The sequence below is a fragment of the Acomys russatus genome, chromosome 32 (assembly GCF_903995435.1).
Source record: "Acomys russatus chromosome 32, mAcoRus1.1, whole genome shotgun sequence".
Classification (NCBI taxonomy): domain Eukaryota; kingdom Metazoa; phylum Chordata; class Mammalia; order Rodentia; family Muridae; genus Acomys; species Acomys russatus.
The window spans coordinates 1,047,943-1,192,121 of record NC_067168.1 but is presented as its reverse complement, the minus strand read 5'-3'; the positions used below and the strand labels follow the sequence as shown (position 1 = coordinate 1,192,121).

Below are 144,179 nucleotides of genomic sequence, written 5' to 3'. Positions count from 1 at the left end.
ATGAGACATCTCAGTGTCCAGAATCCCATCATTTTACTCTGATTCTATGACAATACTCTCTATTGTTGCTCTTGCCCTACAGAGAACAGTAAAGAAGCTGCTCTGGGATGTCCCCCTCCCTATGCCTTTCCTATTGCCTCTGTAAAGTGTGCCTTCTTAGGGAATACAACCAGATGGTTAGTTCTATGCCCCAGGTATCCAATCAAGTCTAATACCCCCAGCCCTGCTTTTTTTTTTTCCTCTTCAATGACTACTGTTATGGTTCTGACACCTCTGTCTAGTTGGCTCTATGTCCACACTTGGAAGAACTACTCAGCAGATGGTTAGGGCTGAGCCTAGCGCTTGCCTGGTGTGCATGGCCATTGGGTCACTACCCAACCCAAAGACCAGAACTGGGTGTTCTTACCAGGATACGAAAACTAACTCGGAGAATGTGCTTCTTGGAGTGGTTTGCTCATCCCTGTTCATGGCTGTCTTATTCACAATAGCTAGAAAACTGAATCAACCTAGACGTCCATCAACAGATAAATGGTTAAGAAAAATGTGGTACATATACACTGTGGAATATTACTCAGCTGTAAAGAAAAATGAAGTTATAAATTTGCAGATGCATGGGTAGAACTGGAAAAACTATACCGAGTGAGGAAGACAAATGTCACACATCCCCTCACTGCACATCCTATCTTCAGATCTTGTGTGTGTTTAATTTGGAACATAACTGACAATCAAGAAACTAGAAAGGGCCAATGGCAGAGGGATATACTAACAGAGGGAGGCAGACTATACAAAACTCTGTGAGTGAAGAGGCTTAAGTGTGGAGAGGAAGGAGGAATTTGGGTAGGAGGGCTAACCCAGTGGGTATAGGAAAAATCCATACTGCCATCTGCCATCTCACAACCCAATTAAAAAGATAATTGGATAGTAGAATATATTTTATATTAAAGAAGAGGGGGGAATACTAGGGGTTAAAAGTCTAAATCCAGCTAGGGTCTAGGGGAGGGAGAAGTGGGTAGACTGACTTACCTAGCTTATGGCAACCCACTAGTTAGTAAGCTAGTTTAAAAACAATTCAAATAAGAGAGCCTCTATGGGTGGACAATGCTGCTCCCAGGTGGCATCAATAAGTAAACAAAAATGACAGTGGGAGAGGTGGAACACTTCCTTTTCAGTTATTGGTCAAGGAGGCCCCAGAAGCATATATTGTCACTGCCCTGGTTGCCCACCATAACTACTTGGTAAGACCCCATGCTCAAATACCATACAGTTTGGCTTCAGGAGGTAGAAAAATTAATCTCACACTGATCAGGAAACTTCTTCGCTGCTGGCTAGCTTTCCCATTGCCAGAGGGTGCTATGCAGGCTGCTGAGGAAGAAAAGATAGCAGTGGTTTCATCCAGAAGTAGGGCCTGCACTCCACGGGACCGAGCTGCCAGGCCCTGCGCGCCGCGGGACCCAGCTGCCAGGCATGATGTGCAACAGTGACACAACTGATATGGCGTGGTAACTTGCTTTCTGATTGGGTTTGAAGCCTGCTCAACAGAAGGGAATTTTATCCCTGGTACTGTAATTGTGGTCAAAAGCCCATGGCTGGGGGATTCATAGACCCTAGGATAGGACCTTTCATTGTTTATGCTAATGTTAATGCTTTTTGTTGTTAATGCTAAATGGTCACACTGCTAAGTTGCCTTCTAAATATTTGTATTTATCATGGGCCTGGGCTTGGCCAGAGAAACCTCTTTATGCAGTGGATAGTAATATGCAGAGATGCAGGACTAAAAAGGTGCTGAGAAGAGATTAAGTGCTCAGCCCTAAATGTGACATCTTCATCAACTCCGGTGCAAGGCTCAGGGACCACCACAGAAGAGGAGGTAGAAACAATGTCAGAGCTGGAAGATGAGGAAGGGCGCTGCAAAATCCTGGCTCCTGGACACGATGTGGCTAGCGAACTCATGGGCTGTGGTTACCTGCACCAGACCTAGGGGAGAGCAAGTCACCCCAAATTCCTAGTAGATGGAGGAGATGCTCTCCAGGCCCTGTGGGTTACTGAAGGGCTGTTGGGAGTTGATAGTGTCAGAAGGAGGGAGGATCGGTTTCCTTTGAGAGTATGGCTGCTGGTAGGTTTTCCATGCTGCAGGGTATGGCTCCACACCCATGAGCATATGGACGGTGCTAACTGGATTTAACGACCTGTTAAAAATAAGCCATAAAGCCTGTCTATAGTGGTGTATGCCTTTTGATTTCAGCAGTCAGGAAGCAGAGGCAAATGAATCTCTGAGTTTGAGGCTAGCCTGATCTACAGAGAGAGAATTCCTGGACAGCTGGGGCTACGCAGAGAAAGCCTGTCTCGAATCCTAACCCCCAATAACATTATTACCAGATAATGTTTTTACTATTATTTATAGGAAGTGTCCTATGGGGTGTACATGCAGTTCTGCCTCTCTCTCTCTCTCTCTCTCTCTCTCTCTCTCTCTCTGGTGGTGACTGAAACCTGTAGCTGTGGCTGGCCTAGGTAAATTAGGCTGGCCTGAACTTGTGGTGATCCTCCTGCCTCAGCCTCCTGAGTGCTGGCATAGAAAGCATACCCACTCTACATGGCGTCTTTCTGTGTCTGTAGCCGTTGGTGAAGGAGGCATTTTAAAGTTATATAAGCCTCAAACATCTAAAAACACTAGAAAAATGTCTTCAAGTCTTCTTACCAAATATAGATGAACATTCCAGTCTAGTTTTTAAGAGGTGTTTTGTGATCAGATGGCTTAAGGGTTTCACAGGAAATTGCAAATTCAGCTGAAAGCCCTATCTACGTGCTCAAACTTGTTTAACATTTGGTAGGAGAGACAGAAACAGACAAAACAGTTCACGAGCCGCTTGTTAAATTTGTTGCATGTGAATTCTTATTCCTCTTAACTCGTTTCTGAGACCCAAAATAAGGTTACTTCTAAGTAGAAGCAGTTACCACACTGTACCTGCCTTGCATCTGAGGAGCAATCATGGGGTTTTAGAACGGGAAGCTGCCCCTTGTTGTATGCGTCTGTGTGGTGGGGTTCCTCAGAGGAGAAGCAGGACTGCCTTCGGGCTTCCCGTTGTTTATTTTGTGGCTTCCCGTTGTTTATTTTGTACATATATATGCATGTGTGTGCCATGGTGCACTTGTGAAGGTCAGCACACAACTTGTGAGAGAGAATATGTGCTTTCCTTCCACTGTGTGGCCCAGGAAATCGAACTCAGGTCGTCGGGCTTGCCAGCATGCACCTTTACCTGCTGAGCCATCTCATGGGCCCTTCTTACTGAAATGAGAAAAGACCAAAATAAATCATTAAGAAGGACAAGTCATGGGGCTGGAGAGATGGCTCAGCGGTTAAGAGCACCGTCTGCTCTTCCAGGGGTCCTGAGTTTGGTTCCCAGCAGCCACATGGTGGCTCATAACCATCTGTCATGAGATCTGGTTCCCTCTTCTGGTGTGCAGGTGTACATGCAGGCAGAACACGGTATATGTAATAAATAAATCTTAAAAAAAAGAAAAAAAAAAAGAAGGACAAGTCAGGCCAGGCACGATGGCACATGGCATTAATCCCCAGCACTCGGGAAGCAAAGGCAGGCAAATCTCTGAGTTCAAGGCTACCGTGAGTTCCATTACATCAGGGCTACATAGTAAGACCTTGCCTCAAAATGAATGAATGAATGAATGAGAAGAGAAGTGGGGAGGAAAAGAAGGGACTAGCCTGGGCGTGGCTAGAGAGATGGCTCCACTGTTAGGCACGCTTGCTACTCTTTCAAAGGCCTGTTTTTTTTTTTTTTTAAAGATTTATTTATTTATTATTATGTATACAGTGCTCTGCTTGCATGTACTCCTGCAAGCCAGAAGAGGGCGCCATATCACATTACAGATGGTTATGAGCCACCATGTGGTTGCTGGGAACTGAACTCAGGACCTTTGGAAGAGCAGGCGGCACTCTTAACCACTGAGCCATCTCTCCAGCCTGGTTTAGTTCCCAACACCCACGTGGCTCACAACTGCTGCCTCCAGCTCCAGGGGATCCAGTGCCTTCTTCCGGCTTCCAGGAACACCGAATGTACATAGTACACATATACATTAAACACAGAGGAAGGAGGGGCAGGGGAGAGAAAGAGACAAGCCTGTGAATCCCCACCACACAATTTTCATTTTTCTACTTTGGTTTCATTCTGTATTCCAAAGAAGATTATTTATAAACCACTGTCTGTTCTATGAGCTAAACAGACTTTTAGATGGATGGTCTCCAAGGTCCTTGCATTCCTCTGAAAAAAAGCCATTCCTAGCCCCCCTAAACATTGTTATGCTGGAGAAGAAAAGGAGCTAGGAAGATAGAAAGTACAACCACCCATTCTAAACTAACAAGTGTATTCTATTTTTTCATTCTCTCTATCAATAATATCTATGTCTGTGTATAGAAAAATGCTAAACATATAATTGCTTCATAATTTAAAAGGCTACCACTTTCCCAGTGACCGTGGTTTTGCAGGACTCGGCAGTAGGGATGAGGTTCATTAAGCATCTCCAAAGTCCTGACTGTCCTCTTGAAGGAGAATAAAGAGTAAAAACAAAACTATAATATCAGCAATAATTTCAACACAAAGCAGTAGCCTGCACTGTCGCTAAAGATATTCGGGGAGCCGGGTACTATGGTGCACGCCTGCAATCCCAACACTCGGGAGCCAGAGGCAGGTGGATCTCTGTTAGTTCGAGGCCAGCCTGGTCTACAAAGTGAGTCCAGGACAGCCAAGGCTACACAGAGGAACCCAGTCTCAAAAAACTAAAAAAGGCATTCTAGGATAGTGTCTGTTGGTGTCAGGACTTTAAATTTAAAAATCTGTCTGTGTAAAAAAAAAAAAAAAAAAAATCTGTCTGTGTATGCCCATGTACCACAGCATGCATGTGTAGGTCAGGGAATAAATTATGGATTGATTCTCTCCTTCTACCTTTATGTGAGGTGTGGGACTGAATTCAAGTGGTCAGGCTTGCTTGGCAAGTGCTCTATCAGCTGACTCATCTCATGGTCCCATAAAGAGGATTTTTTTTTTTTTTTTTTTTTGGTCTCCTAAAGTCATTGTGCACTTTTCTTTCTATCCAATAATGACATTCATTGTTTGGTGAGAGCAGACACTGTCTACAAAGAATAATTTAAAGGAAAGAGGGTCTGAGTGGATTTTTGTATTCACACCTGCCAAAAGAATCTCAAATCGCAGCACTTTGGATCAGTATGAACCAAGCCTTTGAGAGAAAACATGGTTTTGTTTATAAATCAAAGAAGGCTTGGTTACAAAGCTTAAATCATATTGGACGATCAAGTTTGAGGCTTTAGGAAAATTTACCAGAGAGTAAGGACAATGAAGCACTCACAGATGGCTCCCCTGCCGCCCTCAGGCAGGAAAACCAAAGAAACATACCTTCAGTTGGGAGGCAGAAATCAAAAAGAGGAGAGTAAAGAGAGATGAAGCACATAAGAGGGCCCCGTCCCCACGGCCTGGCTGGTCAAACCTGCAGTAACAGGGCCGGTGATGGTTTGGCAATCAGAGCAGAAGTGTATAGCCTGGTCTCTACACAAACTGTATAGCATGCTACTGAGGTCAGCCTCAAAGGGTTAGGAATGGTATTTGGTGGATCTTATACTCAGAGAGCCAGAGTGAGCGTCTGGGTGACCCAGTGGACTAAACCTGTGAGAACCTGGAACAGCCTCGGGGGGTGGGACAGAGCAGATGTACACACCAGATGTGTTAAGTGGGGACAGATACAGAGATCTTGCAGAAGAAGAACTGGAGTTCTTTTTTCTCGGGGGAGGGGGTGGTTTCGAGACAGGGTTTCTCTGTGTAGCCTTGGCTGTCCTGTCTTTGTAGACTAGGCTGGCCTCGAACTCACAGCAATCTGCCTGCCTCTGCCTCCCAAGTGCTGTGATTAAAGGCATGTGCCACCAGGCCTGGCAGAACTTGGATTCTTGTTTGTTTATTTGTTTTTTGAGACATGGTTTCTCTGTGTAGCTTTGACTGTCCTGGACTTGCTTTGTAGACCAGGCTGGCCTCGAACTCACAGTGATCTGCCTGCCTCTGCCTCCCAAGTGCTGGGATCAAAGGTGTGTGCCTTCACGCCCGGCAGAACTTGGATTCTTTTTTTTTTTTTTTTTAATAATTTTTATTTAATTTTAATTTATGTGCATTGGTTTCAGATCTTGGAGTCACAGACAGTTGTGAGCTGCCATGTGGGTGCTGGGAATTGAACCCGGGTCCTTTGGAAAAGCAGGCAGTGCTCTTAACCACTGAGCCATCTCTCCAGCCCCAGAACTTGGATTCTTAATAGTTGAAAGAGCCGACTCTTTGCAGAGAAAGTCATGAAGTGTCAGAGAAATTCAGAAAATAGCTTGGGCCACAAATACAGAGGCTCAATGGAGGCTGGACGGAGGCAGAATGCTGGTGCAAGGTGTGAGGAGCATCCTTCATTGTTGATACTGAAGTGGAAGGCAGCGTGGGAGATCTGACCATTGAAGAAAGAGTGCCCTGCAGCCTGAATTTGGACCCCAGCACCCACATAAAAATCCAATCAGGGCCAGTGTGGGCCTGTAATTCTGTCACAGGGAGGTAAGGGGGGTGGAGGGAAAGGACTTCAGGAGTTTGCTCGCCAGCTAGTCTAGTGCAGTGATTGAGTTTCAGTTACGGCAAGAGACACTACCTCAAAATAGTAAGGTAGACAGCAAGTGATGAGGACACCAATGTCCACCTCTGGCCTTCACATACATGCACAGGTGGGCGTGCCTGCACACACACACACACATAGGGAAAGGCAGCTACTCACCCCTGTTGCTGTAAAGTGAGGACCACATTCGCCAGGGACAGCCTCTGAAGGAATGTTACATAAATGGAGCAAGAAACAAACCTGGCACCATGTGGTAAGCATCCAGTATTCATCTGCCTGGGGTCCTCTGGAAGCCGTATGGACCCTAACCCCTTCCACAGAGGCCTTTCTGGTCCATAGTTGAAGTTCCCAAGGGCTGATGGCAGCCGGAGAAGGAGAGTGAGCCACCAAAGAGGCGGTATGAGAATTTATCTTGAGACCAAGGCCTCCTCAGTGAGCCTGCAGGGCTTGTGAGAAGAGACTCCAAGCATTCCACACAGAGGACTGCTGGGAAGTGGTCTAGATCAAATGTCTTTGTGGGGCTCACACAATGTATTAGGAGAAATGCAATTTGAGATGATGCTTGGAATTTCTAAGCCAAGATTTGTTTTCTTTCCGAAAATAATTGCTGCTCAATGTCGGTTGGCCCATTAGAATGTCATGCACTGCTTAAGGGAACGGCTGGTCTAACCCAGAACAAAACAGGAGATTGAAGGTTTGAGCAGTTGTGTGTGTGTGTGTGTGTGTGTGTGTGTGTGTGTTCTCTGGGTGTATTTATTCCGTGTGTCTGTGTATGTGCCCTGGGATTTCTTGTTTCAGATGCTATCTCACCACCATGGTCATTCAACAGGTTGGCTCTAAGTGAAGCTCATGACTATGTGGGGCTAGATGTGTGCACCTTGACATGGCTGTGTATGTTTAAACCCAGTCTCAGCACGTGTGCCTGAAAGGGTACACACACACCTCAGGTTTGAAGTTTATGGCTACAATGACTCAAATACAAAGACATTTAGCTTGGTTTGTATGCCAGTGAAAACAGAAAGCGCTAAAACATTCCGCGCTGCCTCTTTAAGGGAATGTAGACGCCTCTAGTTTAGACCTTTCTTTTGGGAAAAAGCAACTGGGATTCATATTTAGTTAAGTTAGAATCTATCTTTAGGCAGTCCTCAGGCATTCTTTCCCTTTTCACCTCAGGTTGAGTGTAGGTGGCAGGTGGCAGGTGACCACCACACCACCTAGTTCTGCACCTCTGTTAAGATCCCCCCCCCGCCCCCCCCGGGCTGGAGAGACGGCTCAGCAGTTAAGAGCACTGCCTGCTCTTCCAAAGGACCTGGGTTCAATTCCTAGCACCCACATGGCAGCTCACAACTGTCTGTAACTCCAAGATCTGACACCCTCACACCAACGCACATAAATTAAAATTAAATAAAAAAATATTTTTTTTAAAGTTTTTTTTCTCTACTATGGTTAGCATTTGCTGCTGGGACTGCTATCTCTTGACGGAGATGCTCCCCCGAATTTGCCTTGGTCTCTGGCTTGGCATATGGGCCCTCCCAGACTCAGTCCAATCCTTTGGGATCCACAGGTCTGCACAGCACTTGTGGACCCCACCCAAAGGCACCAAACTTATTGTACCCAGCCTAGCAGGTTGACTGCTATTCTAAAGAGAAACTATGTTCTTCACTCTTCTCATCGGACTATTGAAACGATGGGCCCCAATAAACTGGAATTCCTCCAGAGCCTCATACTGTGAGAAGAGAAAGTAAGAAAGTCTAAAGCCTGGGCCAGTCAGAGGGGGGAAAAATACAGGACAGAGATTTGCAATTTGTCAGACTGCCTTACAGGGAGGGGGCCTGATGGGACAGTGGTAGGCAGGACCACAGCTTGCGTGGTCCCCTTCATCCCTCCCCCCAGATTGCTTAGCGTGGCCCCTACTCAGCCTTCTTTCAGGACCCTAAAACAAACGTGAGGGGGGTCACTAGATCTCTTTGTTCCTCTTCTCAATGTGACCCCATTGAATAAAAAAAATCTCTTCGCCCTTTTTTCATTATTAATTTGGCTGCTTTAATCAGTTTATTGGGTATTAAAGCCTGGCTTGTTGAGGTGCAGGCTGGGACCTGAAATCCAGCAACATCGTCGGTCTTAAGTCAGGATTCTTTCTTTCTTCTTCTTCTTCTTCTTCTTCTTCTTCTTCTTCTTCTTCTTCTTCTTCTTCTTCTTCTTCTTCTTCTTCTTCTTCTTCTCCTTCTTCTTCTTCTTCTTCTTTCTTCTTCTTTTTTTAAAGTCAGGATTCTTAGGATCTTTGAAAGCTCACAACTCCCAGCCACACAGCTCTCTGCTCACCCACCCCCCTCCAGCCCTGCTGTTCTGTTTGAAACCCTCCTTTGGTGTGTGGTGTTTTTCCAAGTCCCCGGACAGAAAGAATGCCTGAGCTGCCTCTCTCCTTTCACCCAGCTGGAGAATTCCACCCTCCTGGCCTTCTCCCTAGGCTCCTCCTCCCTAACCAGGAAGGGTTTTTATTGCCTTTTTGTGTGACAGGAAATTGCCATGACCTCATGTCTTATGGTTTATATTAAAAATTATACTATACCACGTCTCAGATCTTGATATTTGAGGATATTTTGTAAGTTTGAAACAGAACAAGCTGGCCGTTCTTATCAGCAAGCAGGCCCCGAGTCTGTTTGCGCGGCGGGTCATTCCTACCCTCCCCCTTTCCAGCTCTGGAGCTTGCCGCTTGCTGGTCACGTGGTCTGCAAAAGCCTAGCGGGGTTCAGCCCTCTGAGAACAGTGTGAGTGGCGCAGGGAGAAGTCTGGGTATTTCCTGAGCTGGAGCGGTGTGTTGTGGGTACTGCTGTGCTCCACTGTGGATCCAGCTTCGTTTTAGGATCTTCTCCCTGCCTCGCAAGTTTTGGTGTTGTGACCAGTTTCTGAGAGAACGTCAGCATTCAGTCTGCTTTTTCACTGCCTCCATTTCCTGTGTATCTAATTATCTGTTCGTTATTGAACCCCTCTGTAAGGTTTTCGTTGTTCCTTTGTGTTTCTATTGTTGTTTGGTTGGTTTGTTTTGTTTTGTTTTTCGAGACAGGGTTTCTCTCTGTAGCCTTGGCTGTCCTGGACTCACTTTGTAGACCAGGCTGGCCTTGAGCTCACTGCTCGCTGTTGCTGTTTTGAGACAGTCTCCTGTATCCCAGGCTGGCCTCGGGCTCTCACTAAGTAGCAGAGGGCATCTTTGAGCTCCTGATTTCCTCCACGTCCTGAGTGTGTGCATCGCCATGCTTGCTTGATACGGTGCTGGGGACTGAACCCAGGGTTTTGTGCATGCCAGGATACCTGAGCTGCTGTTTCTTTTTCCTCCTCCTCCTGCTCCTCTTCTTTGGTCTTTCAAGACAGGGTTTCTCTGTGTAGTCCTGGCTGTCTTGGAACTCACTCTGTAGACCAGGGTGGCCTCAAACTCAGAGATCTGCCTGTGTCTGCCTCCTGAGTGCTGGAGTAAAGGTGTGCGCCATCAGCAACCTGTTCACTGGAGGTTCTTGGAGTGTTTTCTTGGTTAGAATCTAATAGAGAGACCTGGCTTTGAAGACTTTTACTTATGAAATGAGGTTAAAGAGGAAAAGAGTAATACTTTGCATTCTTGTTGTAAAAATCCTAAACCTTTTGAAGGCAGTGATGTTTACACTAGGGGGAAGTCATGAACAAGAAACAGAAAAATAAAAATGCACATGAACGCCGAGTGGGGTGGCTCACGCCCTTAATCCCAGCACTTGGGAGGCAGAGGCAGGTGGATCGCTATGAGTTTGAGACCAGCCTGCTCTACAGAGTGAGTTCCCATGACAGCCAGAGCTATACAGAGAAACCCTGTCTCGAAAAACAAAAACAAAACAAATAAACCAACAAAAAGCACATCAACATATTTCAAAACCTCTCATTACCAAAGCCCCCAAGGGTACTGTGTCCATCATATTGCTCCATGAGCAGCCATTTGCTGGCCTATCTGCTCATGAGCAGAGTCCTCAGCTGTTACACTCATGTGACTATTTTGGTCCTGTACAGCTATGTCACATCCCAAGTAAACAGTTTTTTTTTTTTTTTTTTTTTTTTTTTAAGTAAACAGTTTTTAACCTCTATCGTAACTGGACATTTTTGTGAGACAGGGTTTCTCTGTGTAGCCTTGGCTGTCCTGGACTCACTTTGTAGACCAGGCTGGCCTTGAACTCACAGCGATCTGCCTGCCTCTGCCTCCCAAGTACTGGGATTAAAGGAGTGCAGCACCATGCCCAGCTCTAACTGGACATTTTTATCGGAGCAATATACATTAGATGGTCAAGTAATGCCATCTCAATAACATTTGCAGACAGGTTTTAAAGTTACTTTCATAATAGTATATTCATTTGAATATCTTCATTTGTATGTAACCTAGATCCCTTCATTTAGGTTAATTTTTTACATCATTGTTATTATTGTTGTTGTTGTTGTTATTATTATTATTATTATTATTATTATTATTATTTTGGTCTTTTGAGATAGGGTTTCTCTACATAACCAAGTCCAACCTGGGATTTGTGAGCCCCCAAATTCAGTCTCTCTCTCTCTCTCTCTCTCTCTCTCTCTCTCTCTCTCTCTCTCTCTCTCTCTCTGTGTGTGTGTGTGTGTGTGTGTGTGTGTGTGTGTGTGTGTTTGATACAGGGTTTTTCTATGTAGCCCTAGCTGTCCTGGAACTCACTATGTAGACCAGGCTGTTGAGTGCTGGGATTAAAGGCATATGCCACCACCATCTGTCTCTCTTTTGTGTTTTTAAGCATCTCAAATTAATAGTATGAATACCTTTTATAATGGAAACAAGATAGGGAAAATTAGCTTGAGCTTACATCTTCTCTCACTTTACCATCTTATATATATATATTTATTGTAATGCATCCAAGTCTGCCTCTGAAATGTCTCTGCACCATCCTCACTGAGGCCTTCCCTCTTCAGTCATTACAAGTTACCCTGCACTAAACTGGTCCAATGCTTTCTCACTTCTCCAGGCTTCCAGGCTCTGCATCTTCCTTTGGAGCAGCTACTATAACAGGCCCCCAGATCTTAGCTCCACAATGGAAGTATCATTCAGGCTGTAAAACTCAGCACGTAGATAGATAGCCCACCTGCCAAAACAGAAACAAAGACCTAATCCATCAAAGCCCACAGTTCTGGGAAAGTCTCTAAATGTACTAACTAGCTTTCTGGTCTCTGTAGTTCTGCCTCTGGCTAACTGTTCTTGTTAACTGAAGTCTGTCAACCAAAGATACGGCTTTTGAGAAGGGTTCAGTGGGACCCTGAGCATTCAATAAAGACTTTCTACTGGCTTAAACCCAGATCCAAACAGTCTTCTCTGGTGGATACCCCACAGCACTACCACACATCAGGAACAATGCTATGGGTTTTCTGCCCTCAAGAAATTCATATTCTAGTTGCTCCAGTGGGGAAGTATATGATGCTGTGCAGGAAAGGGGGCTCTTAGTGATCCCAAGGATGGGACATGGAGGACCAGGGCCTCACACACACACACACACACACACACACACACTGTGATGATGCAGTTTTGAGTCCCCCCAGCTATCCAGGAAGCTGAAGCAGAAGATTATTTGAGTTAAGTTCCAAATCTGCCTGGACAGCACAGGAAGAAAAATAGTGCTGTTTTAAATTTAGAAATAGATTGCTATAAGTCAGGACTAGTGACACACACCTTTCAGGAGGCAGAGGCAGGTGGATCTCTTTGAGTTTGAGGCCAACCTGATCTACATAGTGAGTTCCAGGACAGCCAAGGCTACACACAGAGAAACCCTGTCTCAAAAAACCAAACAAAACCAAAACCAAGCAAAACTGTATAAATTTAGAACTATAAAACGAGAAATTTAAAGCTCCATGTTGCTTTGAGGCATAGCTTCTTGAGTTCCTGTCTTTCTCTACTGGACTAGGCCACTCTTGCATTGTCTGCATTTTGGATTTGGTCTCAAATGGCCCCTAGTGCTGCCCCACACAGATGCTATTCAAGATTTGTCTTGAGCTGGTGAGAAGATAGATCCTCCATCTAGTGGTCAGACTGAGAAACTTCATGTGGCTTTGTGCTTAGCTGACAAAACTGTGGAGCAAACCTGGAAATGGCAGCAAAACGTAACAAAAACTAGAGGAGCACCTACTTGGCAGCACAGGTTGCTTCGCTCTTGGTCTGTTTTGGGGAGAACCCAAACAGATACAAGTCCTTCTTGATGCATTTTCCATACAAATTCCTGACATGATAAAAGAAATCATTACGACTGTTTTCAATGGCTGCCTGGGTCTACCTCCCCCCACCCCTGCTCTTCCCTTTTCTTCCCTCCTCCTCCTCCCCCTCCTTCCTATTTCCCCGTTTCCCTGTATTGCAGGCTGGCCTCTCACTCCATATATAGCTGAGGATGACCTTGAATTTGTGACCCTGCTGCCTCTATCCCCCGGTTCAGTAACTGAATCTAGGGCTTTGTGGGATGCTAGGCAAGCAGTATACCAACTGAGCAGCATCCCCAGGCCCTAGGTTTACTTAAAAAAAAAAAAAAAAAAAAAAAAAAAATCAAAGCTGGGTGTAGTGGTGCAGGCAGAGGAAGGTGGATCGCTGTGAGTCGAAGCCAGCCTGGTCTATAAAGTGAATCCAGGTCAGCCAGGGCTACACAGAGAAAACCCTGTCTCGGGGAAAAAAGAAAGAAAGAAATAAAAAAACAAAAGAAAAAAGAAAAAGAAAAAAAGAAAAAAAAATCACAGACAAGCGTTTGTTACTAGTTTTGGATCCACGACTAGGGACAGATGATGTCAGACTCCTCTAAATTCATCAACTTTTGTGCAATTTGTGAACTGAAGGTTTCTTTTTGATACCTAATTTTCGACACTGCTCTTTGTAGACTTCAAGGACGAATCCAGGAAGTCAAGGCTAACACTATGAAGTGCATGTCTTAGGGCAGGCCTGTGAGTAGCTTGGGACCTGCCCATTGACCTGGGGTCTCATCTGGCAAGGCTTCCGGTCTCTGCTGCTTTCCGGCTTAGCCCTCACCCTGTAGCCTTGGCCTTACCAGGACGCTTCCACTCTGCTCAGAGACACACGAAGATTGAGGTCCAGAGTTGAGGAAAGGCTCAGCACAGCGTGAAAGGCTTTGCAGAGCCTGTTACTGTGCTTGGTGTTCTTTTCCAATTGGTTCCAAAAGATGTGGGGATTGGAAAGATGGAGGAAGAAAGAGAGGAAAGGAGCAAGCAGACGGGGGTGAGGGGAAGAAGGAGGAGAGAGGAGAATTGACAGAGGGAGAAGCTTAAGATAGTTTTGACATAAAATAAAAATTTATGCTCTAAAGCTCCTATGAGATGAATCTGTTTTCAGTGCTGGGGAATGAATGCAGGGCCTCGCATATGCCAGGCAAGCACTCTGTCACTGAATTCTATCTCCCGCCCATACATGAGACTAATTTTTTTGTTTTGTTTTGGAGACAGGGTTTCTCTGTGTAGCCCTGGCTGCCTTGAACTTGCTTTGTAAATCAGGCTGGCCTGGAACTCACAGTGATCTGCCTGTCTCTGTCTCCCTGAATGCTGAGATTAAAGGTATGCACCACTACACCCAGCTAATGAGGCTAATTTTTAATGTCATCTATTTTATTTTAATCAGTCCTGTTCTATTTAGCATTTACATTATTTCTTTTTCTTTTCTTTTTTTTAAAAATAAAACATTTGCATTGGCTTACTGCACCAGAGGGCTTCCTGTCCACGAAGCAGCAGGGGCAGCTGAGTTTCTCTGTGTAGCCTTGGCTTTTCTGGACTCACTTTGTAGACCAGGCTAGCCTCAAATTCACAGTGATCCACCTGCCTCTGCCTCCCGAGTGCTGGGATTAACATTAATGTTATTTACATTCTTAACGATTGTGTTTTCTAAAGTCTTTTGAGAACAGTAGGATTCTCTTAAGTATTTGTTTCACTTCTGGTCTACTGGTCTTGAATTCCCTTAAATTATTCTTAAAATGTAAGGCCTTTACTTCTCCTTCTAATATATCCTTGCTGGGTACAACAATCTGGGTTGGTAGTTATTTTTATTTTTATTTTTTTTATGGAATACATCATTCCATACCATCCTGGAATTTAAGAGTTCCTTCTGAGAAAACTGATGCCAATCTGAATGCATTTGTATTTATTTATTTATTTATTTTTGAGACAGGGTTTCACTGTATAGCCTTGACTGTTTTGGAACTTGCTCTGTAGATCAGGCTGGCCTCGAACTCACAGAGATCTGCCTGCACTTGCCTCCCGAGTGCTGGGATTGAAGGCGTGCACCACTGCTCAGCTTGTCCAATATTATTAACAACTTAACTAAAATATGTCCTAGCAATGTGCTTCTATAAAGTCATGTGTGTTTGAGGTTCTAAATGCTTCTTGACCGTGTCTTTCCCAAGATTAGGGGGAGTTTTCTACTGTTGTTTTCCTGGGGAGGTTTTCTCTGTACTGTTTCTCCCTCAAATACGCCAATCATCTGAATAGTTCAGCTCTTAAGAGCATCCTAAATCTCTTGTATTTTCTCGTCATGCTTTTTAAAAACCTCTTTTTTTTTTTTCTTCTTCCTGTTGGCTACTAACAACTCAGAAGATCTGTCTTCAAGCTGTTATTTTTTCTTTCTTTTTTGTTAAGTCCTTGTGCTCACAGATAAGCACCAGGGAAACCAGGAATGTTAAACAAACAGGGTTGATATTTATATATATATATATATATATATATAAATATAAAACCTATTTTCTGCCCAAAAGGCTGGAAACAATGTGGCTAAGTCTGGTGACTTCTGCACTATCTGGGTAGCCACGCCACACTAGCTCCCCCAGACTCTTATCATGAGCTTGCTTGTCTTAGTCTATAGCTCTCCTCCCCAAGACCCTAACTATGTGTTTGTTTATCTTGAGTCTGCTCCCTCGGTTAATCTGTAGAACCTATCTTGTGGAAGAAGTCACTTGTACTTTATAACAGTTTCGATGTAGTCATGTCTTAAGCTTTGCTGTGCACATAGGATTGAGTTAACTATCACTAGGAAATCTTTCCCTAAATTGTTCTGTGCTTAAATATGCCTAAAATAAACTACCCAGTGTCAGACTCTTCTTTTTTATGAGGAATGGTTTATCTTTGAAGCTATGCAATCTCCTACAGGAAGACCTCTGTGCTTTGGAGATGAGGTCCCAAAACAAATCCTATAGCAGAATTCTCACTATGACCTTGGAGATTAAGGTCACATCTTGTGGGAAGGTTTCTGAGGCCTACCCTTCCTTCCTTCCCTTCTTGCTCTTTTTCTTTCCTTCTTTTTTAAAAAATAGATTTTATTTATTAATATGAATACAGTGCTCTGCTGCATGGACACCTGCAGGCCAGAAGAGGGCACCAGATCACATTACAGATGATTGTGAGCCACCATGTGGTTGCTGGGAATTGAACTCAAGACCTCTGGAGAGCAGTCAGTGCTCTTAACCTCTGAGCCACCTCTCCAGCTCCCGCTCTTTTTATTTCTAAAAATTGTTTGTGTGTGTTTGTGAATGCATGCAACTGTGCTCTACGGTACATGTTGAAGTCACAGAACTGCCTGGGGGGGGGGCAGTCAGCGCTCTCCTTTCACCTTGTGGGTTCCAAGACTCAAACTCAGGTCATCAGGCTAAGTGGCAGGTGCCTCTCCTTCTGGAACCATCTTGATAGCCACCCAGGCCATTTCTTGCTGTGAGAATCCTCAGGAAAAGAATAGAATGAAAAAGAATTCTGTTTTCCAATTCAACAAGCTCTATGTTGGAAGTATTTACTCTAAATTCAGCTTGAAAACTGCATTTCTCCTTCCTTGATTGACGTCTCTTCCAATATTTTAACATAGGCAGCTTAATTCAAAAATTTTGTTTGACCAAATCCACAGGCGGATCACTGTGAGTTCGAGGCCCAGTCTGGTCTACAAAGTGAGTCCAGGACAGCCAAGGCTACACAGAGAAACACTAACCATGTCTCAGGAAAAAACAAAACAAAAAACAAAACAAACAAACAAAATCCCCAACTGCTGACTAGTACAAGCCAAGAGTGAATGATTAAAATGTTAAAATAAATGGCTTTTACATTGAATAGAGCTTTGGGATATATCTGAAATTTGTTTCAATAATCTGGAGAACAGGGAAAGGTGTGTTAAAATACAAATGAAATGAGGTTATGAGTTTATACCTATTAAAGTTGAGTTAAGGCTTCATGACGGTTCTCTATACTTTTAATTTTCATATTTTTATATATAGGGTTTTAAAAACACTTGTAGATTGTTGAGGCTGAAGAATACTATAATGATTGTAATGTCCCCATAACTATGAATTAATTTATATATCATTACTATTCCTCCAACTTCTGTTAGAGTAGAGGTTCTCAACCTGTGGGTCATGACCCCTTCGGGGGTCAAATGACCCTTTCACAGAGGTCACCTAAGACCATTAAAAAGCACAGATATTTACATTATGAGTCATAACAGTAGCAAAATTACAGGTGTGAAATGCCAACAAAAATAATTTTATGGTTGGGAGGTCACTGCAACAAGAGGAGCTGTATTGAAGGGCCACAGCACTAGGAAGGTTGAGATCACTGTTTTAGAGATTATTTTTTCTGTGTTACCATCTTTACTAACAAGACTTACACAATGGTGGATAATGATTAATTAACTATTTTTTTTTCAAGTCAGGGTTTCTTTGCACAGCCCTGGCTGTCCTGGAACACTCTGTAGAACAGACTGTATAGCCTCAAACTGAGAGATCTGACTACCTCTGCCTCCCAAGTGCTTGGAATAAAGACATCTGTCACCATGCTCAGCTAACTAATTAGCTTTTAGCTAATTCTGTGGATATATGAATGGCTCTTCCTCTTTCTTCTTTTCTTGTTTTTCTCCTCTTCTACTATGGAATACAGAAATCTCTTACATGCCAAAGCTGCTTTAAGCTTCTTGATCAGAGCTGGGAACACCCGACAGTTCATGGCATCACATCTCTTCCCAGAGGCCCAGATCCAGGCAAACTGCCAGTGCTTACAACATCGTCTGCACTTCCTTTGCGCTGCCCTGAGCTATAATTAGCAGTCAGAGAAATCAACAGGAGGCAGGGAGAGTTATGTTTCAAAACTACATGGAAACCCATTAGGAAATGGCTTGCTTTAAACCCAAAGTTCCAGGAACATCTCAAGTGATGTCTGTTGCACTAAATGCAAGATCTAAGTGGACATTGGGGTAATGGCAATATAGAAAAGAACTCAGCTATGGTTATTGTTTTCCAAGCCAGGGTTTCTCTTGTATCCTGACTGTCCTGGGCTCACTTTCTAGACCAGGCTGGCCTCAAACTCACAGAGACCAGCCTGCCTCTTCCTCCTAGAGTGCTGGGATTACAGCAGTGGGCCACCACACCTGGTTTTAGTTATTTTTTTATTTTTTATTTTTTGGTTTTTCGAGACAGGGTTTCTCTGTGTAGCCTTGGCCATCCTGGGCTCACTTTGTAGACCAGGCTGGCCTCGAACTCACAGCGATCTGCCTACCTCTGCCTCCCGAGTGCTGGGACTAAAGGCATGCGCCACCACGCCCGGCCCTTTAGTTATCTTTAAATGTCTCCTTTTCATTGATGTACTAGCCTTTTACTCAATTTCCTTACCTGTCCAAACCTCATCTTTCCACTGAGGACAGAGGGACTAATCCATTCTTTGCAACATTACTGGGCCCTAAAGCACCAGGAGTCACTGAGCACTAAGTTAAGCACTTGCAGACTGTCTCAGAGTCAAGCTTAGAGGTAGTTTTGTACTCAGAATCTCAGGAGACTCTGGGCTCCCTGAGGTAGGGAAAGGGATCATTAAGAAGTGGGAGGAAGCCGGGAGTGGTGGCCCAAGCCTTTGATCCCAGCACTCAGGGAGCCAGAGGCTGGTGGATCTCTGTGAGTTCAAGGCCAGCCTGGTCTACAAAGTGAGTCCAGAACAGCCAAGGCTACAGAGATAAACTCTGTCTCCAAAAACCAAAACCAAACAAACCAAAAAAAGTGGGAGGAAATAGATCCATCCATCCATCCATCCATCCATCCATCCAAAGCACTTGGTTGTTCAGGACTTGGTGTTCTTTCTTTCTTTTTTCATTTTTTTTTCCCTTCGAGACAGGGTTTCTCTGTGTAACAGCCCTGGCTGTCCTGGACTCACTTTGTAGACCAGGCTGGCCTTGAACTCAGAGATCTGCCTGCCTCTGATACCCGAGTGCTAGGATTAAAGGTGTGTGCCACCACTCCTGGCTCAAAACTTAGTGTTCTGTACTAAATTAATGGAAAATTTTGCACAGCTAGTCTTTGTTCCTTTCACTTTCCATCCATAAGACCACCATAACCAGAAAAGACAGAAGGCAGGAGCTTATCTGACTGTCAAAGTCAAACAGGCCTACATTGAGTCTTCCTGGAAAAATCAAAGCACTTATCAAAAAAATTTTTTAAACAATATATTTGGATAGGACAAATTCACAGTTGGGACTATATACTGTGGATCAACGACCAAATTAAAACAAAAAACATTCTCACTTAATTTTCTTTCAGTTTGAAGATGTTCTCAGGAGTATATAGCAAAATGGTAGTTTAATCAAAGATTAGTTTAATGCAAATATTTAGCCTCCTCCCAGAAAGACCATATGGTTATTGTCATATCAGTTAAAAATTTTGTGAAAAGCAGTCAGGGTGGCCATCTGCTGGGGCTGGCAAAGAAAGTAACATATTTCAAAATGCAAACACATCAAAATCTCCCCCTGCAGATCCGTAAGCAGGCATCGTGGCTGTGGATACCATCTTAGACATGCTCATCCCACTGACTTGCTGTTTGTTAGCTTAGTACTCTTCTCACCCTATGCCCAGTCTTAGTTACCTTCCTACTGTGGCGAGAGGGTACCATGGCCAAGGCACTTACAAAAGAAGCCATTTAATTTGAGGCTCACTGTTTTAGGTTATAGTCCATGACCGTCATGACAGGGAGCATGGCAGCAGCAGGCACGGTTCTGGAGAAGTAGCTGAGAGCTCACATCTGATTCACAAGCATAAGGCAGAGAGGGCCGTTGGATGGGACTGGCATAGACTTTTAAAACCTCAGTGACACCTCCACCAGCAAGGCTACACCTCCTAATCCTTCCCAGACAGTTCTAACAACTGTGGATTAAAATATGAGCTTATGGGGGACATACTCAAGCCAATTCTCATTCTCTCCCTCCCTCCTCCCCACCTCTTCTTTGTTTCTGTGTGCCTTTGTGAGTTTATGTGCATCACAGGCATTTAGGAGTTCAGAGGCCAGAAAACTATGTTAGATCTCCTGAAACTGGAGTTAAACGTGTTTGTAAGCCATTGTGTAGGTGCTGGGACCTAAATTCAGGTTCTCTGTAACTACTCTCGTAAGTACTGTGTCATCTCTCCATCCTCCTTTGTGCCCTTGCTACAGGAGTTATTAGGCCTGTGCTTTGATGTACCCCAGGGAAGGAGACTCTAAGAAGCTACTAGTTTGCAGGCAGTGGTGGTGCACGCCTTTAATCCTAGCACTCAGGAGGCAGAGGCAGAGGCAGGCAGATCTCTGTGAATTTGAGGCCAGTCTGGTCTACATAGCAAATTCCAGGACAGCCAGGGCATGCACTCACGTGCATGCGCACACTCACACACACACCCTGCCTCAAAAAAGGGGGAAGATAGGAAGATATATGCCTATATAGGGCAAAATATTGTTACAAACACCTCAATCTGATACTACTGGAGCCTTCTTAATGCCAGATGTAGAGACTGGCAAAGGCTTTCCCCTCAGATGGCAGTTGGTATGATTTTAAAGAAAAATATTTTTTATTTTATTTTTTGAGACAGGGTTTCTCTATGTAGCCTTGGCTGTCCTGGACTCGCTTTGTAGACCAGGCTGGCCTCAAACTCACAGTGATCCTCCTGCCCCTGCCTCCCGAGTGCTGGGATTAAAGGCATGTGCCACTATGTGTAATTTGACTCCAACCCATGCCTTGTTAATGCTAGGCAAGCACTCTACCAATTAAACTACATCTCTGGGGGGCGGGGGGAAGCAGGAGGGAGGAATGGGAGGATACAAGGGATGGGCTAACAACTGAGATAATAATTTGAATAAATTAATAATAAAAAAAGGAAAAAAAAAAAACTACATCTCTATATCCCCAGGTCAAAAAGTTGGTTTTTTTGTTGTTTTGTTTTTTGAAAAACAGCACAGTTGGAGTAAGATAAGAGGCAAGAGGATGTGCTTTATTCAAGAAACAGCAACTGTTTCTGTTTGGCAGGACAGTGTTTGACAGATAAGACAGGCATGACTGTCAGTGTGCATGGCATGATTTTCTGTCGTGATCAGCCCTACCCCCTTCTCAACTGGAAAAGATTTGAAGGAGCTGGCTGCCCAGAACCCTCAGCACCCCCCAAAAGCTTGGATTTTGAGTTATGTCCTTTAAACCTATTATATGATAGAAAGTGGGGGATGATAAAAAACTGTTTCTCATGAAAACATTTAAATATAGGGCAAAAACCAACTTTGAACTATGATGAACTTGCACAAATTCATATGCAGATTAAATAGTTGTCACAATCCTAAGCAACAGTCTTTCTGTTTTCCACCCCTACCCATCATCTCAACCTCCCCAGAGCATTCCAGAACACACCCAGGGCATCTTGTTTTCTCTGTATGTATTTCAGTTTGCATCTACAAAAAAGATGAATAGTTTCCCTGTGTAGCCTTGGCTGTCCTGGAACTCATTCTATAGGCCATTCTGGCCTGGAACTCAGAGTGCTGGTATTAAAGGCAAGTGCCACTACACCCAACAGGTAGGTATTATCTTACAAACAAATGCCATTAACACACCCCAAAATTTTTGGTATCCTTGAGTAACTGGCCTTTATTCAAATTTCCTCAATTATTCAGTTGTCTTGTTGCTTGTGAAACAGGGTCTCACTGTGTAGCTTTGGCTGAAGTAGAAAACACAGGGGTATTACCAGCAGGTATATACCTGCAGCGCCTCTCTAGAGCTGGATTAAAAGTAGAAAACTTTAACAGATTTTATTAAGCTGGATGGGTTGGCACATGTCTTTAATCTCACCACTCAGGGAGGTGAATTTGAGGGCAGCCTGGTCTACAAAACAGCAACGAAAAGATATTTTATTATTACTTATTTTCTAAGGGATGGCCCAACAGTTAAGAGCACTTGCTGCTATTGTAAAGGGCCCAGATTTGGTTCCCAGCACCTATATGGAAGCTCATAACCACCTGAACTCTAGTTCTAGGGGACCCAATGCTCTCTTCTAACCTCTGTGGGCACTGAACAAATGTGGTTCACAAGCAGACACTCAGGCAAGCCGGGTGTGGTGGCGCACGCCTTTAATCCCAGCACTTGGAAGGCAGAGGCAGGTGGATCTCTGGGAGTTCGAGGCCAGCGTGGTCTACAAAGTGAGTCCAGAACAGCCAGAGCTACAAAGAGAAACCCTGTCTTAAAAACAAACAAACAAACAAACAATGACAAAACCCAGACATTCAGGTAAGACTCATACACATAAAGCTAACAACAACAACTAAACAACTAAACAACCAATCAAAACCGGAAAATGAGCCAAAGCAATAATGAAGGAAAAAAAAAAGTTGAAAGGCAAAATGACTGAAGAGAGATACCTCTTCATAAAAGTCAACTCAATCCTAGTTTTAAAACTAGAATGAAGAACGTCAAAGGCTCTACCAGCTCAGATTACTGTAGTAGGTGGTGTGAGCAAGCGTCATATGGACAGTGCACATGAGGTGCAGCGCTGGACTTCAAGATGGAGGTGCCTCTACTTCTACCTCGTCGTGCCGCTGGTGCCTCCATCAACTCATCGCTGGAATACAATTTTCTCATCTGACAAAATAATATTCTTTCAGGATTGTTATGATCGGGAAATGAGAACATATGCAAACTATTTAGTATAGTATTTCATAGAAAGAAATGCTCTACACCGTGCAGTAAGATCATCTCAGGAAAAGACGTGAGCCTTTCTGTCTTCACTTCCTTCTCCTGTAAGATTATTAACTCTAGAGCAGACATACACTAAAACGCACCTTTACATTATGTTACTCAATTAACACACTTGTATTTATCTAAAAGTTCACTAATAGCAATACATTAACATCCACTATACACAATTCATAATAAAATGTGGTCTACTGCAGTAATAGAAACTGAGACAATTTGTAGTCATGAGAATATCACCCAATGTGTCAGCTCACAGAGAAGGGTGGGTAGCAGCTAACAGCTTGCATTAGTGAACTTCTAAACGAGGCCTTCAGAACGTTTAGCTGCATTCTCGCCTTCTCGCTCCTTTTCTTCCACATAGCATGTTATATATCCAACTTTGTGATGAATTCTTGAGCAGACTTTAAGCTCAATAGTGAGCTCAGTAACTTAAAAGGCTGGAGAGATGGCTTAGTAGTTAGGGGCCTGTACTTTTAACTCTGGCTCCAGTAAATTCAGTATTTCTTTTAGCTCTGTGGGCACCAGCACACATAGTGGATAGACAAACACACACACACACACACACACACACACACACACACACACACATTTAAAAAACCCATTGATTTTACTCAGCTGTTGCTTTCATTCTGACCACTAATGGTCTTCTCCCAAAAATGAAGTCCTTAATATTTTTAGGCTATGAAATTTAAACTTACGGTGTTTTTTATTATTCTTTGTGTGTACATGTCCATCACAGTGTGCCTGTGGAGGTCAGAGGACAACTGTGGGAATCATCCTCTTTTCAACACATGGGTCCTGGTCACTGAACTTAGACTTGGGGGAAGGTACCGGTCCCTGGTGCGCCATCTCGGTGGCTCCACATGCTACACAAAGTAGCCTCCTCTTGCAACCACGAATGACCAAGAACCTAACAATTTGGCACTTTGGGCTTTTGCTTGTTCAGTGAGCCTTGAAGGGTGTGAAGTCCCTGGAAAAACTGTTCTTTTCTGCTAACGGCAGTAAGAATTTCCCTCATTGGCCTCCTTAGGGTGAAGGATGGATTTAAGCCACAGAAGCAGTGACTATGAGGTAACATGAAATCAAAGGTGGCGATGAAACAACTCAAATACAGAAAGCCAGAACTTGTCCTTGCAAACAAGCCACTGAATGGATTCCTTGAACCTTCTCTCCAGTTTTACTTTCCAGGGGTGAGGTCTCAATATATTGACCAAATTGGTCTCAATATCCTAGGCTGGGTAAATCCTCCTGCCTCAGCCTCCCACTAGCTGGGACTACAGTACATGCTACTCCTTTTGACATTAAAATCGTTATTAAGCTAAGTTTCCTTACAGTTTGGGGCAGTTTTAAACCATCATAATTAAAGTGGTTCATAGCTTTCATCTTGTAAGGCTTATCTTTTTCATAGTTAGTTTGATTTTCAAGTGCTTTGAAGTTTTGGGTTGTAGGTTCAATCTATGTAGGAGCCTTCCCGTAGTTCACCACCTCCTTCCTCAAGCTCCTCTCTTTTTTGTGACTGCTTCCACCTGTCTAATGTGGGGTCTTCCTGTAGTTTACCCACTTCCTTTCTCAATTTTCACCCTTTGTGACTGCTTCCACTGGTCTGAACTTGGGGCTCCAGCTCAGGGGTGGTGTTTGGTTCGTCACAGGTATACTGAGATCTGTATATGCAGGTATACAGTCTGCTTGACTGAGACCATGTCTGTGATGCGTTATAGTCCCAGAACTGGTTCTTGTTGGTTCTGTATCAAAAGTGACCAAATTCCATCCTAGACCCTGGTTCCAAGACTTTCAGTAGCATATCTGGGACTTGAAAACTTTCATTTTTGTATTCAATGCTCCTGAAATACAACAACATAGATAGTCCTCAACTTGGCATCTGAAAGCAAATAGCCATGTGAAGGAGCAAAAAGAAAAGATGGCGTTCTGGCTAACACATGCTCTATGCCATGTACTGGCAACAACATGCAAGTGAACAACAAAGTTCCAGAGAATGGAAAGAGTTGTCACTTCTTTTGGATCAGGAGAGATGTGGCACATTTTGTCAAGTACCATTTTTTTTTTTTTTTTTTGAGACAGGGTTTCTATGTGTAGCCTTGGCTGTCCTGGAGTCCTGGACTCACTTTGTAGACCAGGCTGGCCTCGAACTCAGAGATCTACCTGCCTCTGCCTCCCGAGTGCTGGGATTACAGGTGTGTGCCACCACGCCTGGCTTGCCAAGTACTATTTTTACACACCCTGACCCCCACCATTTCACCCGCTAAAGGGAAATACAGCAGAAGGTGCATATTTATAAAATGGCAAATTGTAAAAATACATCTTATAAATCATCTTAACACCCAGTCAGTATAATATAAAATGTTTTTAATTGTTTTTGAAAACATTTAAAAAACAATTTGAGCACTTTTAATAAAAAAAGAGAACTGAAATGCTACTGCGCAATGCTCAACTACTGTAATCTCAGCAGGTACAACAGACAACAAAGCACCGGGGTCTGACTCTGCACTAAATGAAACAAACAACAGGGCTTGCTTTTGTCACCTCTGGTGTAGTAAGCACACTGTAGTACAAGACTGTTATCTGAACCTTAGATGCACTGCACAAAACACGCTCCTTCTTTCTTAGTTCAAAAGTCAGTGCTTATTGCAATTATATGCAAAATTATTTACTTCATGAAGTCTTATCATGATAAAACAGTATGCAAAATGTTTTAAACATCAAAACAACAACAACAACAACAAAAATCCCAAGAAAAGAACATATTCAACAACTAAGCAGAATTAGTAAACATTAAGAAAGCAAAATAACCTGTGAATAACTATGCTCACCTGGTTAACACAGAGCCAGTTTTAATACAGCCGAGAGGGGAAAAAAAGTGGTTACAGGGTTATCTAGTACTGTACAAGGTAAGTCAAGAACACTCATGCACATTTTGTGGTCATGTATTAACATGGTGAAGCAAACTAAACTTAATTCTTCCTGCTGTAATATTCTCGTGTATGAGAACAAGAATAGAAATATCTCATTGAGATCAGTGCACATTGCTACATAAGACAATTTCATCTGTCACTTTGATGATATTTTGTCTTTTCATAATGAAACACATTTAAAAATTTTAATCTGTGGACTGTACTGGTTGCATTTATCCTAAGAGATGTGCCTACCACAGGTTCAACAAATTTAGTGCAATGTATGAACCCCAAAAAGTTTGCTGGACGAATTCAGCCAAATTTAAAGAGTTTGCTGCAATACTGTACAGGGGGGTTAAAAATTCTCCAGTCTCTATACTTTTTTTTTTATCAAAAAAGATTTCCATTATTTTTATATTAGTAGGAAGCTAACAATGTAAACAAGGGATTAGAATGGCCTCAAAGTCTCCTTTTCAGAGTATCTCACTGAGAAAGGGCCCCATCGTTTGCTGGAAGAAACCACACAGTTTCCTTTGGGCATTACATACTTTGGTGTGCAGTACTGCTGTATCTCAATGTACAGTGAAGAAGTAACTAGTATCAAGAAAAACATCTAACAGATCATTAAATCAAATTAACAGCAAACACACACATGTGCCAGTAACTAGGACGTATCCATAGATGAGCCTCTGAGCCAACTCTAGCACCATTGATTTATTAGAATATGTTAATACCCTACTTTTCAAATCTGTTGAACAATAGACCCTTATTAAATTAACCCTTTTTATCATATTTGTTAAATATTCAGTTTGTAGTCTTCTGATTTATTTTTGAATGAACATAAAGAAAAACTTGGCTAGGTTCAGGAGAGTACAGTGGATGGTTTCATGTTAGCTTTTAGAAACTTAAGGTTAACTGTAATGTCTCTGAAAATTATCTTGAAATTCACTTAAATGGAGCTGCCCACTAGTTTTGTGTTAACATGAAGTTCATAAATACTATTCATAAAAGAAAATGGGAGCCACAGAGAAACACCTTAAAACAAATCCTGAGTGTTTTTGCTTCTTTTGCAACGGTGTCCATCACAATAAATAAGTTAGGCATGTAATAAAATGCTCTTCTTCTTCAAGTACTACTACTATCATCCCCTTCGTCTTATCAGAGACATAAAGATCTGAGGCTGCAGACCTTGTGTGAGGAAATGGTTTTTTTTTGTTTTGTTTTTTTTTTTTTTTCTGGGTTCTTAATGTTATCTCTTTCCTGCTTGGTGTTTTGCAAAGGATCCATGATCAGATTGCATTACTACATTCAGAGAAGTGAAGGAGCCAGTCAGCAAACTGAGAAGGAAGGCTGATTACTAAAGAATATGCATTATTAATGCAAAAAACTTAAAAATAATGCTTCAGTAGAATTTCAGTATGTACACGGAGCTATGGTGGAAAACTAAGAAAAAGCCTCTACTTTCCTTCTAACACTCCAATCGCAACAAGCAAATAATAAAACACGAGACAGTTTTCTAACATGCTTGTATTTCTATTAAATTTTAATGGTGTGTGTGTGTGTGTGTGTGTGTGTGTGTGTGTGTGTGTGTGTAAGAGATGAGGAGGGGAGGGTGGGAGGGAGAGAGGGGGAGAAAGAGGGAGAGGAACAGAGAGGGAGAGCTAGAGAGTTTCCATTTTAAAAGTCACCTTCTAAAATTGGACTAATACAATGTCACAAATAAATGGCTACTAGTTTTCCTCTTAAAATTTTTAGTGCAGCTTTTACTTTCCTTAAATTAACATTTGTTTTCCATTATTTTCTCCTACAAAAGCCCTTCATTGTGGGAGTAAATGGTACCGAAGCCCCAGAAAGTCCTACAGAGATTTCTCACTCTACAGTAGCTTTATGTTTCAAGCTTAAATATTTATAATAACCTGAATATTATCCCTGTTTTAAGGAAGACTTTCTTGCCTACAGCTTTCCTTAGCTATGATTTCATACCTAAAAGATAATGCCAACAACAAAACAATCTATAACTAAAGATGGTTTCTTTTAAATTCTGTGTAGATCAATTGATGAATTAAAATGAACTTATACAAAATAAAGACCCAGACTGCTCTTGTAAAAAGCTGGATTCTTTACTAGCAAATGTGATTAAATGGGGGAACATTATAAAATTTAAAACCTAATACTTGCTCTACAGCCTACTGTCTTCAGAAACGTGTCCAGAACTGAGGCAAGTCTAACCATTTCCTACTGAAGAAGAAACCACTTCTGCAGCAAACGCTTTTAAAATGTCACAATTAATAGTGTTTCTGCTGCGGGAGGCACTTCCATTAAGACAAATACAATACATATGTCTTAGATACAGTGTGCTACATATTATAAAACACAATTTATCCCAACATTTCAACAGTAGGATGGTCCTTGCTTTCTATCCATTCAAAACCTGATGAAGTCATAGAGTTCATTGACTCACTGCAAATCTGTTGAAACAGTGGGTCATTCTTTAATTCTTCCAGTGTGGCTTCATCATCTTGTCCCTGCTGACGGCCTGGGTCAAACAGCAGATTTGGGTCTAAGGTGTTCAAATCATTGATGCTGCCTGAGAGGTCAGAAGACAACCTGATGTCGCTAGGGAAATCAGATGCAGCGCTGGTGAGATCGGAGGGTACCTGACCTCCTAGCTGCTGGCTGCTCTGCAGGTTGTCTCCACTCAACAGGTCTTTAACAGTGCTATTGAAATCTAACTGCTGCTCTCCAATTTCAGGTTGTGCTTGATTATCTCCAGGAGAAAAACTGATCTGATCGGTGCTATTACTTTTGGTGAGGTAAGATGGTGTTTGGAATTCATAAACAGAAGTGCTGGAATCGATCATATTTTGTGAATTGGCACTAGGAAAAACAGGGGAAGTTTCCAAAATCTGAGTGAGATTCATCCGGGCTGTGTAATTGGAGGGCATGTTGTTCACTCCCAAACCTCTCACTGCATCATCATTGTCAGAATCAAGTTTACTCAACAAAACGTTAGTGATCTTTTTATTGTTTGTTTGCTTCTGCAGAGCATTTGGGAAGGCTGTCTGCATCATGACTGTCAATGGAACCGACTGACTTCTTTGAGCTATGTTGTTGGCACATGCATCTGTGTGAACATTTGTGAAAACGTGAACTTCTGGGGCTACTGGACTTCCAAAGGGAGTTACATTAGACCGTGGGATATTAGACACAGGATAGAGGGTGCTTCCACTAAGATTCCGTTGGCGGTGGACAGCAGGGCTCACACTCCGGCACCTGAAGTTGCTGCTGGCAGATGAATTAGTTCCTTTATTATCAAGAGGAGCAGGGACTGCAAACCCTTCCTGTCTGTTGGTGTTTACAGTGGCACCTTGATGCTGCACAGGAGACACAGGAGTCAAACGACCAAAATGAGTGTCATGATGTCTGGACTGAGATTGATAGGACTGTCCTGGCACAGCAAAAGCATGAGGTTTCCTGAAACGATCTTCTACTAGCTCCTGATAGCTCGGGAGAATGCCATGGCCAGAAACCGATGAATTGCCAACCCCACCATACCCGTTATTCATCCATTCAAGCTTGGTCTTATCAGGGTGCGTGGCCATGGGTCTTTGCATTGGTTTCACAGGACTGCTTGAGACAATGCTGGCATCGTGATAAGCCATACTGGAGCTTATTGGGGTGAATGCAAATGGATTCCTGCATTCAACAGGGCTTGGAGGGACACTACTGCTACAATTAGAATGGGGAGTACCAATGGGTGTGTGTCGGCTACTTCCTAAAGCACTATCCACAGGTGTCGTCTGGGCAAGTCTGGAGCAAGGGCTCTCCCGTGACAGACTCTGAGACCCAGCAATCATTTCAGAAGTTGGGGTTGGAGTTGGGGTTGGAGTGGGTGTAGGAGTGGGTGTGGGTGTAGGCGTGTGAATTGGAGTGCCATTGCTATGGATTGGATGATAGAAGTGGGTACTGGAAGCATGAGATGACATCGGCGCTCCTGGAGTTACTGACTGACTCTGAAGGGCCATTCCCAAGCAGTTACTGTAAGAATGCGAATTATTCATTGACATCTGCTGCTCCATAAGCACCAGCTCTTCCACAATGCTATCTTGTGTAAGTTCATCATCAAAAGGAAAGTAGCTTTCATTAGTCTGGGGAACAGAGGACTCAAACTCTTTCAGTTCGGACTGCAATGGTAGCTGATCTGAAGACTGTGCTTGGATTTGATTCAAAGAAGATTCTGGTATCTGGCTATGTAGCTGCTGGCTGTATGTATCCTGTGGTATGCCTTCTAATTCCCAAACAGATTTCTCTAAATCATGGATATCGGAATGCTCAGGAATTGTCATGACACTAATGTCTTCCTGTTGTTCACAGCTGGCAGCTATCAAGTCAGAATCCTTAGTAACTTGTTGCCATGCGTTAGGATTAAAGCTGGCATCAGATTTGGACTCATGATCCAAGAGAAAGACACTTCCTTCAAGTTTCACTTTTACATCTGGAGACGACGACGGCGTTTGCTGCTCCAGAACTGATTCACTGGCAGCCAGAGCAGGGTTCAAGGGCTGATCCTCCACAATGTGTGCACTGACGTCGATGGACACCTTGTTAGGGGCCTGAGCACCTGCTGTTGAGCTTTCTGGTTTCCCTGAATGCGGAACTTTTTGGTCCTTCTTAACAGTGCATGGTTTCTGACCTTCCATGGTCACTGCAGAAAGCTGTTCCACAATTGGTTTCTTTACAGGAGGCACCTGAGACTCTTGCAGTGCAGCAGACAGTCGCTTTCTTGGACTTTTAGTGCATAATTTAGGGTCTTTATTTACTGAGTCACCATTGGATGGTGAGCTGGTGCTGGTGAAAGGTAAGTTTTGAGTAGCAACCGAGAGAGTAACAGTGCTTTGATTATTGCCTGCCGAGGTGCCTGGCAGAATTTCATTACAGCGACTTTTACATTTGGTCCTCTGGTCACAGACCTTAACTGTTTTCAGGTCAGTGACACCTTCACTAGAAGATTTTGGTACTGCTCCGTCTGTGCTACTTTTCTGCCCCCAAAGGGCTCCAGATGTTGTCAGGGGAGCTTTCACCCCCTCAGAGTTCTCTTGGCACTGTAGAGGATGCTCCTCTGATGAACCTTCTGATTCTATTTTGACTTCAACAGCAGAAGTCCCCCCAGTGCTGCCGGCCCTGGACCCCAGAGCCTGGAGAGAAACAACAGAACCATTCTTGATCTGAGGAATGCTCCTCGAGTCCTCTGTTGCCCCAGTAGCACTGCTGACTGAGGTGGACTGTTTAAGAGGGGTGTTACTGTTACTGGGTGTGAGGGAGATTGTTGTCATTTTCACCACATTTAGAGAACTCATGTGCGATGCGGGTACAACGGCAGTTTTGATGGGGCTGCTGGTAAAGAGCACAGTTGTAGGAGAGCGGATGGTGAGCGCACTGCTGTTTGCTGGCTTGGGTAAGATCTGAGGGTAGCGGTGCCGCGCAGAACGGTCCCCACCAGGACTGGCTGGAACGTTCTGAGGAGTCTTTGGTGTCTGTTTCACAGACTGCATGTGCTGAGTGACCACCTGAACATTGAGGGGAAGAACCTTGCCATCAGGAGAACTCATTGGACTTGGTGAAGTTACTAACTGCCTGGTCCGCTGGACCTGCAAAAAGGTAGAAAATGAAAAGTCCATTTTATAAGTCCAGGATACAACAGTTAAGTTGTACTCTGTATATTAGCAAAGGAATTATTAACTGTTAATTAGAAAGAAAAAAAAGGGTAGTTTTTAATGTTAGAAGAGAGTTTTGTTGTTGTTTTCTTTTTGAGACAGGGTTTCTCTGTGTAGCCTTGGCTGCCCTGGAACTCAGTTTGTGGACCAGGCTGGCTTCAAAGTCACAGAGATCCGCCTGCCTCCGCCTCCGCTGTGCTAGGATTAAAGGCGGGCATGACTACTGCCTGGCGTAGAAGAGAGTTCTCTTGGATCACTTTGAAAATAAGTAGGCCCTCAAATACTTTAACAAATATAGCCATAACACAATATAGTTATGAAATACAGTAACACCGGAAAAAAAAAAACTAGGTTACTTATCAGTTAACAAGACAAAATACTATATGACAAGTACTTACCTAGTTAGTGAGCTAAAGAGGTTACAGAGAAGAGACACAATCATGAAGAAAGGCAAACTCTAAAGTATCTAGTGGAATGTTCTCTAAGAGCATCTCACTCTTGGGGAGGCTCTTAAAGTCCAGATCTGCTCTGGACTTGAGTAACTAAATTCTCCTGAAGTTTGTTCCTCAAGAGGATAGTACGGCCATCACTACTGGAATTTTTAGTGTAATAGCAATGATGAAGATACTGATAACAAGAAAAACAAGAGAATACATCTCCTTAATAATAATACCAATAATAGTGTGAGATCATCACTTTACTTTAGCAGGACACATCTGCATTTGCAAAGCCCCCTCCTGTAATGCCAGCGTTAGTGACCTGAATAATTTCTACTCCTATGTCCCTGCAGCTGGTCACAGGCGCAGGCCTGCATTACACTATAAAACCAGTCAGTAGTTTCTTGACTCAGCCAGGGATGAAACAACTTTTAAATAATTTTTTTTCTTACTAAAGTTCTGACTAATTACATGCACACTTTATACATCTTCGTCTTTATATCTTTTACCTATGTTAAGTATACAGTTTGCTTTTCATCAAGCAGTACACAATAGCAGTTAAAGACAAACAACTGAAAGGTGGGTAGTCTGGTCACAAAACTAGTTCACGATTATATCTACACACAGCCTTGCCTTCTTCTCATCTGCTACGTCTAGTAAAATAAATGACTTCCCACATCTCAGTAAGGCCAAACTCTAGAAATAGTATTACCGGAATGGGACTAGGGACAGCTGCCACTACAATCCCAATGGGCTGCGGAGAAAGAATCGCAGGGTTCCCATTGGGTAGATTAGCCACTCCGTTGGCAGTAGTGCCTTCTGATTTTTTTGCTGAGGATTCTCCTGGCAATGGGGATTGTAGCTTCTGTTCTTGCTGCTTTTTTTGAATCTTCCGTTGCAACTGCTGTTTAGCATCAATTGGAGATGGCAAAGTCTTTACTTGAGGCTGAAAGGAATTACTTTCAGCTGTAGGTATAAAAGCAGAAGGCTGGGAGATTCCTTTAAGTCCTGAAAATAAACACAGAGGGGAGCTAAAATCAACACTGTCTTTTGTGAAAGGCCATATCACTTAGTTTCTTTGAATATGTAGCCATCTACTGGACAAAGCAACTAAGCCAGCAAGCACATCCTAACTCGCAACTTATTTACAAAGCCAAGTAACAGCCTTCTACTTATAAACATCTGCCAACAAAATTTTGACATCTTAAAATATGGTTTAACCAGGCCAGTTTCAGTTAATAAACAATGGCAGACAATTTAAAAAGATTTGCCATATCATAAATGTGAGGACACTAAGAGAAGTGCATGCTAACAGAGTATTTTTTACATTGTATTAGATGCCAGCATTTTTTCCTATCCCTTTCTGTAATTAGAATGAAATTAATAAATTTTCATAATTTTAATATTCAACACATAAGGATAACCTAACAAATATTTTCCAACACCATTCCATAGCCTAGAAATATTTATGTGGGGAAAACAAGTTTTTTATCTTACCAGAAATTCACAAAAATATGAACCATTATTTTAATTGCTACTTTATGATTATTCCAGTGTGGCCTAGAGAAATTAAGAAGCAGAATTTCTCAGTAAGACTAAGGCTAAGGCATTTCGGAAAGTGTCACTGAGAAAACTTTTTAAGAGCAGTAAGATAGCAGGAAAAAAAAGAAAAAAAAAGAGCAAGATATAAATTTTAAGAAAACTAAGTCTGTAATGAAGGTGCTATTTATGAAGCTCATTTCCTACTTTGGAAATGCACTAAGGTAGTTAGCAGGACAGTCTGCGCTTGCACCCTGCCTTCTGCCCCCAGCCAGGCTCTGCTCTCCATCACTCTGGTTAACAGCCACAACTTGGTGCCGGTGGGGGAGGAAGGCTGGGAGGAGGAGAAAGACACAGGGTCTCTCTGCAAACTCTGCTCCGTAATCCTTCATTTTTTGATCCTCTCTTTTTCTTTTCAATCATGTAATTACTGTTTCTCCCTTTGAACTCAGCCTCGCTGCTTCCTCTGGCTCTGGTCTCTGCGTTCCTCCCAGCACCTGCACCCAGGGGAGCCTCTGCCAATGGCTTAGAGGTTTCTGTCTTGTCCTCCTGCCAAGGCTTCTGGGCAGGAATGAGTTCCAAGCAGCTGACTTACAGAAAGGACATTTGTAACACAACCTGTCCTCAAGATGGATACTATATTTATAAAAAATTAATTTGCCTTCAAAGGGTGAAAATTAATTTACCATGAATATTCTTTTAACAATTTACTAAGAGTTGAGAACCAAACTACGAGATTTAAAAAGTGTTTTCGGTAATGATATAATTGGTAAAAAGTTTAACATTCCCATATACTGCTTTAAAAAAATGGAAGTCACTTGTTCATGTGAAATTTTTAGTGTATTTTTAGATTTATTTATTATTTTATGTGTATGAATGTTTTGCTGTCAGGAATGTATGTATATTATGTGCATGCCTGGTGCCTGGAAAGGTCAGAAGGAGTCAGATCCCCTGGGAGAGAAGTAACAGTCGGTGGCTGTACGCTACCATGTGGGCCCCGGAATAGAACCTGGGTCCGCTGCATCAGCAACATGTGCTGTTAACTTCACTTTACACTTACACCTCAAAAATCCCTTCATTTTCTTTTAGTTAGTCTTACAAATAATGGGAAACAGATGGAGCTGCCTCCTTTACGAGAAAGTCTGAACCCCCATCCACGAGAGGTACCCTTCCCGCCGTTGGTGGGCAGCAGTAGAGAGCTCAGCAATTCTGGAAGCGCCACACCTTATTTTGCCAGAAGATAAGAAGGTAGTATGAATCAACTGAGGTAACCTGGGCTTTCGAGACAGGCAAACAGGATTCAAATCCTAGCTGCATTACCTATCTGGCCAAGGATAAACTATTTCACTTCCCACGGTCTGTTTCCTAGAATGAATATCACCTATTTCGTAGACCTGCTGAGGGAATTAAGGGAGTTAACATACACGTGGGCTACTTAGCTACCAACAATGGACTTACTAAGCACCACCATGTTTGTGTCTAAGTAAGTGAAAAGTTAGGTTTGGTCATATCCAATTTATATTCGAGAAGAAGAGTTATGACTAGCTATTGTGAGAGGCTGTTTTATTGATACTGGTTCTCAATTGGCCATAAAATGAAGAGGAGAGATTACAAACACATCACAAACAGCATGTCTCTTCAGGATAAATTACTGCAAATTTAAAGATATTTAGATTTAACTTAGACGAATTATCTTGAAAAACAAATTTCATGTTAATAAAAAATAATTTTCTAAAATAATGTAATTTAATGACTCTACAATCTGTTAGTATAAATAAGGCATTAAATTTTTTCCATTAGAATTGATACCTTACACACAGCTATTAATTTAGGAATGCATCAAAATTCCAATAATAATGTTAATTGCTAAAATTATCAATTACAAAAATTTCTATTTGAATTAAAAATTCTCACTTAAACTGCCATTAAAAAATTTCTTTTTGCAGCCAGGTGTGGTGGTGAGCACCTTGGAGAGAGGCAGGAGGATTTCTATGAGTTCAAGGTCAACCTGCTTTACACTGCAAGTCTCAGGAAAGCCTAGGCTCTAGTAATAGAGAGATTCCATCTCAAAATTAATCAAACCACAAACAAAAACCAAAACTCTCATTATTTTTATAGTACTACTTCACAAAGTTTATTTTTTATGAAACCAGGTAACTGGTCAACGATCCTCAAAGATCATTTATTTACAAGCTTAATTTCTGGGATAGGAGCCTAGCACATAATTTAAAAATCTAATCTTATTTTACTTTTTAACATCAAACTAACCTAGACACAGAGACTTAAAAATACAATATATTCTTTACATTTAAAACAACCATAAAAACATAATAGGGGAATTCAAATAGTTTATCCTAGGAAAGCAATATACGAAAGTATAGGATTAAGCTCTACAATTTAACAATATAGTTTTAATTTTGTTAGCTTAATAAAACATTTACATAAAGTGTGACCTGGATTAAGAATAAAACTCATACAAATATTAAAATGATGAAATTCTTTGGTCAAGTAGTTCATTAATGAGTTCTTTATACTTTATTCATGTATTTATGGATGCATATGTACTATGGAGTGCATTTAGTTAGAGACCATGTACGTAGGAAAACTTGCAGGAGGGAAGTCGGTTCTCTGGGTTCTGAGGCTTGAACTCAGGTTATAAGGCTTGGCAGCAAGTGCCCTTACCTACTGTGCCATCTTTCTGGCCCCGAGCTCTCCTTTTGCTACCAGCTCTAAATATAGCAATGTGGTAAGTTTACATACCTGCTGGTGCTGCTGCCATCACAGTCAGAGCTGCCATTGACTTGGTGCCTATGTAATGGCTCTTTACAAGGAAGTGGGCTAATTCCAAGACTGTGTCAAATGGCTGGCTTAACACTTTCTGGGCCCACTCACACACAAGGCGGCAAGCAGAAGAAATAACTTCCTCATCAATATTTTGAAGCTGCCCAGATGGTTCAACTCCTTCCAACTATACAAAGGAAAGATGAAAAGTTAACTTTAATAATAATAATAATAATAATAATAATAATAATAATAATAATAATAATAATAATAATGTTCAAACAAAGTAAGATGAAGTACATTGAAGACTTGTATTCTTTTTGTTTGTTTATTTGTTTTGAGACAAGGTTTCTCTGTGTAGCCTTGGCTGTCCTGGACTCGCTTTGTAGACCAGGCTGGCCTTGGACAAACTCAGAGCTCTGCCTGCCTCTGATTCCCTGAGTGCTGGGATCACAGGTGTGCACCACTGCGCCACCTGGCTGAAGATTTGAATTCTTATTGGGAGATGCAACATACATCTCTTGGGTCAAAACAGCATGACAGAGCTGTTGGTAGATATGTAACAGCTTTGCACATGAGAGTGAATCTGTAAAGAACAGTCGATCAAGTGCACTTTAAATGGCAACTAGAGCTACATGTGGTGGCGCATACCTTTAATCCCAGCACTTGGGAGACAGAGGCAGGTAGATCTCTTTTAAATTCAAGGCCAGTATGGTCCACATAGTGAGCTCTAGGACAGATATACCTATATAGAGAGCCTCTGTCTCAAAAAATAAAGACAAACCAAATGGCAGCTAGACACAAACAGGCATTTTTGGTATTTCTAAAGCTTTCTCTACCAATAAAGTATTAATAAAAACTATATTGCTTAGCAGCCCTGCTTTCTTTCCTACAGTCATCCTACAGATTTCCCTTTCTCATGCATGCACCATCATCAATATACATTATGGACATATCTAAAATTAGTATTACTAGATCTTTATTCTCCTGAATTTCATGGTGATGTAGATCTTGCTAACATCTTTTGGCCACTGTGGATGGATTTTTCTCTCCCTCTTCTTATTAGAAGAAGGAACAGTACTCAGTTCCTAATATTAACTAACATATTGTACAGAATGCATTCAACTAAAGGTATATTTCTCTCTATTAAAAAGAAATGGTAGAATTCTTACCCCATCTCCAGTTTTATGAAAGTCAAGGTTGGGCAGTGTTGGCATATGAACAAAAGCTTTTTTCCTTAGTCCACTGTAGCAATATGTGATAAACAGTTAAGGTTGAAACCACTTTAAATTAAATGGGCTGCCTATACAGAGAGCACTTGAGAAGGAACTGTATATGAAATGAGAGTGAAATTATCAGGGTCTAACATCTACTTTCTGAATTTGCCAGTAAAAACACAATTTACTAGTTGAACCTCAGAACACGTCACTGCTTTCAAAACTAAACATTTCTTGTAGAATGTTCAGTATTGCTGTCTTAGCTGAAAAGATTCTCTGCTGTAACATTATGAGCAAACGTTCCCACTATGCAGTGCCAGCCGCCAATAACAAGCAGGTCGGGGGAAGGAGTCACCAGATGGAAACCTGGCAAAGGGATGGGAAACTTGAGTTGAGGGCACAGGGACAAAAACAACTCTTAAGAGTATCACAAGGGCTTTAACCTTTACATTTCTTTTTCCATTGAAACATACAGGATTATCACCTGTAACATGCCAAAAACACATCAAGACTTTTTCTGTCTGTGTTCAGGAAACAGAGCACCTGTGACTCCTTTAGAAAAGCAGCCTTCCTCCTTTCACTCACGGCCACAGTAGCTAATTTAAGGCCTTAAAAAGGTCAAGAGCTAAGCAAGGAAAAAATGAATGCATTTCTAGTAAAAGACTGTTTCTACTTTATAATTTTCTAGGAGAAAAAAAACTTTAATAAATGAATTTAAAACTTCTTAGTGCGTTTAGCAAGTTTGTTATTATGACATCATGCACCCCAATCCCACTCATCTCCCTGTCCCCTCATATCCACCCTGCTGTGGAAGTTTTGGTTTCTTTCAAAACTCAAGTTATGTTATGAAAACAGGTTTTAGTTTTAATCCCAAGTGTGGGATACAGAGTTGTTTTTAGTTTGTCCACAGCTGACAAGTGTCTTGTGCGGCCTGAAGAGGGGTGTGGTCTTTTCCAGCTGGCAACAGCCTCATGTGGCTCAAAGAGGGCGTAGTCTTTGCCAGCTGCAGTTAGTGGAGTTCCAAGGCCTTCGAGACAGTATAAATAATACCAGAGCCCAGGGAGAGGAGGATTCAAGGAGGTGGGTGGACGAGGAAGAAGGCTCCTGGTCTGTTTGCTGGACTGCTGGGTATCCTGACAACTGACATTGGTACTGCCCCAAAGAACCTGAGTTCCCTTAACCAGTTAGAAGTGGCTAAAGACAACTCCCCACCAGTCTTTCTCTCCTACCTGGTGTTGGGGGATTGGTGGAAGGGGGACAGAGGCATAAGAAAGCTGAATTAAAAAATAGCGCCTAAACCACCCTCTGCTCTTTCAACCCCCACCAAAAGAAAATTGGAAGGAGGAGGGGGAGGAGGCGGAGGAGGAGAGAACATCTTGCTGTGGAAGCTGTAGCGTGTCACAGGGTGCCCCACAGTATATACTCCTCTGTCCACACATCTTCACATTGCAATGAGTCACTGGTCTGGTTTGAGGTCTCTGGTTTCTGCTACACAATCAATACTGGATTCTCACAGGGACTCCTCTTGAATATCCTGTTGTTGCCGTGTGTCACAGAGATCCTGAAGCATTGGGTCTGCAGGACTGGCCCTTTCACACACTCCAGCAGACCACAGACAGGGTAGAAGTTAGGGTAGGCCAACTCAGAGCCCTGGATCGGGGCCTGGGAGGTAGTGAGTTGGTCAGCCTGCCAGCTCTTCCATGACCGTACCACCAGGGCCCTCTCCCCTGTGCTCACACACTTGGAGGTGGCTCACCTACTCCCCACTCCAAGTCAGCGTCAGCTCTACTGTGCTACACAGGTGAGAGGCAGAACCAGCTCTCTGAAATGCAGAAGCTGGGGAGGGCCAGGGCAGCAGTGCAGGCCAGGGACATCAACACAGACCCAGGCTGCCAGAGGATCATGAACCTAGACATGGTCTCCTGGGCAGCGGCCTGGACCTGATTGTCCCCATGGCCTAATGTGGCAGCACAGGCCACACAGATCAGCATGTCCCCCTGTGGCAGCGAGGCCCTTAGATATTCACATGGTCTTCTGTGGTGGCCCATACCATGGATACCTACTTGGCCCTTGGTGGTAACTTGGGCCACAGATATGAATACAGAGCCCAGAGGCAGCAGGGCCACAGACCTAGAAATGTCTCTCGGTAGCAAGCTGGGCCAGAATCTCACCATGGCCTCCTCATATCGACCTATTCCTCACCACCGTCACTTCCAGTTCCATCTTTCTCTGCAGTGTACAAACTCTTCAGCCTCACTTTCTCTTCTGTCTCTCTATCTTATACTCCATCTTTCCCATCTCTCCACCACACGTTCTTCCACTGTAGTGGTGCCGGCAGCAGGAACGTGGGTGTCTTTCTTCTGGCCATCCCAGGTCATTGTGACCAGGGCAGGCACTTCAGTGTCCTTCTTCCAGCTTCCTGGGGCTGGTGTGGCCAGGTGCGTGGCTGTCATTCTTCTGGCCATAGGTCAGATACTTGGGTCAACCTAATAAATTTTAAAATTTCACCTCCTTACTTCTATTTGCTTATACATATTTCCCTGACACAAAAAGGGGCCTTTACGATGTCCTGCTTTAATGGCTGCCAAAAAATAAAGTTAATACTAATCATTCATTACAAGGCAAGAACATTTTTAGTGTGTTACTAACATTTGTTGTTGTTGTTATTATTATTGCTATTGTTGTCATTATTATTGCTATTGTTGCTGTTATTATTATTATATTATAAAACCAGTAAGATTCCCATGTTTTTGAATTAGAGGAAAGAAAGAAGATAAACTAACATTTTCCCCACTTTTATAGATATAATTTACAATATTTTATAGATATAATTTACTAAGTACAGTATTTTCTTAATTTTATTGCTAAAGTAAAGGTGACTGGATAATAACAAAGTGATAAAAAGGGCTAGAAAGATGACTCAGGGGTTAAAAGCACTTGCTGCTCTTACAGAGAACCTGGACTTGGTTCCCGGCACCCACACTTGGAGGCTTACAGCCACCTGTGACTCCAGTTCCAGAGAATTCAACATTTTCTGGTCTCTGAAGGGCACATGCACACACAAGTGGTACACATATAGGCACACTGGAGCATACACATAAAGATGAATAAAATAAAATAAAAATTAAAATGATAAGAACTATCAGAATCATAATAAACTCATGAACCATTTGCTATTTCTCATGTAATTTGGTAACAGCTAGGGAAATGACATTTGTAGTTTTTCTACTAAGGACTCTGAGCTGGTTATTTGTTGATTTACATTTATTTCTTTTCTTTTCTTTTTTTTCTGTTAACCTCAGATTTCTTTTTTTAAATTTTATTAATTTATTCATATTACATCTAAATTGTTAGCCCATCCCTTGTATCCTCCCATTCCTCCCTCCCTCCTGCTTCTCCCCTACTCCCCTCCCCTATGACTGTGACTGAGGGGGACCTCCTTCCCCTGTATATGCTCATAGCGTATCGAGTCTCTTCTTGGTAGCCTGTTATCCTTCCTGAGTGCCACCAGGCCTCCCTATCAAGGGGACATGGTCAAAAATGGGGCTACAACAGCAGATGAGCCAGAAGAGACTACTGACAGCAATCTGATAAAGGATATTTAGATTTGCCTCTAGTGCCCAAACGGCGTGCCTTCATGTTTGGAAAGACGTTTTTCATGATTTTTCCAAAGTCAGCAGCACTTAATGGATGGTAGCCAAGATTGTCACAATAGCTCCTGCAAAAGAAGAGGTGACCAATTCAAATAGTCACAGAATTCAACATCACACAGCATGGCGTTGGTTCAATACACTTTTGGTAAAGTGAAGCAATGGACCTTCCCATAATTCAGGACAATTTATAGGAGCTGCATATTAAATTCAGATTAAATCTGCTGGATTCACTCTAATGATCTATATAGCACTGTTTTCAACAGCATCTGGGAAATTTGTATAGACACACTATGCTGGTGAAACATTTCCAGCTCTGGTCAAACTCAGGGTCCTAAATGAGTACATGTAAGCTCATGTAGCAGGACTACAATTTATACACACACAAGGTACACAACAGAAATCACTGCCAGTCTCACATCATGAATGGTAGACATCACAGTTAATGCCACGAGATAGTTTAAAACTTCAAAACATGTATGTAAACTCAAAGAGACCTCAGAGATCATCTGCACCAACATTTTTGTTCCACTGATAAGGCTGACAATAAGGGCAATGGAAAGTCTCGAAGGTCTAGAGTCACCCTTTCCCTTTGTATTACTTTAGTTATGTAAAGCTTAGAATAAGAAATAAACTCTATTTGTATAGCACAACTTTGTGTCACACACAGAGGTGATCATAGCGTTGAATACTGGGACATCTCATGTGAGTACCTCCTTGATAAGGACATCTCCACTGTGAGGAGGCCTATCTAGATTTTAGTAGTTTTAATTTTTTTAAAAAAAGAATTTCATTATTACTCATTGAGAAATCCTGAATAGTCAATGATTCTGTTTAAAGTCTAATTTATGGAGCGTTTATAAGGCACGCCCAGTAATGATTTAGAAACGAGGGCTGTATTTCAAGCCACAGGTCATGCCAGGCCAAATGAAGATGTTGGTTAGCTTACATCTCATTTTCCTGCGTTAACTGCAGGGTTCATTAAGCAAAGTTTTGTGTCAATTAACACCAAACTCAGCGTTAGGCTGTATTTATACTGCTTGTAAGAAAGTGAAGAACAAAGACGCTCTGTTTGCAGGGTAACTTGCTCTAACATCATTCTTAAAATGAGATCATTTGGTCTTTTTCTTTTTTCTTGAATTAAAATTATGTTTTAAAGACTGGAAGTACAATTAATGTTTAATGGGCTGAAAAGGTCACTCAAAATACATGGGATTTAGTCTTTAGTACTTTTTAATGTCATTTACAATTACATAATTGTGAAAGTAAATATTTAATGCTACAAAAATAAACTAAAACACAGTAGAGAAGATTGGTTCAAGTGTCAGAGAATAACTGTCTTTACACCATTGAGTGCTTTATAGAAAGTATTATTTCTCTCAAACCCTTGAGATAAAGGTTCCTATTAGAAAATTTGTAGACAGAAACTTGTACAAAGAGGTTTGATCTAACCTAATCTAATCCATATCTCTTATGTTTTAGACATTTAAACTTCTAATTAACAGCTTTAAGCACACTTGGATACTTTGGATGAAAAGAAAATTTTATCATTTTTTCTAACATATGGGATAATTCAATAAAATGATCATTTTTCTAATTAAGTCTTTACAAATTTTTAAAATCAGTCCACACTAATTTTTTTTCAAGACAAGGTTTCTCTGTGTCATCTTGGCTGTCCTGGACTTGCTTTATAAACTAGGCTGTCCTCAAATTCACAGAGATCTGTCTGCCTCTGCCTCCCCCAGAGATGGGATTATAGGTATGTGCCATAGAACCTGGATCCACACTATTATTTAACGGGTCTTAGCACTCATACATTACAGATGAAAACAAATTAAAAAATAGGGTAGCTATTCAGCATGGTGGCATATGCCCTTCAGTCCAGCACTTAGGATCTATGTCATCCTGGACTAAATAGTGAGCTCACGGCCACCAAGCTGCACGGTTAGAGCCGGTCTGGAAAAGCCTGGAGGGAAGCCCAGAGATACGGCTGGATGATGGTCTCCCTAAAGTGTCAATTAAATAACATATCTGCGAGGTAATTTGGTAGATACATTTAGTAAAAGAAAAAATGATTGTTGAAGCTGGACATGGTGGCGGTGGCGCACGCCTGTAATCCCAGCGCTTGGGAGGCAGAGACAGGTGGATTGCTGTGAGTTTGAGGACAGCCTGGTCTACAAAGTGAGTCCAGGACAGCCAAGGCAGCACAGACAAACCCTGTCTCGAAAACAAAAACAAACAAACAAACAAACCAAAACAAACACAGAAAAAAGATTGTAGAACTGCTCCAATATTTTAAAGGAATAATACATTGAGACTGTGGAGAAACTCTGAAATTGTCTAATATTTTCCTATAAATAAAACGCCCTTTTCATATTGCTGCCTACTCTAGGGAGCAGCTATGGTATGGCTATGTACACTGGCGCTGGAGTTTGTCACAGACATCCAAGGATGGTAGAGCACACAGTTTGGTGTAGGTGATGTGCTCCAAGTTAATCAGTTCCCAGGCTTGTGCTATAGTATCTTTTAGGTTAGGCCTTGATGAGGGTGGAGCTGTTGGTATCATTAAGGTGAGCTCAAATTAAGATCAAACAATTATTCTTGAAGTTCACTTGATTTATTTGAGGTAACTATATATGCCTGAAAGACTGCTCTGTTAGAAGTTAATGAAAGTAATTTAAAGCAGAGCTAAATTATTGTGCATATAAATAATTACCATGTTCGACCACTTGGAAGGCCATGTATAAATATCATGATCTAGAGCTTTTCCGGTGTAAAGGTCCTTCTCCTTGGGGAGATGTGATAGGTCAAAAATAACTGTAAGTATTCTATTTTGTGGGCTGCCTAAGACTGCATGCAAACTACAATTGCAGTAACCTGTAAACTGACCAGAAAGAGTAAAGAGAAGGTAGGAAATAAGATGGATGGGTTGATGTGAAAATCTGAACAATCTTGAGACTCTGGAAGATAACATATATTTGGAGGGCTATGTGCATGCTCAAGAGAGATTTGAGAAAGCCACCCCAAAGCAGGAAGCGAAGGCTAAGGACAGTTACTCCATGCCTGAGGGCTGATGCAGGATCCTAGCACACACTCATGGAGACCTTAGGGAATAGAGACTGGGAGATTGATTGGTTCCTTAGTAAAACCTTTATCTTATTAGCTGACTATTAAGGTAGGCAGACTTGAGTAGGTCGACATAGTAATACAGTATAACACAAAAAAGTCACTTAAAGATCATTATTCCCCCAAGCAGCCAATAAATATTAATAACCATAAGAATTGACACACACACTCCTTGGGCAGGGACTGAATGTAGTTTCTAGAGTACTGTATTACATGTCCAACTTGCAACAAAGAATTATGAGCTCTATTAAAAAAATAAAAAATTTGCCCCCCCAAATTGTAATCATTATAATCTATGCCTGAGAAGTCTAGATAGACGTTAGACTTGCTACAAACCAGCTACTCAAAATATATTCAAACCTCACCAAACAGGAAATATCAATAGAAAGCTAGAAACGACATACATTAATAATAGTTGTAGTTCTAGAAAATATGTAATTAAATTTTGCTATGATGAAAATAAATATTTAAAACTAGCAGATGTGTCATACAAGAAATGCTAAAGGCAGTCCTTAAGGCTGAAATGGGCACTAGAGAGCAGCTCTGAAAAAATTTCACATGAAGAAATAAAGAATAACAGTAAAGACAACTAAACATAAAGTACAGAGTAATAGATCTTTCATGTGTGATTCTGATATCCTCCTATCTGAGTTGAAAGGCAATTGCATAAAACACCAATTATAACACCATTTATAAATTGATGGGTATTAGATTCTGGGCCAACTATTAGAAAAAAAACACTGAGATGTAGAAAGTGAAAAAAAAATTTATCAGAAGATAACTGTTTAATGGAGAAGCAGCAATAGGAGAACGGAGGAACAGAATGAGGTACAGCACACAGAAAATGACCAACAAAACCAGGTAATGCAATACAAACCTTATCAGCAATTACACTAAGTGTAAAAGACTGCAACATTCTAATTAAATCAGGTATTAGTGTAACAAATTATATATATATACATATATATATGATCAAATGTGATTCATCCTAGAAATTCATGATAGATTAAAAAATGTAATATATCATTTTGCCTACATTAAAAACAAAACAAAACAAAATAGTTATCTTAACTCAGATCCTGGTAAGAACATTTGACAAACAGCAAGCAGACTAATAAAAGAATGAAAATTCCTCAACCCAATGAAGTTCATCCAAGGAAAACCCATAACCAAAATAATATTTCATGGTGAAAGAATGGAAGCTTTCCACTACAGAATAGGTTTCTGACAAAGCTAAACATCCGCGCATGATAAAATCTCTGCAGAAACGAGGTTTGGAAGGAACATGATCAGCAAAATAAAGACTGTTATGATAAACCTAGAACAAAAATACTAAGTGAGGAAAGGTAAGAGGATTTCCCCTAAAATCTGGAATAATACTATACCGACCTTTTTCCTGGGGGTCATTAAATATAGTGCTTTAAGTCTTAGCTAAAGCAATAAAGACAAGAAATAAAAGGAAGATGTCAAATTGTGCGTATTTGCAGGTGACATGATTCTACACTAAGGGACCGTAAACAAGGATTCTTTCAGATAACTCTCAGATCTGATAAACACCTGTAGGAGAGCAGCAGAATACAAAAACCCAGCATACAAGTTGTGTATACATTAGTAACAAATGTGCCAAGAAAGCATTAGACAAAAGAATCCCATTCACAATGGATTTGTGTACATACATGCTTGTGCACATGTGCACACGGAGGAAACCTAACCAAGGAGATGGAAGATCTCTACAGTGAAAATTTTTAAGTGATTGAAGAAAGAAACTAAAGTCCCCAGAAGATGGAAAATTTTTCCATGTTTGTGAAGTGGAAAAATTGACATTGTGATAGTGAAAGCAACTATACTGTGTTACTGAAAGCAATTCACAGGGATTACTTGTAATGCCAATCAAAATCCCTTATCAACATTCAATAACATTCTTCATAGAGCTAGAAATAAAGTCCCCAAATTCATATGGAAGCACAAAAAGCTCTCCAATAGTTAGGGCAATCCTTAGCACAAAGAGTCATGTTGGATATACCACAGAAACAGTACCAGCACAACACCAGCACAAAAACAAGACATGCAGACCAACAGAACAGGGCAGGGGAGAGAGAAATAAACCCACGCAGTTACAGTCAGGGCACATTAGGAAAAAGACAACCAGTGGGTTTCCACATGGAGAACAATGAAACGATCTTTATCTCTCACCCAGGACAAAAATCAGTCCAAAATGAATTAGACAAGTAAGACCTCAAACTTTGACAGTGTTAGAGGAAAACATAATAAGACACTTCAAGATATCGGCACAGGCCAGGGTTTTCTGAATAAGCTTCTAGCAGTATAGAAAATAATCCCAAGAAATGACAAATGGGATCATGTGACATCAGGAAGCTCCTGCAAAGCAAAGGAAACTATTGCTAGAATGTAAAATCACCTTACAGGATGGAAGAGAATCTTTGGTAATTATGTAGCAGATAAGTGACCAATATCCAGGATAAAGAAAGGTAAAAATTAAACACCCACATCAAAAAACAAACCATCCAATTAATAAATGGCTCTTCTTAAAAGAAATACAAGCCAAGCCAAGGGGGTGCACACCTGTAATCCCAGCATTCGGGAGGCAGAGGCAGGCGGATCACTGTGAGTTAGAGGCCAGCTGGTCTACAAAGTGAGTCCAGGACAGCCAGGGCTACACAGAGAAACGGGGTCTCAAAAAACAAAAACAAAAAACAAAACAAATAAAAGTTAAAAAATGAAAATATTCTTAGCCAGACGCACTGGCACAAGGCTTTAATTCAGCATGTGGTGAGACAGAGGCAGGCGGATCTCTGTGAGTTCAAGGTCAGCCTGGCCTACAGAGTGAGTCCAGGACAGCTAGGGCTATACAAAGAACCCTGTCGGGGGAAGAAAAAAAAAAAAAAAAAAAAGAAAGAAAAAGAAAATATTAATACTATATGGCCCAGCTGTACCACTCTTTTGTATATACCTGAAGAACTTTAACATTCAGAGATTCTTATACATTTGTGTTTATAGCTTCAACTTGTATTGATGGAAAAAGAACTATCTATCAATAAATGAATTATTAAGAGAAATGTGGTACATTTACACAATAAAATTTTATAAAACTATGTAGATAAAGAAAACATTTACAGGAAAATGGATGGAAGTGGAAACCATTATGTTACACAGAATAAGCCAGACTCTGAAAGACAGATACCGTGTTTTATATGTAGAACCTAAATTTTCACATATGGTGCAAGTGCACTTTTAGGTCACAAGACCAGAAAAAAAGAATGATTTTGTAGGAGGTGAAAAGCAAGAACGCTAACAGAATACAGAGAGTGGGGACTAAGTGGTGGGAGAAAGGAGAGAAGGGCTAGGGCAGTAGAGGAGAGGTGCAAATGCCAACACAATAGAATGACTCATACGTGTGAAAATTCCATGTTGAAATCTATTACCTTGTATAACCTAAAAAAAAACTTATAAAAAGTGAAACAAAATAAGTAAAAGGGCTACTTACTAAACAAACAAACAAACAGACAAACAAACCCAAAGACTAACACACTAATTAACTTTCCTACAATGTAAAACTGCTTCTTAGAGTTAGTGTGTGAGATCCCAGGACAAACGGCGCTGTGATCACTGGAGTACAAGTTATGGATATACACACAACACCCAAAGTTTGTCTATTTTGCTCTCCACATTTAAATATTAAACAGATACAAGTTGGATGTGTGGGTGGTGGCTTGTGTCTGTAATCCTGTAATCCAAGAAGTGAAGGCAGAAAGAGGTAGAAGTAGAGATAGGAAGATCAAGAGTTCATGGACAGCCTCAGCTATATTGTGAGTTTAGGTCAGCCTGGGCTATGTGAGACACTTTCTTAATAAAATAAATACAGGTAACAAAGAGATCATCAGACATAGAAGAAATCTCCAACATGCAATAATAAAAACCAAAGAAAAACAAAAGTGACTAACAGTTACAGTACAAGCAGAAATGATGTTGGAGGTGAAAATATATGAGCAAAAAATTCTATTTCTTCCAGTTAGGCAACACTACCAAACCTAATGTGTGAAACTAGCATCACTTTGATACCAAAATGAGATAAGAATACAAAAAAATAACAAAAAGAAAATGACAAGCTAGTCAATGCAGATGCAAAAATTCTCCAAGAAACATGGGTAAGCCAAATTCAAGCATATACATAGAAGATCAAGTACCTTGACTAAGTCAGTTTCATTCCAAAGATGCAAATTTGGTTCAACACACAAAAATTAATAAATGTAATGCAGCATTGAGTTGATATAAGGGTAGAAATGGCGTGAGAGCTCAACAGATCCAGAAAAAGGCTTTTGATCAAGTCAACATTCCTTGTGACTTCAAAATAAAAGCCCTAAAGAAGCAGCTAAAAATAGAAGGAAAATACTTCAACATAGTAAAGACCAACAAACTAAGAGAAAACATTTTACAATATGAGTGAAAACTCAAAACATTTTTTTTTCTAAAATCAGGAACAAGAAAAGTGTGTCAGTTCTGTCTACTCTATTCAAAACAATTCTCGATTGAAGGTAAGATCCTCTAGCTGAAGATGCCAAACATTTCAGTCATGGGACTTGCAAATCAAGCTGATAATGATCTGGAAGCCTCTTTCCTGATGGCTAGCTCTCATGATGTTGAAATGTGTTATTCAGGATGCTGGAGTCAAGTTCTCAACAGTTTCACCCAGCTGTAAATCCTACAAACTACAATAACGACAAGCTCAGCATTAGTAACACTAGTATCCTGAACATAACCAATGCTGTCTGATTAGACTTATGGCTAACTCAATACAAGGAAACTCATACTTGCTACTGTAAACTTAGCCAAGAACTGGAGGCTGGAGGTCACAGACCCCAGAGGAGAACCTACTACCATTTTGTATTCAACTGCCTTCTAAAATTATACCCAGAGATTAATGTACCTCTCATCCCTCATCAAGGAAGTTTCTTTTGTAGCAGACAGAGGTTATTACAGAGAATCATAACTGGTCAAAATTCAGTGAGAAGAGACTATGGAGTACTTATCTGCAAATAGGACATCTATGTTACCACCTTACACCGAAAGCTCAGGAATCATCACAGAAGGGACAGAAAAACTCTAAGAGCCTGAAGCCTGGGAAGACCGCTTTGAAAGTCTCTTCTGGTCATGATAGGAATGGTGTATCCATAAGCTTTCTACAGCTATGTCTGCCTGGACAAGATCACACCAGCCAACGGTTTATCTAGCACAGATGGGGACAGAGTTCACAAGGCCCCTCCCCTAGTTGAGAAGCTATAGGTAGCAGACAGCTGCAGAGGGAGAAAAATAAATCCTCTTCAAGGATGAGCCCCTAGGTTGGTTGTATATGTCCCACTGGTCAACCTATTCCCTTTTACATATGGGCAACACTAATTGAATTCAGATAAGGATGTGAATTTGAGAGGGCGATATGGGAGAGAGCGTGAGTAGGAGGGTAAGGACAGAAGAGATGGGCATGGACAAAATACATGAAATTCTAGAACAAACCAAAAGTTCACCCCCTACCCAACTTGTAATATCTCAGCTATAGCAACAAGACAAGTAACAAACAGGACACAAATAAGAAAGAATTTTTCCTCTGTGAAGATGTCATGATTCTGTATTTAAAATGTAGACCCTAAACATTCTGCCAGAAAAATCTTGACTCTGATACTTTCAGCCAAGTGTTTGGATATAAAACCAACACACAAAAATTAGTTGCTTTCCTATATATTGGTAATTAACATGCTAAATAAAAACTGGGAGAGACATCCCATTTACAACAATTTAATGCCCCCCCCATATTAAACAGGATACTTAGGAATAATTCTAACCAAGGACATATAAGATCTCTACATGAAAAGTAAGACATTGAGTGAAAAACACTGAAGAAGCAACAAGATGGAAACAACTCTCATGCTTATGGTTTAGGAGAATATTGTGAAAATTGCTATATTACTAAAAGATCATCTACAGATTCAATGCAATCTTCATCAAAATCCCAATAATATTCTTTACAGAACTCAACTAAGCTGCAAATTAACTGCTAAAGATTGGAAGTATCACTAGTACTCTTTATCAATGTGAGAGTTCAATCTCTTTAAATGATTTTTAGCTGGGTGTGGTAGCTCACATCTGTAACCCCAGCACTCAGGGAGGTCAAGGCAGGTGGATTGCTGTGAGTTCAAGGCCAGCCTGGTCTATAAAGTGATCCAGGACAGGAAAGGCAACACAGAGTATATTTTCCCTACATGTCTGTATTTTATGTGCATGTGTGTACACAGCCCATAGAGGACAGAAGAAGTTGTCTGATCCCCCAGAACTGGAGTTAGGACAGTGTGGAGGAACATGTGGGTTGTAGGAACTGAACTTGTTGCGAGTGCTCCCACACATTGTGCCATCTCTCCAATCCTTCAACCTCTTTGATTTAAGAAGGACCTTTGATATTTCTTAATTTCCAAGAAAAATTTAATAGTAAAATACAGCCAAGCTTTACCCAAGACAAACATGATTAGGAAAATATGAATTGCTTTCAATGCATTAAGGTCACATTTTCACAGGTGGAGGTGATGTCTCTGTTGGTGATAAGAGTTACTGAATGCAAGGCACCACTTCCAGAATACATGCATGGTGACAGTCTCTTCGTGGTCTAGTATGAAAACATCATTTGCCGGGGCTGGAGAGGTGATGCAGGCCCTGAGTTCAACTCCCAGCACGCACATGGGTGCTCACAACTGTGTGTAGAATGACATCTGAAGCCCTCTTCTGGGGTGTAGGTGTACATACAGACAAAGCACCCATTTCACAAAATACACAAATAAATCTTTAAAAAAAACCCAACAACATTACTTGTCGAATTTTTCTTTTAGGAAATACTAAGACATCTCTGGATAATTTCTCAACATATCCTACTTCAGCCAATTTTACAGAACTAAAAGAAATCTCATGCATCTTCATTTTTTCAGTTTTATAGTATACCAAATGATAAAAAGAATAAACACTTGTCCATGTTACAGAAGTTTGTTGACAACATCTATTTTCTTGATCTTCATATGAGGGTTTCTTCAACATATCATACAAGTGTTCTTTTATTGAATTTATATTAGCTTCTTAGAAGTTTCAGAAAGATTGCTTCTCAGTCTTTTGGCTAAGATCAAATGTAGAAATTGCACAAGGTTTTCTCTATTTTAATTACCCTGTTTGCACTAAATCTATGTTTACCATAAATATACATCTTTTTCTCCTCCTTCCTTTCTTGTTTCATATGCAGCCCAGGCTAATTTTATACTTGGAATCCCTCTGGATCAGTGTGGGGTCACAGGCACATACTGTCACCATATCCAACCACCACACATACCCAGATCCTGGGTGAAGACAGAGGCCGTGTCAGTCTCATCAGACACTCAGGGTCCAGCACAGAGCTGGTACTCATTAGACAGTTCCAGATTGTCTTTTGTTTGCTTTTTTGTTTTCTGAGACAGGGTTTCTCTGTGTAACAGCCCTGAATGTCCTGGAACTCACTTGTGGCCAGGCTGGCCTTGAACTCACAGAGATCTGCTAGATTATAAGAATGATTAACTTTCAGTTTTAACTTTTTTAAAAAGAGAAAACACTAAAGTTCTTAATTTAAATTTGTTCTCTTGCTCACTTCATCTATGTATTCTGTTTTTTTCCTCATAGCTTGTATGTTTTCTTTCATCAGCAATTAAGACTTATGAGTAAAAGTAGGTATCAATGATCTCCTCACTAAGTGCATCTTCTCTGTATGGCTTTAAACCAATTAACAAAAGCGTTTACTTGACATTTTTATTACAAATTATATAGCACACTAGTTTTTGTCAGTTTGATTTTTCAGCAACTACAAAATTTTGGCTTTATTAACTGTATCAGAATAAATTCTTCCTTTCAAATAAATTATAAACAGACCAAGCATGGCATGTCTGGTCATGCTCTGTCTTAGAAGCCCCTTAACCTATACACTTTGTTTCCCATTTTTAAATAAATTATTTGCATAATCAAAGTTATTTGTGTAGTATTTTTGGTAAGCCACTTATTTCTCTTATTCTTGAATAAATAATTTACAACATTCTTTGGTTGGCATGGAGAATTAAGCAGTGTTAGAGTCATGAAAAGTAGCTTAAAAATTCAAGTAAAAAGCAGTTTTTTCTTATGCACTGATTTATTTTATTGCCATCCAGTGCCCCTCTAGCTCCTCACATTATTCTTACCATTTAAGAATTCTGTAAGAATCTTTTAATTCCGAACCTCTCTACCCTCATTCACTACCTTCAGAGCCCCAGACACAAACCTCATTTTATTATCCTGCTCTATACTGTCTTCCACCATAGAAGCTTTGCCCTGGTAGGAATCTTGGAAATTTCTTAATGCACTACCCAAGTAATAGCCAGACAGTAAACAATGACAAAACAAATCATTGCTGTTACAGTCTTCACCACAGACTCGGCACACTCACTTGTACTCATCGTAGACCTCTTGCTTGGGGAGTGAAGTCTCAGGGTGCTCCTCCAAGGCATTCCGAATCCAGGAGAAGGCATGCATTTGCTGTGCCCGGCTAGACGACATGGCATTCTGATCACTAATCATAAAATATACACATTTTAGCTGAACCAGAAAGCAATTCCATTAATGCTTTTTAAGTAAGGCCTAAATATTACATTAAAAACATATTAACAGATGAAACCGAACTCAGGACAAATAGTGGGTACTCAGTAATCGATATATAAACTGCTTCTCTGCGTCTGTGAGCCAGTTTTTACTATCATTTTCATACTGAAATTACTGGCCTGTTCCACTGCTGGCTTGGATTCTAAAACATGGTAGGTGGTAGGGACATTACTATGTAAGGTATTTGTTTTAGTCAAAATTACTTTTGGTGAGTATGTCCTAATTTACTTTCCTGTTCATTTGCCTATACTAAATTATTAAGTATTTAAAACAAATACTGTGGTAAATTTTTTATATTTGATTTGTTCTGCACACTCTAAGATTATGTATACCCTGGAACACCAAAGCACTATACCCCTAGAATGCACAAGCAGGATCTCAGGCTCAACATCCTGCTACAACCCTCGTCACACCTGGGCTCTTGGCACCATATCTACTTAACTAACTAAAAAGCCTTCACTTTATTATCTGGCAGTAACTTTATAAACCAATCTTGTGACATGGGCATTAGAGACACTATATAACAAGCTATTCTACTGATTCTGACATTAATCTCAGCCTCCTAGAAGAGTGGCCTGATTCCCAAATACTGTGCAGGTTCTTAGGACAGGAGATAATTTAAACAGTTATTATGCTTGATATGAGGTAAGAATAGGTAAAAGCAACTGCATTTTTATTGTATTTCTTCTCCTGTAAGTCTTAAATGAATATAATGTTGAAGATAACATGAGTGAAATGAATTCTCAGAAATAGCAAAAGGTAATGAAATTCTTAAGACTAAAACCTGCAGAAGCTTTCCTCCACATTCTCATTCTCCTTTTTCCCTCCCTCCCCCCTCCCCACCCCTCTCTGTGTGTGTGTGTGTGTGTGTGTCTGTCTGTCTGTCTGTCTCTCTCTCTGGATTTTTTTTTTTTTTTGAGACAGAGTTTCTCTGTGTAGCCTTGGCTGTCCTGGACTTGCTCTGTAGACCAGGCTGGCCTTGAACTCACAGTGATCCACCTGCCTCTGATGAGTGGTGAGTGCTGGGATTAAAGGCGCGCGACATCACGCCTGGCTTACTTAAGTATTTTTAATGATGAAGCTAAAGGAATACCCCAAGTACTTAAAGTGAGGCATATCTACCATGAGTTATAGTCAACACTGCACTCTCTCCTTTTTCTCTTACATTCTATGATGTGCTTACGTATCTCTACACTAAGAACAACCCCACACTTCACTCTTTAGAATACTTTCTGGTTATTCCTTGGTTTTCTTTTTTTCACAATTTAAAAAAATAATTTATTTTTAGTACATTGATGTTTTGCCTGCATGTATGTCTGTGTAAGGGTGTCATATCTTGGAGTTATAGAGAGTTTTGAGCTGGGAGTCCTCTGGGAGAGCAGTTAGTGCTCTTAACCACCGAGCCATCTCTCCAGTCCCCCTTTTCACAATTTTCATACTGCATAATACTCCCTTTGGCCTATACAACAAAACCCAACTAAAATTTCACAGGATTTAGCCAGTTACATAAATACATTTTAAAAGCTACAGGTAACTATTTAAACAAATATTATCAAAGATCCAAATGATCTATTGCTTTGCCAGTCTGTGTTCTAACAGCTTAGGAATACTAAAACAACAATCAATCATAATGCACATAGCTCACCACCCTCCTATAGACAAGGCAGCATCACAAAGACAAGGATATCTACCTTTTCTCTGCACTGCTGAGACCAGAAGGCAGCTGAAGGTAGAGGTAGAGTTTCTCTAGGTCTGTAAACTTCTCAACTTCTTGCTGGTTACAAAGGGTTAAGAAGAAAAATCATTACAAATATTTCTCCTAACTAAATTTATTAATATTACCCTAAAAGCTACTGATCTTTTTCTAATCTTCAAATGCCTAGACTGTGACTAATACTGATGGAGGCTAAAAACATGGAAATAAGCCCAACAAACTCTTCTGAGCTATGTAGGTAGAACTACAGATTGGCATTCAGCAGTGGTTTCTATTTAGAGAAGCTACTTATAAGATTCTCTGCTACTGTTGAACAACTGTGCCATTCCTTTATCTAGGTTTTACACATGTCATAACCTTTTTTTTACAATTAAAGATATCAATGGCAACTTGACAATGGCAAAATTACCTTATAATGGAAAATAAACTGCTTAGTGGTGTGTGTGTGTGTGTTTTGTTTGGTTTTGGTTTTGTTGTTTTGTTTTTTGAGACAGAGTTTCTCTGCATAACGGAGCCCTGGCTGTCCTGGACTCACTTTGTAGACCAGGCTGGCCTCGAACTCACAGCGATCCGCCTGCCTCTGCCTCCTGAGTGCTGGGATTACAGGTGTGCGCCACCACAACTGCCCAGTTAGTAGTGTTTGTAGTGACAGAATTTTTTGAATGGTGGTGGAGAAGGATGTCTTTAAGACAGGATCACTTAATTATGCAGCGCTGGCTGTTCTGGAACTTTACATAGACCAGGTTGGTCTCCAACTCACAGAGATTCACCTGCCTCTACTGGTGTCCAGCGTTGGGCATAGTATCCAGGCTTAGAACCTGAGAAATCCTGATTGGAAAAGCAGGGAATAAGCAATTCTCAGCCGAGAAGTGGGTCCAGAACAGGTCAGGCAGAGCCTCAGAGCACAGCAGCCTATGCTTTTCCCAAGCGCTGCTCAATTGTGTCTGGGAAAAATTTCCTGGAAACCATAACCCAAATTCAGGTCTGAATGGAAAAAGCCTCAGCCACCTAGAGCTGGGGGGAGTAAGACCAGCTCCTCGTGCCCGTGGATAAAGACCCGAAGCGCTGCCATCAGAGAGGCAGAGCCAAGAGCGATAGGACGAGTGCCAGGGATAAATACCTAAAACTGCAGAGAAGCATGGCAGGTCAGAGAGGAAAAACCAGACACCACAACCTTCTACACCTGAGCTAGCTATGTCAAATGGAGGAAGGCACAATGACACAAGACATCTATCTGGCTTTCATGTAATTTTATTTCTCTTAGCATACAAATAATTTTTTTCAATGGCAACTGCAGTTTTGTCTAGCTGCTTTAGGAGAGATCAGAATGGGCCAAATTTGTAGAAGGAAGGGACTAAATAGACCGCTGGATTGGAGAACATATAACAGAGATTAGAAAAAAATAGTTCCAGATGAGAAAAGTTCACAGAGGCTTGAGGAATTAGAATAGCAACCCATAGAGATACAAGGTGTCGAGTTTTTCTGCTTGTTGATACATGTTCAGAATTGCAATGGGCTTTTCCCTTGAATTCTGGGAAAGATGATTCTGAGGTTGCACATTTGTTGAAAGTGATGACTATCTTGGAAATTCCTTTACAGATGGAAGCTGATGATGCTTTAACATATGTATCCATTAGAGTACAGTGATATTTAAAACAATATGGCATAGAAAATGCTGCAGGTATATCTTATTATCTTACAGGACACATCATTGTAGAGAGATCTAAAGGACTTTAATGAAAATGGTCACGGAACAGAAGGGGATATAGTATCTACCAGAAATAAATGAAATGGTACTTTGTTGACTTAAAAAATTTTTTAATGAGACAAATAACACAAGAGCTAAAATACACTGGAATGTAGAAAGGACTAACAAATTAGATCAGTGTGTGTGTGTGTGTGTGTGTGTGTGTGTGTGTGTGTGTGTGTGTGTGTGTGTGTGTATATGAATGATAACCTCAGAATGGAAAAAGAAATGTTGCACTGGGTAAGAGGTTATGCATTTCTTTCCACAGGAGAAGAAAAGCTATGTATTCCAGTCAAATTGTTAGAAATCAGATTTGACTAGGGAAGGCCTTCTGAAGATCTTGGCTACAGACAGACCAACAAAGCAGGTAACTTGTATTGCTGATCCTGCTACTTGGGAACAGTTTTGAGACTGGCTAAGACATGAATGTCTTTGCATAAGCAATAAATTTGTTGGCTATGGAGTCCTAATGACTTTTTAGTAAACACCATCATATGGCATGGATGGAGATTTATATTATATACAGTTCAAACTAACTTATAAAGACAGACAGATGTCTTTCACCTGCTCAAAGAACAGAGAATCATCTTTAACTGATCTATGAGTATTGTACATTCCATACATATGTAATTGCAGAACTATATATTACTTGTGAGAGTTTATATGATTATAGAACGAGATGGCCAACTAAACACCACTGGAATGGAGATGGCCTTGACGAGAGTCGCCCATGAGGATGCTGAGACATATTTATTCCAGCATCCTGTTTGGTCCAACCTCAGACTTCCTCTGCTTTGTCACAGCTTACTTTCAGGACAGCTTCAAAGAAGGCTGCTATCTTCAACAAATGGTGCTGGTCTAACTGGATGTCTACATGTAGAAAAATGCAATTAGACCCTTATTTGTCACCATGCACAAAACTCAAGTCCAAGTGGATTAAAGACCTCAACTTAAAACCAGAGACATTAATTCAGTTAGAGGAAAAAGTGGGGAAGAGCCTGGGACACATAGGCACAGGAAACAACTTCCTGAACAGTACACCAACAGCCCAGGCCTTAATGTCAACAATTAATAAATGGGACCTCATGAGGCTGAGAAGCTTCTGTAAGGCAGGAGACACTGTCAGTAGAACTAAGCGACAGCCTACAAACTGGGAAAATATTTTCACCAATCCTTCATCTGACAAAGGTTTAATATCCAAAATATATAAAGAACTCAAGAAATTAAACACCACAAAACCAAACAACCCAATTGCAAAATGGGGCTTGGAACTTAACAGAGAATTCTCAACAGAGGAATTTCAAATGGCCGAGAAACACTTAAAGAAATGCTCGTCCTCGTTAGTCATCAGAGAAATGCAAATCAAAATGACACTGAGATTCCATCTTACACTTATCAGAATGGCTAAGATCAAAAACTCAAATGACACCACATGTTGGCGAGGATGTGGAGAGAGAGGAACACTCCTTCATTGCTGGTGGGAATGCAAACTAGTACAACCACTTTGGAAAACTATCTGGCGCTTTCTCAGAAAAATGGGAATAGGGCTTCCTCAAGACCCAGATATCCCACTCCTTGGAATATACCCAGAAAATGCCCTATCACACAACAGGGACATATGCTCAACCATGTTCATAGCTGCTTTATACATAATAGCCAGAACATGGAAACAGCCTAAGTGTCCCTCAGTAGAAGAATGGACTAAGAAACTGTGGTACATTTACACGATGGAATACTACTCAGCTATTAAAAACAAGGAATTCCCGAAATTTGTAGACAAATGGATTGATCTAGAAATTATTATAATGAGTGAGTTCACCCAGAAGCAAAAAGAGACAAATGGTATATACTCACTTATATCAAAACACTAGTCCAAGGGATACGTACCATGAAAAACATTACTTACCAAGAAAGTGGGTCAGAGGAGAGGACATCCTATTGAGACTTTAGGCGAGAGTAACATGGAAGAATAAGGAAATAGTAGGACCCACAGGGTCCTGGAAACCTACAAGAAGAACTTTATGACAGGCAGATCTGGGTCCTGGGGTCCTCCTCAAACTAAGGCACCAGCCAAGGAGAATATAGGCAGTAAGCTTTGAACCCCTACCAAGACCTAGCCGATGATCATGATATTCTCCACTGTTGAGTGGCGAGTGAGATCTGACTCTCACACGAACTCTGGTGCCCCTTTTCTGACCACGTCTCCTGGATGGGGAGACCTGGTGGCACTCAGAGGAAGGATAGCAAGTTAACCAAGAAGAGACTTGATATTCTGAGAGCATATATAGGGGGAGGAGGTCTCCCTCAATCACAGACATAGGGGAGGGGAGAAGGGGGGAAGTGGGAGGGAGGGAAGAATGGGAGGAAACAGGGGAAGGGCTAACAATCAAGATGTAATATGAATAAAATAATAAAATGGAAAAAAAAAAAAAAAAAAAAAAAAAAAAGAAGGCTGCTAATCCCAATTGGTCCAGCCTTTTAAATTGTGCCAGTTAAACTTCATTTAAGTCTGCATTTTCCCCACATTTAAAGACTGGACAACAATCTACTGCTGGGTTTCTTAAGACTTAACCATTTTTCCAATTTCTTTGGGTTCCAAAAATGATAACTCTAAAACAACAACAACAAAAAACAATTTTAGGGAAAAAAGTGCCCCATTCCCTGAAGGCAGCGTCGGTAGTTTTTTGGTTGTTTGATGGGTTATGGATACTTTTTGTCATTTGGGGGGGTGGTTACAAGTTATTAAATGATCTTATTTAGGGAAGAAAGAAGATATAGGAGGTTAGACTCAGGGATCTCTGTCTTTACTTTTTCTCTATCCTTTCTTTCTTATGTAGGAGAAGGATCAAAAAGAACAAAGAGGGGAGATATATGATAAAGGAACAGGGACAAAAGAGTAGACTATTAAATTTACTCTTAAACTAAGGACCATTATATAGCCAAAAATTTTTACATTGATATAGGTTATTGTATATTGATAAAATTTACATTGGTTTAGATTATTGCATATTGGTAAAATTTAAGGTTTTTAAAAAATATAACAGTGTATATTATGTTTCAACTGTTGTATAAGGTATTAGGCCTATGCGACTCATTTAAAAATACAAGGTTTAGTTCTAGTCTTTTTTTTTTTTTTTAAGTTCTAGTCTTTTATAGCCTGCTATTCCAAACTGTTTAGGATAATTGAGTAATACAGGTTAATAGTCAGTAAAACTCATCCATGTCAGATACTAGTCTAGTTTATCAGAGAAATATTTATGTTGAACAGATAGTAAATAGCTAGAAGAAAGCAACATTTGTCTATTCAGATGTATTATAGATATAGACGGTCTCAAAAAACTACTTAGAGACCTACAGAATATGGCATTTAAAAATTTCCTTTGAGACATGTCAGCTCCTGGCAGCACCCCCATTCATCTTCAAAGAAGAGGACGAACAATGAAGGACCCCCATTTTAGAGTTTGCTTCAAATGTAGCAAGCTGCCACTGGGCAAAAACTGCCCTTTCTCCGACTACAGACAGAATGCTATCCAAAATGGGCACACTTGGACGTAGGGAAGTCTATTGCCAAGCTCTGCCAAAACAGGGTAAGCAGCCCTTCATAATACCTGTTTCACAAATATGTCTGACAGCTCTACTGGGCCAGAAGGCTAAAGATAAATGGCCCAACTTTATATAGAAATTCTGAGGGCTGTCCAGGCAGCCAACTATTCTCTCTGTCAAATATATAGTATTGGAAGTTGCTTCTCTGCACTTCCTACATACTCAGGTAATATTTATTCCTTTTCAAGTCTCAGATGGGACCGATGACTAGATAGGTAGTCTCACAATTAAACTTAAGTTATTTAGGATTTAAGAAAATATTTTAGGATCTAAATAGAATTTTTAAGTTGTTAATTACAAACTATGATAGAAAGTGATTTGGGTACAGAACTCTAAACTCATCAAGATAGGCTAGACAATAAAATTCTTTCTCCTAGGTTGCCAAATACAGGTAGACTGTACATTATGAATGTAATTACTACATGGTAGTTTTCATAATTGTTTCATATTTTTTCTTAATGTAATGTAGTTTATTATTATAAGAGAAAGAACCTTTTTACTTAGACAAAAAGGGGGATTGTTGGGGGCTGGTCTGGTGTTATGCATTCAAATGTATTCTCATGAACACCAGCCTTTGTTGTGTAAACCTTGCTCCCCAGTTTAAAGCTGGTTGGTTAATAAAATACAGAGAAGCCTGTAAGTGGGCGGAAGAGAAAGAGGCGGAGCTTAAGGTCTCAGATGGGGACCACAAGGGGAGGAGGGAACGGGAGGAAGTCACTGGCTTCCTTCTCTTCTATGAACAAGTGACCATGACAGCTGGTCTGATGGAACAGAAGCAGCCCAGGCAAGAACAATTACAGCAAGTAACTTGGAGTGTGTAGCTGGCAAACAGCAAAATAGCTCAGAGGGCTGATATCCGCCCAGTTATTGTGCTTTAAAGCTTATCATAAATCTAAAGGGTCCATTAAGTGGGAACTAGCTGGGGTAGAGAAGCCCTCTAGAGTCTAATAATTATTCCACAATATGTCTTAGCTTCCCAGGAGCTGGGATTATAGGCAGGTACCACTATGCCTGGCTCAAAATTATTTCATCATATCATCATCATCATCATCATCATCACCATCGGTTTTCAAGACAGGGTTTCTCTGTATACCCATGACTGACCAGGACTTACTTTGTAAACCAGGTTGGCCTCAAACTCACAGAGATCTGCCTGATTTTGTCTCCTGAGTGCTGGAATTACAGGTGTGTGCCACCACACCCAGCTCAGAATTTATTCTTAAACAGTTAAACACAGATTCACTGGGCATGGTGGTACACACCTGTAATCAAATCAAAACAAAAGCAAAAATTAAACTTTCGAAGGGAAAACAATCCCACAGTTTTGAATAGCCTATTCATTTTGTTTATGTGTGTTATATGCAACTGTATCCATGAGTGTATATATGTAGAGGCAAAGAGGATGCTGGGTGCTTTCCTTTATTGTCTTCTGCTTTATTTCCTTGAGAAATGGTCTTTCAGTTAATGTGGAGTTGGCCATTTACTGGGGAGGTGGGTGGTCAGCAAACCTCAGAGATGCTCCAGTCTCTCCCCACCTCCCTCAGCAACACTGGGGTTACAGGTGCTGGTCCCTACGCTGGCTTCTTATATGAGTGCTGAAGACATAAATCAGACCCTGATGCTTGTGCAGCAACATTTTTACCTACTGAGCCGTCTCTCTAGACCACAGTTCTTATTATCAAAATTATCCATAAGTTTAATCTTAGACCTAGTTTGTAATTATTTGCATGTAGGTCCTAAGTGTACACTTCAAAAATCCCATTATCTATGGGTATTTTCCAAATGGCTTTTGTTTTAATGCCTAATGAGCTTTATCTCTTAAAGAAAAAGAACAAAAGAAAAACAAAAACAAAAAAGCAGGCATCCCTTCCTCAATTAAAAAAACGATTACTTTCTTGTCTTAGTTCCCACAACAAGAGGATTTGGAGTGTATGTTCCACATCAGCCCTCCAGGTAGACCACTAACACTCTGCCCCCTAAAGTGTCAGTGTCATTGTGTTCACCGCTACTGTGGTCTAGGTCTTTTAGCTCTTTCTTTCATCAATGAAAAGGAGTTCATTTACTCAGTGCATATGTTTTAGGTTTGCCATGTTTCACAATCTTCAGCTAGATTATGAATTATACATTATACTTAATGTATACTTAGCACAACAGAATACTGATGAACACCACAAAATTTTCTGCCCTTAAGGACTTAACACAATACTTATCTAACTGGCTTGCCTGCCCCCAACCTCTTCTTTAATTTATTAAATTTGTCTCCTTATATATTTTTATTAAATATATTTATTTAAAATATATTTGAATTCTCATTCAACCCTCAAAGTGCCTATCATATTGAACCTAGGGAGGTTACACTCTAGTAATAAAATATACATAATATTATGGACAAAGCCTGAGAACTATAACTAAAATCATGGTCTTTGGACAGCCAAGGCTACACAGAGAAACCCTGTCTTGAAAAATGAGGGGGGGGGATACGGTGGAGGGGCAGAGGGGAGGAAGGAAGGGGGAGGAGGGAGAAAGGGAGAGGGATTTTGACATTGATTTGACATAGACTTGGGGTTTTACTTAATTTTACAAATATGAGAAAAATAAAGAATAAACCTCAGAACAGAGAAGAGATTTCAAAATCTATTTCAAATTAGGACAAAGCACCAGAAAGGAGACTTAAAAGATGTCAAAGAATATTTTTGGAAAAAAAAAAAATCAAACTTTCCCCCTCTATTTCAAGCAACAAAAACCTGTAAATGCACTGTTAATTCTTTATTGCATTTGGTGCTTAACACCCAAAAGAAAAAGTACAGAATAACACTAAAATCAAACTCTATGAAGACAATGGAAACAAAATGACCTAGGTGTGTATCAACGGCATTTTACTCTAGTGTGAGTTCACCATAGTTTTCTGGGTTTAGATATTTAGGTCATTCACTGCCAAATGTTGGCTTCCAAAACAATGCTGGTTGATTTATGTACACTTATATCCTACTAGATTATCAAGGCAAGAATATCATGTGGCAAGTATGCTAAACATCAGATTACTTAACGTACTTTGTGGAAATTCAACTATGAAAAAAAGGCTTTCTATTCTATTTTGAGATGCACTTTTTTTTGTTTTTGTTTTTGTTTTTTTGCGAGACAGGGTTTCTCTGTGTAGACTTGACTGTCCTGGACTCGCTTTGTGGACCAGGCTAGCCTTGAACTCACAGCGATCCGCCTGCCTCTGCCTCCTGAGTGCTGGGATTAAAGGCGTGAGCCACCACGGCCGGCTGATGCGCTGGTTGTTTAAAAACACATCTGGCTGCTGGCTGGGTTTATGAAGTGAAGGATAATGATAGTCTATTTTCACAGCAGTAGAGAAAAGACTGACTGTATACATTTAAGAAGTGTATGTTTCTGAGATAGGATCTTACCAAGCAGTCTTGGCGAGCCTTGAATCAGAGATCTGCTTGCCTTTGCCTTAATAATGTTACTATGAGTCAGTGGTTTTCAACCTTCCTAATGCTGCAACCCTTTAATATAGTTCCTCAAGTTGTGGTGATCCCCAACAATAAATTATTTTCATTGCTACTTCATAACTGCAATTTTGCAACTGTTATGCATCATAAAGTAAATATCTGATATTTGAAACTTCAAATGAACTAAAAGCATATTTTCAGTTATCAAAGTGGGGCATGGGCTGTGATGCAAAGGTTTAAAAATATAAAGCTTTGATAGTCTCTTCCCCTGATTTTTAAATACTTATATACAATGAAACAAATAAGTAAGAATCCTTGTTAATAACTCAACTTGAATTAAAGCTTGTAGCACTATTCTGTTTACTCCTATATTTTGGGTTCTAGTATTCCCTCAGAAACATGCTCAGCTCATAGATAATTAATTTGTATTCATGGATTCACTTAATAATGCTTTACAGTACTTTTCCCATCTACTAAGATGAAACTTTACCTGTTTTGTTCTAATTAATTCTTTTGTGAGGCAGAATCCTAAGATGAAGCCACACAGGACCCTAATAGTTTAACAACCAACTTCATTTTTAAAAATTTAAAATATCACAAATAAAGTAGAGAGAGAACAGGTAGGCATGCATTACTAAGCCTCATTTGCTTCTATTCTCCTGGATATCCCTTCAGCATCATATACAGTTAAGGTATCTGAAGCCCCAAAGTTTGATATACTAATATTCAGGATCAGCCTAAAATGCTGATTGGTAGATAAAAGATAAACAAAATGTTACACATATATAACAGTTTTATTCAGACACAATGAAAAGTATCTTGTAAGAAAACAGAGGAAATAAACTACTCATAAAATACAGCATATTTTCTTTCGTATGTGCATTTTGAGGGGCATAAAATAAAAGTGGTACTATTAGGGATGTTGAAAGGGAAAAGGAATAGAGGGAGGATGAGAAAAGCAACAGAGGGGGTGAACATCACTAACATGTCATATGCATTTATTAACAAGCCATAAAAGCTCCTGGTTTATATAATCAATATTTGCTAGTATAAAAGTCAAATTAATGAAAAAGTATATTGTATAGAATGGTCTGTTCATTTTTCTACTGAGTTAATTATTACAAAGTTTCGCTAATTTAAACTCTAATGTGTCCCTTGTGAGTTTTTGTAACATGTGTAAAAGGAGAAATACAGTCGCAAGGTTACACATCTTCAACCTTTATTAGCTTCTAATATCCTACTGCCAAACAGCAGCAATGTCAGGATTTTTCCGTATTTCTGATAAAACTTACATTTTAAATAAGCTTATGTTTTTGTGCTGTTGTTGTTTTTGTTTTGTTTTGTTTGTTTGTTTGAGACAGGGTTTCTCTGTGTAGCCTTGGCTGTCCTGGAACTCTCTCTGTAGACCAGTCCAGCCTTGAACTCACGGAGACTCACCTGCCTCTGCCTCCCAAGTGCTAGTAAATAATCTTACGGTATGAAGAAATGTTTTTATTTCAGCTACCATTTTATAAATGATAAGTGTGGCCATATTGAGCTTTAATACAATGGCTCTGGAGCTTTTCTCAGGTATATCAGAAATGGGGGCCAGAGAACGTGGATTTTTAACAAGCTCCCATGTGATGCTACTACCGTTTCTCAGAGGATCATACTCAAGGAACTAGTGTTCAAAGGACTTTTCAAGTTGGGAGCACATTTGAAACAAGGGCTCTTCATCACAGACAGGGTATACTAATCCTCCAGTGGTTACATGTGCTCATAAGAGTTTTCTCTTACTTGTAGGGCTCTATTCATTTCATTTTTGGAGACTTGTAACATAAGTCTTCTGAAATTCCAGAGAGTAAAATACTGCGGTCACCTCATTCATAATCCCAAATCCCAGCACTTTGTTCCACAGGATTAAACAAGACAGAGGAATATGTATGAGGACACCATTTTATAGGCTTGTTGCTTAATTTTCAGTTTCCTAACTTCTATGAAAATCATGGGGAGTTATAGGAGCATGACTTCCTTTTGGGGTTACCTAGCTAAACAATCTAAAAGGAAACTTTTTTCTCTTCTTTGCTCCAGAAAACATCAAGCAACCAGGAGAGCAAACACTTGACATTATATTTGATTACTGTAAAATTTGGCCTTCTGTTTATAAACCGACTGAAGTAGAAAATGGTCTAATTTCTCTGCTCTGCTATAAGTAATATATACTTAGATCATATTTGGAAGATCTGAGTTACTAGGGGACAGGGGAGGAAAAGTGAGCCAAGTTCAATAAGCAAACTTCAGCAAACCCTAGAGTTGGGGTTTGAATGAGAATGGCCCCCGTAGACTATCTACGTCGATACTTGGTCCCCAGTTGTTATGGTACTGTTCCGGAAGGATTCGGAGGTGTGGCTGTGTTAGAGGAAGTAGGTCACCATGAACAGGCTTCGAGGTTTCAAAAGACTCTTGCCATTCCCAGTGTGCCTTCTCTCTTTCTCTGCCTCAAAGTTGTGAATCAAGATGCGAGCTTTCACCTGATCTTTGCACTGTCATCTATGACTCATACTCTAAAAATCAAAACAAAACAAAGCAAGAAACTCCTTTCAATTTACTCCAACCACAGTCACGTGTGGAGAAACTGTAGCGCTAAGAATCCTAAGGTGCTACAACGTAAATGCTGGCAAATTAATATTCCAAGTATAATGTGATTCTAAGGGGATTCTGTGTATAATACTGTGGAAGTCTGTAGATTTTAATAAGAGAGAAAAATTAAGGAGATTGTCAAGGCCATTCCCTATATTTAAGGAACACTCACACTGATGATTGTGGTGTCAAATATACTTTGGGTTTTTCATTAATTTTGTTACTTATCTGCTTAATTCTTAAAAATTGGATAAGTTAATAGTAATAAATTAAAAGAAAACAACATGGATTTTTTTTAGGACTAAATAAACACATCACAGAAGATAATTAGAGAGTCTTTACTAAGTTACCCCAAGGCTATATCACAAAATAAACTTTATCTTCCAACCACAGGCATTTTAAAGCTATGGTGTATTTTCATTAGTTTCTCTAAAACATAGGTTTTAGTCAAGTTGGGGTTAGTAGGCTGACCTTGGTTAGCATTTAGCATTCACTCACTACATAATGCTTTCTCCAGTAAAGAAGGAGGCAAGAATTTTTTTCAAATGGTCCACACTTCATAGATACCTCTTTAATGACATTTTATAGTATATACATTGGCAAGGGCAGAAAACACTTGAGTGAGCTACTTCAATTTATTGTTAGGAGTATGTAATCTCTCTTAGAAGGCCTAATTCTAATATCAGGCTGGTTCTCAAAAAGCATGTATCCTATATTCTAGTGTTCCAGATCACTTTTAGTCCACCCATCACTTTAGCAGTCATGGACAATAAGCTAATTCTCTTCCCACGTAAAACAATAATCATGAAATATACTTGAAAGTTTTAAAATTAAATGAAGTCATTCACTCACCCAGAATTGAGTATTTAACATATTCTAGGCACTATTTATATTTTAGTAACATGAAACTAGACAATAAACAAAATTTATCCACAAGATGAAGATAAATGCTATAAGAAAAAAAAGTTGGGAAGCATTATTTAAAACAAAGTGATCAAAGGCCACAAAACAACAAGGCGAATGCTTTGCACAATGGCTGACCTGCAGCAGAGATTCTCACATTACTCTTTGTTATATTACACTTTGTTATATTTTGCTTTCTATTAACTGGCTATTGTGATGGGTAGCCAAGAGTAATAGGAGGTAGCACACATTACTAAGACAAAAATGGCTTTCTTCCCACTTTCTGTTCTCATATAGATAATTATGGTTTCCCCAACTCTATCTAAAGTCTAAAGAATGACTCTTGGAGGAACTCTGCCCCGCCCCCCCCACACAAAAATCTAACCGAAAATCCAATGTCAGGCATTGCAATACAAATAAAGAACACTTAGGGGAAAATATCCTTGCTGAGGATGTAAAACATGGTAGGGTCTGAGAAGTCTTGAGAGCACCTATTGCTTCTGGAGGAGAATTCTCAGGTACAACTGCTGACATGTGGGAAGACGGGTTCAGTGTACAACAGAAACCATTTTTCCTCTGTGAACACTTCCATTTTGAGATAGAAAAACCAATTCGAGAATCTTTGATACAATGAAGAAAAATATTTTATATAATTTGAAAGCGATTAAAGTATTCTTCATAATAATATAGTTAAACAGGCAGAAAGTATTAAGGCCTCTACAAAAAATTACTGTATTTACAGGGCTGGGCAGTAAGAGGCCTGGCCAATCTTGCAGAGGACGCAGAGCGTTGGTTCCCGGCACTAACATATTGGCTCACAACCCCTACAGTTCCTGCTCCAGGGGATCCAACATCATCTTATGGCCTCTGCAGACACTATACAGACACAGTACCTCTACATATATGCAGAGATCACATACATAAAATAAAAGCACATCATTGTATTATGTCTGTAAACAATGAGTCTGCAGGACAAAGGACCTATATAAATATGGATAATAAGGAACTGGACAACAAAAACCTTAATTACTAGCCACAACAGCATCTAAAACTTAAAAACATTTTAATATTTAGAAAGCTTAAAGAAAACCTGCATGAGATCTACAGAGAAAACTACAAAGGTGTATTGAGAGGAATTATGGAAGAACCAACTAACAGTGATGCCCACCTTATAGACAGAGGAGGACTCTGGTAAAGTCACAGCAATTCCAATAAGAATATCAACACAACTTTCCAAAAATAGAAATTGAAAAAGCAATTCTAAAACATGTATGGAAGTGGCAAAAAACAAAACAAAACAAAACAAAAAACCCCAAAACAAACAATGAGTTGTTTACAGATCTATTATCCAGACTTCACATAAAGTGATAGCAGACACGACAACGGGGCAATGTCACTGATGGGGGAGGGAAGACGATCCAGACAAAGCCCTGTATGTAATTTTTGATAGGCTAGAGAATTGTCAATAAATGGTGCTGGGGCTGGATACCCACACAAGTGGTAAAAACACCTGAAGCCAAAATAAAACTGATTCAAAGATCAAAAAGAAAAGGCTAACCTATACACATTTCAGAAGGAAGCATGCTAAAATTACCATGGGAAGGTTGAAATAGAAGGAAAAGTAAGGTTAAGGTGCTGACAAGGCTGGGTGGCGGCGGCATTGGCCTTTAGTTCCAGCACTCAGGAGGCACAGACAGAGATCTGCACCTCTGAGTTCAACACTAGCCTGGCCTACAGAGATAGTTCCAGGACAGCCAGGCTACAGAAACAATACCACCACCACCACCACCACAACCAACCCAACCCAACCCAACCCAACCCAAAACAACCAATCAAAAAGATGTCTGTAAATGAGTCTTTAAAACATTTACAGAATGACACAAGATGGTAAAAAAAAAAAAAAAAAAAAAAAAAAAGCAGTAGTGGGCACCTCGAAACTGACTAAAGGAAAACAATACATGAAGATGTACTTAAACTATTAAAAAACATCTGAATTTAGTTAATAATTATCAAATTCCCTATTATTCTTGCTTGAGGCTGCTACCATGACCCCATCTCACCTGGCCTGAATAAGCAAAGCTGCCAAAATGAAGCTGCCTATGTCTAAATGAAGCAGGAGGTGGGTCAGGCACACATGCCAATTCATAGGAAGGTCAACTTCAGGACCAAGTAACTGCAAAAGACTGACCCCTGGACTGCCCTAGACAGTTCCTTAAATTATACAAAATCTAACAAACAGGAACAAAGTCTGACCATGGCCAGGAAGTAATATCCAGTAAGAGATTACTCTAAACACACACATACATACTAAGGAAAAAGATTTTTCCCAAGGTTACCTTCAGCACAGCACAAACAACTTAAAAGCTCATGCCTATGGACTGCACCTCAAGCAGATGACTACAAAAAGATTACAGAATAGATCACATGTGGTAAAGATGATGTTACATGATCAAGAGATGTTAATCATCTATGCAGTCAAGGAAGGAATCCCTCCTTTCGTCCCTAAAAGCCCTTGTGTGCTTCCTGGAGGCCATTCTGCCCCGTGGCATGTACGTGGCTTTCATTCTGCCCCGTGGCATGTACGTGGCATGTATGTGGCATGTACGTGGCTTTCATTCTCACTACATCTACGGCCGCCACTCTTGCTTCTCTGTGTTTTGCTTAATTCTTTGAGAACTGAACATTGTATCATGAAAGATCCCTAGTACCCTTTCTACTAACATAAACAAGGGAAAACTTGCGTACAAATCAGATAACGGAAACTAACTAACTAACTAACTGACAGTATTTTAGAGTCTAGGTTGGCCCTGAGCTCATAATCATCCTGCTTCAGCTTCTGAGTCCTCGGTTTAGAAAATTTTAGCAGAGAACTTACAGTAGAGAGAAAGACAGAGAAAAAGAACAGTTTTTGAGACCAGAATAGTAACACTAGTGATTTCAACATTATGTATAACCAAAATTTTAAAAGGGGGTGAAAAACCTAAGGAACAGAAAAGTATTTGGACAGATAATGCCTGAAAACTCTCCAAATTTAACTAATCTACTGAAGATAAATTCAATAAACCCTGAGTAGGATGATACAAAGTCATGAGTAGCCATGCACATAACAGTCAAACAGATGAGAGCCAGAGTCTGTGGGCAAGTTAGCAAGCAAGAGACAGGATGAATACAAAGGAATTTTGATAGCAATTAAGAGAAAAAGAACTCATCACATTCAGGAAAACAATGATGGACTAACTGCTAACTTCATATCAGAAACAATAAAGACTGGAAGGCAACAAAACAACATATTCATAGCAATAAAAGTGTTAAGCAGCAAATCTACTTCCAGCGAAATTATCCCTTAAAACTGAAAGCATAAAGAAGATAATACACCAAGTGACTTATGTATCAATATTCCATATGGAAACTTGTTATTTTGTAATTTAAAAAAATAAAGTGTATTATTTAAAAATAACTAACATCATTTGGACAAACTCTTTAATGTCCTACTGGATGGATGAACAGCCTAGCTAGTTTGCTACTTTCATTCTACTCCCCTTATTTGTACTGTGCTTTCTTTCAAAATATATATGTAAATATTTTTGAAGGAGTTGTCTTTTAAAAACATTTTTTATAACTTATTTATTTTTATTTTATGTGCACTGGTGTTTAGCCTGCACGTATATCTGTGTGAGGGTGTCAGCTCTTGGAGTTATAGACAGTTGTGAGCTGCTATGTGAGTTCTGGGAATTGAACCCTGGTCCTCTGGAACAACAGTCAGTGCTCTTCACTGCTGAGGCATCTCTCTAGCCCCTGTGCTTGTTTTTTTGTTTTGTTTTGAGATAGGACCTTTCTGTGTAATCTGGTTGTCCTAGCACTCTCTATATAGGCCAGGTTGGCTTTGAACTTGCAGAGATCTTCCTGTCTCTGCCTCCTGAGTGCTCAACAGTATTTTTTGAAAATCTGAGCACTCTGTCCTGTCACAAGCCTTCTACTTGGCTTTCAGTGCACTTAGGATGAACACATACTTCCTGTCATAGCTAAGCACATCAGACAAAAACTACTCCCTACTATAATACTGCTACCATCCCCCTTCATTCCATGAATTTTAGCTCGCTGAAATCCTTATATTTCTCAAATATTCAAAACTCATTCTTGGTTTTAACTTTGTTTGTTACCTCTGTCTACAATGTATTGCACTGGCAATGGCCGGCCATTACACAACACTGATTTATTTATTTTTGTTTGTTTATTATTTGTATGTGTGCATGTGCATGCCACAGCATGCTTATGGAGGTCAGAGGATACATTTGTGGTGCTGGCTCTCTTTTTATTTGAGTTCTGGGGATGGAACTCGGGTTGCTAGGCTGGTGCACCAAGTGCTTCTTTATCCGCCGAGCCACTTGCCAGATCACGGTTGGCTTCTCAGGTCTGCTCATCTATCAGGACTTCAAAGAGGCCTTTCCTCTTCACACTCACTGTTTATCTGGCCAGCATCGTTTATTTGCTTCAATGTGTCATTTTCGAATTTTGTGTTGGAACTTATCAATATCTGATATTTCAAGTTTATCTGTATAGTATAAGACCTTTTGCTATTATTTAATATTTTATAATTGGTATCACTCATTTTCTTCTTATTTTCTCCATGATGAGAAAACATGAATAAAATAAAACTAGTAAGATATAGTCTTATTACAACACCAACTACCTCAAACTACCCAGACAAAACCCATAGAATTTTGATAGAAGCTTCTAAAATTACAAGGAAAGGGAATTAGTTATCTTGACAATACATAATAAATAGTGGCAAAGCTGTTGGATGCTCAGGTACATAGGGTGTAGCTTAGGCTCCTATGAAAGCTGATAGTATTAACTCTTATCCCAAAGTTGCATATGTGTGTGTGTGTGTGTGTGTGTGTGTGTGTGTGTGTGTGTGTGTGTGTGTGCGTGTGTGTGAGACTAAGTAGTCTATATTGGCTTTCAAACTTGTAGTCAGCTTGCCTTCATCTCTGCGAGGGCTGGGATGACAACCCAGGCAGGATGGCTTGGTTTTCTCTATACATTTAAAAGAGCTGAAGGCTGGAGAGATGGTGCAGCAGTTGTGACCCAAATGTGGTCCCTGAGACCCACGTCAGGGTATTGCTCAATCCCCTGTAACCCTAGCTCCAGGGCATCTAACAGCTTCCTCTGGTCTGCAGGTAACTGCGCACATATGGCAGGCACTCATACATACACATAAACAAAAATAAAATAGACTTAAGGAACCAAAAATTTAAAGCTATTACTGTGGCTTAAATTCTTAAAAAAGTTGCAACCCAAAGATGAAAATACAATAACAAGAACAAATTCAACAAGAATATTAAAAACTTTCATTAAAGTAAACACTTACAGGGTTTTATAAGTATAACCAAAATTTGAAATATCTTTGTAGCTGAATGCCAAAAAGCTAGCCACCAAAACAATGATGACAAAAAGTTTATCTAATAAATCAATCCACCAAACATCTAAAAGTGCTTTCTTTAAATAATTTCTTACATAGTAATTAGAATTTTAAAAATTACCCATTTAATTAAATGTTTAAGTAATTTTTCAATAAAGGTCAATAAGATTAAAAAACACAATTGCTTCCAATTGTGATTTTAGGACTGATGAGCTACATACAAGAAAATAGATAACTGATTATAGATATATCCAGAGGGTTGTAAATGTACAATTTACTCACAAAACTCAAGTGGCATTTAGAATCTATATTTGTTTAAGAATGGAAGATTTTTAGGTATTACACTTACCAAAATGCAGTCCACTTTAGATTGTACAGATTTGCTAAAGGAAAAAGAAAGTTAGAATTAATAAAAAATAGAGCATTATTAAGTGTAACAACTACTCTTAAACAGAACAGTAATTATACATACTATAGAAAACTGAAGCATCTTATTAAATACTACATTTTGTGACAATACGCATGAAAGCAAATGATGCAAAATGTTTAGATACTTTACATAGTCTTAAAAGATACCATAAATTAAATTACCTTTCACAGAAAGCCTAAGAGCCAAGTAGATTCAACAAAACCTAGCTATGGGCAGAGAAGACGGTTCAATGGTTATGAGTACTTGCTACTCTTGTAAAGGACCTGGTTTCCATTCCCAGCACCCACATGATGACAGATTAAAACAACTTGTAACTCCAGCTCCAGAAGCGTGCACATGGTGAACATACATATATACATACACAGGTGCAAGCACACACTGTAAAGAATCTTTTAAAAACCCCTGCTATTTGATATAAGTTATAAAGTAAAAATCAGTATCAAAATCTTATTTCAGTTAATGTACACAGCATCCAAATTGTACAGCTAAAACTACATCTCAATTTTGTAAAACAATGCCAACAAAAACAACATCAAGGTATGATGGGATTAGCTTTAGTTATAAAGCTAACAGTGTCTGAAAGTAGGAGAGTAATAGGCACTTCTAGGTCGTTAAGGCTCGAATTCTCTTTCAATAACCCTACCAATCTGTGTTCTTGTTGTTCTTCAAGACAGGGTTTCTCTGTGTAGCCCTGGCCGTCCGTCTCCACCTCCCAATTAGAGATGTGCACCACCACCACTTGGCTACAGAAGAGTTTTTATAGCTTTTAATATCTACTGTGAGGTCACTTAAACAGCATATCTCTGGTGATCAGCTACTGTGTACTTTTCTCTTTAGTCTCAACTCCTGAAGTAGGGCATAAAGTCAGAAAGCAATCCATAGATTAAGTATTGCTGTTAAAATTTTTAGTTGAATAAAAGAAAACATTATGTGAAACTTAATCTACTCTTTTTCATTTTCATATGTTGAAATATAGACGCAAAACAATAAAATGGAGCTGGTGAGATGGCTATGATGATCGAAGTTTTGATCCCTGCAAACGATGGATTCTGGAGACCTGTTCTGTGACCTCCACGTGCATGCATGCCATGGTACATGTGTATGCTTACACACACATCATAAATACATGCAATAAGTTAAATTAAAAAGCAGAAATTACTTATGCAAAGTCACTCTTTTTAAAAAATAAGATTTATTTATTATTTATACAGTATTTTGCCAGCATGTGTGTCTGCATGCCAGAAGAGGGCACCAGATCTCATTATAGATGATTATGAGCTACCATGTGGTTGCTAGGAATTGAACTCAGGACCTTTGAAAGAATAGCCAGTGCCATCTCTCTAGCCCCACACATTTATTTTTATTTGCACTGTTACATCTGATAATAATGCTTCAATTGTACATTGGGATTTTAATCAATCAGGAACATTTTGTGCCCTAGCCTCATGATTTTAGACCTCCCTTTTCCATAAACCCATTATGTATTCCGTGAGTGAGCTGGAGGAAGAGTCTGGCTATACCCCAAGAACCTGGCTCTTTGCTGAGCTTCAGTGCCTTCTAGTGCTGATCCCACAGAGCTAACTGTAGGATCTGAACACAGGCCAAAAGGTACATGCCCTGCAGAGACAGAGAGAGAGGGGGAGAGAGAGGGGGAGGGAGAGAGAGAGAGAGAGAGAGAGAGAGAGAGAGAGAGAGACAGACAGACAGACAGACAGACAGACAGACAGACAGACAGACAGACAATATTTCCCCAAGGTAGAAAGTTCTTAGAACAGGAGGTAATGATCTATCTACAGAGCTATACTATCTACATCATACCTACATTCAAATAAAGTGGCTGTGAAATATAAGACAAATTTAATTAAAATTTTATCTCACATAACCACTTTATGCTCCAGTAAACCAAAAGAAAAGGAAAAGCTTCATGAAATCAAATGTAAATAAGGAAAAAACCTCTAATCACAGTGAGTAAGTAATGTACACAAAAACATTCTCTACAAAAAAGGGGGGGGCTGAAATGCCTACTATGGGGTCAATAAAGTCAACAAACAAACAGACATTTCTCCTGAGGAAGATTTTTCCTAAGGTTGTAGAGAACATGTAGGTCAAAAACATACTCCAGAAGATGTTCGCTGTTCTTCCAAAATCCTGACTCCAGACAAAATGGTTTTTAAACATGATCAAAGTACAGGGAACATACAATAAAGCTATGAACAGACCGATACTGAGATGCTTCCAACAAGACAGTTACAGTTGCCAGCAGGGGCACACCTTCATACTGTGCCCATTTTATGGGTATGAAAATCTTTTCTTAACCTGCTTTTCCCTGAGAACTATCAAGCCTGAGCAACTTTAATAGATTCATTGACCTTACTTCTTACAATGTTTGATTAATTTTTACCCAAATGGCTACCTGCTTGTTTTTCCTCTTAGAAAATTAAAGGATGCCTACCTATTTCAGATACTAATCTTTTTTGGGGGGGAGGGGGATTGAAGTTACTTTTAGTTAGGGCTTTCCAAGGGTGACAAAGTGAGCTGAAGGTCAGAAGGAAGCTGGGTATGGGCTTATCATAAGCTCTTATTCCAAAGCCTGAAGATGAGAATTGAGCCTTCCTGGGAACTGAATGGATCATCAGGCACTCCTTGGTGGGGTGGACAGAGCTACCCTTTGTCAATGGCATGGCCTACATGGGCTCTCAGGCAGCCACCATGTGCCCACTGACATGATTAGTACTTATTCATGGGGGGAATTAAATTAAGGAATGACACAGGAAAGCCGAAACAGTGGCATATTCAGTTGGATTCTGATTCACAATCAAGAAATAGTCTTTATCCAGTTCCACCATAATAAAGTTTTTCTTGGAAGGTTAGGTTATTCTAGGGGTCATTTCATGTACAGTGTAGTACAGAGCAACAGTAATAAAAACAGCATGGTACTGGCACACAAACAGTCTGGTTGATCAATGGAATTGAATTGAGGACCCAGAAATAAACCCACACACCTATGGACACTTGATTTTTGACAAAGAAGCCAAAACCATACAATGGGGAAAAAAGATAGCATCCTCAACAAATGGTGCTGGTCTAACTGGATGTGTACATGTAGAAAAATGCAGATAGATCCATATTTATTACCCTGCATAAAACTAAAGTCCAAGTGTATTAAAGATCTCAACATAAAACCAGACACACTAAATCTGCTAGAAGAAAAAGTGGAGAAGATTCTTGAACTCATTGGCACAGCTTCCTGAATGCAACATCAATAGCTCAGGCTCTAAGATCAACAATTAATAAATGGGACCTCATGAAACTGAAAAGCTTCTGTAAGGCAAAGACACTGTCAACAGAACAAAACAACAGTCTCTACAGACTGGGGAAATTTCCTTGTCATTATGATTTTAAAGATACCTCCTTTTCCCCAATCTTTTAGACTTAAGTGAATGTTACCATTTTTTGTTGCTTTATTTTTTAGTTGTCTTATCATATTTTGACTTTGGTCAGTTTTTTTTTCTTCTGCTTTTTTGCTTTGGTGTTTTTTTTTTTTTTTTTTTGTTTTGTTTTTTAAATTGAAATACTCTGAGCTCAAATTCATTCTTCAAACTTCTTTGGTCTAGCAGTAAGCCTGCTGAAGTGGAAATACTTATTTTCTGTTGTAGTGCTTTTGCTCTCTAGTTTTTCTTCTTCAGATTTGGCAGTGCTCACCTCTTTGCTTACATATTCCTTGTAGAGATACACTGCAGCATAGTAACCACTGCCATCTGAGCTTCAGAGTCTGATCCAGCAGCCTGTCCTATCACAGTCTGATTCTGATGCTTGCCTTTGTCTGGAAACCAGTTTTTTGCCTCTTCCTTTACTGTCCTGGGTAGAAGGAGCTGCTGTGAACAGGCTTTGGCACTGCAGTAGATGAGGCATTGTGGGAGAGAAGAGGCACTGTAGACTCCTGTAAGTCGGTCTGTCTTTTAATGAGCCCATCCCACTGGACTATAAATTTCATATTTTTTTCTCATTCCTTTCCTGCCACACACATTTTCTTCAGTGACACAGACAGCTAGAGGAGTCCAGAGTTAGAACTCAGATAATGACCCAGTGGGTTAACAGATTTTTCTTGAAGGTAGAACTAGTTAAAAAACAACCAATCTTTTGGCATCTTTCACAATAGTCCTTTCCCCCTCCTCCTCCCTGAGTCACAAAGAGAGTCTTCTCTAGTATGCACTGAGGAACTTGCCTGAACTGGGAAAGGTAATACAGGAAGTGTGGCTAGCCTCCCATTATTTCAGGGCTCTCCTGCAGTTTGTCTCTCAGCCTTTCCCCACGGAGCCATTTCAGTCACACTTAAAATGATGGAGCTCACAGAGATTTGTGTTGGTGACTTTCTGTCACTCACTCAAGTGCAAGGGGATTGGGGTCATTCCTGTGGCTTCACCCTGATCGATCTAAGAAGAGATCTGTTTATTTTTCGGTATTTTCCTTATAGGGGGACTAAACGGTGAATTTTTAGTTTTTATATGCTGAATCAGAAACCTGAAGTCTTGTTTGCTTCGTTTTTAATCCTCTTAACAGAGTCCTTTATCGGTTTTTCTTTTAATAGATAGTGATTTGATGTCAAATCTAAGAACTATCTTGGTCTAAATCTGATTTCGTCCTATTTCCCCCTCAAAGGTTATATATTTTTGTTTTGGGTTTGTCTATGATCTATTTTGAGTTAATTTGTAAAATAAGGAATGAGATTCAGCTTGAATTTCATTTTTAAATCTGTTCTAAGTATAATGAAATACATACAACAATATTTACTGTCTTAACCATTTTTAAGAGTATGATTGCCAGGTACAGTGGCACACACCTGTGATCTGAGCACTCAGGGAGGCAGAAGAAGGCAGATCTGTGTGAGCTTGAGGCCAGCCTGGTCTACAAAGCAAGCCCAGGACAGTCAAGGGTTAAAAAAAAAAATATGGTTAAAGCCAAATGTGATGGCACAGGCCTTTGTAAATTCAAGGTCAGCTTGATCTACACAGTGAGTTGCACACCAGGCAAGGCTACAAAGTTAGAAAGTATCTCTAACAAAACAAAAACCACCCTGGTCCCACTGCCTTTTAATCCCCATTCCCCAAATTCTTTCTTCCTCTGAGTTTCATTGCCCTTAAGTGTAACATGGAATTACAAAGTTTTTGGCCCTTGGGGCATGGTGTGTTCCAAACTCACCTCACTGTTAGTCTTGTGTGTTTGTAACACGTATCAGAATTTCTTGCTTTTTAAGGCTGAATAATACTGTTTGTGAACATGTCATATTTCATGTCCATTTATCTACTCATAGACACTAAGGTTGCTTTTATAGTTTCTCTTATGAATAATATGACCTGCACATGGGGATACAACTAACTGTTAAGTCCTTGTGTCAACTGCTATGTTTATGTATTCTAACAGGGGAACTAGTAGAGTCTGTGCTGATTTATTTTTTGTATTTTGAGGATTCCTATATTGCTTCCTGTATTGTTTCACTATTTTACTTTCCTTGCCAGCTTTGCACAGGGTTTCATTTTTATGCCTTTTCACCCTCGTATATATTTTAGCTTTGGTTTGTATTTTAATAGTAGCCTTCCTAAAGAGTATGAGATTCTCCATAATGTCATAATGTGCAATGTCCAGTTGTCGCAATATTATTTGTTTACAAAACTTTCTTTTCTCCACTTAATTGCATCTGCACCTTTGTCAGAAAAATACTTCAGCATAGTTGAGTGGGTTTATTTCCTTGCTCTCTGTCCTGTTCTATTGATGCCTATTTCTGTCACCTGTTAGAAGTTCTGTGCTAATACTGGGGTGGGGGTGGGGGGGAGAAGGTACAGGTGGGGGTGGGAGGGGCACACTGCCTCTGACATGAGACTTGATCACTTCCCCTTGGTGGGGCAGCCTTGCAGGCACACAGAGGAAGGGGATTTGGGCTATTCTGATGAGAGCTGATAGGCTGAGGTGAGATGGTGGGGGTGGAGGGCCCAGCCCTGTCAGAGGTCTGTGAGAGGAGAATAGAGCAGAAGAGGGAGGGAGGGAGGGCGGGAGCAGGAAGATAAGAGTGAGGAGATAACAATCGGGATGGAATGTGAATAAATTATAGTAAGTAAAAACATCTTTAAAAGAAATTAGGACAATGACAATAATAAAAGCTGAAAGCATTCAATCAAAAGAAAGAAAGAGAGAAAAGAAACTCCTCCAAATTAGTATCAGATGCCAGAGATCCAGGAAGACAGTCTCTAAATGAACCGCACACACCAGCAGCGCTCCTCACCAACACAACCGCAGTGTCCTCAAACTTCAGTGGTCAAGGATAAAAGGGAAACAATCCTGACAGAAGTAGGGGCAGAGAGAGGAAAACATACCTTATCTACACAGGAGCAAAGTTGAGAATTATATTCAACTACGATGAGACATCACAGAATCAGGTTTAGAGTACAAGAGAAATATCTCAAGTATTGAAAGGGAAAACCCCTCCAAACTAAAACTGAAAAACACCCTTCAAAACTGAAGATGGAGTATCTTCTCTTCTTACTCAAACCTGAGGAAGTTTGTGGACAGTATTTCTGCTCTGCAAGAAATGTTAAAGGAAGTGCTGCAGAGACAGCGCGGCAGTAAAGAGTGTTTGCTGCTCTTCTAGAGGACCTGAGTTCTATTCCCAGCACCCACACTGGGCAACTCATAAATGCCTCTAGCTCTAGCTTTCCAGGATCTGACATATTTTCTGAGCCTTTGTGGGTACATACGATGGACATACACACAAATAAAAAATAAAAATGAATGTTAAAGGGAACGAATAGAGAAGACCGACAAAGATTAGAATCCAAGTGCACAGGAAGGAAGGAAGAGCATCGGAGCAAAGAAATATGATGCTTAAACTCATTACTTCTAAGAGATTCAACACATCAGTTTATTCAAAATAGCAACAATGTATTCAGTCATACTTATGTTTATGCACACATTCCCTGTGCTTGCTTCTGTAAGAATAAGTTGGATAATAAAACAAGAGACTATAAGCAAGAATTCATATGACTTCGCTATTTAAGGCTAAGCTCACTAGTATTTGTGCAGCAGTAGTAGTAGTTATTGTTGTTGTTTTAAGTAGGGTCAGATTAGCTATGTATATGCTCTGAAGATTTGGGAACGTACAGTAAAAACATGTTCAAAAGAGAAATATAAATGATAAGCTAATAAAGGAGATAAAATGGAATAGAAACGCTCAATTAAGATCCAAAAGGATAGAAATAGAATGACAGATAAAGAACAAAGACAATGATGAGAAATATGCTCAATATTAATCCACCTGATCAATAATCACTGAAATTTTGGAGGTCCAAACAGACTAGTTTTAAAAAATATTCTCAGGCTGGGCGCAGTGGCGCAAACCTGTAATCCCAGCACTCGGGAGGCAAAGGCAGGCAGATGTCTGTGATTTCAAGGCCAACTCGGTCAACAGAGTAAGTTCCAGGACAGCCAAGGCTACACAGAGAAACCCTGTCTCAATAAGCCAAATACACACACTGGGGGAGGGGAGTCAGGGTAGGGTGGAGGGGGAAAGGGTGGGGGTGGGGGGAAGGGAGGGCCGGAGGGAAGAAACAAACCAAACACAAGATTTAAGCACTGCCAGAAATAAAAGAAACTTCCCTTATCTCCATTTTTCCCCTGAGGTATCTGCAATCAATTAAAGACTGAAAATGTTAAATGAAAAAATTCAGAAATAATTTGTAGTTTTGTGTTTTAGTGTTAGTCCTAGTTGTTAATTGTTTGCAGTTTATTAATTAAACTTAATCACAGTTATGTATGACTAAAACAGTGAGTAATGGGAGTCAGGACTCAAGTTTCAGGCATGTGGTGGATGTCTCGCAACACGTTTTCCAGGAAGAAGAGACTACAGCAATGTGGGACAGGCAAGGCTATAGAGCTAGAGTAGCATTACAAAATAAAGGGCTGAATTTTCCAAAAAGATGTAACACACCATAAGGTGTGTAAGTCAAACAAGATAAACTCTGTAAGAAAAACTAACAAGAAGAAAAAGAACCCACTGTTTCAGCTGGATATGTCAACACCCCTCTACCAGAAATTGACAGAGCCAGCTGGCGCATATCAGTTTAGGACACACCGGACCCTAATGCTATCATTAATCACCTATAATGGGTATCTGCAGAGTAATTAATTCAACAATTGGCAAAGAATACATAGAATATTCACGAAGACAGACCACACTCTGGGGTATGAGAGAATGCCTTAACAAATTTTCTTTCATATTACAATGACATAAACTTAGAAATAAAATATAAAGATAGCTGGGAAGTCCCAAATATGTAGAGATAAAACAAGACTTGTAAACAACATATGAGTTTAAAATGAGATCCTGAGGGACTGAAGAGATGGCTCAGAGGTTAAGAACACTGGCTCTTCTTCCAAAGACCCTGAATTCAATTCCCAGCAATCACATGGTGGCTCATAACTATCTGATAATGAGATCTGGTGCCCTCTTCTGGCATTGAGCCATACATACAGGCAGAATACTGTATAAATAATAAATAAATCTTAAAGAGAGAGAGAGAGAGAGAGAGAGAGAGAGAGAGAGAGAGAGAGAGAGAGAGAGAGAGAGAGAGAAATATTTTTAATTTTATTTTTAAACATTATTTTAGGTATATGAGTATTGTAACTGAACATATGTATATGCACCATGTCTGATGCCCACAGAGGTCAGAAAAAGGCATCAGGTCCCCTGAGAATAAAGTTACAGACAGCTGTGAGCTGCCATATGTGATGGAGATCGAACTCAGGTTCTTTGTAAGAGCAACAAACATTCTTAACTACTGATCTAACTCTCCAACCACAAGAGAAATCTTAAAATACTTTTAGTTGAATAAAAACACAATACATCAAAATATATGGTTAGCAACAAATGTGGTGCTTTAAAAAGAAATTATTTCAGAGTGTGTGTATTAGAAAATAAGATGCAAAACTCGGTAACCTAAGCTGTAAAAGCAGGAAAGTGAAGTGCCATTGTGTGAATGTAAGCAGGCTCATTTATATGATTAATCACGTGATCCCCAGCTAGTGGCGCTGTTCTGGGAGGCTGTGGAGCCTTTTGAGGCAGGGGGCATGTTTGACAGAGAAAAGCTACTGATGGTGAGCCCTTGAAAGTCCCCACTCCATTTTCTAAATTTTATTTAATGAATTTATTCAGATTACATCTCTACTGTTATCCCATCCCTTGTATCCTCTCGATCCTCCCTCCCTCCTGCTTTCACCCTACTCCCCTTCCCTACATCTGTGACAGAGGGGGACCTCCTCCCCCACCAGATGGTCACAGCCTATCAAGTCTCATGTTGGTAGCCTGCTTATTCTTTCTCTGACTGCCACCAGGCCTCCCCACCATGGGGAAGTGGTCAAATATGGGGCACCAGAGTTCATGTCCGAGTCAGTGCCCACTCTCCACTCAACTGTGGAGAATGTCCTGTCCCTTGGCTAGATCTGAGAAGGGGTTCGATGTTTACTGCAAGTATTGTCCTTGGATGGTGCAGTAGTTTGTGCAGAACCGCTGCGCCCAGATCCACCCGTCATAATGTTCTTCTTGTAGGTTTCTAGGACCCTCTGGATCCTTCTGTTTCCCCAGTCTCCCATGCTTCTCTTACCTATAGCACCAACAGGACCCACTGCATTTTGTTTTTGGTCTGCTGCAAAGATATGAGAACATGAACCTTACACTAAGGTAGATAGACACGCTCCTGACAGGAGGCCTCCCCTGCTCAATAATGATGAATCCAAATAAATCTTTATGGTGCTCCAAAAGTCAAGTATCAGACAGCTCAGGGTAAAACTAAGGACCAGAACATTCATAAGATGCTGGGTGGGCATAATGGTCCACCTGTAATTCCAGCCAAATAAATGGGAGCCTGGGCGTCTGTAGAGTAAGCTGGCCAGCTATAACAGGACTAGCCACATAGGCAAGGTCTGAATTTAATTTAAACCTTGTTTCAGTAAATATGGTAGAAGAGTGATCGAGAATAACACTGGGCCTTAACCTTGGGCCTTGGTATGCATGTGCACACGTTTATAGGAGCACCCACACAGAGGGAGAAGTCTGTACTCAATGCAGACATGTATACATACCTACACACACGAAATGGAGAAAGAGAAAAAAATCATCTTACCACAGCAGCGAGAAAAGGAACACAAAAAAACCCCAAAGATCACTAATATCAGAAATGAAAAAGTGGACACCATGACCATTAAAAGGTCAACAAAGATAATTCTACACAACTTTGTGCCATAAAATTTGATAACATATAAAAAATTTCTTGTTTAAAAAAATCTGTCAAAATTAGGGAACAAAGAAATAGGCCTGGATCCACTGAAGAAAGAATAAGTAAATAATAGCCTTCCAAAGCAGAAAACAATAGGTCTAGGTGAGTTCACGAGTAAACTGCACCAAGCATGTTCACTGGTTTTCAACAAAAGAACAAAAGCAGTGTAATGTAAACGTGTTTACACGACCACCAAGCTACTGGATAGCTACATGCAGAAGGCGGTAAGAAGACAAGCACTGTACCCCAAACAAAAATTCAAAATGGTTTACAGAAGTAAATGCAAATGAAAAATGCCTTACAGATACTAGCAAAGGAGAACAGATCTTTATAAGCCTGTGTGCTCATGTCAAGCTTATACTGAGTGTGGTGTGGCTTTTAAGATGTAAAACCAAAGGCATAATCTATGAAAAGAAAAACTGATGGGTTAGACCTTATTAAAATTAAAAACGTCTGTTCTATGAAAGACACTGTCAAGAGAATCAAAAGACTAAAGATAAACTAGGTGACAAAATCTGTAGAAAATGAATCTGACAAAGACTGGCAAATGCATTGTAAGACCAAGTCTTAATCACCCCCCCCCCAAAGCTATAGGTTTACCACGCCACATTAAAAATACAAGAACTTGTCGCTGTAGGTGGTGGCGCACGCCTTTAACCCTAGCACTCAGGAGGCAGAGGCAGGCGGATCTCTGTGTGAGTTTGAGGCCAGCCTGGTCTATAAGGCGAGTTCTAGGACAGTCAGGGTTACACAGAGAAACCCTGTCTCAGAAAACAAAAATCAAAACAACGACGACAAAAGAACTGCAGACAAACCTTAACAAAGAAAATACATGGATGGAAAACAAGCAGGTGCACAGATGCCCCATGTATACACATCACTAGAGAAACACACACGGAAACACAGTGAGACACTGCTACACATCTATTAGAATGTCCAGGGCCCAGAAGCCTAGCAACATCAAGTACTGTAATGACATAGAACACATGCTTACTGCTAGTGAGGACATGAGCTGGGGGGGCCTCTTCAAAGAAAGTTTCCTACAAAATGAAGGGTATTCTTAACATATGTTCCAGCAACTGCACTCCTTGGCACTCATCCAAAAGAGGTGAAAACACGTGTTTACACAGAACCCGGCACATATGTGTTTATAGCAGCTTGATTCATAATAGCCCAAAATTAAAAGCAGTAAAAATGTCATTCTGCTGGTGAATGGATAAATAAACCATGGGAAAATAATCCATCAATGGAGTATTATTCAGCACTAAAAAGAAATGAGCTATATAAGCCACAAAAAGACATGGATGAACATACTAACTGTACATTAGTAAGTGAAGTAATCCAACGTGAAGAAAAGCACATATTGTATGAACATATCCACCAACAGTTTGTAAAGGTAACCTTATAAAAACAGTAAAAAGACCAGCGATTGCCAAAGTTTGGGGAGGAGCTAGAGCTACACAGGCAGGGAAGACAGGGAGCTTAGGGCAGGGAGACTACCCTTCATGGTGCAGCATCAAGAGTGAAGCCCATGTGAGTATGTACTGTGGGGATAAATGTGTCAAGGCAGCTGTAAAATTCGAATAAATCTACCACTGGGCAACAGTGAGAATGGAGGCAAAGAGATTTCTGTATTTGGTGAAGCATTGCTACAAATCTAAAACTGCTATAAAAATCAGTTTACAGAAGATGAGATTCAGGGTAAGAAACATTCCATACTAATATTTAGAATATATAAATATATAAGCATATCCTGAGAATATATAAAACCATTAGTTAAAAAGTGAACAAGCCAATGAGAAAACATGTAAAAGATAAAAAGATGTACACATACACAAATATTATGAAGAACACATTAAAAAACACTATACAGTTACTAAGCCATTAGATAAATGTACAACAAAGCCACAAGACATAGCACTACACACACCTACGAGAACAAATACAGGCAAGGAGCAGCAACAACAAATGGGATCACTCAGACACTGTTAGTGGAAATGTTTCGCAATCCCTAAAAAAACCCAAAACTGAACAGGAATCCTTACTCTTGGGCAGTTATCCAAGAGAAATGTAGATTGTGTTTACATAAAAACGTGTATAGGGATGCCCACAGTAGCTAGCTTCTAAGAATTCAAGCTAAAATCAACCAGGTATCCTTCAACAGGGGAATTGCTACACAAACTATGGTGCAGGTAGATCATGTTATAGTACTTGGCAATAAAAAGGAATAAATTATTGATAAAATGAACAACATAGGTAAGTAATCAGAGAATTACACCAAGTGAAAAAGGCCAGTGCCAAAAGATTACTATAAAATTTGACCTGTGTTCTTGAAATGGCAGAACTTTTAGAAAAGGAGAAGAGGACAGTAGTCACTGAGAGTTCAGGAGGTCACGGGTGAGGGTGCTGCACCATCAGGGACGTGTGAGTAATGCAGACTGCCCTGACCCTACCAACAAACGACATCTTGGTTTTGACTCCTGACTGAAGTGCTGTAAGATGTGACCACTAGAGCAAACTGGGCGAAGCGTAGATGGATCATTTTTCCATTTCTTAAAATTATATGTGAGGTAATCAACAGTTCCTCAAAATAGACAATTTAATTAAAAATTAATTATTAGCAAATGCAGTAGTTATCCTGTTCTGAAATATGCATTTGTCTCTTTCGTTTATGAATTTGTACCCTATGAACACTGTCCTGTATTTTTGAAGGTTTTCTTTTAGTCTATTGATTTAGAATTGACTATGGATCAAGGGTAAAAAGGAGGGTTATTCTACTTTGCTTTTAACAGCCCCGTCTTCTCTGCCCTACAACAAATGTCTATGTGCACACGTCTTGGGTTACTTAACTGAGTGTAAACACCACCCTGTTCAGATGCTGTCATCTGTCAGCCTTGTATGTGGTGCACTATTTCCTGAGCTCCCCCTTCTTAAGGTACATACTAACTATGCCCATTCACATGGTTTTATGAAAAATACAGTTCTGGTTTAGCTTGTGAGGAATCAATCTGCAGTTTATAGACTGCAATCCCATTACTTGGGAAGTTGAGCAAGGAGGGTCGTGATTTCCAGATCAATTACTAGGCCATTACTCTGCCCCAAACCCAACAATATAAAGTGAAACAATTTTTTAGAAATTACATTAGGGCCAAAAAGAAGGCTCAGGAGCTAAACGCCCTTACCACCAAATCTTGGGGACCTGAATTTGATTTCCAGGATGCATATGGTAGACAAGAAAACAAGTCATGATTTTTTGTGTGGAGCTTTCTTCATAGACTAACCCATGTCAAGTTTAATGTGTTAAATGTTTTTTAGTAGTATATTGTGTGGGCTTTCTCCCCCCTCCCCTTTCTTCAGAGACAAGGTTTCTCTGTGTAGCCCTGGCTGTCCTAAAATTCACTCTGTAGACCAGGCTGGCCTTGAACTCAGAGATCTACCTGTCTCTGCTTCCTGAGTGCTGGGATTAAAGTCATGCATCACCACTGCCCTCCCCCATACTTTTTATTAAGGAAAATCTATTGTATTGTTAATTAGCGAAGAGCTTTAACATGAGTAGATACCAACCATCACTGTGTCTGTCTACAGAGACAGGACACTGAGAGTGTAAACACTGTTCAAGTTTGAACTTCCTTCAAAGTGTATTTTGTCTGTCGTGAAGTTATTTTATTAATAGCTCAACTTGACATCTTTGAATATTAGCTTCACATTTTGTCAGAATCAGTGTAGAACAGCTGTATTTGTAGAATAAAGCTAGTCCTATACTATAGAATTTATATAATCTTAACTAATGCCAACAAGGAGCAAAATATACTAGATCTAGCTTGAGGAAAAATTGTTTCTCAATACCATGCGGCTTCTTTAACTACAAGTCCCAACAGCTGCTTCCTGGAGTTGACTCTGTACATGTGACATTCAATACTCAGGCAGAGTATCTTTAAAATGGTGTCTCAAACTTCTCAAGCTGCCTTCTTCTCTCCAGTCTCTGGACATAGAGTCCAGCTGCTTTAGCAGCTGTGCACTCTAATAATGCTTTAGTCCATCTTAGACCTCTATGTAAGAACGGTCTGGTCTCTGCCTAGCTGAACTATAGTATACATAGTCAAGGAAAGCACACCTGTTAAGACTTCCCTGCTCTATGCTTTATTATTTAATAATAAATGTAACTAATATAGAATGTATTTTTATTCAGCTTTACAACTGGTTCTAGAGAGGGTAAATTCAATATCCATTACTCCATTAAGGCAGGACATAAAGTGGGTATATGTTAAAATTAATTTTAGGTATTTTATAAAATAGTATTTATATATATATCATTATAAAAATTGAGAAATAAAAACTGTAAAAAATTTAAACCAAGAACTTTTTCTGTAATAAGTATCTGCTAACTTTGGTGTATTTTCTCCTAATTATACACAAATGCTTGGATATATACATGTACATTAAGATCATTTCAGTGTTAGGCAGAATGGGAATGTATTGTTCCCATTTAGCATTACATGATAAATATATTCTCAAGTTATTACACATTACTTAAACAATAGGATCCTTATAATAAAACCTTTCTAGCAATTTGAAAAAATAAGCATTTTCTTTATTGGATATTGATGTTCTATCACCATAAATTAATGCTTTGTTCTCAGAAACTACACCACTCACTCCATAATTTAGCTCTCTATTAACAATTACTTTGATGAAGTCTCCCTGACCAAGCAATCTGTTTACAATTACAGTCCCATTCTTGACAAAATCCCTATTCTACTGCTTTACTTTTCATCAGAGAATATACTACATTTGAGTGTGTACTGTTATTGTTTATATTGGTTAAACTTATTCTGTCCTAATATTGAAATGATCTTAATGTATATTATATGTCAAATTATTTGTGTATAAACAGAAGAAAACACACCAAAGTTAGCATATATGGAATATAGAAAATGTTCTTGGTTTGTTTTTTTTTTACATGTCTCCTTCCATCATGTGTGTGGGCTTAGTTTTGTGTGTGAAACTGTGTAACTATATTGCATTTTATCCCACTAATACTCTACCCAAAGAATGCATAATGTTCTAAATTTTATTCATTCCAAATATCAGCTATTTGGTTTTTTACTTTAGGTAGTAAAATCTAGTTTTTGTTTCAGATATTTTCTACCACTTTTACTACAGAAAATCTTTAATTTCATCCATTTAACTAGATTTTTGTTAATCTACTCTGACTTTTGTTTTCACTTACATATCTATGCATCTGGAATTCTGCTGATAACTCTTTCTGTATCAAGGCTCTGAATTTATTCTTTTCTTCTTGCAAATAATCAAACAACCTCATTATATAAAGGACTCTCTTGATGATTCATAATGTTTCTTTTAACATCTATTTGTATTATATTGTAAATACAATTTCATTATGATTCTTAAAGGAAAGAAAAAGGAATATAAGTACAAATCTTACAAGATTTATGTCATTAAATGTTTCTGAATTTAATAGTCTTATATTTGGAACTTAAGTAATGAACAACTGCAATCTAAAATGCCACAATCATTCTAAAGTTCATTTGTCTTTTTAAGTTCTTACAAAGATTAAATGCATGCTACCCAACTATGGAATTAAGAAACACAACCACAAAGCACTGTAAACATCCCTAGACAATCTTCTAAAAAACTGGATTATTTCTGTGCCCCAGCCACCTCATCTCCAGACTGTTCAAGTAGCTTCCATACTGTTCATATTGAGCTGACACATGTTTCAGATTACTTTAAAAAAAAAACAAAAAACAAAAACCTCCAAGCCAGGCATGGCTGCGCACTAAGGGAGGCAGAGGCAGGTAGATCTCTGTGTGGGTTCCAGGCTAGCCTACAAAGTGAATCCAGGACAGGCAAGAATATACAGAGAAATCCTGTCTTGAGGAAAAAAAACAAAAAACAAAAAACAAAAAACAAAAAAACAAAAATCCCAAAACAAAACAAAAAACCCTCCAACCTATTAGAAAGTATTATAATTTAGGATATATATGAATATTTAGAACAACCCATAAGATATATTTCTATAAAAAATTTGAAAATGTACAGAATTCACATTTTATACCTCATGGCAGAGTCAAGAATCCACAAATAAGCCAGGCACAGTGGTGCATGCCTTTAATCCCACACTCAGGCTCTGTGAGTTCAAGGCCAGCCTGGTCTACAGAGGGTATTGGCAAGCCAGGGCTACACAGTGAGATCCCATCTCAAAAAAGAATGAATGAACAAACCCCAAATATCCTTTCAACTCACTTCCTCTGAATCTTCAGCAGCTTAGGATTTAGTAGCCTTATATATGGGGAGCACAACAAGCAAACAATCCACCTAACATAACCCTTTCCTCCAAACACCTGCCTGTTGACTTACACTTCTCTTAAGCACATTATCAATGATTTTATTAATTTTTTACATCAGTTTCACTACATATTTTCTCCTCATCCTCCTCCTCTTCTTCCTCTTCCTCCTCCTCATTTTTTTTGAGACAGGGTTTCTCTGTGTAGTCCTGGCTTTGTAGATCAGGCTGGCCTGGAACTCACAGGGATCTGCCTGCCTCTGTCTTCTAAGTGCTGAGATTAAAGGCATATGCCCAGCTCATTATATGTTTCTTAATTAATCCAATTAATCTTTGAAACAACCTGATTTCCAAAACAACACAACATAGCAATAGACTTACTGGATTCTAAACATAAGACAAGCAGGTTTTTGGAATTCACCCACTGACCTCACTATACTCCTGTCACTTGGCCTCCTTTATTTATTTATTTTTTTAATTTTAGTAATTTATTCAGATTACATCTCAATTGTTATCCCTTCACTTATATCTTCCCATTCCTCCTTCCCTCCCTCTTTCATCCAATTCCTCTCCCCTAGGTCTGTGACAGAAGGGGACCTCCTCTCCCACCCTATGATCACAGCCTATCAGGTCTCATTCTGGTAGCCAGCTTACCCTTCCTCTGAGTGCCATCAGTTGGCCTCCTTTCTTATCGCCTCTCCACTTAAAGTGAGGCTTTCCATACCTGTGGGTTCAACGTGTGAAATACATATGCATGTATTCAACCAACTACAGATGTTTCAAAAGAAGTCTCCATAATGAACACACTGGCTTTTTTTTCTTGTCATTATTTCCAAATATAGGTTAACAAGTACCCACATAGCACTCACACAATATTAGAAATTAGACATAACCAACTAAATATAAGTTAGGCATATGGAATAACATGTGTAGGTTAAATGGAAATATTGTGCCGTATAAGAGAACTCAGCATCTACCGAGGCCCTGGCATCAATCTTCTGCAAATACAAGAACATCAACTGATTTAGCACTACTAGAAATGCTCCTTCCACATAGCACCACAGTCCCTTTACCACTATGTTTAATACTCTAACAAAAACCAAAAATAATAACACTCCTTATATACTGATAGTATGTTAATGTATGTTTACTGAATCTTACTGGGGTTAAAAATAGTAGCTAAGTATATACCATGTGACTCTTTCTGCTTCTGGGTTAACTCGCTCATTATGGTCCTTTCTAGTTCCATCCATTTATCCACAAATTTCAGGATTTCCTTGTTTTTAACAGCTGAATAGTATTCCATAGTGTAAATGTACCACAGTTTCCTTATGCATTCTTCAACTGAGGGACATTTAGGCTGTTTCCAGGTTCTGGCTATTATGAATAAGGCTGCTACGAACATGGTTGAGCATATGTCCTTGTTGTGTGCTGGAGCATCTTCTGGGTATATTCCAAGGAGTGGAATAGCTGGGTCTTGAGGAAGCCCTATTCCCAGTTTTCTGAGATAGCACCAGATAGATTTCCAAACTGGTTGTACAAGTTTGCATTCCCACCAGCAATGGAGTGTTCCTCTTTCTCCATATCCTCGCCAACATGTGCTGTCACTTGAATTTTTTATCTTAGCCATTCTGATGGGTGTAAGATGGACTCTCAGAGTTGTTTTGATTTGCATTTCCCTGATAACTAAAGATGTTAAGCATTTCTTTAAGTGTTTCTTAGCCATTTGATATTCCTCTGTTGAGAATTTTCTGTTTAGCTTTGAGCCCCATTTCTCAACTGGGTTATTTGGTTTGGTGGTTTTTAATTTAAGTTCTTTATATATTTAGGATATTAGACCTTTGTCAGATGTAGCGTTGGTGAAGATCTTTTCCCAGTCTGTACGCTGTCACTTTGTTCTGTCACTAGCCCAACGGGCATGTCCCATGAAAGTCTTCACTTACCAGGAAATTGGGATAGATGTGAGGACATCCTACTGGGACTCTAGGTGAGAGAAGTATGGGAGGACGGGGAAATAGAATGATCCAGAGGGTCCTAGAAACTTACAAGAAGAACATTATGATGGGCGGATCTGGGCCCAGGGGTTCTGCTCAAACTACCAACCAAGGACAATACGTGCAGTAAACACCTAGCCAGTGAACAGGACAGGACACTCTCCACAGTTGAGTGGAGAGTGGGGTATGACTTTCACACGAACTCTGGTGCCCCATATTTGACCACGTCCCCTGGATGGGGAGGCCCGATAGCACTCAGAGGAAGGATAGCAGGCTACCAAGAAGAGACTTGATACCCTATGATTATATATAGGGGGAGGAGATCCCCCTCAGTCACAGACATAGGGGAGGGGAATAGGGTGAAAACGGGAGGGAGGGAGGGATGGGAGGATACAAAGGATGGGATAACAACTGAGATGTAATATGAATAAATTAATTTAAATTAATTAATTAATTAGAGTGATCACTAATGTCATAAAAAAAGCAGCTGACACTTTGCCAAGTACTTACCATATGTTAGATTCTACAGTATATGTTTTATATGAAATATCTCAATTTGTACTATAATCTTACAAGGTACACAATGAAAAAGAAAACAGATTCAAAATGTTAGGTTATGTGAGTAGAGAAATCTAACAATTCTACAATAGTTTATAAGGTTTGCTGCCTCTTTGAATTCTGAGTTTTCACCTTAACACTTTTTAAAACAAAAGCTTATTTTGGAAGATTCTGTTCTTCGTAACAATTTTCTGTCCATCTTAATGAGAAAATTAATTTAGAGATATTATCTTACTAGTTCAAAACATGCTAAAGAAAAAAATTTGTATCCATAGATATGGGTAAAGGCAGAATTGTTTGGAAATGTGCTCTACAGAAGAGCCACATGAATATGTGATTATTGATGTTGAAATTCAAGGCAGCATATAAAACAGCTTTGTAGCAAGCCGGGCGTGGTGGCGCATGCCTTAGATCCCAGCACTCTCAGGCAACACAAAACATTTTTTTCTTTTGTTTTTTGTTTTTTGAGACAGGGTTTCTCACAGAGATCTGCTTGCCTCTGCCTCCCTGAGTGCTGGGATTACAGGCGAGGGCCAACGTGACCAGCTTAAAACACTTTTTAAATACTTAAAAAATCAAAGTGTGGGCCAGCGAAATGGTTCAAGTAGGTAAAACTCTTGCTGCTAAGGTGAATTCTGACCCTGCAACTATAGGAGAGAAGGAAAGAACTTTTGGAAGTTATTTTCTGGGCCCCACATGTATGGCACTGCATGTGGTCATGTGTACTTGCACATAAATGCACAAACACAATAGATGACATAAAAATTTTTAATCAGTGTTCTAAAATCAGATGATGGTAATGACTCCACAACTTTACAATCACACTAAAAATAATTTCATTGTTTGCTCAAAAAATAAATTTAATAGTAAGCCACAGAAATACAGTTATCATGTAAAAAATAAAAACAAACAAAACCCTGTCACCAAACTGTTCAACAATCACTTGAAGAAATAAGATGAAGTTAAGGGTTCATATGTAAAACTAGGTAAAAAAAATCATGACAAACTTTCCTTGCAGTGTCTTCATAATTTTATCACCTTAGCATCTGCTTGCAACTTGTGTAACAAAGGTTGTCAGATTCAGTGACCACACATACATGAAGTATGTTATAATTAGCTGGTTACTAAACAATAAAAGTAGTAAGGTCTGCAAATGAGATTCTTGTAGACAACATATGGCAGGGTCTTTTAAATCTAGTCTAGCAATTTCCATTTTAACATTTTATATGTATAGGTGTTTTGCCTGCATGCATGTCTGTGTGCCATATGTATGTCTGGTACCCACAGAAGTCAGAAAATGACATTAGATCCCCTGGAACTGGAGATACAGATGGTTGTGAGCCACCATGGGTGGTGGGAACCAAACCTGGGTCTTCTTCAAGCGCAGCCAGTACTCTTTACCACTGAGGTACCTCTCGAGCTCAACAATCTGTCTGTTATTTGCTGTGTTTAAAATATTAATAATAGGGGCTGCAGAGATGGCTCAGAGGTTAAGAGCGCCGACTGCTCTTCCAAAGTTTGGGTTCAATTCCCTGCAACTACATGGTGGCTTCCAACCATCTATGAGATCTAGTGTCTTCTTCTGGTGTGCAGGCATACATGCAGGCAGAATACTGTACACAAAATAAACAAATCTTTAAAATATATTAACAATAAAAGCCAAAGGCAAATTGGGACTAGTCACTACGATATTGCTAATTCTTTTCTTTGTTGTCTTTCATTTCCATTATTTTTTGTCTATTTCTGCCTTTTAGATCTTTATAAATGACTGAGCTACATCTCTCCAGTACACTTTTCTACTTTCTGGTGTGTGCATGTTCCTTTATGTAAAAGATCATATGGAAAGTAGGAGGCAACCTCACGTGTTGGTGATCTTCACAAAGTGGCAACCTTTCTCCCTCCTCAAATGTCTGAGTGTTTGCCTGCATGTATGCCCCGTGCAGCACGTGTGTGCCTAGTTCCCACAAAGGCCAGAAAAGGGTGTTGGATACCCTGAAACTGTAGTTACCATGTGAGCTGCCCAATGGGTCCTGAGAATCAAACCCAGATCCCTAGAAGAGCAATAGTTCTCTCCCCCCCCCACCCCCCCCCACAGACTCTCTTGTAAACCAGGCTGGCCTCAAATTCACCCATCTCTGTCTCCCTGAGTGCTGGGTTTACAGGCATGTGCCACCACGTCCAGCTGAGCAATACACTCTTAATCCCCGAATCATTGCTCCAGTCCCATCCTTTTAAAAATATAATTATTAATTATTTATTCACTTTACATGTTAGTCGTAGCCCCTTCCCTCCTCTCTCTTCAAGTCCCACTTGCCCTCCCTCTAACCTAGAAAAGCGGAGCCCCCTTATCCACCCACCCCAGCTCGCATCAGGACTGAGCGTGTCCTTTTTCCCTGTGGCCTGGTAAGGCAGTCCCATTAGGGAGAAGTAGAAGTGATCAAAAAGCAGGTAACAGTGTATATCAGGGGACAGCCCCCCACTCCCCTTACTAGAGGACCCACATGAAGCCTGAGCTGCCCATCGGCTACATTAGGGTAGGGAGCCTAGATCCAGCCCATTCATGAACCTTGGCTGGTGCTTCTGTCTCCACAAGGCCCTCTGGGTCCTGGTTAGTTGGCTCAGTTGCTCTTCTTATGTAGCTCCTGTCACTTCCAGGTGCTTTTCTCCCTTCCCCTCGTCCTCCCCCGCAACTTTTCTATAAGACTCTCTACACATCAGCCAAAGAGTTTCAGCATCTATTTCTATCTGCTGCTGGGTGGAGTCTTTCAGAGGACAACTCTGCTAGGCTTCTGTCTGCAAGCATAACAGAGTATCCTTAATACTATCAGGGGTTGGCTCTCTTCTATGGGCTGGGTCTTGGGTTGGGCCAGGCATTGGTTGGACATTCTCTCAATCTCTGCTCTATCTGTTCCATATTTATCTCTATATGTCTTGTAGGTAGGGTAATTTTTTGGGTCAAAGTTTTTGTGGGTATGTTGGTGTTCCCCTCCCTCCACTAGGAGTCTTGTCTAGTTAGAGGGTAACGTCTTCAGTCTCCATAGGCCCTGATACTAGGAGTCTCAGGTAGAGCCAGCCAGGTCATAACCTTCCAGAAGCCTACCCTGATTTAGGTCTCCAGCTTGTCACAGAAATGGCCCCACTGGCAGTTTCTCTTTTCTCTGCAGGCCTTCCATGCCATCCTTGTTTTTTAAGTCAGGGTTTCTCAATGGCATGGGACTTGCGAAATAGGTGAGGCAAACCCAGGGATCTGAATGTCTCTACCTCCTCAGTGATAGGAATATAAGCTCGTAATACAGTGCCTGGCTTGGTTTTTTTTTGTGTGTGTGTTTTGTTTTGTTTTTTGTTTGTTTGTTTGTTTTCCCCATCATAAATCCTGGGGTTTGAACACAATCCTCAGGTGAGGCAAACACTTTTATCAGCTGCGCTATCTACCTAACCTGATTCCATTTTCTATATTCTTTTGGTACAAGGTATTAGTTGACTTTCTATCGCTGTAACAAACTACCTGGGGTAATCAGCGTAATAAGAGAAAAAGTTTATTCTGAGAGAAAATCAGACCATCTTGGTTCCAATACCCACTTCAATGGCAAGCCTCCAATGATCTAACATCTTCCAAGTAGGCTGCTTTTAAATGTTCCATTACCTTTCAACCACTGGCTGCAGACAAAGCCCATAACATGAGTCTTTAAAAGACATTTTTGATTCAAACTGTAGTTGGTATCAACTACATTTCCTTTTATTTAGTCTCCTTTAGTCATATGGCCCTACAGTTTGCAATATAATTAAACTAATCCAAGTCTATGCTGTGCCATCTATTGAAACACTGTTGTTATTATTATTTATTCATGAGCTAAATACTGGTTTATCTAAGAATTATTCATAAATTTATTGTTGCTGCTATTATTTTGAACAAACTCTTATAAGCCATATCAACCTAAGAAAAATATTCTTATTCCTTCTTATAATTTTTCCTGCTCTTCCTTTATGTAGATCTTTTTTTTAAACCTATTTCATTATTACTCTCTCTGCTGTATATTTCACATTCCTTGCAAACCAAGCATTTCAGTGGTAAATTCTCTTAGTAGTTATTTATCCTTCATTTTATTACACTTACTTATTTCATACATATGTGGGAACACATGCCATGACATAACACGTGTGCAGATCAGAGTGAAACTTCCAGGAGTCAGTTCTCTCCTTCTACCATGTCCCAGGGATTGAACTCAGAGGTCCTCTAAGGTCTTCTTGGTAGCACATGCCTACACCTTCTGAGCCATCTCTCTGGCCTTCTTCATCATTTTAAAAGACAGTTTGGTTAAGCACAGAATTATACACCGGTGTTTTTGATGCTAAATATTTCACTTCCCTCTCTTTCTTGCCTGAATAGTTATAAACAGAAGTCTGATATAGTTTTTATTTTGGGGTTTTTTTCCTTTGAATTCTTTCAAGATTTTTTTTTTTTTTTGCCTATGGCTATCTGTAGTTAGAATAAAATATGTCAAGATGTAATGTTTTCAGTATTTATTCTGGGTTTCTCTGGGATTCCAGGATCTGTTTTGGCATCTAGTCATTAACTTTGGAAAAGTTTCAAGACCTTATCATGTCAAACATTTCTCTCTTGATATTCTAATATACATTACACCTTCTATAGCTGTAAGTTCTTTTGTATTCATTACATGTCAGTTTTGGAAATGTTTGAAATATTTTCATATTCCATGATTCTTGCCTCAGTCATGTCTGCTCTACCAATAAGCCATTGTTAATGACAGCATTTAGTCACTTTTCATTATACTAGGGGTTGAACCCAGGGACTGCTACACTAGTCATTTAAGTGTGCTCCAACTGAACTAGCTGTGTCCTTAACCCTAAGAGTTATTTATTTCTGTCTTTTCCTTGGGTTTTTCTATTCCTACGCTTCTCTGCCGGTTCTTGCACGTCATCTCCTTCCGAGCATGCATGGTATTACTCACAGTTAAAGAACCATTCTATTCACTCAGATCGATCTGAAATATCTGATTTCTATGCTTAGTTTGCTTAATCAGACTTAGCTTGTTTTGTTTTTTGCCTTTTAGCGTGTCTTGTATCCTGCTGAGGACCAAACAATGAGACGGAGCAGAGGCAGAGGGTTTCTGTAACCTTGGCATTATTTGGCAGCAATTTGTTACTCCACGGTGTTGAGAGGCTAATATCTTGTTATTGTTGTTGTCATCCTTGATTTTTGTCTCCTGTTAATGTTAGGCTTCCTTTGAGATTCCCGAACAGGGTGTAAGGCTGGCAGTTCCTTCAGATAGGATCCTCTGTGATTAGACAAGAGCTCTACCAATAGGATGGTACAGTGTAAAGGACAGGAACATTCTATACTCCTATGATTAATTCATAGTCTTTTCAGAGGCCGAGCTGATTTCTCTCCTCTTGTGCTAAAGACTAGACAGGGCTGAAGTTGGGTGTTTTCCTTTCTCCAGGTCATTTTAAGTTTTGGTAAACTTACCAACTTTTTAAGTTGTTAAACTTGGTAAACAGTTGATTGGGCTATGGTAAAACAGTTTCCTTTGAGGGCAGGCCTTGCTAAAGAGACAGATAGCTATGAACATATTTTAAAATGGGTACTTTTCTCTCTCCACTGCAGTAAGCACAGAGGGACTTTTCTCTTATCTTCACTGTTAGAACCAGCTAAAGCCCCTGAAAGTGTGACTAAGGATTGTATAGCTCCCAACCTCCCAAACTAGACCTTCTTTAGAGTACGTGTCTGCCTTTTAACTGCCGATTTGACTTGAACATACACAGTACAAAGGAAGATAAATTAGAATTATATTCAAATATCATGAAAGTTAAAACAAAGAAATTATTAAGTTCACCTCGGGTACTTAGGAATGACTGAGAATGCAGCTTTACTATACTTTGGATAACACTTTTTCATAGATGAAACTTCTAAAGATTTGCACACTTAAGTTTGAGATGCTGACTCATCTGGAGGACTAATTAAAACTATGGTGGAGCTTCAAAATTTGTCAGCAAGTTTTCAAGTGGGTAATATAATAAACAATTTGAGAAATTCTACTCTAACAAACCAAGCAGAATTGAAGAATAATTATAGCTGAAAAGATTTTTCTGATTTTTAAAATAATTTTTTTGTTTTATTTTATATGCACAAGTATTTTGCCTCCGTGTATGTATGTGCACAATACGAATGCCTAGTACCTGTGGAAGAATAAGGCACCAGGCCTGCTAGAACTGGATCCAGGGATGGCTGTGAGCATGCTGGGCATGCAATCTGGCTCCTCTGCAAGAAACACAAGTTATCCTAACTGCTGAGCCATCTCTCTAACCACTAAAAAGTCTTTTAAAACAAAAAAAGTATCAGACAAACAAAACAAAATCAAACACAACACAACAAAACAAAAAACAAGTTCTATGTCAGACAAGGTTTGGGAGCATGGTGGCCAATTTTTGAATTCAACACTTTAGGGACTCAGCATTCTTTCCCTATGTTAGTCATTCACCCTTCCTGCAACCACTCAGATTTCCTATGCCATCTTCAGAATCTGGCCAATATGAAATGTCCCCCATGGGTTCATGTGTTTGAACACTTGACCCTCAGATGGTGGTGCTGTCTAGGGAGGTGGCAGAACTTATAGGAAGTAGAGGCCAGGTGGAAAAAAAAAGAAGATTGCTGGAAGAGCAGGTGATGGGTATACTCTGGTCCAGTTTCCACCTAAGCTCTCTGCTTCCTGATTTGTACCATTTAGCAAAGCAGCTGCTGCAAGCCCCTCCCATTAGAACCGGCTGTTCCACCCACCATGATGGTCTGTGTGTACTCTCCCAAACCTTAAAAGTTCTTCTCATAAATTGCTCTGTTAGATACTTTGTCACAGAGATGAGAAAAACAATCAGTACAGCATGATTTAGCAAGTTGTCTCAGTTATGTCTTGTAGTCTAAGTAGGCCAAAACCTATGCCAGGACCAAATCCTCAAATTCAGAGTTGAACCAACTGTATGGAAGTGACATTGCTTGTAGACCTTGTAAAACAGAATGAAAATCTTTACCCAGTATGGTGAACAAGAAATTACTACAAACTTAGAAAGGAACCATATGAAAACTAACATTTGTAAACACATATTTAGATAGCAGAACACTAGTTTGGTGAGGGACAATCACCAAGAGCGATGTATTACTTTTTCATCATTAATGACAAAATGATAGAATAATTTAAGTGAGGAAAGGTTTATTTTTGGCTCATGGTTTCACAAGTTTTAGTCCAGGATGGTGGAGAAGAAGGCAGAATGAATAGGGGCTGAAGAAAAGCAGCAGCAAAGCTGGGCCCACACCCTAGCCACCTACTTCTTAAGGTCCCATAATATCCCAAAACCCAGCCACCAGCTGGGTATTTAACTTTTAGTCCTATGAAGAACATTTTACATTGTGATTCTAATATTCTGCCTCTGTCCCCTCCACCTACCCAGGGTCACAGCTATCTCATAATGGAAATTCATCTAGTCTAACTTCAAGAATTCCTATAGCCTTAACCAAGTTTAAAAGTCCATAGCCTCATTTGTGACTCAAGGCATCCACTTAGGTATGAGCTCCCTCAAATTCAAATCATAAGCTACATGGCATAAATATACAAATGCCACAGAATAAAAAATCTATTGCAAAGGGTAGTGGAGAATAACAAGGAAAGACTAGACCAAAGCAAGATGGAAATGCAACAGGGCAAACATCAAAACCGGCAGCTAACTGTCTCCTATCAGGGTACATGGTGGCTCCTATAGCGCTGCTGTTTGTAGCACACATGGCCTGCAGCTTTCTTCAGCAGATGTCCCATGTTCCTGGTATTTACAACATTCTGGTCTCTGCTGCAAATCAGGCTTTACCTTAAGGCTTCAAACACAACTTACTCAGGGACAAGGAGCTACACAATGCCTGGCCTCACAGGACTTCTCTGGAATATTTGTACAAGCCCCTTTTACTCCACAACTAATCCTTGTACTCTGCATGTCTGTAAAACAGTACTGCATGCACAACTCTAAGTCAGCTTCAGAGGTGGCCCAGGCCTCCATTTACTGCAGCTCAGTAACTTTTGATGCCTGAGTGGTTGTCTCAGGAAAAACACTTCCCAACAGTATACAATGGAAGCTGTATCTTAGAATCAATTTGTTTACTTAAATTATATGTTTAGGTGTGAATATGTGCACAAATACAGGTGTCCATGAAGTTCAGAAGAGGAAGTTAGACGCCCTGGAGCTTGAATTACTGGCCATTGAGAACCTCCTGTTGATGTGAGGAACTGAACTCTGGCCAGGCCGGTCCTCTGCAAGAGTATAGTAACTGCTAAGCTATCTCTTTAGCACTGTTCCACCCCGCACTTTTTTAAAATATTATTTTATTTTATTTTATTTATTATGTATACAGTGTTCTGTCTGTATGTACAGAGGGCACCAGATCTCATTACAGATGGTTATGAGCTACCATGTGGTTGCTGGGAATTGAACTCAGGACCTTTGGAAGGGCAGCCAGTGCTCTTAACCTCTGAGCCATCTCTCCAGCCCCTACCCCACACTTTTTAAAGTTTTTAAAATATGTTATATCCTCGAGCCTTTGTTGGATGGGACCTCACCATCAAGGTACCTTTCCCTTTTATACAGTGCAGAGTGCTCAGTTTCTCTAATGGTGCTAATCTCTTTAACAGTTAACAGTCATTGCATCTGTATGTGCCTCATCTCTAAACATGATTATTTTCTTTCCTTCAAAAAACTGTACATTTTCATATCTTGTTTCACTTTCTGTTTTCATTCACTATAAATCTGGGTAAATGCAATGAGCAAAACCTATGTCACAGCCTGGCACTAATAATGTCTTGAAATTTCTTCCATAAAATAGGTTAATTCATTACTTCTGATTTCAATCTCATTCAAATTTTCAGGACATGGACAGAATAGTTAGATTTTTTTCTTTTTTTCTTTCTTTCTTTCTTTCTTTTTTTTTTTTTTTTTTTTGCCAAATGCTACACAAATGGCCCCCAGCCCAATTCTCAGTAAGGGTCCTTGTTCCTTTTGAAGTTCTGTGAGCATAATCTTTACTGTCTTCGTCTGGGTGGACATTCTGGTCTTCTCAATTCCAAACAGGACAGCACATTACAGAGTGTTTATAGTTCTCTAGAGCTTCTCTAACCGACAGCTCTAAAACTGCTCCGCGTTTCTCCTGCAAACCAATTCTGAACATCTATAAAGCAAATGGTCAGGTTCATTACAATAATGACCCCACTCTCACTATCAATTTTCTGTACTACGTTGTTCACGACTATGTCAAAGCAATGCAGGAAGGAAAGGTTGTTTTGGTTTAGGGTTCAGAAGTTGTAATCGTGATGGTGGGAGTGTTTGGCTAGGACTCCTACCCCAGTGGCAGACAGTAAGCAGAGAGCAAGGGCTAAGGTAGCCTACAACTTGCAGTGGTCCACTTCTGGGAGCCAAGCCCCATTTCCTACAAGTTCCACAACCTCCAAACAGGAGCAACAGCTGTGAACTTGACACCCAAACACAGGAGCCACAAGAGATATTTTAGACTCAAATAATGACAAACAATTAACTATTACTACTCTTAATAATACAGGTATAGAAGGTTGAAACACTGAACTATGGTTTGGGGAGTGGAAATATAAAAACAAAAAGAAATTTAAGTTATACTACAAATTAGACAACTAGTTAAATAATAAATATTGGACACAGGCATGGTCAGGAAAAACAAACAAACAAACAAAAAACCCAATATTGCTGGAATGATTTTAGAAAAAGATATAGTGGTATCCACTATCAAAAGGAGTAGATAAACAGAAAACGAGAGCAAATTGAGGCCATAAGATATGAAAGCACAGAGAAAAGACTGTTGTAAAGTTTGGGGCGGGAGAGATAGCTTAGTGGTGAAGAGCACTTGTTGTTCTTGCAGAGAACCCAGGTTCTGCTCCGAGCACCTACGTGGTGGCTCACAACTAACTGTAATTTTAATCCCAGGGCATCCAACACCCTCGTCTCACCTTCATGGGCACCAGGCATGTAAGCACATGGCTTACATGCAGGGAAAACATTCATATACATAAAATAAATCTAGAAACATAAATAAATAGATAGTTAACTTTCAAGTAACAACTCATGTTAGTTCTGTTGCCTAGTGCTCATCCATACCTTTCATTTTCTTCTGTTATTATTTTATATTTTTGTCTACCTATGTAAATGAAAACTTACGTAAGAGCATTATAAATGGTTGGCACTACCATTTATATTTGGGAACTACATTTGTTAAGTTTTCCAAAGAAATTCTCTCTAGAGCGATCTTCCTTTATTCACCTACATTATTGATAAGGCTCACTGCCATCAAAACTAAATCTAATTCATGACAGAGAGAATAAAGAAGCCACAGTAAGGAACTGTTAAGTAGTACATTTAAATCTACAGTCTATCTTTTGATATATTTTTTTTAAACTAAGTCCACACCCTGAGCTTGGCAAATAAAATTAATGTCCTCATTCATTGAATGCCCCTTCATCTACTACTTATTATACCATTACTGCATTAAATAAAATCTTATTTTTATATATAAAGTCCAAGTGGTTCTTGTTTTAAAAGTTAGGATAGTCTCTTTTTAAATGCTTGATTTTCCTAAGCTTTGCACATGGAGTTATTACAATAAATGTACACTGAACTTACCTTTCCACGACTACTTTGTTTTCAAGAATTTAGGATTAACTTTGGACTTAGTTACTTCGGAAACTTTCAGACATAGAATTTGACCAATTGCTGCTTGCTAATAGCTTTTGCTCCAGAAAAAAATGGGGGATCATATATTTAATAATCTGACTGTGGTATTTTCTATCATAGATTCTCATATACATATGCCTTTAATAGCACTAATGACTACAATCCAATTAAGGAAATGATTCATTTATAATAACTGAATCATTTGGTTGAAATACATTTTCTAGGTTTCCAGAAACATAAATTTTAAATCAAGTATGATGTTAGAAAAGTCTTCGGCAATTACATTCCTAAATCTCATATATTTATTGCAAAAATATAAGTTGTTGGCCTCTATATAAAAATAAGTTTTTTATGCTATATATTACTTATGATTTTTGCAGTGATGGATTTGCTTCATATATATTTAGTCTCTAAATTCCTTTGGACTTCACATATTAGAAAATAATAGCCGAGCGTGGTGGCACATGCCTTTAATCCCAGCACTCAGGAGGCAGTGGCTGGCAGATCTCTGTGAGTTCGAGGCCAGCCTGGTCTACAAAGCGAGTCCAGGACAGCCAAGGATACACAGAGAAATTCTGTCTCAAAAAAAAAAAAAAGACATTTGATTTAATTAAACTTGATTAAAAAAAAATCACTAAAATGGGCCTGTCTCAGGTAAAGCCAGCCTCAATTGTCAAGAAACATTAAATAACACAACTCATAAAAGGTTCATAAGTCAGTGGTTCATCAGTGGCAGTGTATATCAGCAGGAAAAAAAAAAGAATAACAGAAGCACTTAGTACAATAATCCTCTATTCTCATTTTGTACCTCTCTGACAGTATGAAATATGACAGCCACGGAAAAACAGGAAGAAAACATAAGCCCAAGTGCTCTTCATATGCAGGTGTTTAGTGTGCCTATTGGAGGATGGTATGGATGTGTTCATGTGTAGTGTGTATATGTGCATGCAGGTGTGCAAGGACATGGGTGTGTTCATGTGGACGCCAGAGTTTGACACTGGATGTCTTTCTGAATCATTCAGCACCTTTATTTGCGACAGGGTTTCTTTTTTTTTTGAGACTTTTTTTAAAACATAATTTATTCATCTTTAGATCATTGACTGGTGTTTTGGTTGTATGTATTAGTGTTTTGCCTGCATGCATATCTGGGTGAAGGTGGCAGATCCCTTGAAATTAGAGTTACGGACAATTGTAAGCTGCAAGTGAACCCAGGTCCTCTGGAAGAGCAGACCCTGCTCTTCAGCACTGAGCCGTCTCTCCAGCCTCCTACCCCCATGGTCAACTTCATATTTTAAAATCATAAAGGTCAAAAACACAACAGCCCTAGTGATGACTTCACCCTCCAAGATAAACAATCATTAGAGCTCAAATTCCAAGAAAACTGTTTTCAGAAAGGAAAAATAAGGCAAATACAGGGAATCTATATCGTCATGTTCTATATTCATGTTTTTGGCAGGTATCACTAATCAGAATTCAAATTTAAATCAATTTGTTAGTCCTGTGTTGGGATGAGTATAAACGCCTTCATACTGCTACCCAAACTTAAAGACAACAAATTCAAGTAAAATTTTTATTCTACATAAGGCTATTTGGAAGAGATGGGAAACTATGCCCTATTGACTCTTTAACGCCTAAATTTCATAGTGTAACAGACTGCAGTTTTTCACTAGACAACCTCTTATTCTCTCAATTCAGTATCTCAAATGGAGATCCAAACAGCAAGGAATATCAGTATGTTTTTAGTTTTTTCTCAGATACAAGGAAATACAAAACCTTACCTCTATACAACTTTCTGTAACATATACACACATCACATATATGACATATATAATCTACCGTGATAGACGCTTGTTAGAAATACTATAAAATTAACCAAACTTGTTTCTATTTCCTCTTGTAAATAGGATGTGTGTAGTCCATAAATCAAAAAGAGAAATGTTTATTTATAGTCTCAAAAAAGATTATTAAATCATTCTTTGATGTGGATCATTATTTATGTGGACTAAAGTTGCATGCTAACTATCTTAATCTCATAGTAGCAATGAAGAGCATTAAAGCCTTAGTGTGTTGACCTTCATCTCCTTATCCTGTCTTAAATAAGATACTTTCCTTATTGGACAATGCTGCTCATCTTAGAAGCCTCCACGAAGCAGAAGAGAAAGCAAATGCCTACACAAAGAGAGTAGAAATGGAGGCAATGAATAGAGAGTGTATAATTTTGTTAGGGTTGTGGAGTAACCATATTGTTGCTTTGTTCTTAAAAGGACACTGTCACAATAATTCACTAAAATGCCTACTTAAATGAAGGAAATAACTGTGAAGCTTAACCCTACACTAAATTATTCTGAAAATAATATACAACTGTTTTGTTTACATTAATAATTTTATAAGATGGTATTCACTACTGCCTTAAAATACTTCATTAGTACCATAGGAAGGGTGTGTGTGTGTGTGTGTGTGTGTGTGTGTGTGTGTGTGTGTGTGTGTGTGTTAATGTGAAATGCTTGTAGGTCTAAGCAACTCTTAAAAAAAAAAAAAGAAGCAAACAAACATCCCTTTATCGCTGTCTCTCACCAGCAGCTCATAGTCTCTGCAACAACTGAGACCATTCTAGAGGCTACCATGTTTGTATATAATAAACCAGCTTTTACAACACTTTAAATGTTACACACTTTCAGTAAATATTTGCACTTAATCTCATGTAACAAAACATCTGCACATGGTAACAGTAAGAGGACAACACCTTCAGATAGTTCTGGGTTAACACCCAAGCAGACACCAGCAAATCCTAATAACCTGTTGACAGCTTATGGTAACTAAACTATATTAGCCTTTCACTGCACTTATGGTGTGCTTTATTATTGCTGTCAATATTAACTTAGTAGCAGACTCAAAATTTAAAAACTAAAAGAACTTGCAAGGTCATTCAGTATAACCCTCTCATTTTATAAATGAGGAAATGAAGGTGTACTTTTGACAGAATCCAATACTTTGACATGTGTCTTTTCTTTCTCTGTTCAGTCCCCAACTGAATATGAGAAGTTTCACTGCACATTTTCCACCCTAAGTTAACATTACAGGCAAATGAGCATTCCTTAAATGCCAGTGTTTATTTAGCACTGCACTTTGTATACAGCGGATATTTAGTTGAGCACAATTCTCTAAGTGTTTAAATTTTAGTAAATGACAGTGTTTAATATTTGTTTTCAAACTTTTAGGTAAAAGCAAGTTAACATAATTTTTATTCAAGGCACCCCTTTCTTGACGAATAAGATACTTCTGTCCTTTCTACCAGCTCATCCCCCCACTAAATCTCTGAAGCCAGTAATAAGACAGAAGCCAAATCAGTTTGCAAATACCATCCTTCAAGACATCTTCCAGGTGGGAGAACTAACTGATCAATTATTTAAACACATATCATTAAGTAAGCTGAACAGGATGAGAAATTTGACAGGCTTGAAAACTGCTTAACTTGCCTTTTTGGATGACAGGGGAGACAATTTCTTTCTGGAATCAGAGCCATATAGTGCTGGGACTCAAACATCATAGCTGGCCTCAATACAGACAAGCGAAAGCGAATCAAGTCTTTTCTGTGCTGACTACAGAACACAAGCTGACTTCAGGGTAGGTAGTATTTAACCAACTGAACTAAAATATATGCAAGACAAAAAGAAAAAAGACCCTGGACTTAAAATAAACTAAAGATAATAAACTATTTAACAACATGTTTCCCACTACAGTTGGATGAATAACAATTATTTCTTACAGTGCTAATAAACTGCATGGCTCAAGAACAAAACTGAACTAAACTGTTCTATGCCGGAGGACAGAAAAAGAAACCACCAAGACTAATATGGTATTTCTATGTAAATGTTATAGAGTGTACCATACTCTATTCACTGCACTAAAGTGGAAATGAGATCAATCATTTAATATCGAGGTGCTTATTATCATAAGAATAAGAAAATAAAGTTAACTGGGTATAAATGATAATCTAGAAAATAGCCAAAATAATTCTTAGAATACAACTCTAAGTCTAAATTATGCCAGGTCAGAATTGAATAACAAGGAACTCTTGACTGTCTAATATTGCCTCCAAGGTTGGCTAATGATTCTAGAAATTCCACAGCTTCTTTTTTTGGCTTTTGTTTTTCGAGACAGGGCTTCTCTGTGTAGCCTTGGCTGTCCTGGACTCACTTTGTAAACCAGGCTGGCCTCGAACTCACCGAGATCCACCTGCCTCTGCCTCCCGAGTGCTGGGATTACAGGCATGTGCCACCACACCTGGCATCACTCAGTTTCCTAACATAAAATAGGTAGAATAATGATACATCTTACTGTTTAAAGACTTATAAGATTTTACCTGAAAATGTTATTACAATCTGAATTTTCTAAGTATTGCATTACAATATTTTTATAATAAAACTTTAACTTTTTTTTTTTGTTTTTGTTTTTAGGTGAAAGTTTATTATCTAAGTTACAACCTAATAGCAAATATAGTGTTTGGTATTCTCCTTTTTAAATTTATTCTGTAATGGTTTCAAGTAAAACATTTTTTAAAAGAGAAAGAGGGAGCCAGGTGAGGTGGCGCATGCCTTTACCCCCAGCAGCAGGCAGGCAGAGGCGGCCTGATCTACTGTGCAAGCTCCAGAAAGCCAGCACTACAGAGGGACCCTGTCTCAAAACAGAAAACAAAACAAAAACAAACACAAATGAGGGTTGGGTAGTAAAAGTTTTTTGTTGCTTAAACCAAATAGAAATTTTCACATATTTTTTTCAACCATGAAGTCACTGAGAAAGGAAAACGTAAGTCACCAAAGAGAAGCAACGTAAGTGAAAGAAGCTCACACTGAAGTTGGTTATGGCTTTTAGGCTGTCAGTGTGAGTCTTCCTTAAAAAAAAAGAAAAAAGGAAAAAGAAAAAGAAAAAAAGTAACTAGGTATCACGGCACACAATTCCAACACGTGAAAGGCTGAGGCAAGAGGACTGTGAATTCCAAGCCAGCCAGGGTCACAGATCAAAACCTATTCAAAAACCAAAAAGAAAAATTATGTGTGTATATTTTAATATTTTCTTCCTTTCTCTGTGCTTTTGGGGAAAATTATCTTCAAGTTATATCATTTATAATATATGAAAACATTTTTATAGCCTACTCAGAATTAAAATACCTCTACAAATAAAAGTCCTTTCAAGTGAGGCATATAAATAATTTGGACTCTCTGTCTATGGAACGAGAAGGTGTAAGGTCAAGAAACATACAGACAACAGATAGATAGTTTTATTAACCTAGGCTTAATTTGAAGATAGTCAGAAACACATTAATATAAACAATACCAAGTTAGCAGTATATTTCCTAGAATTACGTTAAAAGTCTATATACTCTTTCCAACTCTTGAGAACTAGTTTTAATTTCATTAAATACTATGGTCTTAACATTGAATATTTATTCCTTTTTTAGAGATGTATTTATGCTTGAAATTACAATGGGATACTTTTATCAAACAGCACTTAATAAATGGAATAAATTAATTGTGAGCCAAGACAATAAATAACTCATTGTCCAGCTAAAAGTCGACATCACATACTATATTTATATTTATAGAGTAGGAGGACAAGTACAGACTTGTTTGTGATCTGTAAGCCCAGTAATTTAGAAACCATGATCAACCTAATACAAAACCCAGTTGATAATTTTTAAATGCCACATTTCTTTTGAATCTCATCTTAACTCTTAATAATGAACGATACTGAAGGAATCACAAAAGCGACACAAAAATGACAATCTCTTAGAACACTACCAGGTGTTCTTTTTTCTTAATGGTGGAGAAAGTGCTGCCTAAAAAAAATATGAAACAACATACATATCGAACTGTAGCTATATCTATTAAAATCACTCTAATTTTTAAAAAAAGCATTATTTTTTTTTAGATAATGGTAGCCATGAACCAGGCACGGCAGTATATGCCCTTAAAGCCAGAATTTAGAAAGCAGGAAGGCAGACAAGACTTCTGAGTTCGGAGCCAGCACAAGGTTCCATAGTAAGCTCTCAACTCAAAAAAAGAAAAGAAAGAGAAAAAAAGTACCAATGGAACTTTCTATATACTTACTCAATGAATAATATGTGCTTGTGGATGAGTTACAAGTCTATGTTAAATACGGTCACTAATGTTTATTATTTACTATGGTTGTTTACACTAAAGTTTTAAATATAAAGGAATAAGAAATACTTTACTAAAGTTGGAAACTTTATACTGTCAATACAAGATGAAGATAGAGAATAGCACATTTTGATATTAAGGTGTGTATTTATTTACTCATTAATTACTCAGAGCTAAGTCCAGAAACTGAAGTGTACTCCCTCTACTTCAGAAGTTTTCCATGTGAAAGTCAGCACAGTTAAGTTGTAATAGACATGTAAATATCATTAACAATGAAGGAATTCAATCATGATTTAGTAAAAATAAATAAATAAGATGGCACTCCATGATTGTCCACTCCTCAGTGTCTACACAACTCACTCTTTCTGTGAAATTACAAAGTAAAATTTCTTCTTATTGTTCTCATAATTAAAAAAAAAGCCTGACTAATTCAATCTTTAACATTTACCTTTCTTAAAAGATTTGAGTCCTGTAACTGGGACGTTCCTCATATGAGTATAAGAAACAAGGGGATTTTACTTCAGTTCAGTGATGATTTCAGGGACCCTAAGTTACATTATCCAGTGATAAACAAAACATCTGGCTTTGTGGAGCCTATCACAGTAAGCAGGAAACTAATGATATCTTTATTTAAATTATAGCTTCTAAAACAGGGCATAGGTATCCACTGAATAAAGGCATTTCCACTTCCATAAACAAACACATATAAGCACTCAAGCACAAAATTATCTCACATGTCTGACCTATTCAAGTTGCCATATAACTATTGTCAAAGCCTAAAAAAATTCCTTCTAAATTGTTTCATATTAAAATTAAAAATAAAAGAAAGGCATTCAATTGTCAACTACTGTATAGTATGAAACTAGTAAAGCCTGCACTGACCTACTTCATATTAGCATGCCATGGAAGCATGCCAAAAAAATAATGAAAATTACTATATAACAATTCTTAACTTTGTATTTACAATTGGTTACTGTCTTAAAATGTTTAAATGCTGAACATACAATGCCACTTGCTTTATGATACCTTTGTCTTTAAAGCGTAAGTTTTGTTATTTTAGTAGTCACATTCAATAATGACCCTGCCAGATTCATGCTAAAAAAAAAAAAAAGGGTATTTTTTCAAATCATACTTAATTCTATTTTTTAAAACTTCTATTAAAAGCAATCTTAGAACAAATTCCAAATATTCCTTTCCATTTTAAAAATAGTGCTATGCTTTAAAAAAGTCAGTTAATAAAGAATCCTACAAAGCGAGGCAAGTTCACATTTAAAGACTGTTTTGCAATGGTTCTAATAGAAGATGGACTTAATTCTGTATTTATTAATATTGTTATTAGCCTTTAAGAGTTCAAATAGCATTGAAATATTGCAAATTCCCATATAAGAAAATACAGGACTAGTAAAGGGTGTTCCATCTAGTTTCTTTTTAATAATTACATAAAACAGCAAGATCTTTTACATAAAAATTCATTTACCTTGTAAATAACCACATTAATATAAAACACTTTATGCTAAAGAAGCATTTCCTTTGCAGTCAATGCAAAGAATAAATTCCCTAAAAGGGAAATTCAGTGCAAGAATAAAAGAGGCAAAACCATCCAGAAACAGCAGCTAATCCAACTGAATGAAAAAGACACGTTAGGTTTTGTGCTGCATATCAATGCTGTTATGTACAACGTCTTGTTCGGCCAAAATTCACAATGCACTTCTTCCTCCCTCTATGACTACAAAAAGAGTCAATACATTTTACATTCCAAGTTTCCATTTCATGCCACTATCATGCAATGACTTAATCTTGACCCATATTTCCCTCACTGTATGTGGAAAACGCACCAATAACTTGTTTATCTGCTTTACAATTGAGAGGGAAGCACGGTGTGTGTGTGTGGTGTGTGTGTGTGTGTGTCTAAGGAGACAGGGGTGGGTGCAACCTCCCCCCTCCATAAGTGCCATAGCCATGCACCGGGCTCTGGGAACCCACCTTCAATGAACGCATCAGCCTGCTGCTCTTCGGATGCCGCCGCCCCCCACCCCTTTGCAGCAGCAATGTGCCTAGGCTGCTCTACCCCAGCGATGGAGGATCCTCTTACCAGATGGAGTTTTTGATCTTGTGTTGCAGAGCGCTGGCCTCTGTCCCTGGCAGCCCGGGCACAAGAGCTGGCAGAGCCACCCCGGGGTTGGGGGCGCAGAGGGGAAGCTGCTGATGGGCATCGGGCTGCTGTGGTGGCGGCTGTTGTTGTTCCTCTGCCATCGCTGCTGGAGGGGAGGGAGGGAGGGAAGATGGGGGCGCGGGGAAGGGTGAGGGAAGAGACGCGGAGGGGGAGGACGACGAGGGGGGGAGGAGGGGGAGGAGAGGAAGAGGAGGAGGAGGAGAAGGAGGAGGAGGAGGAGGAGGAAGGAAGCTGGATAAGCTAGGCCTATACCCCAGGGCTCGAGTGAGTCGCTTTCGCCGGCCGCCTGAGGGACATCCCCGGGGAGACCGCGCGGCTCCTCACAGCTCTCGTCACGGTTCCTCTCCCGGTTCTCGCCCGCGGTTCTCCTCACGGCCCCGCGCGTCACCGCGGCAGAGGCATGGCGGCGCCCCTCAGCCCCCCGTCAGCGGCCGGGGCTGGGGGCGTCTGAAGAACGAGGTCCGTGGCCAGGCGCCCCTGCGCCCCCAAATCCAACCCGACGGGTCTCTCGGGGGCCTGCCTCCCCGGCCGCCCTCCCCCGGGGGCCTGGCGCCTCGGAGCTCCCCCGCGCCGCCTGCCCGCCCGCTCGCTCCCGGCCCCGCCGCGGCCGCCGCTGCCCTGCCAGCCCCGAGAGCAGCCCAGCGCGCGCAGCCGCACTGCGGCCCGGCGCAGACGGCACAACACCTACCGCGCGGCCGGGGGGCGTGGACGCGCGTGTGCGGGCGCGGCGCGGGGGCCGCAGGGGGGCGCGGAGCGCGCGGGGCGGAGCGGCCGTGGGCCGCGGGCCCAGGAAGCCGCGGCGGGGCCCCGAGGGAGCGGCCGGGCGGGAGGGCGCGAGGACAGGGTGGGGTGGGGTGCGGGGAGGGCGGGGGGAAGGAGCGGCCTCGCGTGACGGCGGCGGGGAGTGGACCCGTGCCACTGCGCGGCGTGCAAGGGGGAATTTGTTGCTTCCTAGCATGTAAGGTGAAACGAAGCTACACGGCGCGCGCGCGCACACACACACACACACACACACACACACACACACACTCGCGCGCGAGTCCCCTCAACTAGTCGGGATTTTGCTTCCTCCCTCAGTCCGCGGGTGGCACTGAAGCAGGTGAGAGCTTTTCGAGGTTCTCAGACATCCCCCCCCTCCTCCCTCCCCCCTATCCCCACCCCTACCCCCGCCCCCAAGAAGAGCTAGCGCCGCGAGGTAATTCGGTCTGGTAGGAAAATGGCAAGTGAGTAGCTGGGTTGAAGTGCTCCTCGGTCGGGCATTCAAAGCCCTCCAAATCTGGCCCCACTTTAGCTATCCAATCACAGCCGCCTCCATCCCCCCTGCAGGAACTCCCAGCTCCAATCAGTGAAGTCTCCATGCCATCCTCAGCGCGCAGCAGATTCATTCTTCCTTGGTGCCTTTTGCCCACGCTGGGCCAGGAGTGCCCTCCCTGCGTTATACCTCCAGTTCAGCCCAGGCCCAGAGACACGGCTCAAGTCGCGGCTTGTCAGGGTCCCTGGCAGCCAAGGCCCCTCCTGCTTCTCAAAGCAACGCGTGTAATCCAACATGGAGGCACAAGCTTCAGCCAAGAGCTCTCTCTTCCTTTGCACCCATCTAAACCCACCCCAGCCAGAGACTGCCTGCCGCTCGCCCTCTTCCCATTCATACTTAGAGAGCTTTGCTGGCTGAGAGTGAGATTTCCTGTCCTCAGCGAATCATTCCTCCAAGAACACAAGAATTGGCTTTTCAGGTGGGGCTGGTCGGGAAGGCTAAGCGCCTGGGTGCAGAAAACAGCAGCCAAAGCCTCTGGCACCAGAGGAAACAGCTGTGCAGCTCTCACTGACCTTTCTCTGTGCCTGTGGCTGTCATGAGCCTTTCCAGCTCCTAACTTTTCTGACAGTGTTTCTGTCAGGCTTCTTCCTGTCAGATTTTCTGGCCACATTCCTGCATGGACTTTGAGCGAGGAAGGAGGCTCTGCCACCTTTCAGACTTCTAAGTGGGTGGCGAATCTGATTGGCTTGGCTTGCATGGGCTTTGGAGTGCTCTGTTCCCCGCCTTGGCCTGAGACTATCTTGCTTTTGTCCATGCTGCCTCAGGCCCGGTTCACAGACGCCAGGCCCAGACTCAGAGTGTTTGCACCTGGGGAGGTGGAGGGACAGACACCTATGTGCAAAACAGAGCTCCTTCACGAGGCTCCAGACTGTGTTCCAAGCACCCAGTGCATGGATGGTATGACCCCCACAAATGAGCCCCCTTTCTCCAAGCTCAGGACACGAGGGCTTTAGGCTAAGTGTAGGCTGCTATCTGCACAGATGCCTGTGTGTCTGTGTACACTGCATTTTTCTGGCACTGACAGATGGATATTTCCACAGTGGTGTAAATGGAGACTAGCCAATGGTAGCTCATGCTCAGTGAACACTTACTATGCCGCCGTAGCTCCCTTTGCACGTGACTATCGTCATGCTTTCCTAAAACTGTGTTATGTAGATACTGTTATTCTCTGTATTTTACAGATGAAACAAAGGCTTAGGAAAGTTAAGTGACATTCTTAAAGTTATCCACTTATTAAATATAAGAGCCAGGATTTACGTCGTGGAGGTTGGTTTTAGACCCTGCAGGCCATTGTTGAAGCTAGGATTGTAATGGAAGATTTTGAATGCATACCTATAAATTCTGTATCCATGGGGATGAGGATATTAAAAAAAAAAAAGAGAGAGAGAGAGAGAAAGTGGCCCAGACTCCTTTTTCTAATTTTTTTAAAACCTTCTAAAGAGACAATGATGGCTTTACCGTGCCACACCCTGACAGGGAGAATCATCAAAGAAAGGTAATTGAGGCCTGCTAAAGAAAGACCTTAAAAAAGGAAGTCGAGAACCGAGATGTCTTTAAAATAACTTCACTACCGGGTGTCACCAGGCTGACTTCCCGAGTGCAACTTTTCAGTTTTTAATAGGTTCCATAAAAAGCTACGTATTCCACAGTCACCACTAGAGGGCTCCGCGGAGTTACAGCCCCCGAGTTGCCCTCTAGCGGCGATTCTGAATGGAGCGTGTTTACGCAGAGTTGGGGCCTTTGGAGACTGGCAGCAAGGCAGTTTGCGCAGACATCTGGAACCATTAGGTTCAACCAGCCATGAGAGGGTTTACATAGAGTAACAAGGTTGAAGAGATCCTATTACCAGAGGAGAGTGACCTCCTTTCAGGAAAAGGAGGATTATTTCTTACACTTAACATCTGAGAGGTAAGTTTGAACTTTGTTATAATTTCCATAGGAGACTGAATTTAGAAACAAAACAAAACAAAACCAAAAAACAAAAACTATACCTTTAAGAACTTGATAGTTACCTCAAAATGTGGGTGGAGATTCAAACCAAGCCCACAGACCCTGAGTAAAGGCCAGACTTAGTATCAGTGTGACTCATCTTCTCAGTTTCAGTTCACTCCCGTGGGGGGTGATATAAAACATTTTAGTAAATATGAATTTTTAAGGTAACATTGATTAGCTGGGCACTGTGGCATACACCTGTAATCCCAGGACTCTGGGAGGCAGAGGCGGGTGGATCTCTCTGTGAGTTCGAGGCCAGCCTGGTCTACAAAGCAAGTCCAGGACAGCCACAGGTACACAGAGGAAACCCTGTCTCAAAAAAAAAAAAAAAAAAAAAAAAAAAAAAAAGAAAGAAAGAAAGAAAGAAAAAGAAAAAGATACCCTTGCTTATGAACACATCCCAATCTCAGAGAGGGTGTGCATGACAATGGGGAAAAAAAATCTAAGGAATGCCAATATAATGGGGAAGAAAAACTCTGGCCTTAGAGTCAGAAGATCTGGGAATTCAAATGCTGTTTTCATTTCTGTGAACATGAAAATAATGACGCCTTTCACAGGACTGCTGTCAGGAACAGCAGGGAGAGCGACCTGTAGACCACTGAAGTGTTTTAACAAGAGAAGTGATGAAACGGCTTGTGGCTGCCTCAGAAGCAGACTAACCTATGCTAGTAGTCCTAGGACGTAATTCCTGACTCTGAGGTGTTTAGTAAATGCCATTTAAATTCAGTAACCTTTTTCCTAGTACTCTTTTTTTAAATTAATGATTTATTTATTTTTATTTTATGTGCATTGAGGTGTTTTGCCTGCAAGTATGTCTGTGTGAGGGTGTCGGATCCCCTGGGACTGTAGTTACAGGCAGTTGTGAGCTGTCATGTGGGTGCTTGGAGTTGACCAGGGTCCTCTGGAAGCACAGGTGGTGCTCTAAGCTGCTGAGCCATCTCTCCAGTCCCTTTTCTAGTACGCTTATATATGTAAACATCTCCCTTATAAAAACTATCCAGAGTGGGACATATATATTTATATTATACATATCTTATATGATACACTTATCTGTAAGGATTAATGAGATAAAGCTCACATAATATACTAGGTGTGAGGAAAACTAATACCACATAATATTGGGTACAGAAAATATAAATAAGGCATAGGCCCAACTCAAAGTAGTTTATATTCTATGGAGTAGAGATTAACATATTGAAATATATTAGATGAATTCCAAAATATACTTGTCCTAGTTTATTTTTTTATTGCTATGATGAGACACTATGCCCAAGGTAACATAAAGCATTTAACTGCGCTTACGGTTTCAGAGGGTTGGAGTCCATGATTGGCAGAGAGAAGTGTGGCCCTACAAATGGGTGAGAATCACAAGTAGTGGGCAGACAGGCACAACTGAGAGTAACAGCCCCCAGTGACACTCCTCTTCCAACAAGGCCACAGTTTTAATACTTCCCAAACAGTTCACCAACTAAGGATTAAGGACTCAAACACATGAGCCAATGTGGGCTAATCTCATTCAAATCACAACAATAATGTCTATTAGTGGTGAGAAAGTGTGCAGGGGTTGGACTGTTAAAGTCAGAAGAACTATCTAGAGAAGTCCCCTTGGCTGGCCTTGGAATGAGTAGAAGACAGAACCTGGGTGTGCTGTCTGGTTTTATGCTGACTTGTGTCAAGCTGCAATTATCTGAGAGGAAGGAACCTCAATTCAGAAAATGCCTCTATTAAAACTGGGCTCTTTGCATTTTCTTAATTAGTGATTGATGGGGGAAGATCCAGCCAATTGTGAGCGGTGCCACCCCTGGGCTGTTGATCCTGAGTTCTATAAGAAAGCAGGCTGAGCCAGGTGGTGGCAGCACAGGACTTTAATCCGAGCACTCGGGTAAGTAGAGGCAGGCAGATGTCTGTGAATTGGAGGCCAGCCTGGTCCACAAATCCAGTCCAGGACAGTGTAGGCTACACAAAGAAACCCTGTCTGGAAACAAACAAAGCAAAACAAACAAACAAAAGAGAGTCACCCAGGTAGTACTGGTTTTGAAGTCATGAAGGGGTCATGGAGAGCATCTGAGGCTTGGTACTGTGTGACAGAGGTGGAGTCCCAGAAGAGAGCCCAGGAGAGACTATTGATGAAAATGCTCCTGTTGTGCAAGAGACCCCAGCACTTTGAAGATGCAGGTACTGTGTGATGGCTGTTTGGAACAGTGGCAGCAGTGGAGTGGAGCCAGCCAGAGCCTTGAAGACAAGAGCGGAGCCAGAGAAGTGGCCCAAGCCTGTGGAGGAGCTCAGAAGATCATAAGGAAATCCCAGTATTGGACATTGGGTTATTTACACAGTTGGAGTTTGGTTTTGATTTGATTTGATTGTGGCTGAGCCTTGGTTATTTCCTCTTAAAATAAGAAAGTATTTAACTTATTTTTGATTTTGTAAGTGCCCATAGCTGAGAGACTTTGGATTTTAGAAGAGACTGAATTTTTAAAAGTGTTTGAATTTGTAAGACTTGTAAAACTTTTTAGGTTTTATAAGTAACCAGCAGTGGTGGTGCACACTTTTAGCCCCAGCACTCATGAGACAGAGGCGGGCAGATCTTTGTGAGTCTGAGGCCATCCTGGTCTACAGAGTAAGTTCCAGGACAGCCAGGGCTACATAGAGAAACCCTGTCTCGAAAAAAACAAAAGTAAGCAAGCAAAAAAATAGAATGCTGTCTATTCTGATGCTGATGTTAGTGTGTGATTGCTGGGATGGACAAGAAAGGAAAGGCTGTGGCTTAACAGTGATGTGTCGGTGTGTCAAGCCGACAAGGGGTCAGATGTGCTGGTTAATCTTATGTCAACTTGACGTGGCTATAGCCATCTGAGAGGACGGAACCTCAGCTGAGAAAACGCCTCCACGAGATTGAGCTGTAGGCAAGCCTGTCGGACATTTTATTAACTAGTGATTGATGTGGGAGGGGCCAATCCCTGGGCTGGTGATCCTGGGTGCTACGAGAAGACAAGTTGAGCAAACCCTGAAGAACAAGCCGGTACGGGACAATCCCTTCATGGCCTCTGTATCAGCTTCTGCTTCTAGGCTCCAACCCTGCCTTCTTTCAGCAGTGGACTATGATGTGAAAGGGTAAGCTTGACATTGGTTTCATCCTTGATAAATATTAAGTGCCAAATACAATGTTGGCTTAGCATAGAAATGGTGAGGTTCTCACCTTCCGCATATGAGCACCCTCTTCCCCCTTAGCTGTGACACCCTTCGCTTTAAAGTAGAAGGAAGCTTCTCCATGTCACTTAGAAGAATCAGGACACAAAGCCTCCTACACCCTCCACCCTTCCTTGCCCAATTTCTGATATTTTCAACTGATGAGTACTTCTTTTTGGCTTGTCTTTCAAAATTCAAGTAGTCCTAGGGAGTTCTATGTTAAGTTCCATTTGCTGTAATATGATGCACAGTCTTGCCTTTCGTGGCCTTAAGAGAGGGGAAGAAGTGGGGAGTGAGAAGAAAGAAGATAAAACAGGAAGCAAGACTACAAGAGAGACAAGTTGCAGAGTTTAATAGTAAGTGAATATTGGCGAATTTGGAAAGATGTTCCAAATGTCTTATGTACTAAGAAGTCCAATGTGAAAATGTGAGTTCTGTTAGAGTACACACATGTCATTCTGTGATTAAAACAATAATTTATTAAGGCAAGGTAGCTGACCTGTTCAAATACTGAGTCAGGCTGTTAATACTGTCTGGCTATGAGGCCCTAGCTATGCAAGCCTTCTTTCAAGTTTATTTATCTTTAAGGATTAGTGGGCTAACGTTCACATAATGTACTTGGCTATTCAAATGAAAGGCATAAAAATTAGTGCCAAATATTGCTTGGATTTCACTTAGAAAATTTTTTCCATTGTTTGGTAGTACATAGATGCTTACGTTGACCTAAAATTCTTAAGGAGTGTTCAAGTTAATATCAACTGTCAGAATTTTAAAGGAAGTGTTTACTTTTACTTGTGGCCAAAAGGTCCTAAGTAGAAATCCAATACCTCAGAAATTCAGACCAGCAGCAGCTATGAACAGAAGCAAGCAAAGTGAAAGTATATTTACCTAACTCTAAAAGTGACAATGAAAAGACCTTAAGAGCCAATCTTACGTAGTTGAGGAAGTCAGTTCAGGTGTAGGCTGAACTGGAGGGAGCCTAACCAAGAACCCACAAATCATTTCAGTTTGAGGCATACTGAAGCACATATAGTATAAAAATTAGTATTCTGGGACTTTGAAAAAAAATTAAGCACAGCATCATGAAAGATACAGTTCTTACCTTCAAGAAGCTTATAAATCCAATTGGACTACTAACATACATATTTTTCTTTCTTTCTTAAAACTTCCTCTATAGGCCAGGCTGGCCTTGAACTCATAATCCACCTGCCTATGCCTCCCAAGTACAGAGATTAAAGGCATGTGCTGCCACCACCTGGACCATACATTTTTTTCTTAAAGACAAAAATATAAGCCTCTTGAACTTGCTCTGAAGAGTCTGTTATTTCTTATTTGGTTCTGCTTTTCAAATTCATTGTACAAGACAGGAGTCTACCAGAAACAGCTTCTACGAGACTATGTACACACATAGTTATATTTATTATTTATATTTATTATTATTTATTATTATCTTTTATTTTGACATACTAACTTGTACATGAGCTTAGTCCAAAGAAAAGGTTAGAAGAGAAATAGCAGATTGATTCCTTTCTTACAAAATATGTCCATGCTAATGAGAAAGGGCCAGGTAGTTGGCAGTAAAACCAGTAGCTGAAAGACACAGACGAGGGCCTCCTTCAGAAACCATTAGGCAGCAGTAACCAGTAGAGACAGAGGCTAAGTGGGAACTATGAGGAGACACACCAAAAGGGCTTACAGAAGATAAGATAGTTGCCTAATGATGGCTGAAGCTTGACAGGATTTAAGTAATTTTTGATGTAGCACTAAAGCAGGAAGGGCACAAATAAGGGAAAAAAAGATCAATGGTCTGGCACTGGGGGACCCAAAATAACACAAATGACCCCATAACACTCTGAAAGAGCGCGAGGCAATGAGAAGTTCTCTTAGATGCTGTGTTGGTTAAATTCCATTTCAATTTGATTAGCTAAACAAACAAAACTGCCTGGACATTGATATGCTCTATTTTTAGGTATATCAGTACGTGTGTGATGCAGGGATTGATAAACGCCGAGTGTGGATGACGCTGTCCCATTGGTTGGGTTCCAGGACTGAACAAAGTGGGGAAAGGAAAAAGCCAGGTGAGCGTCAGCATTTGCCTCTCGCCACTTGTTTGACCACTCAAATGTGACCAGGCTCACACGCCTACAGCCTCTGTCTCAAGCAAGTCCTGCCACTCTGCCTGCACCATGTATTTTGCCAGTGTGCCTTCCCAGCCAGGATGGCCTACTCCATGTGCCAAAATAAATCTCCTCACCCTAGAAAGGACTCCTACCTCCTAGGCTGGCCACCAGCTCAACGAACTTCTGACCCTTCTGCTTCTGTGTGGTGCTGGCGGCTGAGCTCAGGGCTCCATGCATGCTAGGAAAGCTAATTGAGCTACATCTCCAGCCCCAGCAGATTCTTCCTTAATCCGCTGCTTGTTGTGCATATGGTCATAGCCGTGAGAAAAGCGACTGATCCCGTTGCCAATGCAGCTCTAGCAAGGGGTTTGCCTTCTTAGACCTCAGTAGCAGGTTTGATGTGACTCTGTCTTCCTCCAATAGAGTTTTCTACAGAAATAGTCCTGATGGCCTGAGGGCTGTTATTGGTTCAGAATCGCATCTTCTCTAAATGGTTTCCTTACCCACTCCCCAATCCGCCCACAGCCACACCTCTTTTCTGTGTTTCCTGTAGTACCTTGCACAGCCTTCTAGCAGTCACAGTCTCATAGGTGTGCATCTTTGCTCCTGTTTCTACCCTCCCTATATCATGGCTTGTATCCTGTGAATCATACATGGTCAGGAAGTATGCTTTTAGTCTCTGTATCTGCAGCCTAAAAGGTAATGATTAAACAATCGCGGCCCAACAGTCCGTGCTGTTGAGTTCAGTTACTGAATTCGAAACATCCTAGGTTAAGAAACAAAAGCTTGGGCTGGAGAGATGGCTCAGAGGTTAAGAGCACTGGCTGCTCTTCCAGAGGTCATGAGTTCAATTCCTAGCAACCACATGGTGGCTCACAACCATCTGTAATGTAATCTAATGCCCTCTTCTGGCCTGCAGGTGTACATGCAGGCATGAGCGCTGTATACCTAATAATTAATAAAAAAAAAATCTTTTAAAAAATTATTATAAAAAAAAGAAAGAAAAGCTTGCATAAGAGAAAAGGGAATGGGCTAGCAAGAAACCTGCATAATAGTGTGTAAGAGTCTAACTGTATAGTAGTGGGGAGTTGAGGACTTAGTTAGTTTGTACTTACATTTCATCTCTCTGTGACACTGTACAGGTTTTCTCAGCAGCTGATTTTATCTGTGCAGGCTGACATCTGGTCCTGAGACTGGAGCCTCTGTGCTAAAGGGATTCAGGCCAGCCCCTTGTTCCCAAAAAGAACAGTCAGCCATGTCCAATTTCTCATGTGGAGACAGATCTACTCTTGGAGCTCATTGCAAGGGGCTCGTGTGGGCGTCAGAGACTAACACCTCAGCCCTAGTCTTTACAAGCTTTTTACCTCTGTGCCCCTTTTCCTCCACAGGTAGAAATGCGACTATTAAAAACTCACTCACACAGTTACATTATGGATTCAATGAGAACCATTCATGAAAATACCACTGCAATGTTTTATACGTAGTAAGAGCTAACTGCTTGTAATTTACCCTTACTTTCTACTTCTGGCAGGGAGAGAAGGGAAGTGAGTAGGGTAGTGGTAAAGACCAGACAGAGTCAGGAGTATTGAGAAGCAAAGCAGAGCCGGGCATGGTAGTGTATATTATCCCAGTCTCAGGGGAAGTAAAGCAGAACGATGCGGTTGTGGCCTACCTCAGCTACAGAACTAGGGCCTATACAAAGAAAAGGAAAGAAAACCAAAAATTAGCCAAGAAGCAAAGTGACAGAACTTGGCTATTTTGTTATTGTTTAAAATTTGATGAAGTACAGTTGCTTACCAGATCCACACTGCTCCTAAGGAGCTGCCCCTAGAGAGTCCTTGATCAGATCATGGAAGGAACTTCAAGCACTGACAACAGACAGCAGGACAGCCCAACACTACATGGCAAGCAGCAGATGTGCCTACACAGACGGCAGGACAGCCCAACACTACATGGCAAGGAGCAGACGTGCCTACACAGACGGCAGGACAGCCCAACACTACATGGCAAGGAGCTGACGTGCCTACACAGATGGCAGGACAGCCCAACACTACATGGCAAGCAGCAGATGTGCCTTCACAGACGGCAGGACAGCCCAACACTACATGACAAGGAGCTGACGTGCTGACACCTCGGGAAGAGCATGGAGATTCAGCTATTCCCATCTGTTGTTGTTTGACTCCAAGGTGTCCCCTACAGATCATGCTTTTATCATGTATTCACTTACTGTTGTAGAAGAGGGACCTGTGTGGGCCGCATCACCTGTGTGGAGGTCACGGGCAGCGTTGTCACATCACCCGTGTGGAGGTCACGGGCAGCGTTGTCACATCACCCGTGTGGAGGTCATGGGCAGCGTTGTGACGTGTGTTCTCATCTTCTACCTTTAATGGATTCCAGGAATGAAACTTAGGTTGTTAGACTTAGTGGCAAGTAATTTACTTACTAAACCATTTTGCCAGCCCCCAGATTTAAGTTTGAATGTTTGTGTTCTCAGCTGAGGACCCTTTAGGAGCCTGGCCCACGTGGTGGAAATAGGCACTAGGAGAGCGTCTTTGAAGGGTACAGTCCTGCCTCTGGGCTCAGACTGCTTCCTGGTCTATGCCATGCAAACAGCTACCACAAGTACCATGGACTAAGTAAGCCATTCTGCTATTTCTTCCCTGCTCCTCTGAATATGTGAACCAAGTTAAAATTTTCTTCTCTTGAGTGGCCCCCCCCACCCCCACCCCTGCCCTTTCACCAAGGATTGAACACAGGACTTCACACATGCTGGCCAACATACACATCCCCCCGGCAGTTCTTAGGTTGTTTCTCTCAGGTATTTAGGCCACAGCAATGCAGAGGTGACTAATACCCCATCTCAGACAATTCTAAGAATGTATAGAGGTGTGCAACAACAATTCCTCCAAACAACAACTGTACTTCCACGGTCCACTGAGCCGGAAGGTCCGACAGCCATTGGTCTCTGGATGGAAAACGGTGAAGCGTAGAATCCCGAGTTCCACTTCTCTCAGGAATGCTGGGCTCCTGGCCGAGAGAGGCGTAGAACATGAAATACAACTAGATCCGAGTCAGAGGATCTCCAGTCTGGCCTTAGGGCTCTTTGAGGCAAACTGCTGACACCAAAAGGCAATGAAAGCTCAGGGTTCTGCAGGCCGAGGCAGGCAGTAATAGGAGCCTGACCTGATTCGGGCAAACGGAGGTAACAGCTGTTTTGGGAACAGCACTGTTACAACTCTTTGGTGGCTGAGGGCACACGGTGCGGATAAGCATAGTTGATCTGCACCTGCCCAGGTTGCCGTTGGAACTGGGCTCCAGAGCTGAATCAAATGGTGGTGTTGCGGACTCATCGGGAACAGCGACAGCTTGCTGCAGCAGATGGACACGAGCCTCACGAAAAGACGGAGCAGCTGACCAGGCAAGCCTCCACAAGAGTCGACCTGTAATCAGATCTGGGGGGTCCAACGGTTAATTCTTCGGGGGTCCCAGTTTTACAGCCCAAGTCTCAGTCAATCTTTTATGAAGTAAATGGTGTGCTTTCTCTTGTGAATAGCGACATTATAAACCTTGGACAGTGGGGAGGGGCTTTGGGGATGTGAATGCATTTGATTGGCTGGGACTAGGATGCTGGTGATGCTCTATTTGTTGAAAGATAACAGGTAACAAAACTTACATGACTGACAACCCATAGCCACCAAGGAGTTGTGTCACGTGCTCCCGAGGCAAGCACAGAATCTGGGAGAGAGCTTGTGCCGCACCTTCCATTCTCAGGATGAGATTTCCGGGGTTTAAACACACACTCTCTCTCAGCAGCTCCATGCCAGTTTCTCTGCAGACACAGTCCACGAGCCCCACAACACAGTACCAAAGAGAGTGGAAGGCGGGAAATGTCAAGGACTACTCCCAGGAATTCCAAACAGTATTTCACCTGAGGTTCCTAAGGAAGACTTAGACCAACCAGTCATATTAAGGTCTTAAAAAAAAAAAAACAAAAAACAAAAAACAAAAAAACCAAATGTAGGAGGTACGGCCCTGTTGTTTCTAGCTATTCTAGGAAGAGTTTGCTTCATCAGTACTAAAAATTGTTAAAGTCCCATTGGACTCTGCACAGGCTGATCAGTAGGCAGATATTGATAGATCAGAGACGGGTGTGGAATTCTAAAACAGGATATAACTTGTTCGCTCAATTTTTCTGTCTGGAAATGCTAACTATGTCAGTGATTGCTCCTCAGTATTAGAGATGGAGAAAGTGGTCAAAAATCACAGCTGTGCAGCCAGTGTCTCCTGTCCCTGTGACGGATACTTTAAAAAAGATCAGCTGACAAGACTACCCAATTTCTTCTGAAAGGCAAATGGCTCAAGACCAAATACCCTGTCTACTGATGTTGATGAAAGCCATCTTGTGAATTTCAGTCTTATCAGAAATATCCCAGGAGATAGGCTTAAATTTTCTTTCTGTGTCATAGATACGTAGTTTCTTTTCAAATGTTTGGAAATAAAAACGGCAAGATCATAGGTTGCTACTCATAAGTGATGTTTCTTGGTGTTCTGAAAGAGTTTTAATTAAAACTCTTGTGTAGGTTAAATCAAGATTTAAGACTGGAGAAAATTTACCTCAATACACACTTAGGGAATCACAGAAAAGATTGAGAGATGGGAGTGTGGGGCAACTAATGGGTAACAGACCTGGGAACAAAACGTGTCAGCAATGATGCAGATATTTTTAGGAGATGGTATCAGTCCTTGGAAAAACAAATTAGAACATTTCCACCACAAATACAGACTCCAGACTACTGAGAAGGTGAAGAAACATGGGGCTGACTGAACAGCAGGCCCTAGAGTAACAAGCAGAGCGATTAGTTAAGATACAGCCAGCTTCCTTCCCTTCATCTGCTTGTAATGTCCACAGTTAAAGTGCACTTTCAGATCCCGGAAGGCAAGGAGAGGAGTTTCCTCTGCAAATAAATGTTCTGTCTCCAACATGTCTGTCCCTTCCCCTGAGATCATCAGTCCACCTGTTTCAAGCCAAAGCAGAGAGCTAGAAGGAGTCTTGTCTACTGAGTAGAAGAATATGACACAAGAACCATACAGGCTTAGTGAAACTCCAGCTCAACAAATAAAAGATGCAGACAAATGAAAGAAAGGGGTAAGGAATTATGTTATAAATGTATACTTTTAAAAAAGCATCAGTGGGCTGGAGAGATGGCTCAGAGGTTAAGAGCACTGGCTCTTCTTTGAAAGGTCCTGAGTTCAATTCCCAGCAACCACATGGTGGCTCACGACCATCTATAGTAAGATCTGGTGCCCTCTTCTGGTATGCAGGCTCACGGGCAGGCAGAATACTGTATAAATCATAAATAAACATGTATTACACATAAAGCAACTATTCATTCTGTAAGTGTTCTTTGGGAAGCGAACAGTGATTTTATAGCTTAAAACCACAACATTTCCCTTTCTTTTAGTCTTCCTTCTTTTGAGACAGGCTCTACCATGTAGCCAAGCTGGCCTTGCACTCTCAATCACCTTCCCTCATCCTCCTGAGTGCTAGATTATAGGTTTGTAGCACCAGGCCCGTCAAACGTTGCAGCTTTAGTCCCAGCTGTCAGAAGGCAGAGGGAGGCAGAGCTCTGTGAGTTTAAGGCCAGCCTCATCTACATAGCAAGTTCTAGAGCAGCCAGAGCTACATGGACTCTCAAAATTTTTTCCTGCTGTTGTTCTTTTTATTTGCATGTCGGTGTGAGAGTACACATATGTATGGGTACTCACAGAGGTCAGAAGAAGGCATCAGATTCTCTGGAGCCAGAGACCCAGGAGGTTGTGAGTTGCCAGAGATGGATGCTAGGGCCTGAACTTGAGACAGCAACTATTCTTAAGTGCTGAGACATTTCTTCAGCCCCTGAAATGTTCTGTTTGCAGTTAAAATTTTTAATAGTTATGTATCAACAATAGAATATTTGAAACAAATACTATATAATAAGCTTCAACAAAATAACAGTCAAAAAATATTGAAGACAAAGTTCAAGAATCAGTGTAGAGGGGAAAATTAGTTAATTTGCAGTTGTCTAACTACAATGTACATTTGATTTTCACAAATCTGCTTCAATAACAGGCCACGCAGTAGTTAGTTCAGTTTTATGATACATATGGTGTAACATCACAACTGTGAAAGCAGTCATAGATAAATTAGTGCCTGATGGTGTGCCTGTGTTCTAGTGCCTGATGGTGTGCCTGTGTGTGTTCTAGTGCCTGATGGTGTGCCTGTGTTCTAGTGCCTGATGGTGTGCCTGTGTGTGTTCTAATGCCTGATGGTGTGCCTGTGTTCTAGTGCCTGATGGTGTGCCTGTGTTCTAGTGCCTGATGGTGTGCCTGTGTTCTAGTGCCTGATGGTGTGCCTGTGTTCTAGTGCCTGATGGTGTGCCTGTGTTCTAGTGCCTGATGGTGTGCCTGTGTGTGTTCTAGTGCCTGATGGTGTGCCTGTGTGTGTTCTAGTGCCTGATGGTGTGCCTGTGTGTGTTCTAGTGCCTGATGGTGTGCCTGTGTGTGTTCTAGTGCCTGATGGTGTGCCTGTGTGTGTTCTAGTGCCTGATGGTGTGCCTGTGTGTGTTCTAGTGCCTGATGGTGTGCCTGTGTTCTAGTGCCTGATGGTGTGCCTGTGTTCTAGTGCCTGATGGTGTGCCTGTGTTCTAGTGCCTGATGGTGTGCCTGTGTTCTAGTGCCTGATGGTGTGCCTGTGTTCTAGTGCCTGATGATGTGCCTGTGTGTGTTCTAGTGCCTGATGGTGTGCCTGTGTTCTAGTGCCTGATGGTGTGCCTGTGTTCTAGTGCCTGATGGTGTGCCTGTGTGTGTTCTAGTGCCTGATGGTGTGCCTGTGTTCTAGTGCCTGATGGTGTGCCTGTGTTCTAGTGCCTGATGGTGTGCCTGTGTGTGTTCTAGTGCCTGATGGTGTGCCTGTGTTCTAGTGCCTGATGGTGTGCCTGTGTGTGTTCTAGTGCCTGATGGTGTGCCTGTGTTCTAGTGCCTGATGGTGTGCCTGTGTTCTAGTGCCTGATGGTGTGCCTGTGTGTGTTCTAGTGCCTGATGGTGTGCCTGTGTTCTAGTGCCTGATGGTGTGCCTGTGTGTGTTCTAGTGCCTGATGGTGTGCCTGTGCTCTAGTGCTGATGGTGTGCCTGTGTTCTAGTGAACTTTATTACCAAAAGAGGAAACAGACCAACTCCTAGTCTAGATGACTGCAACATCAGAGTGTCAGAATAAAGCCAGGATGAGCAGATATAAATTCTGAAAGTATAAACACACACACAGACACACACACACAAGTGGCAGGGAAAAATCAATCTGTCATTCAGTGACAATGGATGAATGAAATTTCTTCAATAAAAGGAACTACTTTAAAATTTGGTAAAAAGAATAACAACAATACCATTCCCAGCGACCACGGGGTGGCTCACAACCATCTATCATGAGATCTGGCGCCCTCTTCAGGCATGCAGGTGTACATGCAGGCAGAACAGTGTATAAATGATAAATAAATATATAAAAAAAAAGAATAACAACATATCTAGCTATGTTATGTAAATAATGTTATAAAGAGTCCATGAGGGGCCGGAAAGATGGTTTGAGAGTACTTTTTGCTCTTTCAGAGGCTGGGGTTCAGTTCCCAGCAACTATGTGGTGGCTCACAGCTCTCTGTAACTGCAATTCCAGGGGACCCAGCTCCCTCTTCTGACTTCTGTGGGCACCAGCATGCACAAAGTGTATGCACACGCATGTAGGCAAAATACTCATACACATAAAAAATAACGTAAAGAGGAGCTTTTGAAGCTCTTTCACCTCTGTCATAGTTTGTTTTCATTGTTGTGTTCCTTGTGGTAGGTCAGTGCACACACTGTAACTGATAGTCAAAGTGTAAAACCCCAAGCAAAGCCCACGGCTTCAGACTGGCCATTGTAATTGTATATAAGTTCAGTGAAGTGTATAGAGTTTAGGAGTGGACAAATATTCATTTGAGTGGCTATTTAAAATAAAATAGCATACAATAAAATATCATGTGGTTACTACCAGAAGAAAAGAAACAAGGTAACAGTGTTAGACTTAAACCAATGAATTGAATGTAAAAAGAACTTTGACATTCCTACTGATGAACTTTAATTTCATGAGAAGTTTTACTAGCAGTGGACCTTTATAAATCACACTATGGTCAAAATCATGTTTAACACAGTAAAAATTTTCAGAAATAGAAGAAAAAACTTCATAACTGTTGGAAAACTAACACATACCTCAGACACTGACAGATCAGGTAGGAAAACTGTTGGAGTAGACAGAATTTGAACAACACAATAAAGCAGCTCGCTTCAGTAAAGGACTTTGTCCACAATAAACAGTGAATGTTCGGTCTCCTCAAACATATGAAACATTAACCAGCTTGCTAAAGCACAAAGGAGATGCTAATGAAGTTCCAGGTAAAAGCTCACTTAGTTACAGGCATGCCTTAATCTCAGCACCTGGACAGCTGAGCCAGGAAGACTCAGTAGACTCTGAGCCAAGCCCGGACGACGTACTGAGTTTCACGTCAGCCTAGGCTACAGAGTGAGATGCTCTGTCATAAAAACACTGTAGTGATTTGAACAAGAATGTCCCCCAAAGGGGGGTGAGGCGCACAGGCACTGAGGTTTCAAAGTTTTGTGCTGTTCAAGCTAATGCTCTCTGCTTCGTGATTATGGTTTCAAGGTATGAGTTCCCAGCTTCTGGCTCCAGCTGCCATACCTGTTGCTTGCCATCATGCTTCCCTGTTGTGACAGACTGTTAACACTCTGGGACCATTAGCTGAAATAAACTCCTGCTGTAAGATGCTTTGCTTGTGGTATTTTTTTTTCACAGTAATAGAAAAGTGCCTAAACAACCAATAGCTAAAGCTTTAAAGCCAGACATGGTACCTCAAATCCCAGCTCTTGGGAATCTGAAACATGAAAACTTGATTCTTTTGAGGCTACCTGGGTTATAGAGTGAGACCTGTAATGTCCCCTCAAAGCAAGGATAAAAGGGAGTTGTTCAGGGGCTCAGCAGTTAATAGCACTGGCTGCTCTTCAAGAGGACCCTGGTTCAATTCCCAGCACCCACATAGCAGCTCACACCTATCTGTAATCCCTGTTTCAGGTGATCCAACATCCTCACACAGACATACAAGCAGGCAAAACACCAATGCACATTATAAAGAATAAAAAATAAAAATGTAAATGTGAAGCCGGGCATGGTGGCGCACGCCTTTAATCCCAACACTCGGGAGGCAGAGGCAGGCGGATCGCTGTGAGTTCGAGGCTAGCCTGGTCTACAAAGTGAGTCCAGGACAGTCAAGGCTACACAGAGAAACCCTGTCTCAAAAAGGCAAAAAAAAAAAAAAAAAAAAAAAAAGTAAATGTGCAAATTGAAGTTCACTGTTAAAAAATAGTAATTCCCAGCACTCAGGAAGACAGAAGCACGAGATCTCTGTGAGTTCAGGCAGCCTGGTCTACAAAGCGAGTCCAGGACAGCCAAGGCTACACAGAGAAACCCCATCTCAAGCAACCAAACAATCAAAACAAGTCATAAAAACTACAGCGTACACTTGTAACACTCATACAGCTAGCGTGCTGCTAAGGGAGCCGTGTGGGCTGCCTTTTTATTTTCACAGTCATCTTTTCAAAGACGAGGACCTGAAACGCAGAGTTGTGGGTTAAATAGCCTGTCCAGTAACACACAGTCATAAATAACAGGGTTCAAAAAAAAATAACAGGGTTCATATTGAAATCTAAATAGAAGGCCAACAGAACGGCTCGGTGGACAAGGGCACTTGCTGCCAAGCCTCATGACCTGAGTTGGGTCCTCAGACTCACAAGAGAGAAGTGACTTCTTCAGGTGACCCTGACTTACACTCATGCACCATGATGCACGTGTCTCTGTGTGTGTGCATATTCAAAAGAGGTATATATTGTTGGGGTATACTGTGTGTCAATGTGACTCTGTCCTTCCTCACCTACCTAAGGCATTCTCTGATTGGCTTTAATAAAAAGCTGATGGCCAATAGCAGAGCAGGAAGTGGAAAGCGGGATTTCCTGATAGGGAAACCTGAGTGGAGGCAGGCGTTCCTGTGGGCTTGGAAGGTGTAGCTCCTCACAGGGCAGGTTGGGACTAGTGGCCAGGCTAACTTAGATGAGCTAGTTGAGAGTCTGCCCAGCTAAAGCCTAAGATCTAAAATATTAAAAGTTCTCAGTGTCTATTTTTATGGCCTGTAGGTCACCAGGGTCTCAGGATAAATAAAAACGAACAGAAATAAACTATGTACATAGCTCAAGAGGTTAACAAAAGACGGTTAAAATATAACTGAGAGAAAAGATGTTATCTAAAAAAATCTTGAAGAGAATGAAATGAGGAAGATAGAATAAGTTTGTATAAAACTAAAAGATGAGTCTTTGAAGAAAGAGAGAAAAAACTGCAAGAAAGTGTATAATTTGACCAAAGGAGAAGACGATTGTAAGAGTCAGGGTTAGAAATCAGCCTTAATTATAGATTCTGTAATGTCCAAGATGGATATTAAACTTTAGCTCATAATTTTTTGTTTGTTTTTGAGATAAGTTCTTACTGTGTAGTTCTGGCTGTCCTAGAATTCACAGAGATCTGCATGCCTCTGCCTCCAGAGTTCTGGGATTCAAGGTGTGGCCATCACACCCACGCTTTAAGCTCACAATTTTTAAAGTCCAGATTAAAATGATTTCTATAAAACATACATCATCCAAGTTGATAAAAATTGAACCAAGGGGCTGGAGAGATGGCTGAGCTGTGAAACTCAGAGGCTATTTTTCCATCAGGTGCTAATTTGATTCCCAAGGCCCCATGGAAGTTCTCAGCCCTCTGTAATTCCTGTCCAGGGAATCTGACACCCTCTGTTGGCCTCCTTGGGCACCATGCATGCATGTGATTCACAGACATATGTGCAGGCAAATTACCCATATACATATGTAGACACATATAATTTTATAATATACTTCGTATAATAAAATAAATCTATAAAAACTGAACCAAGGCAAATACCCACCTTAAAAAAGAAAAGAAAATCTTAGCCACTGCTGCCTGCTGTAAGGAAACCTTGGGTGGCATTTTTTTTTAAAGATTTATTTATTACATATACAGTGTTCTGCTTGCATGTACATCTGTACACCAGCTATCATTATAGATGGTTGTGAGTCACCATGTGGTTGCTAGGAATCGAACTCAGGACCTCTGGAAGAGCCCCATAAACTTTGGGTGACTTAGAAATGAAACTTAATTACTGCTTATAAGTATATTCTATTTATTTTATATATAATATAAATATAAGTACTGCTTATATTTCTGGAGAAGTCTGGGGTCAAGGCATCAGCGTATCCAGTGCCTACTGAAGGCTTCTCTCCTTCACATATGGGACTTGCTACCCATGTCCCCGTGCAGTGATATGAACAAGGCTACCCCACCCTGTAAGCAGTAAGTTGGGGTTACAGGCCCAAGGAAAACAGATGATCAAAGCCTAGTAAAATCCAAACTCAGTCCTGGAACCAATGAAGTGTGAAGTTTGCGCATCTCACCAAAACATCTACTAACCACCAGCTTTTGCTCTTTTTACTTCCTGGTTCTTCTCCCCGACCCCCCCCCCACCCCTTAGAGTTTTTAGAAGACCTTTTTCCTACAGAGTCTACATTCTTTCATTCTGACCCGCTCAATAATCAGAATCCCCTGTATACACTCAAAGTAACCATATGCATCACAACTCCATGCATAATTTACATATGGGCAGGACCAAATTGGTCTGTTTCCCAGGATATTAAAACTACATTCAAACTGCTCCTGCCACCACAACTTTCCCGTCCTCCATCAGCTGTTGCTCTCACTAACCCTCAGTGAACGCTTGTTTGTCCTTCTGCCATTCTTTTAACTATGAGACAATGAACTGACTCAGGAATTTGGCAGCAGCGGCAGGAGGGGTGACCTTACTCTCTTGGGAGTCTCTTAGAAGGGTGCTAGTAGCGGTAGAAACACAAGGCATCACTGATTCATGTTGTCCATTTTGATCACTTAGATCATTGTTTTGAGCGACTAACATTGTCATCTTCCTGCTGACTAGTCATAAGAATCCATGTACTTTTGTTTATATTGGCATTTGCTTTGTAAAACAATCTTTCTTTTGGCTAATTGGGGTTTTTTTTTCCCTTTATTGATTTGTAGGCATTTTTAGATGTGAGCTTTTTTGTTGGTTATATTTGCACTGTCTAAGATATGTATGTATTTACATGCATAGCAAATATTTTTTTACTAGGCTGTTCTTTTGATGATGTCTTTTAAAAGACTTATTTTTACTATTTTTTATTATGTATAGGTACATGTGTCTGCACATGGATATGTGTAGTCAAGGGCAGATGCCCACAGAGGGAAGAGGTGTGGCACCTCCTGGAGTGGATGGTTGCGAGATATCTGATGTGAGTGCTGGAAATCAAACTCCTTAATGGTCTTTTGAAAAACTATAAAATTTCAGTTTATCAGTCTTTTATGGCTCATACTCTTTGTGGACTCTTATTAAAGACCTTGATGCATGCTTATTCTATAGAGTAAGTCAGAAGTGCAGGGTCCGTGTGGCTTGCTACTTCTTTTGTAAATAATTTTGTATGGGAGCTCAGCAGCTCTCATTCACTTATGAGCTGTATGTGGCTGCTTTATATGCTAAAAATCCAAGACCATATGGCTGTGTCATTTGAATATGGCCCTTTACAGAAAAGATTTACAAACTCTTCAAGAATATGACTTCCCCCATGCTTACGCATGACATCTACCTGGAGTAATTTTTGTAATTTTATGCAATAAGGGCTGTAATTTGAATGCCTTTCAGACTTGGTGTGGTGGAAATTTAATCCTGAGAATTAGCGTCACGACGCTGACATTGAGAGGCTCTTAGGTCATGAGGACCCTCTCCTTATCAGTGCATTAACATCAGTATAATGCTAGCACCGTTTGCTGAAAAAAATACCCAATCACTACGAATGGCCACAGTACTTTCATTGCATAATAGGCTACTGTTTCTGAGTTAGCCTATTTGGACTGTTTTCTGCTACACTGGGCTATTTATCACTGCAGCAATGCTTGCCCTTGTGGTAAGTCTTCATGTCTGAGAAAGTGAGCTTTTCCATAATTTCTTGACTATGATAGGTCATTTACATCTCCATATACATTTAAGAATTTCCTAATAAATAATCCACAATTGGGATTGCATTGCATCAAGAAATTATTTTTTGGGGGGAAGGTAGAGAGATGGCTCATTGTCTTAAGAGAGCTTACGGATCCTCCAGAGGTCCCACGTTCAGTTCTCAACACACACATCAGGCAGCTCACAACCACGTATAACTTCAGTTCCAGGGGATACAAGTCTCCATACATATGTGTGTGTGGGCGCGCACACACACACACACACACCACAAAGTCTAAAGAAAACATTACTTCTGTCGGAACTGCCATCTTTGCAGTATTGGGTGCCCAGCTCCATGAAAACAGCCTACCTATTTGTTTGCTTACTTTTACATTTTCCTGGAACATTTTGTAGTTTTCAGTTTATTGATCTTGAATGTCTTTTATCAGATTTATTTCTAGGTTTACGAAGATATGGTCTCTTAAATTGAGATTCTATTCACAATATATAATGTGCCACTATAACCCTATAAGTTTAGTGACTTTTAGACCAGTAACAGTATTATAAAAATTTCATTAGTTTTAAAATTATTTACGTATTCATTTTTTGTTTTTTGAGACCGGTTTTCTCTGTGTAGCCTTGGCTGTCCTGTTACTTTGTAGATCAGGCTGGCCTCAAACTCACAGAGACCCACCTGCCTCTGTCTCCCAGAGTGCTGGGATTACAGGTGTGCACCGCCATGCCTGGCTTCATTTCTTCTTATTTTTATTATTTATTTATTTTTATTATTTTTTTCTGGTTTTTTGAGACAGAGTTTCTCTGTTTAGCGTTGGCTGTCCTGGACTCACTGTGTAGACCAGACTGGCCTTGAACTCACAGAGATCCCCTTGCCTCTGCCTCCTGAGTGTTGGGATTAAAGGCATGTGCCACCATGCCCAGCGCACTATTTTTATTTTTATTTTTTTACAGTTTTTTAATTTTTACACATAAATACAATATACTCTATACAACAAGAAGAACAATGAAACAATTAGGAATTATGTAAATATTACATTCGTAGTGTTTTGGCTATTTGTATTTGGCAAGCTTGAAGAAAACATCTTTCCTATCTTGGTGAGTCTAAAATTCTGAATGTAAATCAATATCTATCATATCTCATCTCTAACAACTTAAAACATCTATCTAGACCTAAAAATAACTTACCCCTTAAATAACTAAGCTTAATTGTAAAACTAAACTATCTGGTCTTCAACCTCATCAGAGACTTGAGAAGGGATAAAACTTAATTACCTGAGTAAGCCAGAGGTACAGGTTAGCAGCTTCCAAAATGAAAAAATTGACAGAGACATTTGCTATCTGATCCGTCACCCAAAACTCTCTATGACATTGGAGCATCATCTTTAGCCTGTTGGCCTAGTATATCTGGCAGACATATTTGTGAGGCAGGAACTATCAAGGATACTTACTTACCATGTCTTGGCAGAGATTGGCTGTAGACTCTGCCTGCATTTAAGCGTGCCCATTTTTAGGTAGAATTCTGTCTGTGGCAGAAATGAGGACATTTTTCTCAGTAGTTTGTTTGCCACATTTGAAGTCATCTCCACAAGGAGACTCTCTGGTGCTCATCATCTTCTTTAAGGTAGCCTTCATTTTTTTAAACCCCCAAACATTACCTTCTAATAGTCAATATTATATTAATTTTGTCTCTAGGACCCCATAGATGTTAATCTATTTCTTGTCCATATTCTGTTTATTTTACATAAATGTAACATACAATATATTGGGTTTATCATGTTTTTATGTGCATGTTATAGCCTGTATTATTTCATTCCTTTTTATGGCTGAATAATAGTATGTTGCATGGATATTCGTGGCATTTTACTTTGAAATTCATCAGTTGATAAGTATTTGGTTCACTCTCACTTTCTGTTTAATATAAATAATGCTGCTAATGTGTTTGTGTACAACTTTTTATGTAAACATTGTCTTAGTTACTTTCCTATTGCTATGATAAGACACTATGACCAAGGCAATTTATAGAAAAAAAGAGTTTAGTGGAGGCTCACAGCTCCAAAGGCTTAGAGTCCCTGACCATTACAGCAGGAGTATGGGAGTAGGCGGGCAGTTATGGTGCTGGAGCAGTAGCTGAGAGCTTACATCTTGATCCACAAGCATAAGGCAGAGAGCTCTCCAGGGATGGCACAGGCTTTCGAAACCTCAGAGCCCACTGCCCGCAGAGGCACGTCTCCTCCAACAAGGCCACACCTCCTAATCCACCAACTGGGTACCACACATTCAGATACATGAGACTGTGGGGCCATTCTCATTCAAATAATCATAAACATTTGGGGTTTTGTTGTTGTTTTTGAGACAGGGTCTCTCTATGTAGCCCTGGTTGTTCCAGAACTCATTATGTAGGTCAGGCTGGCCTGGAACTCACTCTCTGCCTGCCTAGTGCTGAGAGTAGATATATGTAACCCCACACCTGATTCTCAGTTCTGTTGGGTGAGTACACCCAAGGACGAAGCAGCTGTGTCAGGTGGCAAGTCTGCTCCAGCTTCCTGAAGAACCACTGAACTGTTTTCTAAAGTTGCTACATCATTTTCCATTCTCAATAGGTCTGACTTTGTACAGAATCTAAAATTTCTTTATTTAACTTTTTTTTGGGGGGGGGGGGTTTGAGACAGAGTCTCTCTGTGTAGCCTTGACTGTCCTGGACTCGCTTTGTAGACCAGGCTGGCCTCGAACTCACAGCGCTGGGATTAAAGGCGTGCACCACCGTGCCTGGCTTTATTTAATCTCTATAGACAGTTTACAGTAATGTTTACTAACACCTGATTTAAGTTCAGGGTCTTGCTTATTGTTTGCTATCTACTTAGTTGTTTCTTAATTTTGTTGTTGTTGGCGTCATTTTACCACCTGTTACATTGTTTTCTGAAATCCAGTTCTGTCTCTCTACCTTTTGTTTTTGCTTTTTAAATTTTTTAGTTGCTTACTGTGTCTTATTGATCACTGTCTTCAGCCTATAATAATGCATTATTATTATGTGTATGAGCTTCCGGCAGGATACGCCCAATTCATCCCTCCAACCTGTTGTTCTATTGTTTTTGTGCCTTTCACCCTTATGTGTGTTGTAAACTCAAACACAATATTCCCGTCTTGGTTTTGAATGTGTGCCTGTAAGAGGCCAGAGGTTAACCTCAGTCCTCAGGTAATAGCCACCTTGCGTTTGTTTATTTTTAATGACTTTTATTTGTGTGTGTATGTGCTTGCATAATGGTTAGCTTTAGGGATTGGTTCTCTGCTCTCCCCTTGTGAGTCCCAGGGACCAAATTCAGAGGTTGCCAGGCTTGGTGTCAAGTGCCTTTACCCATGAAGCTGTCTTGCTGGCTCCACCTTGTTTTCTGAGTTAAGACTAGGTTTCTCTCTGATCTAGAACTGGCTGGCCAGTGAACCATAGCAATCCACCTGTCTCTGTCTGCCCAGCGCCATCTTGCCTGGCTCTTTTTGTACGGGCTCCAGGGAGCTAGTGTAGGCAAACGCAAGTGCCTTTACCCATCTAGCCATTTTACCAGTCCTGAAGAAGTTTCTTGAATACCTTTGTGGTGCGGGTTTAGTGGCAATGCCTTTTCTTCCATTATTTTTCACTAAAGGTCTATAAAATTTTTCCCTGACAAACTTTCCTTCCAGTGCTCTGCAGTTTTCTTTCCATTGTTTGTAACTCGCATAATTGATGAGTTGTCTAATTTTGATCTGCATTTCTCTGTTCATAAAATCTCCTCTCATATCTGGAGGCCTTTATCTTTTATTTTTAGCCCTTTGAACATGATGGTTCCAGGTGGTTTAATTTTTGTTACTCTTATTTATCCTAGCCAGGATCCTTTGATAGGTCTTGCCGATTACTTTTTCATTGCTGTAGCAAGAACCTAGATACTCAGCTGATGAGAGGGAAAGGCTAATTGGTTCATAGTTTTGGAGGTGTTAGGTCGTTGTATTTGGTTGACCTTATTGCTTTTGATAGGTTATGTAAGCAGACCGGTGGTGGGACAAAGCTGCACTCCTCATGCCTGGGACACCAAAGGAGAGAATGAGGACCTGGGAGTTGGTGTCCTGTTCTCCTCTCAATGACATACCTCAGTGACAAAAAGCCTTTCTAATGGATCCCACCTCACCTTCATCTGCCTGCTTCCCTATGGAACCAGCAGTGGGAAAGTCTTTAACATGTGGCCAGCCACTGGGGGCGAATTACAGCAGCTAGCCGGTACAGATTCACAACCCCTTCCCCTCCCCTCCTTGCCCTCTTGTTTCCATCCTTGGCCTCTTGAACTTGGACCAGTGGCTCCAGGTTCTCAAACTTGAAGTTGTAAATCCAAAAGACTACAGGAATAGCAGGGCTGAGTTCCACCAATCCAAACTAATCACTACTGACCTTACATCTAGAGCTGCCACCGTGTCAGCCCCTCCCATACAGAGTAAAACATCCGCCCGCTGATCTTCCCTCGTTTGTATTACAGTTACCGAAAAACAAGTGGCTCACAAGTAAAAACTTCTTTCCTTCATACTTACTTCAAAACAAAAGACTCATCTTTTTCTACACTGATCAGACCTGGATGAATTTTTTTTTTTTTTTCATCTTCTACAACTCCAGGCCAACACCCTATCATCTCTATAACTGGCTGTGGGCCAGAACCTTTTGCTGCCAATCTTAACTTTTATTCAGTCCGGCACTTGTCCCAGTGGATGGCACAGTTAAGACTCATACCCAGTGCTGTAAGCGAGACAGTTTTGTGGTAATCTCTCCCACCAGCGGCTCTTACTGCAAAGGAGCCAACATAATGCTTCCTCCCAGAGCTTGCTTCTGGCTGCTTCCTCCCAGAGCAGCATATCCCTTATGGCTCTCCTCATGCATCCGCCAGTCTCCCATGGCCCATAATCATGTGGTGGGCTTCAGTTTGTTTGTTTGCTGGGTGTTGCCTTATATGGTGTATCTTGAGCTGTTTTCACTTGCCGTAGGAATCCTGACATTTTGATTAGCTTTACACCTAGTTAGTGAGTTCACAGTCTCTTGAGCTCTTTGTACAGATGTTAATCTTACATTTTAAGATTTTAAAAAATGTACACGTCTCCAGTCTTTTGTTATAGTCCCTTTGAAGAAGCACTGCAGATTCAGTCCTGCGCGGACTGCTCTGGCTCTTCCAGCACCCTTGGCTGAGCTATGCATGTTCTTGTCTTTTTTTTTTTTTTTTTCCTTTGGTTTTTTGAGACAGGGTTTCTCTGTGTAGTCTTGGCTGTTCTGGACTCGCTTTGTAGACCAGGCTGGCCTCGAACTCACAGCGATCCGCCTGCCTCTGCCTCCCGAGTGCTGGGATTAAAGGCGTGCGCCACCACGCCCAGCTTGTTCTTGTCTTTTTATTGGGTCCTCATCCCCACCCTGGTTAAGCTCTGACCTTCATTGTAATCTGCCTTGAAGTACTTGCCTCATTGTTTTTGGGAATGGTGGAACATATAGTGTCTCATAGAGGAGAGCTGCATTTTCTTACAGCAGTTGAAAGTGGTAGTTCTCAATAGAGAATATCGTAAATCTCAGAGTTCAGTGGTCCCAGGAGAATCAACCCAAATATTCCAAGTGTCATATTCAGTACGTATAGGAACTCAACTGAAGTAGATTACAGTTTTTTGCTTGGCAGTTGAGCAGTTTATGGAGAGAATGTCAAACAGTTAAGTTTGGGGCTTAGCTGTAAGTTCCCTCTGCCCTCCTGCCTTTGGAAACAGAGCCACTTCATATGCTGATGTGGCCTTCCCTCATCTTTTAACTGTGTTCGCTCTTCTGCTTCTTTTATCTTCTTCCTCAGTATCAATCTATGTTAGCATTAGCCATATAAACTCATTGTCCCTGAATCCGTATTCCTTAATTGTCAGATACATCAAAGCTATGGCGAATGATGTAGCTCCAAACTCACCGTCTTACCTATTTTCTCGGATGTCACCAGTACCAAGCCTGGTACCTGCTTCCCCTTGTTCAACATGGCTATGCGCTGTTCTGTTGTAATTCATCTCTGCCTTTAGCCAGCATGCCTCAGTGCTGTTAGTATCCCGGCTAACTAGACCTTGAATGGTACTTCTCCTCCCTAGCATTTTCAGCCAGTAAACAGTTAACTTAGCAATTTTGGGGTTGTTTAATAGTAAATCAATTCATATTTCTTTAACAAAACGTCTCAGGCCGGGTGGTGGTGGCATGCGGCTGTAATCCCAGCCCTCGGGAGGCAGAGGCAGACAGATCTCTCGCGTTTGAGGCCAGCCAGCCTGGTCTACAGAGTGAGGTGTAGGGTAGCCAAGGCCACACAGAGAAGCTCTGTCTTAAAAAGCCTTGGGAAGCAGCTCCATGCCACAGAGGCGGTTCTTCTTAGCATCCCTTTTCCTTATCATTCGACAACTACTAATCTGTCAACTACTTCTGTGTATTTGCTCATCCTAGATGTTTCAGATGAATGAAATCATACAAAATTTGGTTTTTTGTGTCTGTTTCATTTCACTTAGCAGAACGTCTTTGAGGCTCACCCACACTGTACCGTGTTATCAATCAGTGTCCCGTTCCTTTTTATGGCTGAGTGATAGTTGTTCGTATGGATCTACCACATTTTATTTATACACTCATCAGCTGATGGACAGCTCAGTGGTTTCCATCTCCAAATCTGTTCCAGATTTTACCCTCACATGTCTTTTTCCAAGACCTTCAGATAAAGTAGTTCACTCATAATTACCTGAGCGTATTGTTTCTTAAATTCTTTGATTTTCCTGAAATGTTTCTTCATTCAGCCCCTAACCATCGTTACATTTTAAAGTATCCATGACTTAGTTACTTAACACAGTCATTTTCTCTCCAATCTAGATCACTATTGAATGCCAGAATATTCTGATATGGTTAGAATTTTATTGAACTCAATTAGAGTTATAAAACTTCTGGAAAAGAAAAAATTTCAGAACAGATCATATGTTTTTTTTTTAAATGGTATAGGTATGGGTATTTTACCTGCATTTTGAGTGCACCCAATGCAGGGAGTACCTAAACAGACTGGAAGAGGTCATCAGATCCCCTGGTGCTGGAGTAACAGTTGTGAGCTCCTGTGCTGGTGCTGGGGATTGAACATGTATCTTCTGGAAGAGCAGCCAGTGTTGCTAACCAGGGCCATCCCTTCAGCTGAGGATTATACAATTTTAAGGAAAACAACGTTTCTTGGGAATGTAAATAAACTTATGTGAGTATGTAAAGGAGACAACCCTGTCAAATTAGTGGTAGTAGTTAAAATAGTGTCGCTTGTCACCTTCTGTGTGTGATTCCATGAAAAGAAAGTGGCTTCTGAAAATACAAGATATCCCTGAGAAAATTTTCATCTCTAAAGAGCAAAGCTAATGTGTAAGACTGAACCCTCTGGAAAGACCATAAGCTCTCTTGTTGCCTAATTTTGAGCCATAGATGGTAAAGTCAGCCATTTACTTTAAACAAATCAAACCGTGTTGTGGTAAAGAGAAAGGCTACCCATAAAGGAATAGAGTTAAGCATGCATAAGTAATTGTTAGAAATATGGAATTGGTTAAAGCCATGCAGTAACTATTTTACTAAGGAAAGTGAAAGGCCTACACTATAGAGGAGGGGCATGTAACTAAGAGGCAGGCACCAACACGTGAAGGGAATCTGTCTGGACCACAAGTGTCCCGATGCCCACTGTTTTTAAAGCTAATGTTTCCTGAACTGAAGTTTCACCTTCTCCACTTTAGACTGGTAAAGTGATGCTTAAAGATGATGGATACGTGCCTCTTGTTTCCCTAGCAAACAGCGCTCAGGGATGAAACTACCTGAAGGAGAGAACTAAAGTTGCTGATAGGGTTTTAACTGACCTTGATGATTCAGGTCAATTTAGAATTCTTCGTCTGTAGCAATTGTGAGGCACACTGAGACACTTCTGGGTCAGAGGGGTTGCTGGTCTGAGCAGGGACAAGGGGTACGGGTGGCCCTGTTGTGACTGTACAGTGTGGTAAGGATTCGAAAGTGCAACAGTGTGTGGGTAGACTCGCCCCTTCTAAGGTGGGTCTTGCTGTGTTGCCTACACTGTCCTGGAGCTTGTTCTCTGCCTCAGCCTCCCAAATGCTGGACTTACAGGCGTGTGCCACCACACCCAGACAATCCGGCGCGCTTTGTTTTAGACGGCTAAGAGGGTCTTTATGCTACTTGCATATAGACCAATGAATTACTTTGTGGAAAGTGGACTACTCGAATTAACTTCCAGTTTTTCTTTATTTGTATTTTTAATTGACAAACAAACAAACAAAAAAAGATGTTTTTGAGACAGAGGCTATATAGTCCTGGCTGTTCTGGAACTCACCAGATTGGTCTGGAAAGCACCCAGATGCTGGATTAAGGTCATGCACCATCACACCCTGTGGACAAGGAAAGTTTTTGTGGATTTATGTTTTGACAGACATGCACACATAGTTTAATCAAGCTATTTAACAGCACGTTACCTCATATACTTATTTACTTGTAGAGAACACTTAAAGTCTATTCTTGTAGCAATTTAAAGGAATGTAGTATATTGTTATTAACTATAGTTAGCATGACATGGTAGATATCTAGAATTTTCCTCCTTCATAACTGAATTTTTTTTCATAACTGAATTTTTTATATCCTTTGATGACATCATCTCAATCCTCCAAGTCTTTCACCTTAGTGCAAAGATCTCTTGATATGGCTACTGTGGGTATGGGCGAGTCTTTAGCTGTCACAGTGCCTTGGGCAGTTCTGCCCTCTGTGGGTTGACATGAAATCTCAGGTGATATCTCCTTAGAACAAAAGACTCACCTCAGAGAAGATGAGGCGATTTTCTTAGAACTATGCAAACCTATGGTTCTATTACACAAGCCGCCACCAAGAGAAGCAAGAATCTGTCAGCTTATCCATGAATGGTGTGACCACCGGAAGCCTTACCCCGCGGGCTTATCAATGACTCCTGGGTGAGAAGCAGAGCTGCTCTGCAGCATGTTGCACACACACATCTTCGGGTCTTGATTAGTGGATGGTGTTCTGTGCCGTGTAACTGGTTAACTAGGTTTGGTGCCGAGTGAGAGGTGGGAATGGCGGTGTGCCTACTCAGCCTAACGCTGTTTGTTAGCCATCTTGTTGGAGCAGCAGAGTATCTGACAAAAGAAGAAAGGGTTCATTTTGGGTCACAGCTTGAGGGTACCGTCCACCATGGGGGAGAAGGCCTGGTGGCAAAGACCCGAAGCAGCTGGTCAGTCACACCCCCAGAGAAACGCTGAGTGAGGAAGCTGGTGCCCAGCTCACCTGCTCAGGTTTTTTATTCAGCCTGCGACCCCAGCCTGTGGGAGGGCGTTGCCCACAGTTAAGATGATGGGCCTCCCACCTTACTTATGCTAATCTAGGTAACCCCTCCCAGCCTGTCCAGAGGCTAACCTAATCCAGACACCCCTCACAGATGTTCCACAGGGGCTTGTCTCCTAGGTATTTCCAGCTCCTGTCAACTTCACACGGTTCGCCATCACACACTTGGAGAACATATTCCAGTTTTCTATTTTTAGAGGCTGCGGGTTGAAAGGCCTGAACTTCTAGGGGGTGACTTCCTCTTACAACGCAAGGTAGATGTCCTCTAAATTCAAGACTATAGTTGCTTCTTGGTTACTTTGGATACTCTCTCCCTCTGTAGCAGCTGGCAGAGTAAAAGAGCAATGAACTAACGAACCCATCAGCAGGGATCGCTAACTTGGCTTGTTGATACATGAAGAAACGGGATTGGTATTTGAGTAGCCTACTGGGATATTTCTTAATATCTCTGTGTCCAGTTTTAAAAGTCTGTAGGCCAAGATGGCAATAGCAACCTGGGAGGACCTCAGCATTCTGAGTGTTGGAGACCTGAGAGATTCTATCAGATAAACCTAGACCACAGAGAATGAATGGTAGAAGAAAATGCATTTACTCCTGAGCTGCCACTGAGTGGCCCATGCTGGCTCACAGCTGCATTCAGCAGTGAGCTGTTAGCTACCTCACCCCAAAATATCTGGGAGGTGTAGTCAACTTCCCACCTATCACTGACTCACACGCATGGTGACCCACAGCTCCTGGCTCACAGAGAGGTGGGCCCAAAGCCTCTTGCCTCAAGGGGAATGCTTCCAAGCTCTGGGCATGCTTAAAAGATTCCAGTGGGATTAGGCTGTGGCTGGATTTCAGCTTTTAGGCATTTCTTTGTTAAGTTTCTTCCATCTTGAAAGCTTTCTCCTGAGATCACGCCAACAAATTATTTGTATGAAAATCCTATGTCAGGCCCTGCTTCTAGGTCCACTCTCCATCTACAAAAGGGCACCCAAGAGGCAATATGAACTTGCCTGGCGTGCAGCTAAGAGTAAGCCTTTCCAAGGAGAGGTGAGGCCTTTGCCCTCACCTACCATGAGATGGCCCTTGGAATAGCCTGTCTGTTAGGTGTGCTTCCATTTGTCTAGCCACCAGGGGGTAGGGGGAAATGAAGTGATTCATGATGAGTGTTGGGCCATGTGGTATCAGCATTGCCTGTAAGAAGGACTTGGGGAAAACTTTTGTCCATTTGGTATGATTAAAAACTCTGAACATATTCTCCAGCGTCATGTCTACTGCGTGTTGCCATGCTTCCAGTCATGGGGAATGCTGATAACAGACTAAATCTCTGAACCCATACACAAGCCAGTAAGCAGCACTCCTCCATGTCCTCTGCATCAGTTCCTGCCTCCAGGTTCCTAGTCTGTTTGAGTTCCTGCCCAGACTTCCTTCAGTGATGAACAGAAATATGGAAGTGTAAGTCAAATAAACTCTTTGCTCTCCAAAAACAAACAAACAAACAAAAGAACCTCTGAACATAGGCAGGTGGCGGTGGCGCACACCTTTTATCCCAGCACTCAGGATGCAAGGGCAGGCGGATTGCTGAATTAGAAGCCAGCCTGGTCTACAGAGTAAATGCCAGGACAGCCAGGGGTACACAGAGAAACCTTGTCTCAAACAAAACAAAACAAACAAACATAAAACAAAAACCCTCTAGACAGGCTATTGAGACGCTCACCAGATAAGGGTAATTGTCACTATCTTATGAGGTCTTTGGTAATTCTCATGTAAGTTTTCATCAACTTACTTAATCCTATTTTTTTTCTTTTTTCTTTCTTTCTTTTTTTTTTTTTTTTTAGATTATGCTGCCCCACTGTCAAGGCCAACTGCTTGAGAGCAGCTTGGAGGGAACACCATGGTAACCTTTGAGTATGACCCAAATGCTCAGAGGAAATATAAATTGAAATTTGAGTATGAGAAGACTCAAACCACACATTCTGTCCCAGTGAGGTATAGCTTAAGAAAGAGGAAAAGTGAGACTGAGAGCATGGCTCCACTGATAAAGTACTTGCCTGAGTTTGACCTCAGAATCCAATTTCTGTTTTGTTTAAAGGCAGGTGATTGTGGT

General features: G+C 40.7%; 1 protein-coding gene across 2 annotated transcripts; it reads right to left on the bottom strand.

The window, feature by feature from the left end:
• Positions 1 to 27,180: 27,180 nt before the first annotated feature.
• On the bottom strand, positions 27,181 to 111,294 carry Rfx7 (regulatory factor X7). Of its 2 annotated transcripts, none has more exons than XM_051140680.1 (10): positions 111,152 to 111,294; positions 110,819 to 110,981; positions 72,558 to 72,591; positions 54,434 to 54,516; positions 52,531 to 52,653; positions 40,862 to 40,978; positions 37,216 to 37,300; positions 36,023 to 36,230; positions 32,436 to 32,731; positions 27,181 to 31,220 (listed from the first exon to the last, which is right to left on the bottom strand). In XM_051140680.1, the coding sequence occupies exons 2-10, from the start codon at positions 110,977 to 110,979 to the stop codon at positions 27,951 to 27,953; spliced, it is 4,377 nt and encodes a 1,458-aa protein (XP_050996637.1). In that variant the 5' UTR covers positions 110,980 to 110,981; positions 111,152 to 111,294; the 3' UTR covers positions 27,181 to 27,950. The 2 variants fall into 2 exon arrangements, with proteins under 2 accessions (XP_050996637.1, XP_050996638.1); XM_051140681.1 differs by having other exon boundaries at positions 110,819 to 110,984; positions 111,152 to 111,291.
• Between the last annotated feature and the right edge of the window lie 32,885 nt (positions 111,295 to 144,179).

Bases quoted from the DNA above. Each gene is read 5' to 3' on its own strand.
- Rfx7 (XM_051140680.1), bottom strand. From the start codon at position 110,979: ATGGCAGAGGAACAACAACAGCCGCCACCACAGCAGCCCGATGCCCAT. The intron at 54,517-72,557 runs GTAAGTGTAATA...CTTTGTAACCAG, and splicing joins CTAAAGTGGACTGCATTTTG to CAAGAAGTTGAGAAGTTTAC. The intron at 36,231-37,215 runs GTAAGAATTCTA...TCCTTTGTATAG, and splicing joins TTCATAAAACTGGAGATGGG to TTGGAAGGAGTTGAACCATC.